The sequence below is a fragment of the Mirounga angustirostris genome, unplaced genomic scaffold (genome assembly GCF_029215605.1).
Source record: "Mirounga angustirostris isolate CCGP_5_RB_7025 unplaced genomic scaffold, mMirAng1.0.hap1 SCAF_17, whole genome shotgun sequence".
NCBI lineage: Eukaryota > Metazoa > Chordata > Mammalia > Carnivora > Phocidae > Mirounga > Mirounga angustirostris.
Window position 1 is genome coordinate 42,326,064 of NW_026991725.1, and position 122,580 is coordinate 42,448,643.

At 58.3% G+C, this 122,580-nt stretch overlaps 3 protein-coding genes across 12 annotated transcripts; 1 reads left to right on the top strand and 2 right to left on the bottom strand.

Moving 5' to 3' along the window:
- The first annotated feature begins 6,852 nt into the window (after positions 1-6,852).
- On the top strand, positions 6,853-16,315 carry CBX2 (chromobox 2). Its single transcript, XM_045888331.3, has 5 exons — positions 6,853-7,011; positions 7,084-7,127; positions 8,123-8,188; positions 10,468-10,570; positions 11,968-16,315. Exons 1-5 carry the CDS (start codon positions 6,940-6,942, stop codon positions 13,267-13,269), a joined length of 1,587 nt encoding a protein of 528 aa, XP_045744287.1. The 5' UTR covers positions 6,853-6,939; the 3' UTR covers positions 13,270-16,315.
- Positions 16,316-22,012: 5,697 nt separating this feature from the next.
- CBX8 (chromobox 8) lies at positions 22,013-56,619 on the bottom strand. Of its 9 annotated transcripts, XM_064583472.1 has the most exons (10): positions 54,180-56,617; positions 51,616-51,782; positions 51,028-51,364; positions 50,243-50,443; positions 46,688-47,202; positions 32,233-32,382; positions 24,052-24,095; positions 23,793-23,858; positions 23,611-23,677; positions 22,013-23,157 (listed from the first exon to the last, which is right to left on the bottom strand). In XM_064583472.1, the coding sequence occupies exons 6-10, from the start codon at positions 32,254-32,256 to the stop codon at positions 22,264-22,266; spliced, it is 1,095 nt and encodes a 364-aa protein (XP_064439542.1). In that variant the 5' UTR covers positions 32,257-32,382; positions 46,688-47,202; positions 50,243-50,443; positions 51,028-51,364; positions 51,616-51,782; positions 54,180-56,617; the 3' UTR covers positions 22,013-22,263. The 9 variants fall into 9 exon arrangements, with proteins under 9 accessions (XP_064439542.1, XP_064439540.1, XP_064439539.1 ...); XM_064583470.1 differs by lacking the exons at positions 32,233-32,382; positions 46,688-47,202 and having other exon boundaries at positions 51,032-51,102; positions 51,224-51,364; positions 54,180-56,619; XM_064583469.1 differs by lacking the exons at positions 32,233-32,382; positions 46,688-47,202 and having other exon boundaries at positions 51,028-51,102; positions 51,224-51,364; positions 54,180-56,619.
- Positions 56,620-57,995: 1,376 nt separating this feature from the next.
- CBX4 (chromobox 4) lies at positions 57,996-64,317 on the bottom strand. Of its 2 annotated transcripts, XM_045888328.3 has the most exons (5): positions 64,123-64,317; positions 63,946-63,989; positions 62,747-62,812; positions 60,504-60,570; positions 57,996-60,237 (listed from the first exon to the last, which is right to left on the bottom strand). In XM_045888328.3, exons 1-5 carry the CDS (start codon positions 64,189-64,191, stop codon positions 58,825-58,827), a joined length of 1,659 nt encoding a protein of 552 aa, XP_045744284.1. In that variant the 5' UTR covers positions 64,192-64,317; the 3' UTR covers positions 57,996-58,824. The 2 variants fall into 2 exon arrangements, with proteins under 2 accessions (XP_045744284.1, XP_064439536.1); XM_064583466.1 differs by lacking the exon at positions 62,747-62,812.
- Between the last annotated feature and the right edge of the window lie 58,263 nt (positions 64,318-122,580).

Here is a 122,580-nt window from a genome sequence, read left to right on the forward strand (position 1 = left end):
GCAGTCACTCGCTAAATATTTGCTGTGTGAGGGGCGCCTGGGTGGCTCAGTCAGTTGAGCGTCGGCCTTCAGCTCATGTCCTGGGACCAAGTCCTGCATCCCCTGCTGGGCGGGGAGTCTGCTTCTCCCTCTCCCTCTGCCTCTCCCCCTGCTCGTGCTCTCTCTCTCTGACAAATAAATAAATCAATAAAATCTTTTAAAAAAATTCTCTCTCTCTTCTTCTGCCCTCTGCCCTCCTCCCCCTCCCTAAAATATATACGTACAATATATATATTTGCTGTGTGAGCGGCTGCAACCCCAGAGTCGCCTTGCAAATCCCTATGTGGTGGCATCCTCACTACAAGGTAGGTCCCAAGCCACCTGCTGAAGCTGTGGGGACACGGCCATGCCATTCTGGGGCACATGTTCTCCCATCAGCAGTACTCACACTAGGACCAGAGCTATGAAAAGCAGTAACCCCAGGATGCAGCCTGCACTAAACCCAAAGAAACCTGAAATGGTGACATGGAGAGCAGCCTGCTCGTGTCTGGAGCCAGGACATGCAAAATACCAGGTTTCAGCCCAGGGAGGAATATCCCATCAAAAATACCCCAAAAGACTGTGACCACCACGGTCGGCGCCCAGAGTTATTCCTGCATGCTCGTGGGAACCCAGCGGGGACATGCAGGGCAAAGTGGCCGGGGCCGAGGACACGTGCGCTTCATGGGTTCAATGAACAGCATTCCAGCGGTGCTCATGTGGCCATCCTGGACCTTCGCTGCGGGCCTGCGTCTCTCAAAGCCCACTGTACAGAGAAACTTGGTTTCTGAAACAGGGCAGCAGGACCTAAACATTGGAACGACTCACCACCTGTCAGTCAGGGTCTAGTTAAATAAGCCACGATACACCCAACGATGGAAAACCATGGAGAAAGTCAAAGGAACAAGGCAAGTCTATCCATTCGAGGGGACATATCCCTCAGGCCACATTGCTAAGAGAAAAAAGCAGCATAGAGAACACCGTGAGGTGCACTCCCATGTGTCTGATAGAGAAGAAACCACGGGAGGGCAAGAGAGGGGGAAATGCTCCATGCATCCTTGCTGGGGGGCACCGAATACCCCCAGAAGGAAATCTAGGCATTTTCTAGATTGCTTCCAGAATGGAGAACCAGGCTGCTGGGGACCAGAGGGAGGGAGGTTTCTCAGTGTGTATCTGCTGAGCTTTTGAATTTGGCACCCCTGGGCATGCACCACTCTCCTCACTGGGTTGGTAGCCACAAAGGCCAAGGGTGGTGGAGGAGCAGAGCCCAGAGACACTCTCCTGCGCTAGTGGGAGCCCAGGCTCAGAAGCAGCAAACCTGGACACACCTTTGGCCGTCTGGACTGCCCTCAGCTCACCTGCAAAGTGGAATTTCCACAGTGTCTTCTAGTTCGAACATTCCCTGACACCAAATGCAATTCCTCTGGTTCTCCCTGAGATTTTTGCCAACAAGAAGCAAAGAAAGGGACTTTTAAAAAAATGTGTCCTTTGGGGCACCTGGGTGGCTCAGTTGGTTAACCATCTGCCTTTGGCTCAAATCATGATCTCAGGGTCCTGGGATCGAGCCCCAGGGGAGCTCGGGGAGTCTGCTTCTCCCTGTCCCTCTGCCCCTCCCACTCATGCTCACTCATGCTCTCTCAAATGAATAAATAAAATCTTTAAAAATAAATAAAAATAAAAATAAAATGTGTCCTTTGGACTTATCTTCATATTTTTTCATCAAAAAGCAGCAGGATTGGGCTGCCTGAGTGGCTCAGTCGGTTGAGCGACTGACTCTTGGATTCGGCTTGGGTCAGGATCTCAGGGTCGTGGGATCAAGCCCCACATCAGGCTCCCTGCTCAGTGGGAGTCTGCTTGAGGATTCTCTCTCTCCCTCTGCCCCTCCCCCTGCTCATGCGCTCGCTCTCTCTCTTGTTCCCTCTCAAATAAATAACTATCATCTTTAAAAAAAAAGCAGCAGGATTTGAAAAAGCAATGAAAATCTCTTGTTTTGTGGGACCTAAATGACATTTCTTTGTTTGGGTTCTTTTAGACAAAAGTCCCAACGAATGAAGGCATTGAGATAGGAAGTGCGTTTGACTCAGAGGGGGATTTGTAACGCAGGTCTCAGAACCCCCATTCCCGGAGCCCGGAGTCCGTGGCTTTACAGCGGTGCTCAGAGGATTTATAGAGGACACTTGAGATCACCTCCAGCAGCCGGGAAGACCAATTAGCAAACTCATAAATGGGCTTTCGTTTACTGCTTTGAATCTCCAAACTAATTAATGGTTTCCAAGTAAGGGTTTCACCCTAGATTTTAAAACTTTGTTAAGTGTAAGTTATTTTTAAATTTGTGAAAATAATGCATTTCACACTGGAAAAAAACTGCACTCATAAAATCGATTTATACTGTAACAATTCTGCACCAGGCAAAGGTCTTGAAAAAAATCAGACGTAGGACATGTAACAGACGTGATTAATTTGTGTTGGAACACCACCGAAACCCGCCAAGGGTCGAGTATGTTCAGATGGACTTAGAACACCTAGGTCTGCTGAGAACGTGGGGACAGAGTCAAGCCGGCCGATCTGGGGCAGGAGTATAAATCAGTGCAGACCTTCGGGGACCGTTGGACAATTCTGCACAAAAACAGCAGATCCCCGTGCCCTTTAATACAAAATCTAGGCATGCTATTCCAGACATGCTAGCACATTGCATGGGCAAACATAAAGACGTTCATCACTGCACTATTTCTAACAGTAAGACGCTGGAATCGGGAACTGATTTGATTGCAAAATTAATAAAGGACACCGTTTAAAATAAAAGCCTTCTGCAATGGGAGATCTCCCACGGGGGCTGTGGTGTGGTCACCAAAGCAACCTCGTAAAGCGGTTGGTTAACTGTCCACTTCTCACCACTTGTTAACAGTATTCCTTAGCCTCCGCTGCCCCAAGCATCCAAGGTGGGGGGGTCCAGTTCGTGCAGATATTTAGGGGCGGGCGGGGGGTGTCCCAGGAGCTTGAAAGCCTGCAGCTGTCTCGGTCAGCCCTGGAGGACCTACTGAGCGCAGGCCGCTGAGCTCCTTCCACACCTGGCCTGGCCTCCCCCACCAGGCACCTGTGGGAAATGGCAGGACCGGATCCAGGGGCACAAGATCGGAAGCCATTTAGGATTCCTTTCCCTCCTGTGTAGAAGGAGGGCTAGGACAGGCTGCCCTTTGTAAGAAGCGTTCTCAACGATGAGAGCTGCAGACAGCCTTGGGGTCTCCTGGGTCAGGACCTCTGGGGTGGGGCCCGGGGGTCAGTATTTGCGATGCCTGCCCAGGGAATTCTTAGGCAAACCGAAAGGTTGAGGACTTCTGCAAACGCCCTAGCTATGCTTATGTTTACTCGAGTTCTGACACCTAAACACCGTGTGTCATGCATACACGGTACTTATCCCCTGCGTACACAGAGTCAGAGTCCCATAACACGGCTCGCCCGTCACTCACACCTCGGTCTTGCAAATGCGAGGGGACCTGGTGGGGGACAAATCATCACGTTACGTATTAAAGACTGTGCAGTGTATCACGGCAGGTCCTGAGTTCACCCCACGCAAACTGCCGCTGGGTGTGCGTGGTGGTCGGTCCTCCTCTCACGGCCAGACCCGACTGTAGTCAGGAGACAGTATCCGTAGGAACGAAGAGCTGCCCTGAAGCTGCTTTGTAAGGCGCGACTCATGGTGCTTAGTTTTCGCTGCCAAAGGTAGCAGAGCATGGGGCGCTGGCTTCATCTCCAGCCCTGACTTCCATTCACTCGGGAGGGACACCACCCTTCCTGTCTCCCCGCCTCGGCTTCTCGATTCAGAGGAGCGGCATGAAAACTGCTGCTCGTGTCTCAGCGATAGCTCAGACACCAATGAGTTAATATTTATTATTGGCACAGTCACTTGCCTAGAAAGAAAATGGCATTCAACGAAGTGCTTGGTCTGAATGCACTCCCATATGCCTGCGTGTCTAAGATCTTTCCGAACAGGTCGTAGACATTCTTGAATGCAAGAAAGCCTACGTGGGAGTGCGAGCGAACTACGCTCCGGGATTCAATCACGTACCTGCCATACTTCTGCCCGCTTACGTGCTTAGAGTCTACCCCTGGCATCCCTGTGGACCTGGACTGTCCAGGAACATGACCTCTCGCTACGTGGGACGATTTAACTTTCAGTTACTTAAAATTAAATACAATTAAAAATTCAATTCCTCAGTAGCACTGGTCACATTTCACGTGCTCACCAGTAGCTACAGATGGTGGATGGTGGATGGCGATGGTGGGGAAGAGGGCAGGTACCAGCCACCCCCATCCTCTCGGAAAGCTCTTTCAGACAGCACTGCTGCGGGCTCCAGACTCCGTCTCGTCATGCCGGGCTGACAGCAAGTGCTGAGTAACTCTTTGCTGGATGAGTAAGAAAATAATGAGTTCGGACTTGTCTTAATAATTCCTAAATGTGACAGAACGGAAGACAGAATCTGCTGGAGCCCAAACCCGTGTTTTGACACAATTGGATTAGCTGGAATTATCATTATTCCCTTCTGCCTTCTTCCGGTTTTGTTTTTATGGAACACTTTACACATTTTGGATCAACCTTCACCCTATTTATCTGCTCCTTTAATTCTAGTCAAATCTGTCATTATCTGTGCCTCCAAATAAATTATCTAAACACTATTTTACCCAAACTGGGTATTTGCAGTTGAACAGACAAGGTATGTGTTAAACTTTCCAGGAAATTGATTTTTTTTCATAGGTTAAGATCAAATTCTAGACAAACTTATTTCTCAGGGCAAGAAAGAATTCCCCTTTTTAAGCTTCCTTTCCTTTCCTTTTTTTTTTTTTTTTAAGATTTGTATTTATTTATTTGACAGAGAGAGAGACAGCGAGAGAGGGAACACAAGCAGGGGGAGTGGGAGAGGGAGAAGCAGGCTTCCCGCCCAGCAGGGAGCCCCACTCGGGACTCGATCCCAGGACCCAGGGATCATGACCTGAGCCGAAGGCAGAAGGCAGACGCTTAACGATGGACCCACCCAGGCGCCCCATGCTTCCTTTCCTTAAAAAAAAAAAAAAAATTAAGCAAGTATCCCGGGAACCATATATCACCAAGAGGAAACTGGAAACTTCCAGGGCAAAAACCTCACACCCAAGACAAACTCTGCAAGGAAACCTGAGTTGAAACTGATCCAGCTATTTTTAGGATTACAATAAATACCCCTTTGGCTTCAACCCCACAATTTACTGCCTAGTTCCAGAAGATAGGGACACAAAAAGAGCTGGAGATTGTAAGCGACTCTCTGCACCCCAGGATTGCAGGTTTCGTCCCAAAACAAGGGTTCTGGGCTGCGGCCCCTCCAGAGTGAGCCATCATTTCCACCCCCAAGCCCCCAAGCGAGTCCTCCCCTCCTTCCTTCCTGGAAAGCAGAATCTAAGTTTGCATATGTTACCCAAAGTCTCTCCAGGATATCAAATGAATGTAACATATTTAGCCAAATAAACTGCAGAACATGCCAGAAATTGAAAGATGGGCTCCTGCAGTTCCCAATTTTTACAGCAGGCGTTTCAGTTAAAACAACAACAACAACAACAACAACAACAACAACAACAAAATATATTTCTCCTGCAGAATCTTCATAAATATGGCTTTACCGATCAAAAATTACTTTTAGACATTCCCCTGCAACAAGAAACGACTTTGCGATTTGCTCAGCAGAGAGAGCACTGTGCAGGTGCGTTCAAGGGAGAAGCAAAACCAGAAAATGGATTTTCATTGAGTTAAACCGTCCTGATGCCGAAAAAGTCAAGGCTGGTGTACATCTCCTTTATTACGAGTTTGACTTGGTCTGACTCAAGACCTAAATGATTTCAGGGGGAGTTGCTCCATGGAATACAGATCTCAGCGGAAGAAAATAAAAGGCAGCCGGCCCACGATGAGCCCACAGACTCCAGGCCACCCCCTTCTAAACGAGGTCTCCTTTCGGGTCGCGTGCAATCGCTCCGAAGGACACGTCCCCAGATCCCAGCGGGCCCCTTAGAGACCTAGTCCTAGGTTAGAACCATCGCCTCAAACCTCGCTCCCACCCCCACATTCATTTCATCAGAACAGTGAAAGAAAAGTAAGAAAAGGTGCAGTTGCTTTTCTCCCTGCGCGCGCCCTAAATCTTGGGGGCTGGGTTCCACTCTTCGCCGCTAAAAGAAAGAACACGGAGCAGCTCGCCTCTTCATCTGATGCATTTTCCGCTCTCGCCTTTGGGGGGAAACAAGCTAGACTGCTCCCCCGCCCCTTACTTTGTCTCCCATTCCCTCCCCGCCCCCGGCCCGCTTGGCTCCCGCGCAAAACGAGACTTCTGCCCCAAACCGAGGGACCACTGCGCGGAAGCGGAGGGCGCGGGTGGGGCCCCGCAGCAGCGCCCCTCGGAGGCCGGGGCAGGAAGCGGCCCACTTCCCCGCTTCGGGCCAGAACAATGGCTTTCTGCCCGGAAAGCGAAGTTCGGAGGAGGCCGGGCGCGCCCCGAGGGGGGCCCAAGCGGGGCTTGGCGCGCGGCCCCGAGCCCCGGGCCCCCGGGCGCCCTTCCCTGCTCGCAAGGGACCCGCCCGCGCCCCCGGCCCGGCCCCCGCGCGCGCGCGGGACCCCAACCCCGGGCGCGAGGCCGAGCCCGCCGCGAACAATGCGCGCCCCGCCCCGCGCCCGCCCCCGCGCGCCCATTGGCCGGCGCCTGACCGGGTCGGCCCGCGGGGGCGGGCGCGGGCCGGGCGCGGCGCGGGGGCGCGGCGGCGGTGCGCGTGCGCGGGGCGGGCCCTGCGCGGGGCGGGGGCGGTGCTTTGTGTGCGGCCGGCGGGGCGCGCGGCGGCGGCGGCGGCTGTGCGGGCAGCGGCGAGCGGGGAGCGGCGGGCGCCGCGGTCGGGGCGGGCGCGCGCGGCAGCATGGAGGAGCTGAGCAGCGTGGGCGAGCAGGTCTTCGCCGCCGAGTGCATCCTGAGCAAGCGGCTCCGCAAGGTGCGTGCGGCCCGGCCCGCGCCCGCCCCGCGCCCGCCCGCCCCGGCTCACGCGCCTCTTCTCTCCCTGCAGGGCAAGCTGGAGTACCTGGTCAAGTGGCGCGGCTGGTCCTCCAAGTGAGTCCCGACAGCGCGGCGCGCGCCTTCCCGCCCGCGCCACCTCGGCCCCGGGGGGCGGGGGCGCCCGCGCGCTGGGCGGGAAGTTCGCGGGGTCCCTGCGGGCTCGGCGGGAAGGGGGCGCGCGGCCTTGCGCGGGGCCGCCCTTTGTTTACGGGCCCGCGGGCGCGGGGCTGGGCGGCCTCCCCCGGAAGCCCCTCGGGCCCCGCGCCCCGGCCCGCTTCCCTCCCGCGCCGCGCGCTCCGCCCGCGCCCATGTGTCGCCTGCGCCCCCAGCCCGCCTCAGCCCTCCCCAGCCCTCCCCGCGGGACGTGAACCCCCCTTCTCCCGTCCATATTTTCCCCACTGTAACCTGAGCTTCCTATTGATGGACGTAAGGGCTCCTTCCCCCCCCCCCCCCCCCCGCTTTTAAAGTAAGGAAGGGGACTTGGCATCCCCGGAAGGGGCTCTGTTTACAGCCCCTCGGGCACACCCGTTTCCCCTTTCTTTCCGGACCCCACTTTTCTTTCTTTGATTCCCCTCCGGGTGCCCTGGCCCGCGCTCGCTCGGGCGCCAGCCACATTGTTCTGAATCTTTGGGCAGCGCTTCTGTGCCCCTCGGCCTGCCCCTCCCTGCATCCTGGAGCAGCCTTCCCTTCCCTCGCTGGATCCGGGCCAGGCTTTGGGGGCTTCCCTCCCGGCAACTTCCCATTTTATTGGGATTGGTTTTCCTCCCAAGGGGAGACTGGAGTTTTCCTGAGGCCGAATGTTAGTTAACTGAGGATTGAAGTGGTGGTTTCCCTTGGAGTTTGGGGCTGAGGTATTGGCCTTAAGGCCCCCAGTCTCCAGGAACTCATCCTAGGCACGGGTGGGATTTAGGGGGACTCTGCCACAGCACCCCGATGCCCTTGCCATCAGCAGGGATTGGAGGGCGAGGGGGCGGCCCCACTCCAGCTGGTTTGTGAAGTGGCCTTTCCCGGCCTGGTGTTTCTTGACGCCTTGCGTTTTGCTTTTCCAGACACAACAGCTGGGAGCCAGAGGAAAATATCCTGGACCCAAGGCTGCTCCTGGCCTTCCAGAAGAAGTGAGAAAGTTAACAGCACGTGTGGGAAGGGGGAGAATGTTGGGGAGAACGTGGCCTGTGGCGTTGTGGTTCAGGGCCGAGCGGGCCTTCTAGGGGTCCTGGGCTTGGGCTGTGGTCCGAGGGCCTCCGTGCTGGGGCTGTCAGGGGAGGTGGGCCCAGCTTTGAGGTCCCAGATGAGCCCCTCCCCGGCCTTCCCTTGGCTGGCCAGCACCATGTCCAGATCTCAGAAGTCACTGTTTTAGTGCTGCTCTGGGTCCTTCTGACAGCCAGACTTGCAAAAATGAACCTTCTCGGTTCCTTCCTGAAAAGTTCTGGCTTCTCTTGTTGGCCTTTTCTGTTGAGTCATTTGCCAACAGCACTAATAACTAGGATGGCAGGTTTGCCATAAAAACAGTGGTCTGGCCGCCCAGTGCTCCCTGAGGGTGCCATGGAGCAAGGGAAGGCCCAGAGAGGGAGCTAAAGCAGCACAGCAGAAAGTTAGTGGGTTCTGTACCGGAAGCGACACATTTATTTTTCTTTAGACTGCAAAACAGGTGGTATGGGGGGGGGTGGACCACCCTTGCAAGTCTCAGGGGACAAACTTGCTTCTGTGATTTTAGATGTCATCTCTATTTTTAGATAGAGTTGGGTTAAGAGAGACGTCCTTGAGATAGGCAAAAGGGTGACGAGGGGCAGATGATGGAGGGGCCAGCCTCCTGGCAGGAGGGTCCGGGAAGCGATGTCCCTAAGCACACTGCGGGGGGATGGGGGGTGACTTTACTGCGGGTTGCCCTACTGATAGACGCGGATAAATGAGTTGCTCAGCAGCTTTCCCATCTGGGGTCAATCTGGCCAGCTTGTTCTCTGGTCCGCTTTTTACCCCCACTGTAGCGGGGTCTTCTCCAAGAGGCCTTGCAGTGGGAAGCAAGTAAAGATGGGCTTTGAGCAGAGTTAGGAGAGACGAGGCCAGAGTACGCTTGCCTCCATACCTCTGGAAAAGCTTATCAGTAATTTGTCCGCTGTTGAATTCATAATTTGGGTCTTGTAAGCCTGGGCAGGGGAGGGGTGGTGGGAGCTGGTCTGTTTCTCTGCAAGACAGCCCCCTAACTGCTGAGAGAGTGTGTGTCCTTTTCGGTTATTGCACACCAGACAAGAACTAGGGTGAAATATCCAGGAGGTGCGAGAGTTGAAAACAAGCATGGGGTGATCTGGGGATCATGGGGAAGAGAAATCTGGGAAGGCGGGTGTCTCCCCCTATGCACCCAGGCGACAGCCCCCCCCAAAACTAGGAGCTGGCAGTCCCGTACTTGGTGGGGGGGGGTGGCGTTTTTAAGGGCAGGTCTGAGATTCAAAATCTACAGAGGAGACCCAGGGGGTGCCCCCGCCCTTCTGGGAGACAGGTTGGGGGCTGCTTCGGAGAGTGTGAGCTTTGTCTGGTTATACTAATTGGATTCTTTAAGAGATAGCCTTCCAGGCCCCAACAAGATGACAGTTGCCCCTTTTAATTACTGGGAAGAGTCTCCGGATCAGCCTCTTCCCCAGGGGTGGCTTGCAATACAAGCTTTCTCTGGGGGTCGGGCTGGAGGCAGCTTTCTTGGCTTCATGACCCCGAGTTCTGGGAGCTGATTAAGGGTGTGTGGGCTTTGAGCTCCAGCCACTTCGGGATGGGACACCTCCAGTGCATCTGTCAAGAGCACAGTCTAGGAACAAAGAGGTGTTAGGAAAAGGAAGCCGGGAGTGAGCCAAGGGCACTGGCTCTGGGAAGACCAGAGTGCAGGGTGGGACCAGAGCCCTTGGTTCCCCTGACCAGAGCTCATAGACTGGAGAGGCAAAGGCTGGGGCCAGTGGTCCTTGTCTGCCAGCCCACGACTCTTGTTTGGAGCGCTGGGGTTGGACCATGGGACAATGAAGGCTCCTTCTAGTGGGCTGCATTCTAGAAGTTCCACGAAACATTCTCCCCATGGAAAGTGGCCGGGATTAGTACAGGGCTGTCTGAAGAGGAGTCTGGGAAAACTGGAGAATTGTTCCTTTCCCGGCTTTGCTGAAATTTCTTTCACTCATTTTTACCCAAATGCAATGAAACCAATAGGTAAAAAACTAATACCGTATTGGAAAGAGGAGGGTTAGACGTCTGCCTTGGGTATGTTCATGAATGGCATGCGTTTCTGCAGTGGGACTGATGATAAGCTACCGCAGGCCCGGAGTGTTGAGGGGCGGTGTTTGGCGGCCTGGGGTTCCCATGTGGTGGGAGAGGGTGTGTGCACAGGGCTTCTCCCACCTTGACTGGTGATTGTCTTAAGGGAACACGAGAAGGAGGTGCAGAACCGGAAGAGAGGCAAGCGGCCCAGGGGCCGGCCGAGGAAGCACACGGTGATGTCCTGTAGCCGCCACTCCAAGCTCAAGGTGGGTGGCCGCTGACCTCTTCGCACCGCTCTGCACAGAGTGGAAGGCAGGGGCAGGAGGGTTGAGGGCTCTGGGGAATGGGGATCGCGCTGGCTCCTCCACAGAGGTCAATCCCTGGCTCAGAAGACCTGTGCCTTCTGCCTCCTTCCTTGCTGGTGGCTCTACGCCTCGGCCAGCAGGGGGCAACAGCAAGCCCCTGCCCCTGCGGCCAGGAGGGCTGGTCCCCTCTAGAGCTGGTTTCTTGTTCATTTGATGTCCCTTCTGCAGTCCTTTCTAGTGGATGGCAGGGTCAGACTTGGCTGCCGACCACTTGCTTGGGGGAACAGAAAAAATCAGGACGCATGCACACAGTAGGTGCTCAAAGGTTCACTGAGTAGACTAACCAGAGCAGCCCACAGGGACACACGCTTGGGGGTCCGGGGCAATGCCCTCCCTTCAGCAGTTCAGAAGCAGGATGGGGAGAAGGGTCACAGCCCCAGTCTGGGATGTGCCTAGGTTTCCTTTCTCAAGGGCACTGCCCCAGGATCCCGAACCCACACAGTGTGGCCAAGAGCTCAGGCACGTACAGAAACCTCTCTTCTGGGAGGCTGTGAAAACCTCACTTTAAGGTTTGATGGCTGGTCCGCACTGGCCTGCTCTTCACAATCTTCCTTTCGAGTAGGACAGTGGGAGCCGGGGGGTCCTGTGCTCTCGGGCTCTCATCAGCTAGAGGGACCAGCTGGGGACCACGGAAGCGGCATAGAGGCCGTGGGCCTGGCTGGGCAAGGAGGCTCTGAGGCTCCGGGTTGGATTGGATCGTGCCCAGCTGAGGGCCCGCAAGCTTCACAGCAGGGAGCCGGTGTTGGCTCCGTTTCCCTAAAGTGTGCCCTTGGAAATGCCAGCCCAGTGAGACACAGGGTGCCCTGACGCCCAGAAGTCAGGAGGGCAGCAGTTTGTTCCCCTGTGTGCCGGAATGTCCTGAAGGGGTCCGATTGGGAAGTGGGAGGATTGGAGCAGGATGTCCCCTTGCTTCAGATTACGGAGCGCACTTACACGCACTACTTAGCCTGCCTCGTAAGCTCTGCGCTTCCCTTTCCAAGTTGTCTGCTGGGGAGCCTGGAGCCAAACCAGCGTCCCCCCTTCAAGGCCGTAGTGCCCGGGACGTGACCGCGCATGCTCTTTGCTTCGTTGCTCTGCTCTGATTTGACAAACCACCTGTTCTTTGTTCTGCTCATTCTGCTTTTAACTGCATCTCATGGAATCTCACAAGGACTTTTCCGATCTCTTCTGGACAAGCTGGTGCGTCATCGCTCCCTCCTGACTGCTTCTCTGGGGTGGCAGCCACCGGAGGTGTCAGCTGTGAGGGGTCCTGGGGGCCCGGCCTTCCAGCCGGTGACACCTGTTCTCTGTCTTTTCAGGAACCCGACGCGCCCTCCAAATCCAGCAGCTCCTCTTCTTCCTCCACGTCTTCCTCCACCTCCTCTGATGAAGAGGACGACAGTGACTTAGACGCCAAGCGGGGTCCCCGGGGCCGCGAGACCCACCCGGTACCTCAGAAGAAGGCCCAGATCTTGGTGGCCAAACCTGAATTGAAGGACCCCATCCGGAAGAAGCGAGGCCGCAAGCCCCTGCCCCCGGAGCAGAAGGCGGCCCGGAGACCCGTGAGCCTGGCCAAGGTGCTGAAGACCGCCCGGAAGGACCTGGGGGCACCGGCCAGCAAGCTGCCCCCTCCGCTTAGCGCCCCCGTGGCAGGCCTGGCCGCTCTGAAGGCCCACGCCAAGGAGGCCTGCAGTGGTCCCAGTGCCATGGCCACCCCGGAGAACCTGGCCAGCCTGATGAAGGGCATGGCTGGCAGCCCCAGCCGGGGCGGCATCAGCTGGCAGAGCTCCATCGTGCACTACATGAACCGAATGAGCCAGAGCCAGGCCCAGGCCGCCAGCAGACTGGCCCTCAAGGCCCAGACCGCCGGCAAGTGCGGCCTCGGGCTGGACCTCAAGGTGAGGACGCAGAAGGGGGAGCTGGGGATCAGCTCCCCAGGAAGCAAAGTCCCAAAGGCCCCCAGCAGTGGGGCTGTGGAGCAGAAAGGGGGGGGTACAGGGGGGCCCCCCTATGTCCACAGTAGCAGCAAGGGCCCTGCTGGGTGCCTGGGCCCCCAGCCTGCACCCACCCAGGAGCTGAGCCTCCAGGTCTTGGACTTACAGAGTGTCAAGAACGGCACAGCGGGGGTGGGCATGGTTGCCCGCCATGCCACGGCCAGCAAGGGCGTCCCTGCCACCTGCCCGGCTGTGGGGAAGAGCGCCGGGGGCGGCCCCGCAGGGGGGAGTGGGGCCACCATGCCCTCCGACAGCAGCAAGAGCGAGAAGCTGCCTTCCAGGGTGGCGGCTCTGCCCTCCTCTGCGGGCAAGAGGGACTGTGTCAGGGGCAGCGCGGCCGCCAGCAGTCAGGAGGGCCACACGGCCCCTGGGGAAGCACGCAAGACAGCCTTGCCCGGAGAGCTGAGTGCCGGGGAGGAGAGCAGCTCCGACTCAGAGCCCGGCTCGGCCTCACCGCCCGGCGCCGCACAAAACCCATCTGTGTCTGTCCAGACCAGCCAGGACTGGAAGCCCACCCGCAGCCTCATTGAGCACGTCTTTGTCACCGATGTCACTGCCAACCTCATCACGGTCACGGTGAAGGAGTCCCCCACCAGCGTGGGCTTCTTCAACCTGAGACATTACTGATGCCTTGTGGCGGCCCGGCTCTTGCCCACCCTTCTCTGGCCTCTGGTTTTGCTTTGATAACTGCCCTGCACCCCCCAGCCCTTTCTGGGGTCCGGGTGGCCTCCTTCCGGGGCAGGCTGGGAGGGGACTTGCTGTGGCCCTGCCTGTGATTTCAGGCAGGGCAGTACCTTGATGCCTTGCCAAGGCCTGGCCTTGCCCTCGTTCCTACCTCTGGGCCTTTGCTTCACTTCCCACATGCCTCAGGAAGTCTGCCTTCCCGTGTCTCTGGCCGAACGTTCCTCAAGGCCGTCCCGTTTGCTGTTTGAACTGCCCTGCCTATGACGGCGGGGTGGGGGCTCAGCTTTCCTCTGCATATCCGGGGGACACAGCTGTTAGAGGAGGGATCCAGCTAGTAGTTCCTGCCCAGCGGTGGGGAAGGAACGTGGACTGGGGTGGGGGCAAGGCCTTGAGGGACTGCTCCAGGGCTCAACTAGGGGGCAGCTAAGGGACCTCGCCAGTCAGGACTCCCCTTCAGAGTGGTGCCCGACTGGCAAGGACCAGGGCGCCTGTCCGTCTCCCTGTCCCTGCCCCATGCCAACAGCTCAAGGCTGCGACCTGAATGTAGGGCAGGTGCTTGCTGTTGGGGTGCTCAGGAACCCTGCAGACATCCCTGGTGCCATGTGACCCTGGCTCACATTAATGTTGGCCGAAAGTCAGCACGAACTGGGAGGGGTCTGGTCCCACAGCTGTTTCACTAGAGCCTCCCCGTTTCCAAGGGAGCAGAAGCGGAAGGGCATCACTTTGGCTGCCCTCCTTTCTGCTGCTGGTGCTGTTCTGTGCAGGGACAGCTGTGGCCCCACAGACTGCCCCCAGGAGCCCCTGGAAGGTGGGAGTGTGGGCAGTCGCCGGAGTTAGGCCCACCCTCCCGTGGCCTGCAGACTTCCGGCGTTGGACCTGTCCGGCACAGCTCCCACTGTGCCCACTTCTGCCGCGGCCCACGGGCACCTCCTCTCCCTGACAATCCCTCCCACCTTCGGGGGTTCCACGAGCTCCTTCCCAGCTGCAAAGCCGTGTCCCTGAATCCTTTGGAAGTGGGGCACAATCTGAGAGGCCTGATCTGCCTGCCCCCAGACGGGCCGAGTCTGGGAGCCGCCTGGGACGGCTCATGGCAGAGAGGTGGGTCAGGGAGTGGGGTCACCAGGTCTTTGTGATGCCAAAAGAAAAGTGGAGGTGCAGGGTCCTTTTCTGCCTCAGCGGTTGGTGGAAGCCAGCCAGCCCGTGTGGGCACTCTGTCCTGTTGCCTTGATCACGGGGGAGCCCAGGCTCACACGGGGGGCTCTGCTTTCTGAGGGGTGGGCCTGCCAGACCTCCAGCTCCCTTGTTCCTCACCCTCCGCGCCAAATAGAGATGGCTTTTGTGTGTCTGAATCAATTTCAACAGTGTGCCTTTGGGGACAGACCCGTGTCCAGGACCTTGCTAAGGGGTATCCACATGTGGCTTCTGGGTCACCTGCGTGGTAGCCGTGCTGGGCTGCGGTGGGAGTGGTGCCCATCTTGGCAGATCTGAGGGCTCGGCATCCCAGACAACCAGGCTAGAACTGGAAAGCGGGCAGCAAAGGGGAGAATTGCCCCCTCCACTCTCCCCCCCACCCCAGGAGGCGGGGGGAAGAGACTGCAGCTCACTGCACAGTCTGGAAGAAAGGGATCCCAGCACCCTGGGCCGCTGACACCAGCTTCCCCTCCAGTCCCCGGACACCCCGATGTTCCCTGGCTGTGAGTAGAGGGGCTCCTCTGGGCTGCCTTCCCCTCAGAGGGGCTGATGGCCTCCAGGCTCTGAGACTCCCTTTCTGCTGGGCCCCGGGCTTCCTTAGAGGCTGCAGAGCCGGGTCGCCAGCAGCTCTGAGCCCTTAGGGCCACCCTGGGCTGGCGTGGGCTGCTGGACAAATGCGTGTCAGCACTGGCCTGACGTTCTCAACAGCCGGGTCTCCAAACCCCGACGTGGTGCCTTTGTTTACCAGCTACTTCAATCCCAAAGTTGACTCTGCAAACACCTTACTCCCAGCCGCTTTGCCTTCTTGCTGTGTTGCGTGGTTTTCTCAGTGCTTGTGACTCCATGTGGTTCGTGTTTAAAAGGGTGTGTGCGTGCGTGTGTGTGTGCGCGCACACGTGCAGGCGTGACCGCCTCCGCTGGAGAGTTGATTGTCATGTTTACCAATAAAAGTAGTGCTCTCTTACTTGCTGCTATGTGTGCGTGTGTGTGCACGCGCGTGTGTGTGTGCACGGCATCAGTCACGTCTGATTGGAGATCCCTTGTTGATTCTGCAGGGTTTCCCACATGGATTGCGTCACAGTGTATGCTGAATGGGTGTTTTAATCGTGTTGTCTTTGTTTGCTTGTCATGGATAGGAAGAAGCGGCCAGTCTGTCCTTAAGAGGGTTTGACATATTTTTATATATTTTTTGGTACCAAAAAGAGTGTGCCTGGGTTTGGTTACACTCAAAATCCTGACGTGACTAAGAGGGCTCTGGGCCTAGAGGTTTCATTAGGGGGAAACAAGGAGGAGCAGAGGTTTGGACCAGTGCCAGTTGCTGGCTTGATTTGTGTTTTTTAATTAAAAAAAAAATCATTCATGTATGCCACTTCTAATTGCTTTAAACTATGGCTGTTTGTTTGCTTTTTTAAAAGAGAGAACAAAAGTGAATATGTTACTGCCCCGGGAAGCTTAAGATCTTTGTTGAAGCAGGATGGCAGCCCAGCCCCCATATTCAATCAGAACCTACCAGTTAGAGAAAATGCTTCCCCCAGGAAGCCAGTGGTGGTTTGGGGGGAGGGGGTGGGAGGAGGGGCGAGGTAGTGCCTAGATGACCAGATTTTTGCTCAAGTATATCTAAAGATTCTGTTGCCTTTCTAGTATTTTTGGAAAACTAACACTAGGCATAGGTTGCAGGTTTGTTTTTTGTTTTTTGACATTAATTTATTTTGCAGGGGAGACATTAGTGAGTGGTGTCGGGGTTTGTCTTACTTTCTGTTAACTTTTAGTATATCAATAAATCTTTTTTTAAAACTTGTCAGCCTGGTGTACATCACGCGGGATGCCTGGAAACAATAATCTCTCTTCACTTGCCCAAAATACTCTGGATGTGGACTGATGGAAACATCCAAGCCTTCGGGAAAGGGCTAGCCCCTTTCCTGGAGTGCAGGGGGTGGGGTGGGGGGGGAGTGTTTTTTCTAAGCAAAGGGGTGGGGTTGGTTACAACTGTGAACCCCTACACCAGCAGTTCACAAAGGGCGATTGGGCTACATCGGGAGATGATTCTGGTGGTCATGACTGGGGGGCAGGGGTGAAGGTTGCCGCTCCCAGCATCTAGTAGGCAGAGGCCGGGGACGCTGCCTGCCCGACATAATAAACTCACTTGGAGACCTTTCCCAGAAAGCGAGACTTAAGTTAACCCCCAAGACACTGTGCTGGAAAGCTGCATAACCCCTTGAGTCCGCCCCGGTGCTAACACTTTAGAAGGACACAGCTCTAAGTCCCCCAGAGGAGCCGCTGTGGCACTCCAGAGGTTTGGAGTCGCTGGTACTATTGTACTCCTAACTCCTAGCTCATAAGGAGCTGATTTGCCTATTCTGGAGCCTTCCCTGGGCCTTTGGGGTTTGCATTGCCCTCAGCCTGAATGTGTTCATAAATTTCATCCTCCAGGGAGAATCAAGCTCCCTTTGAAGTGAAGACAGAAGTTGGACCTGGATGTTGGCCTCCACCAGTTGAAAGGCTAGTTGGGGCAAAGGCCTGGATGTTTTCCTTGGGGAGGAGGTTCGCACTACAAATAGAAATGCAACGCACGCTCCAGAAAAGGCCAGAGAATTGGAAGTGCAACTCTTGCGGCGAGGCTGCAGGCCTGCTTGCTTCTGCTGCCCCTGCAGAGGCTGGACCTGTTCTGTTTTGGAGAAGGTGGGCAGGGGTGACGCCTGCCTGGCGGGCCTCTGGCCTTTGAGAGGGCAGAGGGGGGTGGGGATGGCCCGGAAGGAGTGGGCACGCAGAGCAGGAGCCCGCGCTGCCCCCGGTGGCGAGCCAGGCTTTCGTGGGAGCCCCTGTCTCTTAGAGCCTCCGCCGGACGGCTGCGGGGCCCTGACCCCCACCGGCCTTTGTTCGTTTCTGCGCGGCTGATCTGATGGCCTCATCCACCTCCTTCCCAGAAAGCATGGGCTGGGCTGCCAAGGGGCCCGACCCGGCCCGCGGCCTCCCCCGGGCTCAGCCCCGCGCCGCCGGGTCCAGCGCAAGGGCGCCTGGCGGGATGGTTCAGCAAGGCTACGGGGATCCCGGCGGCCGAACACCCCCTTCCTCTCCGCAAGGGAGGGCGCAGAGGGGGCGCCCACCGTGGCCCACTGTAGCGTGCTTTGGGGTGGGGGAGATGCGGCTTTCCCAGGGCCGCTTTCAAGACCCAGAAAGGCGCTGGCCGCGAGCGCTCCGCGAATCGAAAGGCCCGGAGGGGGTGGGCGCCCGGAGAGGGACTCGGGCCATCGCCTCTAGAGGGCGCGCGCGGCCCGCGGACTTCGAGCCTCTGGCTCTTCGGACGCGCAGGGGACATTCCCCACCTCGGGCTCCTAGCTGCCCCGGGGAACCGAATGGCTCGACCCCCACCCCGACGGCTCCCAGAAGCCCCTGGCAGCCTCCATTTCCGAAGTGTCCGGAAGAAAGCCCCGGCCCCAACCCACAGCCTCTTCCCCGTGTCCAGGCCCCCAAGGCTGGACGCCGTGGAGCGCCGCCAAACACTGAGCAGCTCCCATCTCAGACTCCAGCTGGATCCGAGGCCCCCTCCGGGCCTGGAGGAGTTTTTGGTGAGAGGAGAAAGTTAGAGCACGAGCCCCCAAAGCGCTGGATGCCGGCCTTCTCGCCGTCGGGTCTCCCGCTCACAGCACAGGGCCTCCCCTGGGATCGGTGCGTCGCAAGCGTCAAAGGGACAGAAAAGTGGATTCGATCCGCCGCGCTTCAAAGAGCCATAAAGATTCCAGTCCAACCAGCGCCGGCCAGAGGAGCCGACCCTGCCCTAGGACAGAGGCGGCCCTGCGGGCGGAGGCCCCCGCTCCTGGTCACTCTCCTGGAGAACCTGCCCAGGGAACGGATACCGCGCAAGGAGCTCCCGGTCAAAGCCGGGGTTGATGGTGGCCAGCCAGGCGGGAAAAGGGGGCAGAGTCGGCGCCTCTCATCTTCCTAAACACGAGTCCTCTCCGCTGCCCAAACACCCGGGAGAGGTCGCTTGAGGGAGTCCCGATCGAGCAGCCGGGCCACCGCTCAGGGGCGAGCGCCCCTGGCGCCCCTCGCCAGGCCACCCCACTCCATCCCCGCCCCGACTCCGCCCGCTGCGGGCGCAGGCCCCTCAAGTCCGAAGGGCACTCAATGCCCCATGACCCGCTGCCCCAGCCCCGGCGCCAGTCGCTCCCTCCCTCCCCGATCCTCCCACTCGGCTCTCAGAACTGGGGAAAGAGGCGCGGAGAGCACCGCCAAGGGCGGGGTTCCCAACCGGCTGGCCGAAGACCGGAGCTGTGCGGGCGAACGCGTCCCCACGCCTCTCCCTTCGCGCTCTGCGAGTGCGCCTAGGTCAGGGCTTCTCTGCGTGACACGGTCCGCGGGGGGGCTACAGGGGTGGGACTGGGACAAGCCATGGCCCCCTTGGGGTCCGGAAGGCGGTTCTCCCATGCCGCCCCACGTCAGCGCCCTGCAAAGTCTTCGCCCGGGAGGGCCAAGAACCCCTCTCCCCACCCTGCGCTCTGCTCTTCCCGGACCGCGCCTCGCCCGGCGTTGGGGCTCCTACACCCCAAGAAGACCGGGGACGGAGAGGCTGGCGGGGGGCGGGGGGCGCGGGGCTGCGCGGCGGCCGCGCCAGGTTCACTAATCACATCAGCGTGCTCTGCGCCGGCTCCGAGCAGCCAGTTGCCTAGCAATACCCGCGAATTCAATTCCTCAATCAATAGGCGCGAGGCGCTGCATTTCGGGGAGCGCTGGCGAGGCTGGGTGGGTCTGGGGGGCGGGTCCCGCGACAGCACCAGAAAGCAGGCCTGGAACCGCCGGGCGCACATCTGTGGGGCGCCCGGGCCTCGGGGACCAGCGCCGTCGGGCCTAGGGGTGGGGCGCGCGCGGGGGGGTGGAGCCCCGCCAGAAGAAAGGGGACCCTAAAGGTCGTGCCCATCCTCCTGGTGTCCCCGAGTTCTGCCTGGGTCCCAGAAAATTGCAGCCCGTAGGTGAGGAAAGCCACGACCTCCCCCCTGGAGGCTAAGGAGAGTCATGGCCCACTCCCTCCGGATCCCACCTCTCCCCCCTCCCCTAGTTGGAAAGTTCCCCCAGTTGGGGACGGGCCTTTACTGGAGGAATCCTTCGGGGCCGATGGGGGCAAGGGTGGGGGTGGGTGGGATGAGACAGGAAGAAAGGGTCCTCTCTCCCCAGGCTAGTCTTCCCTCTGCTCCAGTGGGGAGGGGGGAGGGGAAGGAATAAAACCGAGACATGTCTCTATTTACAAAGTATATATTTAAACACGTAGAAAGCGGTATTGGATACAGACATTCACGACCGCAGAAGATAGGTACCGAAGCTTCACTCTTGAGCTGAGGCGGGGATCGATTCTAGATTTGTACAAATCTTAGAATTAAATCAACTCAACACACGCACATCCCGCGCGGTTGCAGACTCCCAGCCACGCGGCCCTGGCCCCTGCCCACCCCCACCCCCCAGGTCAGCGTCGCAAGAGCGAGCGGAAAAGACACACACGCATGGCCACGGACAGACGGCGGACAGAGGGGAGGCAGGGGCAGAAGCAGGCTGGCCCCGGAACGTCGGAAGGAAGAGTCAGAGTCAGCCCCGAGGGAGGGAGATGGGAGCCAAGGGAGGAAGGGAGAAAGGAAGGCGGCAGCCAGGTAGACACGTGTCCCCGAGTTACCGTCCACTGGGTAACAGACATGTCTCTTCAATGAAGCTTCATCTGAAAATAGCGTCCACATTTTAGCAGATACACTTGGTCAACGGCGCTTCTTTATACAAAGTCTAAAATACCAGTTTTACAAATGTGAGCAGATAAAAATCCCCATTCCAGGGGCTTCTCTTTATAGGCGCAATTTGATACTCAAAAACAAATAAAATCATGTAGTACACCGTCTTCCTCTTTTTTTTTTTTTTTTTTACCCCCTCTCTTTAAAGGCAAGAAAGTCTCGAGGCAAAGAGGGAGGCGGGGAGGCGGGGAGTGCGGAGGAGGACAAGGCTGGAGTTGCCACCCTGTATCCCCATCCAGAAGCTCCCCCCCAGCCCCGGCCCCCCCGCCTCGCTCGCCCCGAGTCTGTGCTTCCTCCCGCGCGCAGGACCCCCACGCCCTCCCTAGACAAGCAGTGGGCAGTCGAATCTTCCTAGCCCTCTAAGGGCGGGGGAGGCCGGGGAGGCCAAAGGATCAGCCCTCGAAGAGAAGGACGTGTGTGTGTGGGGGGGGGGGACAGATTTGTGCTTTCGAGTCGAAAGAGGGGCGCGCGTTCTGCATCCCTGGAGCACACGGGGGCGCCCCGGGCCCCGCCGCCGCGCACGGCCTCCCCCGCCGCGGCCGTCTCTTTTCAACCCCGGCTCCTCCCGCCCCCTTTGGCGGAGTTTGAATGTCGAGTTCAAATAGAGAACACTCCGCGAATCGAAAAGGCCTATAAATTATAGCTTTTGCTTTTAAGAAGAGGGTGGGGGGGGGAGGAAAAAGCAAAAGTTTCTGATGCGCATTCTTGGATGAAAACCTCGCCTCGCCCCTCCTTCCCCTCGCCCGCCGGGGCCGCCGGGGATGCGAGTCCCGCCCGGCCCCGAGCCCCGAGGCCCGAGCCTCCGCCGCACTCCCGGCCAGGCCTCGGCCCGGAGCCCCCGCTCCCAGCCGCGCCCGCCGCCGCGCCTCCCTCCGTGGGTCCCGCAGGGTGGGCCTGTCTGGCCGTGCGTCCATTCGAGAGCCGGCGGCCCGCCCTCCCCGAGGGAGGCAGGCTAGTCCAACTCTTCCTGGGAGGTGGGGGCCACCGTCTCTTCTGGCGAGGCTAGAGGACGCGAAAAGGAAAAAGTCCACCCCCAAACACTTCTCCTGTAAAGCGACTGTCTCGAACTCTGGGCACTGACATGCAATCCTCCCAATTTATCCTGGCATTTCGGGAATGTAAACAGATTCGCTGGATTTCTTTTCTTTCTGTGGAGTAAGGAAAGGAATCGAGGGAACTGGGAGATTTTATCCACATGACATACACACGATCGGATCGGCGTGTATCCCACACAAGTTATCTCCCGTAAAGTGCATTTCCTGATGTGGTCCTGGGGGGAATCTGCTGCTCCCCACCCACCTGCAACTTTTTACCTTCAACATCACACACAAAAGTTATTCAAGTGAATACTGCCCCCCCCCCGCCCCCCGCCAACAGACTTCTTAATCTTAAAAAAAAAAAAAAAAAAAAGGCCAAACACACTGACCCCACCCCCTTTTTTTCTGATTGGGGAGCCAATCTTTTGTTGGCCTAGTGGGCCAATGGGAAGAGAGAAAAAATCCGGGTCCTGCCTTGGTTCCAGGGGTCTGCCAAGGGGCTGTGGGAAAAGGGAGGAGGGGTCAAGTGGGTAGGCTGAGTCCCTCCAGACACCATCAGAGAAGTCCAGTACCCAGGTCCCCAACCTCCTTAGTGCCCTGGGTGGCTGAGGGGCGGCGACTCAGCCCGTCTGCCCCAACTAAACCACACTGAGTCTCTCTCTCTCTCCTTATTTAAATAAAACAACTTCAAGAGTTGAAATATATATATTTAGATATTTTGTCTTAAATAACATATTTACATCTAATAGAAAATATAACTCTAGAGATAATCTTTCCAACCAAAACTGAGGGGAGGGAGGAGGAATGGAAAGGGTTGGGTGTGTGAAGTTAGGGACAGGACCAGCCAGAAGGCCGCCTCCCACCCAGAAATAAAAAGCATTATGCCAAGTTTGCGCTCCCACTCTCTCTCCTGCTCTCTCGTCCTGGGATCACCCACCAATTCATCTTTTCTCTTTAAAAAAGCCTTGGTCCGTGTTACTTTCCTTAATGGTGACGGTCAAAAAGTTTGAGGTCACGTCGGTGACCACCACCTTCTCCAGGTTGGTCAGAGAGGGACTCCAGGACTCTTCCTCTGGGTCCCCCAGGATTCTGGCCACTGGGATCCTGGCGATGAGAGACGGCCTTCCCCCCTGGGCCCCCATGTCCCGATACAAGCCCCCCACAGAGCCAGGGGTGCCTGAGCCATGCCGGACCCGGGGGCCACCTGGGTCCAGGGTGCCCTGGCCTCTGGCCTCCAGGAAGGTGGCCCTGTGCTTTATGACCCTGGCCGGAAAGGTGTCCACAGCCAGCTTGCCTGTGGCCTCCGCCGGGCTGGGGCTGGCCACACCGCACTGGGCCAGGTCCGAGTCCTGCCTCCGGGCCAGCTGGATCACGCTGTGGCCAGCTGGGAACTTTCCTGCCCCGGAAGGGGCCTCCTCCAGCTTCCTGCCCTTGAGGTAATCTCCGAGGCCATCACTGGCTTCTCCCAAGGGCCTCTGCGAGGGGTCCAGGAGCTCCTTCCGGGGCTTGGGGCCTCGCTTCTTCGAGCCGTCTCCCGGTGAGCTGGGTTTGTCATCGGTGCGGCTGGCACCCCGCTCCCGCTCCCGCTCCCGCTCTCGGTCCCGCTCGCGCTCGCGCTCCCGCTCTCGGTCCCGGTCCCGCGGGGGCTCCACCCGGCAGGTGCTGCCAGTGCCGCTGCTGCTTCCTGGCGGGGACAGACCCATGTTCCGAAGGCCCTCACGGGCTCGGGAAGTAGAGGCCAGGTCCTGGGGGGAGCGGCCAGGGTAGGGGATCCGGATGCCCCGGGCTGAGTCGCTTCGGAACTCGTAGGTTTTGGCCTTTGCCTTGGCCTGGGCCTGCAGGAGAGAAGGCATGTCAAAAGCAGAGCAGGGCCCCCTGCCCACTCCCCCCCACCCCTCTTCCAGCGGGGGCCTCCCCGCTTCACCCTCTGATGCCTCGGGATTTCTATATGGGTGGGGGTGGGGCTTAAGGGCAGCAGTCTGGGGGAAGTGGTAGAGAGTTTGTCTGGATGGAAGCAGCCATTTGCAGCAAGCACACCTCTTGCTGGTATTGGACTGTGTGTCTATTTGGGATGGTGCGGGCATAATCCTAGGGTGGCTAAGCCCCTTTCCCCAAGACACCCCTTGGTGCTGCCACTGACCTGGTGACAGCCCGTCTGGGGACTCCTTCCTACATCATAAATGAGCAACATGCGTGGACACCCCAAAGGTCCATAAGCCCTCAGGGCCCCCTTCCCAAAAATCTCACACTACAACATTGCTTCCCGCCAATGGGCGCTGCCATCTCACCTTGAGGAGGAAGGTTTTGGGTTTGGGTCCTCGCTTTTTGGGGCCATAGAGCTCCATCTCCCGTTCCCTAGAGACAGGAAGGAAAGAGAAAGGGGGTGTGTGAGTAAAGAATCTAGTGGGACTCCAGTCCAGGCTGGACCCCTGTCCCTAAGTCAGAGTCTGAGGCTTGGAAGGGCCTGTACCTCTCCTCAAAGGCTGCGAGCAGGCGAGCATCCAGGATGTTTTCTTCGGGTTCCCATGTGCTGTACCTAGAGGAAATCAGGAAGAAGTGGGCGTCAGTCCCGGGAACAGGGACAGAGCGGCGGGTGTGTGTGTGTGTGTGTGTGTGTCTCTAACTTTTCTTGTTGCATTGTGTTGTATTTCAACGTAAAGGGAAAAAGAGGAAGAAAGAAACCTCCCGAACAACAGTCTGGGGTTGAGAATTGCATATAACCTACTTACTTCTGCGACCAGCCCTTCCATTTCACGAGGTATTCCATGCGTCCCTGCGGATGCAAAGGGGAAAATGTGTGTGCAAGGGGAGAAATGCATGACGAGGACACAAGAAATACATGCAAAAAATGCATGCACCAAATGAATGCGCGAAATCCCATCGCGAAAGGCACGCGCTCGCTGCATCACCCCCTGCACGAAACGCTGCACAAAGTGCATGCACCGGCATTCATCCCCCCACCCCGCCCCCCACCCATGCAATCTGTGCATCGCTGCAAGTCTAAGGAAAGCGCTTGGGCTCAGAGCCGCCGCCACCGCCGCCACGGCCGCGGCCGCTGCTGGGACCTGGGGGAAGGGAAGCTGGGCTGCAGCAGGGGGAGGGAACCCAGGCCGGGAGGGGAGGGCTCGGCCAGCCTCGGTCCGAGGCCCACGGAGGTACCTACTTTCCGTATGCGCCGCTTCAGGAGGGCTTCGGCCGCGAACACCCGCTCCCCCACCGCTGAAAGCTCCATGTTGACTCGCCGCTTCCCCCCTTGGCCGCTTCCAGGAGCAGAAAAGCAGCAGCCAGCCCACGACAGACCATAATACTCTCCCGCTGACGTCAGTTCTCCTCCCCCTCCCGCGCGCCCGCTCCCTCCCCGCCCCCCTCCCGCCCGCCCGCTCCCTCCTCCCCTCCCGCCCCGCGCTTCCTCCGGCCCCACGTGTTGCTAACGACGTTGCTAAAGCGGAGCGGCTGGGGCCTGAGCCCCTGCGCGCTGATTGGGCGAGCTCCGGGCCACGCCCCTCTCCCTTTCTCCCCCGCGTTGCTACGTGACCCGCGTTCCAATCGCCAGGGGGCGGAGTCCGAGGCTACTCCAGAGACAGAGCGCGAGGGGGTGGGGGCCGCCGCCGGAAGTGACATAGCGGGGAGGGCGGGCCCGGCCGCTGTCAGTCTGCGGGGCTGGTGAGGGGGCTGTCCACCCTCTGTCCTCGCCGGGGTCCCCTCCGCCGCCACCAAGTTGTCCCTCCGGTGCTCAGCGTCCCCCAGGGCTCTCGCTGGGACCCCCGAGGTGGTGTCAGCCACGCCCCGCCCCCTCGGCAGACCCCGACCGCCCCACCCCCACCGCCCGGACTCGCGCCCTCCCCTCCCCCCCCAGCCGCCGCCCGTGCCGCACAATGCACAATGCACAGGTGCTGGGGCGCCGCGGGCCGCACCGGTACCCCGAAAGCCGGCCTCGCGCCCCGGACCCGCTCCCCTCTTGACACCCTCCCCCCTTCCGCACACCCGACCCTCGGTCTCCATGACAACGGCCTCCCCCGCCGCCGTCAGCCCCATCCCGCTAACAAATCAATGTGCCTGTGTCTCTGTCTCCTGTCGCGCAGCCCTGCCCTCGGCCACCCTCCGGGCCCTGCGAGGCGAGCTGGGCTCGAGCGCTCGCTCCTAGCTCGGAAGCCGAACGCAGACCTAGCGGGCACCCTCTGTTCCTGTCGAGCCTTCCCGCGCCCCAGAACCCCGCGGGGGACGTCGCGCGCCTTCTTCCAGCCCCCGGACCTGTCCCCGACGTCCGCAGCCACCTGCCCCTGCCGCCAGTCCGTGCTGCTCGTCCCCGCCAGGCCACGGCACCGCGCGTCGCCAGCCCCGACCCCTTGCCGGGGGTCTCGGTGTGTTGGGGGAGGGCGTGGGCGACCACCAAGGCAGAGCCTGGAGCTTGGCTGGGGTTGGGACGAGTGGCTGTGGGGGCATCCCGCTCCCCGCGGACCCGGGCGCCCTGCGGGGCCTGTGCCGTGCACTTCCTTTCCACGGCTCTTCCCGACGTGAGCAACAGACACTCGGCCAGAGAACCACGAGCGGGAAGTGGCGGGGGGCATCGCGGGGTCCAGTGCTGCTTGAGGGACAGGGGCTCACAGGCGAAGATAGGTCCAGGAACGGGGGCGAGGGCCGGGCCACGGATACCTTGCGTGCGCACACACGCACTCACAGACGCTTTTGCTCAGCTCGCGGTGACCCGTGGCTGGGGCGGCGTCGGTGACAGCCCAAGTCCGGGCCCAGCTCTCCCCGACCCTTTTCTCTTACCGCCCAAGCTGCAAGTCACAGCACCCACTCCTTGGAACCCACGATTTAGTTAAAACATCGGTAATAAACTTGACTGGAAGCGATTTCCCTTGGCGAGGAATAGGGTGGGAGAATAGGGGGGAAGAGAGAGAGAGAGAGAAAAGCGAGCCAAGGAGTCTGACTCGAAAGGGCAGGAAGCCCAGAGCGGAAAACTGGCCTTCGGTCCAAAGTTAGGTGCGCGCCGGGCGCCGGGCGCCGGGCGCGGCGCGGTCCCGGGCGCGCGGGACAGGCGCGGCTCCGAGCCCACCTTCCCTCCCACTCCCCGCCCCCGCCCCTGGAAAAGCGGGGTTCCAGGTTTTGGCCTTGCTCCCAAACTTTACAAGGTGGGCGCTGGGTGAACATTCTCATCCCTGGCCGTTCTGTCTTAACGAACAGCGAGTTGGCGACGGCCAGATCGCCCAGCCGACCCGCGCGGGCCGCCCGCGAGAGGCCGCCGACGGCCGCGTCCTTAATCATAAAAAGTCATTCCCGGTAACAAATAGTTTCGTTGGCCGGTGCTAGCGATACAGCTGTTTCTGTTTAAGCTTAAATACTTTCCAACAGTTTGGGCAGTAAAAATAAAGTCGGCCTCAGCAGCCTATAAGTGTCTGGTTTCCCCGCCCAGAGAAAGCCCACCCTGCGCCCTGGGCCCGGGCCGCTCTGCACGCCCCGCCTGTCCCCTTTTGGAATCCACTGGCCGCGTGGGCGACGTTGCCGGACTGCCCCAGCCCCGCACCAGCCGCCGGAGGAGGATCGAGGGCCACCTTGGAGGCCTGCGGGAGGGAGCCTACGCGGCCAGCCGGAGGACCAGACCCGCTTCGCCTCCCGCCCTCCCCCCACCCCTCGCAGGCTGTCTGCGCCCGCAATGAGTGGCGGTTTCCCTTCAGATAGGGTTTCTGGAGCCCTGTCCCCGGGAGTTGTGTTTGCGTTGGGTGCCTTCACAGACCCGGAGTTTGCACGAGGCGTGCAGAGGTCGATGGTTTCAGTTTCACGCTGGAAAAGTTAGCGTTCCTCCTCCCTCCCAGGGTTTCTCTTCTTTCCTTCTTTATTCTTTTCCTTCCTTACTCCCTTCCTTCCTCTCCTCCCTTCCTTCCTTCCTTGCCTTCCTGCTTTCCTTTCTCCCTCCTTCTCTCCCTTTTCCTTCCTCCCCCTCCCCCCTTTTCCTTCTTTGCCTACATGCCTTGGGAGTTTGAAGTGGGGAAATGCAAACCCTGGTGTGGCTATGCACAGTCCCCTCCTCTGGAGGGGTACCGAGAAATGTTCCCCTTGCTTTCTTGCTGCACCTTTCTGCCTTTCTTTATGCCTGGTAGTGAAAACTCTTGTTCGGAACAAACTTATCGCTTGTGAGGTGTCTGGATTTGCAAACATCGGGGATTGTTCCTGCAGAGCCCACAGCAAAGATAGAACTCAGTCCAGAAGGGAACAAGAGGTATAGTATAATCTGAGATCAGACTGAGCCCCGTTCTTCTCAGCAGCAGACTCAGTCTTGCCCGCCGACCAAAGCAAACCTCCAAGGTGGGGGTGTTACCCCTGCTTGGCACCCGCCACCAGCTGTCCCAGATAGAGCAGGGTTACAGAGAGTGGGAAAACGGGTCACTGAGAGACCTCAGCTCGGGGAAGGTTTGAAGACTGAGAGGTAGCAGTCTGAGAAATAGGCTTGTAGTGGGGCAGGACCCAGAGCTGGGGCCTCCCTGGTGGGCATCGAGGATGCCTGAACGTGCCAGGAGAGGGCGCTAGCCCCCGGGGAGGGGGGAGGCGTCATTCCCGCAGAGTGGGCAAGGGTTCTTTCAAATTTGTCAGCTGGTGCCACAGTCTTAGAAACCAGGAGAAGATGGAACCCGCTCCCCACTTTCTTACTGAATTATTCAACTTTTGCCACCTCCCTTCTTTCTTCCACACAACTGCTTTTCTCTTTCAAAGTTAGTTAATTGCTTTTCCCATGTGCACCCCTGGGAGTAAACAAAACAAAGTTTCAAAGAACAAGAATCCTCTGCTTTTAATCCCACTGCTCCGCGCCCTAGGCTGCGGTTGTCAGGTTGGAGTGCGCAGCCTCTGCAGTAAATAAGGTAACTGCTTCCTATTACTTTAGCCCCATATGGCTGCAATTTGAGTGTCTTTGGAGACAGTGCTTGTGTTGGGGCGGGGGGCAAGGGGGAGTGAAAGTGGAAATCAAATGCTCTCAGATCGCATTTTTATGAAGGAAATTGTGGGCGATTCTCTTAGCAGCCTTCCCTCCACTCCTAGTTCCTGAGATGAGCTGCCCTGTTTCTTTGTTTACGGAAACACAGGCGCCCGCCCACCTCGGGGCACCTGCTTACCCAAACCCTGGGTCTCTTGCCCAATTCTGCACTCGTTTTGGTGACCTGGGCACACAGCCCTGATGTCTCTTCCCGACAAAGGACCTCTAACCTGCTCCCCACACCTGAGAGCCAGCTGAGCCCTGCGCCCCAGTCTCTGGACGGTGCTCCCGCCCTGCGCTCCATGTCCCGGTCTCATTTGAGCCTGGAGGCCACCCTAGGGCTAGGGAACCTCTTAGGCCTCCCTGTGCCCGCTGCCAACGGACTCAGCACCCGGGGAGGGAGGCCGGAGCCTGGCGGGGTCCGAGGGGAAGGAAGGGGAGGGGCAGGCTGGGCAAGGCGCTTGGCTGCTGGGTCACCGGCCAGACCAGCAAGCCCGTGCGCGTCCTCTAGCTGGAGGGTGAGGCCGGGCCTCAGCTCGCTCACTGGGGGCGTTTCAACTCCGCAGCTTGGCGGGCGTCGGACCTGCCTGGTCTTGGCCACGACGCGGGCGGATTTGGAACCCAATCGTTCCCTTCGGGAGCAATGGTGGGGCCGGCTGTGAAGCGAGCACAGGTGGCTCTGAAGCGTGGCCGAGTGGGATGTGGCCTCATGTGCGGGAACAGGGGCCGGTGGCTTACTTTCGGTGGCTCCACAACCCGACAGGCGTCCTCAGCCTCTGCCTCCCCCATGCCCAAGCCAGGGCCTGAGCCTGCAGGGCACTGATTGCCTGCTACTGGGGGAAGCTGCAGAGAGGTCCCAACGACCCGGACGGGACACACTGGCCAGTGACTGGAGGTGAGGCTGCCAGTATCGGCCTGAGCTGTCCCTACTTCCCGTGAACTCCCCGGAGCAAGAAGTGTTCCACCCTTTGTCCCACTTTCTCCTCCCTAGTAGACCTTCAGACCATCCTTGGTAGAAAAACACTAGAACATGTGGCCCAGGCTAAGAGGGGGGCTGACCATGTTCCAAGAATTACCCACAAGCCTGCACATACCTGAGGAGCCACCTAACCCCTGAAATCACATGAGCTGAAATCAAGCCCCCTGACTTCCCCCTCCATAGGAGGAATAGCAGCCCCTCAGAGGCAGGCAACATCCCTTGAACACTTATTATGTGGTACCTGCAAGATACCAGTTAAGATTCCTAACAACCAGGTAAGATCAAGTCCATTGTTCTCATCTTATAGATGAGGCACAGTGAGGCCAAGTAAGCTGCCCAGGGGCACACAGAAGGTGATCTGCCTGAGAAGTCCGAAGCCTCAGTCTTTCTAATACTCCACATCAGGGGCTTTGGATCCTCTGGACATTTCAGCTTCTCCAGGGCTTAAGGAAAAAATTCAAGGTAAGAAAGGGCCATGGAACCTCCTGGAATGGCCATAGATGAAGCCAGGGGTCTCATCACCAGAATCAGCAACCTGGTCCTGCTAAGCAGGGATACTGCTCTGGGCCCTTAGCAAAAAAAAAGATGAGACAGGAATGACAGGGATGGGAGGGAGTTCTAGCAGCCCAGTCCACTGGGCTCCAGGCTAGATGTTGGTGGAAGTCTTTGTTTTTCCTTCATCATAGAGCACGGTGGCTAAAATTGTGGGCTCCAGGGCCAGCCTGCCTGGATTCAAATCCACTTACTAGGTGTGTGCCCTTGTGCAAGTTACTTAACCACTCTGTGCTTCAGTTACCTTAACTATAAAAAGCAAGAAAGTATTCACATGCTTACTCCACAGGGTGGATAGGAGGGGTCATTGTCAGGCACAGGTAAATGCTCAAATTATTAGTTAAGGTTGTTGCTATTATTGGTGCTCTGGTTCCAGGTCAAGCTAATAGGACCCGGTGGGTCTGGTTTAGGTGACAACCCCCCTCCCCCCCCCAACAGCGTCAGCCTGAGCTGTCTCTAACTCCCCGTGAGGGGCACACACGAAGAGGGAGCTGGGTGCTCACCGGCCCTTTAGAGGGAAACCTCAGTCTAGACTGGCCCCCGTAGGGCATCTGCTCCAGGACGCATCCCACCAGGTGGTCTCCTTGAGAAACACACCCGAGGCCCCTCGCAGTGCGGAGGCCAGACACACTGCGGGTGCCTGGAGGCGGGAGCACGCGCAAAGCGCCGGAGCCGGCACGCATGCGCTCACGCGCGCCGCAGGATGGGCCCCCCCAAATCCTCTCCAGGAAGACCGCCTGGTGTTGCCTGCGAAATCCAGCTCCGGAAGCCAGGAGGCACCCTCGGCCGGTGGGGTGCACGGGGGAGATGGCTCTGAGGTGGGCGGGAAAACCGAGCGGCTGCACCCCCTGAATGGGTCTCGAGGGGTGGAAGAGGTGCCGGGGCGGGTGGGTCCCGGCGTTGAGTTCCCGCCGCTCCTGTAGAAGGGGCTCCGACCGGACGGTCTAGGCACAGCCGGGCAAGACTGCGAGAGGCAGGAGGGCGGCGGGCGGAGTGTGGCGGCAGAGCAGCCTGAGACAGGTGGGTGGCTTAGGGGTCAAGGCCTCGGAGCCTCATCCAAGAGGAGAGCATTATCCGAAGTCTCTTGGCCTGGGAGGTCCGGGGCACGTGGACTCTGCTGCTGCGTGGGCGCTGGCACTGACGGCTCGGCCCATGGACGGCAGCCTGTGATTCAGGATGCCCCAGGTGGCGAGTCTGACCCCGGATTCTGTCTGCACGGAGAGAACGCTGGCGTCGCGGTTACGCGGCACTCGGTGCCTGTGCGCCCCCTCCCCTCTCGTGGCCCTACCCGTCGGGAAGGCAGGGAGCACGCACCCTCCCGAGGGAAGACGCCGATGCGAGGCTGGCCGAGGGTTGCTGGCACCAGAGCCTGCGCTCAGAGAGGTCTCCTGGCTGCCTTGAACCCGAGTTCCGCCAGGGTTGGCACTTCGGGAGCCAGACTTGCTAGTCCGCGGGTCAACCTCTCCTCCCCTACATCCCCCCCCCCCCCCCACGGGCTCTCTCCGCCCTGGGGAAGTCGTCGGACGCCTCGGACTCCGTCTGGAGCTTCACGTTCTTTCTCGCTTCCTACCTCGCCCCCAAGCGGAAGGAATTGAAGTGACTTTTTGCTGGGACTCCGGGGACCTCCAGGAGTTCCAAACTGGAGGTCCCTCAGCCAGTGCCACTCCTTACTTGATTGTCCACGCTGAAAAGAGCCCAGTCCAGCCTCCCCTTTTAGAGGTCAGAGAACCTGAGGTGCAGGAGCCTCCCGGGTCATTCGGGGAGGCGCAAGTTGGGGGCCGCCCGAACAACCTGGGGGAGCGGAGGCGTCCGCCGGCGCGCCGCCCTCCGCGGGACTGGGCAGAGCCGGGACTGCGGAGGGTGAGCGGCAAGCGCCGGGGGCAGACGTTCGTGATTCGACGGAGCAAACGCGGCAGTGCCCGCACGGGTCCCGCCTTCTCTCTGAAGGACCCCGGTGGAACTGGGCGTCCTCGGTCCGGATCGGCGCCTCTCCCGGCAGCCCCACGCCGGGCTCCCGCGGTGCACCCCCAGCCTTTGCCCCGGGGCGCGGGACGCTGTCTGGGGCCCGACAAGGCCGGGCGGGCGTCGAGGCTGCGCGACCAGGGCGCGCCGGCTCCGCGCACGCCCAGAAGCCGCGTTGCCGGTTCCGGGGCTGCCGGAAAGCGCGCGGCCAGCGGCGGCTCCGTCCCCGCGCAAGCGCCTCACTGCCCGGGCGAGACCCGGGCCTCTCCCGCCGCCCTCGGCCGCGGGGTGGCTCAGCCCCCGGGGGAAAGCGCCGACGGCCGCTGCGGCCGGGACAGCCCGGCGGGAGAGCCGGGACGCCTTTCCTCCCTGCAGACGAAAGCCTCAGACCCGCTTCCCCGCCCTTCTCTAGGAAATCGAATTCAGGGAACGTGGTACCGTATTTACCCGCACAACTTCCTCCTTTGACATTTTGCACTCTCGAAGTTGGGGCACAAGTAATTATGCAAACATCTGGGGCTGTCCTGCGCCGCTACCCGGAACCGTTCTTATTCATCTTGAAAGCCGCACTCCCTCATTTGCATAATAATAGCTTATCTGGAATAACACAGCAATCAGAGGCAAAATTAATTTTCTTTTCTTCAGCTAGTCCTTGAGATCCAGCAAACAGAGGCTTAAGGCAAGAAAAACTGATTTTGTAGAGAGTGTGGGGTTCTTGACCAGGACCGGGGAGAGATAAGTTTAGAGTAGTGGAAATTAAAAGCTAAGTATTATTTTTCTAGTGTCAGCCTTGAAGTTTAGCCACTTTTTGGCCAAACGGGTGAAGGGCTGAGCTGCTGTGAGAGCCGCCAAGGACGCTCTATCTATCCCCCCCATCCATCATGGGAGGTTGGGTGGCCCCAGAAACAGGGTCAGCATGACTGTGGCTGGGGGTATTGGAGGCAGACTTTGAAGGTAAGACGGGGAGAAGGTAGACCCTGGCTGCTATGGATTAAGGAGGTGTCTGGCCAACTAGCACTCTGGGCCTCTGGTCTGGCCCACCAGGACTCACTTCCCCACCCTTTGGACAGATCAGAGGAAGCACTTCCTTGCTCTGAGATTGTCGCCCTGCTGACTGGGGCAGAAGTCTTTGAATTCAAAGCGGGGGGGGGGGGGGGGGAGGGGTGTATGTGTGTGGGTGGTGGTGAGGGCATTATGTGGAGGAAACATCTTTTATACATTAAAAAATCTTTTTGATCTTTTTTAATATGAAGAGGAGTGGGAGGGAGAAAATCCACAAATAAATATGGTAAATGAATTTGTACCAGAATTGTAATCGCGGGGCCACTTTCAGGGCAATTCTGGGCTCCAGAGGATCTTGCTGCAGAATTAGTGCCGGGCGAGTCCACTGTTTCCCCTCCCCCAGTAGACAGTGCAGAGAAGGAGCACAGTGCAAAAGGGCGGGAGACCCGCCCATGACCCCTCATCCTGCTGTGGACAAGAACTCCCTATCTCTTCCCAAAAGATGCAAGTTTTATGTTTATTAAGGAGGTGGTGGCGACTCGGGCTTGCCACCAAGGTGCCACCATCGCGGTCACTTCTTATAAAATAATTCTTAAGTTCCTTTTAAAATCAGGGATGCAGGAGCAAAGTGGATTAGGAATTGCTGCGGGGTGGAGCAACCTGCAGAGAGGGGCCGGCAGGAGGGAAAATGGGCAGAGAACTAGTCCCACCAGGGAAGGACTAGCCTTTTCAGCAGGAAGGAGGGACGGTGCCACTGGGACTGTGGGGATGCGGGAGGGGCTGGGTTGGGACAGGTAGTCCTCGCTCCATCTCCTTCGGCATTCATTCATGCTGCCTTTTAGGTGCCGTTTCTATCTTGACTTCTTTACGCCTCCCCGGGTGGTGCAGACCGACTTCAGAGGTACCCTGTTCTTTCCAGCGGTGTGGGAGCGGTCACAGCTTCTTCCCTGGAGGGAAGGGCACCCCTAGAATAACCAAGCAAAGGTATTCTGGCCGCCCCCCAAGACCTTTCCTGGCTGCCAAACGCAGGGGAGTTGGGATCCCAGTCCCAGCCTCAGTTTCTTCTTTTCGGAGACTAGGGAGGACACGGGGTGAAGAGTAGAGAAAGGCGCCAGCGGAGTGCCTTGCAGGGCGTTGTCATTTTAAACTTCCGAAATCGCTTTAAGTTTGCAGGAGAAGGTCTCCAGCCGACCTCGTTCTCCCGCCCGCTTCGGATGTTCTAGCAGCCTCCGGGCGCTGGGTCCCAGAACTCTACTCCCCATTCCCGCCCGCCCCCAAGCTGGGGGGAGAGGTTGGACCTCTTGGGCCCGCAAGCAGCCTCTCCTCCGGAGGGGGGCGCCGTCCCGCCTGCAAGGACCGCAGTAACTGCTTCGTTTGCCCCAGAGCGGGAGCCATCTGGGCCCCTGAGCTCCGGGAACACAGAACAGCCCACGCGGAAGGGGGCGCTGCGGGCGCGGCTGGAAGGGCGCGGGCGGGCTGGGGGTGCGGGGCGCAGGGCGCAGGGCTTCGGCCCCGGAGCCGCCGACGCAGGCCCCAGTGGGGTGCGGCCCCGGTGCGGGGCAGCGGGGTGGGAAGCTTTCCTCCCGACGTCGGGAATTTCTAAGAGCAAGTCCCCGAGTCCCGCCAGGCGGAAAGTCCTTCGCCCACTCTGCCCCGCTCGAGCCGCGCGGTCGTGTCCTGGTGAAATGCAGAGGGGGGGCGCGGGGGGCCGCGGAGTCTAGCGGGGCTTTACCCGAGCCCGCGCCACTCAGCGCCCGGCGTGGGGGGTGAGCTGGCAGCCACGCGGGGATTCGAGTCCGAAGGAGAGGGTGTGCCCCGAACAAGTGTGGGGGAAGAGAAAGGGAGAAAGGGCGCGGAAATGGAAGAGAGATGCCTTGCGGGAGATGGCTCGGAGCCCCAGACTTAGCTTCTTCCTCTCCCTGTCCACCGTCCATCAGGTACTGAGCGCCTGTGGGCTAATCCCGGTGGTCCCCTCCAGCTGGGGCCGTCAACCCTGCCCAGCCCCTGTTCCAAGTTCAGAGGAATCCAGGGAAGCCCCTCCAGCGCTTGCACCTTGCAAGATCAGACTCCTCTCTGGAAAATCAGTATTCCCACCTGCCAAATGGGCAGGTTCTTTCCCGTTTTGTTTGCTTGCCAGGCACTTGTAATGGACCCACATGGAGAGGATTTTGAGTTGCTGGAAAGCAGGACTCCATACTACACACACACACACACACACACACACACACACGCACACACAGACCCACTGCTGTTTTTCCAAGATGAGGAAAGGGTCCCAGGCTGATTCCTAGAGTAAGGCAGTACTTTTTCCAGCCTCTGTGGATGCAGGCACTGACCTTCCCTGGAGAAAAAGATCCTTGGGCTGTCTACACTGGAGCTTCCATGAATGCTCAAGGGAAGCCAGCCTAGGGATAGAATGCTGGGTCCTGGGTGTCGCAAGGGGTGGGACAGGGCTGAGGATGGAGCCAGGCAAGCTGGGGAAGCTGATAGGAGGAATTTATGCGAGGCTAGGGAGGAGACTGGAGCTGACACCCACCAGACAACTGCCCAGGGGAGCCTGCTGGGGAGTGTTTGCAAGTACCTGTTTCTATATGGATCAAATGTACATGATGTTTTATGGTCATTTGTATCCAAGAGCCTGACGCCCAGACCGGCACAAGAGGGTCTGCTGGAATGGTCGGAGTGGACAGGTGTAGCTACCATCCGTGAGGAAGGGTTGCTCCATGCCAAGTTCTGTACTGGATGCTTCCCAAACTCTTCGCTTTTATTCCTCATCACAGCCCTTAGAAGGAGGCTTTTTTAACTTCATCTGAAGATGGGGAAACCAGCTCAGAGAGCCTAAGTAACTTGCCAGTGACCAAGTTCAGCCACAGGACAGGGCTTGACCTAAGTCTGTCACCCAGGAGTTGAGGGCCTAAGAGGAGATTTAGGGTGGAACCGGGCTCCGCAGGGAGGCAGGTATGGCCCTGCTGCTGCTCTGGATCTTGGGGTTTGGCATGACAGAGCCAGGATGGCAAGGGGAGTGTCGCTGGCTCTTGGACATCCTAGATTCCGGCAAGACCAGGAGCCCAGCAGCCTGGAGCCAGAATTCTACAGAGTTTTCCTGCCTCTAGTCCCCATCCACCCCAGCCGCTCTGACAGAGTGACTGGCTGCCATCAATGACTCCGTTCCAAGCGCTGGAACAGCCAGTCAGGCAGCCACCATGGGACTCCCTCCATGCACCAGCGGCAGGGCTCCTGGACTCCCAAGCCACAGTGATATGGAAGGCTGTGCCCCGGCTACCACTTAGATGCGTCTGCATAATCCAAAGACCAGTGGATTGGGAATTAAAAGGTTTGGGTCCAGCCCTGAGCTTGCCCTTTCCTGGCTAGCTGAGTTACCTTGGGTGAGTCAGTTTCTTTCCCCCGACTTCAGCTTCTCCCTGTAAAACGATCATTTGAAGCCAGGTAGCCTTAGAGCAGCGTCTAGTCCTCACATTCCATACACGTGGGGTCATTCAGGCAGGATTCCAGAACCTTTAGAAAATACTTGTTAACCATGGATGGCCGACCACTGGCCCATCGCCTCAGCCAGCACACAAAACCCTGGAGGGTGCGACTGTCTGGAAAGCAAGGGGACTCCTATGGAGAGCAGGTGCATTCCTGTCCCAGCTGGGCGGGTATCAGTTTCAGTTTCCCCAACAATGATGCCAGGCACAGAACTACTGAACACCTAGCTAGGGGACCCAGGAAGGCAAGAGAAAGGGTCCCGGAGGAAGCTCTGGGTGTCCAGACCACCTCTCCAATCCCTTCTCCTCCCCAGCCTCGGTCAAGGACATTATCTTCCCTCCAGTCCTTCACCAGCGCCACGCTGCTGGAGGCATCGCCGCAGCTCGGACTAATTCCAGGTACATTCTATAGGTGGCATCATGCTACTGGAAATGGCCTCTTCAGAAGGGAGAGGTGCTCTCCGGGGCATTCCCAGGCACGGGGGAAACCAAGGCAGATCAATACAGCCCCACTTCAAATTGGCCGGAGAGGGGGATCTGAGGGACCTTTGGAGCTTGTGCCCGGCAAGGGTTCTCTCGGACTCCAGAGGCCACTGATTCAGGCGCGTACGCTGTTCCAGGATCTGCAACTTGCTGGTGAGCCAGGGGTCTCTGGGAGTCTCCCATGCCCACAGCAAACGGTGGGAAAGGCCTTAGCCCCAAACACGGTGTGTGTGTGTGTGGGGGGGTGCTGGGTAGGCTATTTGGGATTTCCAACAACATTCACCCACAACAGGGAAGCTGTGCTGCCCAGGTAGGGGGACACTGCATCAGCACGGGACAGGTCCCAGACTGAGGCTCCTCTTTCATCTCCAGACATCCTGACCAGGGGCCACTCCTGCGACCAGGAGGAGGTTAAAGCTCCTCTCCTGATGGGCAAGGGGACTGGCCAGAAGTGGAGAGGGAGAAGGCAAGCAATCTGCTGGAGACAAGATTCTGGGGTCTCCCGCACAGGCAGGAGCCCAGATGGCCGAGGTGGATGGGCTGACCAGGGGCTCCACCCTGCGCCAAACTTTCCACTCATGGAGACCTCCTGCAGCCCCTCCCACCCTCAGCGGTCTGATCCTGCCGAAAGGGCCCAATCTGGTAGCTGGATCAGGGACCTGCCGGGCTGGTCACTGCGGGCAGGGCTCGGCCTGACGTCAGGGAGCAGGGACGGTACAGAGACAGTGGAGAGATGACAGCGACGCCTCTCACCTCCCCCCACCCCCACCACGCCTGGCTGGCTCCAGGCAGCCCGCGCCCGCGCGGGCACGGATCCCGTGGGTCCTCGCCACCCCCGCTCCCGGCCCCACGCAGCTCCCAACCCTTGAGCCCCAGCCTGGGACCTTGGCCAGGCCTGGCGCCGAAGGAATCGGAGAAATGGGGCGCGGGATCTAAGGTGACTGCACGATGGGCCAGGCCCCAGCAGACAGCTGGAGGACCCCAATCCCCAAATCACAGTCCAGGTCTCTTTCCTCCCCAACCTCTGCCCCCCAGGCGTTGGGCTCGGTTTCTCGGGATTCTGGGCCTTTGCTCAGACTCAACACAGACTCGCTCACATTATTATTATTTTTTAAACAAAAGCAATTAGATTTCAATCCCAGTTCATTTGCATTTGCACCTCGGAAACAGTGCGGGGGTGGGTGGGTAGAGGAGCGGGAGGAAAGAAGGGGGCTGCCTGGCGGCGGCGGGCGACTCCTTCCGAGCGCCACAGCTGGCCCGAGCTGCCATTACGCCGACCACATCTGGCCCGGCCGCGCGGCCGCCGCGGCCCTCTCCCGCCCGTGCTCGGAGCCCGCGCGCCGCAGCCCGCTCGGCGGCGCGCTCATCGATCGCCGGGGCCGCGGCCGGGCGAGCAGAGAACAAGGTATAGCCTGTATTTAGGTTCCTGCCCTTATATGGCGATGTGCGCGAGCGCCCGCCGAGCGGCCTCACCATATAAGGGCACGCGGCGGGCGCCGGGCTGAGCTGGTGCGCGCTCATTGGCCCGCGCGTCTCTCAGCAACCGGCTCTCACGAGTGGAAACGAGCCAGCCGCCCCCGCCCGCTCCCCTCCCGCTCCCCGCCCCCTCCCTTTCTTTCTCCCCCGGCATCCCCGCCTCTCGCCTCGGCACCCCCTCCTTGCCTACCCCCGTTTTTGCCTGCACCCTCTCCCCCAAGTTTTCTGCGCGCGGGTGTCCCCCTCCCCCTCCGCCTCGCTGTCATTCTCTTCCTCCCGCTCCGCCTGTCCTCGCCCCCTCCGCGCACGCTTCCACAGCACACCCCACGCACCCCCCTCCCCAAACCCAGCGGACGGCGGCTGAGGAGCCGGAAGGCCCGGATGCGGGAGGGGAACTGGAGACGGGGTGGGGGGGGGCGGGTGTGCGTCGCTGCTGCAGTCGCCGCCGCAGCATCAGGTCCAAGGCGTGCACGCACGGGGCACTGGGAACAGTCCGAGTCTCCCCCCCCACACACACTCACCTCCCCCGCCCCAAAGGTAATCAGAGCAATTAGCTGCCAAAGAAATGTGTTTGTGGGGCTAGGGATGTGCTAAACCACAAACAGCCCTAGATACCACCAAATTACCATTTCCCGGGGTTTCCCTTCGGGCTGGATTTCTGAATGCAATCATAATAATGATGAATCGATGTCTCACTTAAAGGTTACTTTAAAAACCTGCCAATTGTTGAGGGGAAGTGTGTGTGTGGGGGGGAACAGCCCTGCGTGCGGAAGGGAAAATGCTCCAAAAGAGCCATCCTCGGGTTTCCAGGCAGAATGCAGCGGAGCGGTAGTTGCGGGATGCAGGTCAGGTGCCCAGCTCTGGGCCCACCCGCGGGGTGGGAGCCCACGGAGGCAGAAGACGTCACTGTTCCTCTGGGCATGAGGCTCCGGTTCGCCTCAAACTCCGGCAGCGGAGGCACCGCGGTTCCGGGGCGCCCCTCGCCCCCTCCCTCACGTTCATAGGCGCGCGCACGCGCGCGCACGCACACACAGGTGTCCCGCTGACCCCTCCCGGGCGGTCGCCCATTCCACAGTGCCGGTCCTCCTAGCTACGCCGCTGCGGCCCTAGGTACCCCCCTGGGGATTCGCTCCTCTCCCCAGGGACCCAGAGAGGAAAGCTGAGACAATGGGTACCCTAGCGCCCTGGGGACTTCGCCTGTGACCGAGCTCGCCTCTCTAGGGCAGCCGCCTGGCGGAGGCGCGGAGCGATGCCCCCTACTGGGAAGCCTGCGCCTGGAACACGGTGCAGGTGGGGGTCGCACAGGAGGCGGGCTCGGGTGGGGGATGGGGAACGGGGCGCGATGACCCGCCTGACCTCCGCTTCTTCTCGGGCATCCTTCCCTGCCCTCGCCCTCCTTTCTTTCCAAACCTCAAATCCCCCAACCTGGCCCCTCCTGGGGTAAGGTGTCGGAAACGGGCACTGCCAGGGAATGCAGGTGCGAGATTGGGAGGGCGCTGCCTGCTGGATCGAGTTAGCTTCGGCCGCCTCCTCCTCGCTGTGTCTGCGGAAGGAAGCTCTGCGGCCGCAGCAGCCCTTGGTGCCAGCACGTATCCCTCCCTGACCTTGGCTGCGATACGCTGCCACGGTGTTTTGCCTAACAGAAAGCAGATTCCCTCCCGTGCAGGGACTGAGGATGCCCTCGGGGCGGAAGGTTTGCCTAGGTCTGCGCCCCGCGCTGGACCTGTGCCATGGAGACCTCTCTGAGCACTGGAAAATCCGTGGATGCCCGGGCGTAGCCTCCCAGTGCCCCCGCCTAGCCCATCTCTGCCCCGTGCCTGCCCGCGCCCAGTTAGCCAGGTCGTTTATATTAAATCCCCATTCCCAGGTTTCTGTGTGCTTACGTACATGGATACCTCCGTCCAGCGGGGGATAGGGGGTGCAGGTCCCCAGTTATCCTCCGACTTCTCCCCGCACAGGGACATGCCTCCTTCAGTGCGCCCCTTCTCTACTCTTCAACCTCAGGAGCAGAAGCCGCTCTCAAATCTGGAAATGCCTTTACCTGACCTGTTGGCTCCTGGTCTCTGCCCTCTTATTTACTGAATTTGAGTTTTCCAGCCAGTGGTAGTGAAATCGCTGGAATCGAGAACGCGGTTGGCGGGAGGGGTGAGAGAGAAACTTGCAGACAGGGGAAAATAAAGCCCCAAACTTACAGACGCACCTCTCCCCGGCGGCCCGGCCGCTTTGGGCCTGGGGTCCTCCGGGTTGGGAGAAGGGGGGCTACGGACCCTCTCTACTTCACCAAGCGGTCCCGACTCCGGAGTCCGACCTCACCCACGGGCCCTCGGTTCGCACTTTTCGTTTATTCCTCAACAACCCCAAGCCCGCGACTCCGGGGGCAATTTCCTCCCCGCTCTGGTGCGCCCCTCGGCCCTGTCCTGAGTTCGCGCTAGGGTCTCCAGCTCGCCCTGGGCGCCCCTCTCCAGAGCCCCGGGCTCCCCTTGGCGCCCGAAGAAGTGTGCTTGGGCCCGGGTGCCAGGGAGCTGCAGGGCGGCCGCGGGCGCCTCGGCGGCGCGGGCTGCTCTCGGCTGGGCGGAGGCGGGGGTCGGGGAGCGGCTCCCTGCCGAGAGGAGGGTGGGCGCGCGGCACCTGCTGAGCTACCGCCGCCGCTGCAGTTCATGGCGCCGGAGGATCCACCCGGATCTTCTCCGCGGAGTTCCGGGCTTGGGTCGTTTTGTAGTCGGCACACACACGGCTTTTAATTTAATTTTCATTTTCCTGCGCGGGGGGCGTCAAGGCGGGCCAGCCCAGCTGCACCGCCCGGGCGGGGGCGGGGGCGGGGGTGAGGACAGGGATCTCTACATGGGCGGGGGCGGCACGCGGTCACGGAGGTCAACAGCCCATTAGCATTTGCCCACCCGGGAGCCGCGACCTCGTGAGGGCTCGGGGCATGCAGGGAGGGGGGCAGGCCAAGAGCGCCCTCCCTGCGCTGTCCTCCCGCCACCCCCCCCCCGCGCGCCCCCCCCGCCGCCGGCAGGTAACCGCCCCTCCCCCTCCGCGCTCGCCCCCACTCCGGCTCCCGCTCCCCCGGCGCCCGCCAGGGTCCCGGCGCGCGGGCGGAGAGTCCCCGCGCGAGGGAAGGGGAGCGGGGCCGCGGGGGGCCTGCGGCGCGCGCCCCCCGCCCGTGGCAGCGTGGCGACTGGCGCCGCTTTGGCAGCCATTTTCTGCAGCTGCTGCGGCCGGGGCTCTGCGGAGTGAGGCGCAGGCTGCCGCCGCCACACAGAGGCGGCGGGGACGGAGGGGCGCAGGGGCGCCGGCGGGGGTGTCGGCTGGCGGCCGGAGCGGGGGCGGGGGCCGCGCGCGGTCGCTGGCGCCCCCCGCCCCTCCCCCTGCTGCAGTGCAGGCAGAGGGGGCCGCTCCGCGTGGCGAGCGCCCGCGATCCCACCCTTTCCCCGCCATCTTGTACCCGGGCTGGCGCCTTCCCAAAGCCGAGCTGCCGCAGACAAAGCCCGGCCCGGGCCCACGGGGGCCCCTGCAGCCCACCCGGGCTGGGCGGCCTGGGGGCCCGGGGCTCCGGGGCCCCGGCCCTCGCCCCTCCCCTCTCGGGGGGCGGGTGTGCCCCCCCAGCCCCAAGGAGGCTCCGCGTGCGACGGCCACGCGCGCAGCCCCGGCGGGTCGACCGGGACCCCCTTCCACGGCTGGTCGCAGGGCTGGACCCGAGCCCTCGCTGCAGCCCACCCTTGTTGCGGGAAGGGGGGTCCCCCGCGGGCTGGGCACTCTTCTAGCTCTGAGTTCCTTCTCTCTTCCGATTGGGTTGGCCGGGGGGGTCACTAATCCAGGAGCCCCCACGGCCCCCGCGTAGTGCCAGCCCCACGCCCCCGTTTTCCCACCGAGGGACCTCAAAGAAGACCGCAGCGTGGGCGGCTCTCGAGACCCCCCTAGCTGCCCAGCAGCTGCTGCAAACGGGAAATTTGGCACTCCATTTTCCGGGATGGCAGTGCTGTCTCGCTCCAGTCCCCAGCTTGCTCGGCCCCTTCCCTCAACGCCCCTGCACTGGACTTCCAGACCTAGGGGTTTGTGGGGGGTGTGTGGGAGGGGGAGGCACCCCTTCCTGAGCCCAGAGAGCCCGGGAGAACCTGGCGCCTGCCAGCCTAGCCATCAGTGCCACGCTACTGCGTGGTAGGGAATTTGAAGACTCCATTTTCCCGTTCCCGGAGGCTCCAGCGCCTGGGAGTGGGATGGGGTTGCCCACGGTCCCCAACAACTAGTTGAGTTTCCTTGGGACTGCTCAACCCCGTGGGAGCACATGGCCACCAGCTGTGGCGCCCTCCTTCCCTTGCACCCACCGGGTCCACCTCGACTCCTATGAGTGTCTGACTGGAAGGGACAGTGGGGCATTAGGAAACAGGCTGGGAGAAGGGGGTGACTGGTGCAAGGTCATTCAGAAGGTTAGTGGCAGAGCTGGACTCTTCTTCGCACTCCTCTGTCCTCCTCTTACTTCTTTCAAATACCAAGCTCAAAGCCCAGGCTCGCTGTGGATCGGGAGCTCCCGCCTCCGGCACTCTTGGCCAACACCGGGCCACGGCGGGAGGGGGCTGGGCGCCAGCGGGGTGGGGAGCGGCCAGCTTGAAGGTACACGCAGGAAGACTGGGTTTCCCCAACTGGACGCCTGCTGTTCCCCCACCCCCACCCCGCAGGGTCGCCTTGGAGGGTGGAAAACAAAGCGTCCCGGGGTGGCCTCCGGCGCCGCTGGCGGGGTTCAGTCCTCCCCACCAATGCCTGCCAGCCCGCGTGGATTCCAAGCTCGGCTCCGGAAACCAGTCTGACCACTTCGCCCATTTCCCAAGGCTCCTCGGGCGTTGCTCGGCCACCTCCCAGGGTGGAGTGAGCCAGCTTGGCCGCTGCCTCGGCTGCCCCTGCAATGAATGGATTTGCCCAGAAGGCGATCGGCAAAGGGACACTCCTGCCCTCGCGCTGGGGCCTTCTGGCCGCTCCCCACCCGGTCCCCCCGTCACAAAGCCCGGTGGTTGGAAGCTCCACTCCCAGGCCACATCGCCTCCCACCCGCGGGGTTGGCCGCGGCGGCCGGGATGACCCCTCCCAGAGCTGTCTCTTGACCTCTCCTTATGCATGGTGGCCGAGGCGCTGGCTGCCCTGGGGGCGCTTACAGCCAGGTTGGGACCCCGAACTGAGATGAGCCCTAGCATCAAGTGTCTCGGGCCATTAGAAGGCTGGCTGCTGCGTGGGGTAACAGAGTGTTGTCTTATAGGACCGAGGTCGAAGAGGAGGGAGGGATCTCGAGGGGACCGTGGGCGGGAGAGGCCGGAGCAGCCCGGCCATGGTGGCAGGGTGGGCACGTGGCCCCACAGCCCACCTTGGGCACGTGTTTCAAAGGCTCCGTGTGCAATTCAAGGTCTCCCCAGGAAAGAGACTACTCCCCCCACATAAAGTCTGCGGCTTCTGTGGACGAGAAGCCCCTAGAGGGCAGGGATCCTGTCCCAGCCATGTGGCCTCCCGTGTTGGGTGCGTGCTAGCTGCCCCTGGCTCTGGGCGGTGATGGTGTGTGGCCGCTGGGCTGTGGTCTCACCAGGTGAGGGTCTGCACTGCAGAGGCGGTGGGGTGAGGAGGGAAAAATGGCCGGTGGCCAGCGTGGCTGGGCCAGGGGCTGCGGAAGGGCAGGGAGGCACGTGGGGTGGAGGGGGCGCCGCGGCCCCAGCGACTCCGCATGCAGGGCTGGGGCCGGTGGAGCCAGATTTGTGGAGTCAGCTTTGCAGAGTCAGCAGGGCCAAGGTGAGGCTGGTGCACCCCTTCTCCGAGCCCCGCCTCCTTCCCATCCCCACCTTGCTTTTTGAGGGATAAGGAGAGGGCAGGCAGCACCCACAGGCAAAGCTGGTGTTGTGCTTGGGTGCCCTCCGGACCAGCCCACCCCTCCCTGTGCCCTGCTTCCCCCACAGCAGTTTACCTAGGGAGGGGGGGAGAGGAGAGCTGTCAGCCCGTGGAGCACCTCCCCCTCCTCACTAGCCAGGTTGAAAGGTTTAAGAAAAGCAGGTGGGGTATGGTGATTAACATAACATAATAATAAAAAAATAAATAAAAAATAAAAAAATTTTAGATAAGAAAAAAAAAGAAAAGCAGGTGGGAGTAGGGTAGGAGGAACAACAAGATAAAGGCTACCACCCTTCACCCCATGCTAGGTAGAGGCTTGCTTCCCTGATGCAAGTGCTGGGGGGTGGGTTTCAGCGGAGCCCAGGGTGAGGATACAGGTGTAGTTCAAGAGACGGTGGCAGAGTGTGGGGGGGGTCGTCAGCCTGGCTGGTTGGGGAACCCTCCTGCCAAGGCTGTCCCCCAGAGCTCCCAGCACTTGGAGCCCTGACCCGTGGGCTGAGCCCAAATGAAAATGGAGGAAGTTGCAGGAATACTGGATTTAAAAGTGTTAAGGAGGAGGAGAGAACAATTAGCACCACCCTGGAGTAGGCAGGCAGGATACCTACCTGGGATTCCTGGGCCACCTATGATCCTGGGAAATTATGGAGTGAATTCTTGCTTAGGTCGGAGGTGAACTGAATGGCATCTAGGGCCTCTACCTTCAAGGTTCCAGGGAACAGAGAAACAGAAGCATGGCCCACAAGTGGGTTTGAACTGCTGCCCTGCTAGGTGCTGAGCTTCTGCAGGCCTCGTGTTTCTTGTCCATACAACGGGGTGATGGCAGGACTCCACGAAATAACACAGACAGTGGCTTTGCACTTAGTAGGTGCCCAAATCAGAACAGGAGTGGGGAGGAGGGCCTTTACTTTCTTTTCTTCAAATATTTTATTTATTTATTTATTTATTTGAGCACGTGAGCAGGGAGGGACAGAGGGAGAGGGAGAGAGAGTATCCCAAGCATACTCCAATCTGAGCAGGGTTAGATCCCACGACCCTGAGATCATGACCTGAGCCAAAATCAAGAGTCGGCCTCCCAACCAACTGAGCTCCCCAGGCGCTCCTGAGAGCCTTTACTTTCTATAATAATGTCAGTGTCCTTATGGTCTTCTTTGCCATCATGATTGTGGAAAAGCTTCTGTAAATGCCCTGTCTGTTCCTCACGCTGTTCTAGACCCTGCACCAAGGACTTGAAGAAGGTCCCTACAGAGTCCCATGGGTCCCCAGCGGAGAAGTGGCAGGAGGAAACCAGTGTCTCTCCAAATAGAGTATCCTCTCTCTTCTCCATCTACCTCCTCTCCTGGGGAGAACCACAAGATAAAGCATCAACCCCAGATTGTGCTCCTTCTGGGTAGTGCATGAAGGCCATCTGCTCCAGCCCACTCATTTGCTTTCCCCCCAGTTAATGGGATACTCCATAAAGCCTTCCTTGGGGCAGCAGGCAAAGGAAGGAGGGGCAACATCCAAATGAGTAGAAGAGAGAATGTAGTATCATTCACCAACCACCTGAGGTTGCCATTAACCCAAGGGGCTGCTGGTTAGAAACGAAAGCATTCGGGGGCATTTTTAGCAGGAGGCTTCCGGGGTTGTAGCAGGAGAGACTGCAGATGGAGAAGGAAGGTGGGGAAAGAATGAAGGCACCGCCTACCCTCACCTTTCTGCACAGTGGGATGTTGTTCAGCTTCAGAGACCGTTCTGGTAATCTGGCATCCTAGAAATGCTCCTACTCACTCTCTCAATATCCATCCATCCGTCCATCCATCCACCCTCCTACATATTCATCCGACAACAATTTCCTGGGCATCTTCTCCATGCTGGTCAGCCCAGTGCTCAGAGTTCAGGGATATTCTTATGAATAAAACAGACCTGGCTTCTTACCTCATGGAGCTTAAAGCCTGGGGTGAGAGGTAAGTAATAGAAAAACCATACACCCTATGTGATTCACAACTTCGATGAGTGCTGTGAAAGATAAGTGTTGGATGATATTGAGAGCGTGTAATGGGTTAATCTGGGGCTGGGGGCTACAGGAAAGGCCAGGATAGAAGTTGCCTGACCAACAAGGGCTTCTGGTTCAGGATTTTTAGGGCTGGCAGCTCAGCCCGTTGAGGATGTAAGCAAAGCTTGAGCGTTCATGGAGTAGCCATGGAAATAGAACTACCAGGAGTGAAGATGGTGAATAAAAATCCTCTTATCAGCTTGCAATTGCAGGAGAGAAGAGGCTGCAAAGAAACTCAGCTGTAAAGAGGGGGAGTTCATTGCCGGGTCTAGAGGGCAGATGTTGTAACCAGCAGCCTCTCAGTCTGGAGGCTACCCTACCGCCAGGTTCAACGTGGGGGGCCTCCAGAGGGCTGAGCCAATTCTGGAAAAAGGCAGCATATTTGGGTCTGAACCAAACCTTGAGCAGATCCCATCCATATCAAGCTGATTTCTCTTGCCCCAGTCAGCTTGGAGTACCGACCCCAAAGTGGGGGCCACAGGCAGAAGGGCTGTTCCCACATGGTCTCGGATGCTTCACCAGCTAAAATGTGGGGCCCGAGCGTCCTTGTAATTCACCTGTAAAAGGAGGGGGCCGTGTCCTGGAGTTTTCCCAGGCTCCTTCCAGCTCCACCCTTGTGCTGACTCTGTGGCCCCAAGAGCTGATCACTTTGTGGGGTTCATCTCAGTTCATAGCCAGTGCCTCTGACATATGCGTGGTTGTGGCTGTGCTATCACTCCTCCAGGGGGACGTCCTGGCCAGGCGCTCTTTGTGTTCGCAGATCCTGCCGCTGTGTGGCTCTGTTGTGAGGAGCCCAGGCTACCTGGTTCCAAGCCCTGGTCCCACTACTCGCTCTGTGATCCCAGGCCAGGTGCTTGACCCCCATTTCCTCGTGGGGGTAATACAAGTTTGTATTCCATCCGGTTATTGCGAGGATTAAAAGAGACAAATCCTCTAAAGGCTTTTCCATAGAGCCTGGCTCAGCGAACATTCTATAATTGTGAGTTCCTGTCATCATCAGGTCATGGGGGCACCAGGCAGTGGTGTTTATCCAGGGGCTGGTGTCACTTTGGGCATCTCTTCTGAATTCAAGCTGATGATGAACATTATCAGAGAAGGAGGAGAGAACAAAATGCCTTACAAGCTATGACAAAAAATGATCTCTTTGGTAGCTGAGAAAAGAACCAAGACAAAGACCGAGTCCAGTAACTACAGACTGGTTATGGCAGTGAGAGAGACAGGGACACGACCCTGCCTCCCGCTTGCATCAGCAGGTGGGAAGTCACGCAGGGGTACGCCATGCCTGGAATTCTGGACATGTTCTCCCTCAGCCTGGTGGAGGCTCCTCACCCTAACTGGGGGTGAACTGGGGATCAGAGACCTTAAGGAGGGCTCCTCTGCACCCAAGTTAATTTCCAGCAGCTGCATGGCTGCAGGCGAGTGGAAGGATGAGAACCATCTCATGGCTGCTGAAGGTCCTGTGCTTTTGGCTCAGCGCAAGGTAGAGAAAGGCAAGAAGGGCTCCTGCCTCTGGGCTTCCAAAGGTCCAGCGGGAGAGCCCTCCAGCTCCACGCTGGGGAAGAGACAAGTGAGACGCCCACGCCTGCCAAGTCTGTGAGGTGCTTCAGGAAGCATTATTTATAGATCTGACTGTTTGCCCACTCTTATCTTGAGGATGGGAATTTGGGACACTGGGTCACAAGTCGGTTTCTTCCTTTGTCAGCAGTCATTCAGCACGGCAATCCCCGTCCCGGCTGCACAAGGCAAGGACGAGACAAAGAGATGGCTTATCTGCAAGAGACCCAGCTGGTCCAGGGATGGAGGCACACTTCATCTCTCCAGCCAGCTGGGGAGGCGGCCGGAGCAGACCAGGAGATCGCCTCTAATGTTTTAAATGTCAATATGGTCCTTACTTGCTGACTTGCCAAGATTTGATCAGCTAAATTGGCCTGGGCTGCGTGTTCCCTGCGATGCACGGTGGGTATTTAGATCTTTCAACGATGTCACAAGGGAAGCCACAAAGCATCCAACAGCAGTAAACATATTTCAACGGATGTAGCTCTATAGCCTTTCTTCAACACCTTCTGAGCTACTCCAGTCTCCCTGGGACTTGAATTTCAATAGGGTTGTCTCCTTGGTCTCTCATTAGGTTGAGGAAGGACCAGCTCCCCTTGGGATGCCAAGGTCACCTCTGATGAGCTTTCCAGAGCACTGTGGTCCCGTATAATGCCGGCTTCTGGAGAGGGGACAAAGCTCAGACCTCAGCCCAGTGCTCTGAGTGTCATATATTCCAGGGAAGAAACCGAATGATGAGCGAAACCCACTTAAACTAGTAGAGGTTTTCATTCAGTCACTCGCTCACTTCTCCACTCAGAACCTGACTGGCAGAGCAGGATTTATAGCCTGTTTTCTGTTGACTTTGCTCCTTCCCATTTCTGGCAGGTGAGGGAGAAAGCGGAAAGGTGTGATTCTTCTCTAGCATGTTCTGTGATCAGGATGGGAATACCCTGGTCAGCATGAGGAGGGCCATCTGGGGGCCCAGGGAGGCTTTCCATTTGGGATCTCTTCACGAGACCACATAAGTGTTTCTGGGGCCCATGCTCTCTCTTGGGGCTGGACCCACGCATGGCCCGTAAGCCCGCCCTTAGTCACAGAACTCCTGAGTTCTCAGGTCTGCGGGGGAGAGTCTGGGAGACCTCACCTCTAGCACTCTGCCTTGCTCAGAGCACCGAATAAAGCCAAATCTCTCCTCTCATTCTCTCTCAACACACACACACACACACACACACACACACACACACACACACACAGAGAAACCCAAGGCAGACAAGTCAACAAATCGATAAGAAGAAAAAACGGGTAATAAAATGGTCATTGGTCAGGGAAGTCTTCTCTCAAGAGGGGATATTTCGGAAACCCAAATTATAAGAACAGGCCAGCCTTGGTGAGCTTTGGGGGACAGAGCCACCAGCCCCAGGGCACAGAACTGGTCAGCACAGAGCAGTTGGCCCACGGAGCCTTGTTTGCTGGACGACCTAATCCTTCCTTCTGCTGGATTCTCCCTCCTCACGTGGCCAAAGAGCAAGGTTGGGCTTTGCTGTGCAGTGTGAACCGGAAATTGCTGGGACCTCTTGGTACAGGGCAAGGGGCAGCTGTGGGACCCCCTGGGCCCCCATTCATTTGTGTTGAGGTCATGGGGTAAAGGGTTGGAAAACGGGCCTTCAAGCATGTGGTGAGGGATGGGTCAAGTCTCCCGGATGTTCTCAGCTGCTGGAGAGCTGGTTCTCAGACTTGCCTGCATGCGGCCGCTCTTCTGGTTCTTCTCAGCACCACTAAAAGCCTCCAGCACCTGTCCCCCACCTTAACAGGGAGGCTGCAAGCACCTCTTTTTGAATATCAACTCAGTATTTTTTGCCAAGGTACAGAAAAGTTGCAAGTGTGGTAAAAGAATTTCCATATATTCTTTATCTAGATTCACCAGTTATTTGCATTTTACCCATGTGCTTTATCATTCTCTCTCTATATATACATATATATTTTTTCCCCATTTTTTTGAACCATTTGAGAGTAAGTTGGAAACCTTGTGGCCTTTTATGCCTAAATACTTCGGTGTGTTTTTTCCTAGGAAAGAGGGCGCTCTCTTCCATAACCAAAATCAGGATGTTTACCATTGGTCCAATACTAACCCACAGGCCATATGCAAGCTTTGTCAATTTTCTCAATAATGCTCTTTATAGTTTTTTTTTTTTTTCCTCTTCCAAGAGCCAAAACAGGCTGGTGAATTGCGTTCAATACCCTGTCTTTTTAGTGTCCTTTAAGCTGGGACAGGGTCTCTGCCTTTCTCTGGGTACCTTCACCTTGGCAGTTTGAAGAGTGCCCGCTGGATATTTCTGCATGGTTAGATTCCGACTCTGCATTTTGGGCGGGAATGCCACTGGAGGGATGTTCTGTCCTCCTCAGTATATCACGTCAAGAGACACATACCAGTTCGTCCCGGGATTGGTGATGCTAACTTTGGTCCCTTCCAACCTGGCGTATCTGAGCCATTCACATTCTCCTCGTCTGCTTCTCGTCTCAGTTTCTGTTTATGATCATTTTCCATTCCCTTGTCCCTGTCCTTTTTGTCTCCTTACCTCTGTGTCTGTCTCTCTCTTTATCTCTGGTCCTGTCTGGTTTCCATTTCTCTCTGCTGCTGCCTCCTTCTTGGATTTTGGTCCTGGCTCACCCATTCCCCATTCTCCGTCTCCAAATTACTGAGATGTGTGTAGGCACCACTTATACCAGATTAGCCCACAGCTAAAGACCTGGTGCATCCTCTGGTTGGTGCTTCTTTCCTAAGAGGAGGCAAATGGAACTGATGAGAGCTTGCTTGGAGAGGCTAGGCCTATGGGATACCCAAATCTACCCATGTGGATCTCATGCTCTGGGAACACACCTCTGAGCCCAGGAGAAAGGACAGGTTTCAGGGTGAGAGACATCCTACAGGACAGTCTCTCTCCCCACTATCCAGCTGCCTTCTGCCCACCATAGGTCCTCTCCCAGGAAGGAGTGCAGAGACCCCAAACTCTAGACCCAAGGCTGAGCAAATACCACCTTTCTGCCAAGTCAGAGCCAACTCAAATCTCTGAGGTTAGCAGATGTCTTGCCATCTTGGAGAGCAGAACCCATAACAGCTTTCATTTCCCACTTGGTCACTGGCTTGGAAGAAGCCCAGATGCTCCCATCTTCTCTCTACGTTAAGCCCCAAACCACAGTCCAGAGAAAAGAAGCCAAACCATGGCACTCTGCATGTGGCAGATTGCTCATGGTTATGGCATTGGCCTTTGAATTATGTTATCATTAGTCTTATTAATAAATACAGTTTTGTAGTAAGGTGAGTTGGGTGAGCACTAATCCTTGTTGGAACACACATACATACCTACCTGCAGGCAGAGAATGATCAGTAATCCACCTTGATGTTCACTTTGGCCTTTTGCAGGCTCAGTTTCTCCATCTGTAGAGTGAAGGACTTAAAAACTCCATGGCCCCTCTCTGCTCGAAGCTTCCAGGAGTCCACAACCCTATGGTCAATGGGCCAATCCATTCCTCTCTGGAGGGCGGGTGACTCTACCCACCTGCTATGGAGCTGATCTTGCTCTGGCTGCGCTACTGATTAGGATGGTTATTCCGGTGTTCGTGTGTGTTTCCTTCCTGGGCCAGTCCCAGGGACTTTCCACCTGGATGGGTCCTCTGCAGACATTTGTCTTCATCCTGGTCTATGGAATAAGGCGTGGGTAAGGACCAGTGTGAAGAAAACATGAAGGGAGGAAGCATTCTTGTTTGCCCCGCTGTCCTGTCCCACTCTTCCTGCCAGGCCAGGGCTGGGTAGCCACCTCTCCACCCTCCAGCGCCCAGCAGCAGGATCACCAGGCGCAAGTGCCAACCTCATCTGTGTCTCTTTGGGGGGTTATAGGCCCAGGGGACGTCAGAGCCCAGAGCCACTGGGGTCCGGAGAGCTCACACTCACCCTCTCATTTACAGATGAGGCACTGGAGGCCCGGGCAGGGGAGGTGCGGGCCCAGCCGTGGTGGAGCTGGGACCAGATCCCAGGACTCCTGACCTCACATCAGTGCTCCTTCCGCCGTCGCCCTGATTTTTCAGCTCGCCGGTTCGAGAACTCTCCCATCCGCAGACCTGTTGGCAGGCAAGAGGAATAACTCATGTGAGTCAAAAGCAATTTGCAAACATAAATAATTTTCAGTGCCTGGAGAGGAGACGGGGAGAAGACACAGGGAAGGCTGAGAGGAGCCTGGCCAGCCGTGCATCTCCCTGGCCCTGCCTGGTGCTTCCTTCCCCGGCTCAGCTCCAGCAGGCGAGTCGGGGAGCACGAAAAACAAAGCAGGAAATGGCTATAAGGATGCTCGCTTCCGCTGCTCATAGGAGGGATTTTGCTCGCCAGGCTCTTCTCTCCCCACCCCCCAACATCCACATGGTTTTGTAACCCCACCTCCTCGAGAGTCAGAGGAAAATAGATGGTCCCCTGCTTGCATCTGGAATGGCCCAGGCCTCCTCCACCGGCATTGGATTATTCCTTGTCCTCAACCCTAAACAGCGCTACCTCCACAAAGAATGGGTGACATACCATTATTCTGCTGTAGTCATACCATCTCAGCATTATATCAGGAAAGAGCTTAACATGATTGTCCTGTTCTCAGTCTGCATACCGCCCTGCAGAAGGGAAGTGACCACCCAACACCATTTTTGGATTTGGGGATGGGCATTTGCTCCTTTCCCGGGGCCTTACGGCTTATGGTGTCCTGACAGCCCCGAGCAGCCCCTTTTAAGAGGTTTTGGAGGGCGGAGGCGGTGGTGAGGGCAGAGCCCGTGACATTTTGGACTGCTGGGAGCGTTAAGCACACCTTTCCAGAGCCCACCCCAAGGGGCTGTCTGAAGCCGAGAGAAACAATGAGAAACCAGATACCGTGGAATTAGTGAAGAATTTCTCAGATGAAACAGGAAAGGGAGGAAATCCAGGGAGGTTTACATTACACCTGGCGCAGGTTGAAAGGAGTAGGGCCAGTCGTTGGCAATATTAAACTCCAGGGTGTGCATTTGAAAGGATCCTTCACTCAGGCAGGAAAGCAGAGGCATTCCTACCAGTCCAGGCTGCGTTGCTGTGACCCTCCTCGAGCCCTGATGCCCCCCCCCGCCACACGAATGCACATGCACCCTGGACATCCTTGGGTAAGGCCGACTGTCTGCCCCTACCTAGGTTTGAGAACTTGCGGAGAATTGGTTAAGAGAAACAGCGATCACCAGTGACGTTCGGTGAGTCCTTACCGTGTGTGAGACCCTATCCACAGAGCCCACATGAAGACCATATATGCAAACAACTGAGGGGCCAGTGCCACGTCTTCTGCTCGTGGTTACGCAGTGTGCGTATGGGTGTCGGGATCGACAAGCCTCTCTCTCTCTCTTTACCGTCCCCAACCGCATGTCACAAGGAAATACATAATGATGAGGCAGGTGCTGCACTGTCAGGACCCGCATAACGTGTACCACCAGCCAAGTACAGAAATTAAACCACGATTCTTCCTGGAACTGACTCCAGGATTATCCTTAGGGTCTGTTTCCCTAAATTCAATTACCGCATGATTACCGAGAGCCTCCTGAAACTCTCACAAATGGATCCCGTGAGGGAGGAGGGCGTGGCAGGCCCTGGAGCCGCAGAGCGTATGCGCGTGTCTGCCCTTGCTGAGGTGGGGAGAGAGGGAACTGCCTGAGTCCCCCGCCTCTGCTCTGCAGCCAGAGCACAGAGGCCCCCGGGGACAGCTCGGGGCCTTTCCTTGGTCCCTGGACCTTGTTCGTGACCTGCAGCGTGGGAATACGCTTCACTGTCCAATTTCACATAAACACACGTACATGCACACGCACACGACTCCGTACTCGTACACACAAGACATCGGATTCCGAGGTATTTATCTAAGAACTGTGCACAAGCTTTGGGACTGCATAACACACCCAAGACATGCCCCTCGCCTCCCGAGGTGCTCAAGGCTGTGTCTACTTGGAGAATGGAGGACGCCCCTACGTCTGTGTATGTTGCAGCATGAAATTGATTGACAGTGGTCTGGGGGGAGGCAGTAAATACTGCTCGTGTTCAGGGCACAGCCAGCCTTGGTAAAGGCTGGAATAATCTAGAACAACCTCAGGGAGGGATGGGGCTTGAGCCGGTCCTCTGAAGGACCCACAGCGCCCTGGAAGGTGGGAGGATGACCCCTGGAGACAGGTAAGTCTATCTCCAAGTCCCCGGATGTTGCACCTGACAGCTTACTCAAGCCTCTACGCCTTCTACAGTGATAGTGCCCACCTCGAGAAGATGTGTGAGCACTGAAGGAGACCATCCCTCTAAAGGTCCCTGCTCATCATAAGCACTCAATGTCAGCTGTTATCAGTAACCACAGAGGGAAGAGGGAGGTGCAGAAGGGCATGGGGGGTGTGTGGGGGGCGGACGACAGTGATTTTTGAACTACGGCCACAGGAAACGGATACTATGTCCAGGAATAACTTTTTCCTCTTCAGAGCTCTTACCTTCTCACAGCAGTGGCAAACGTAACAGGGAACCATAGACGGAGACTTGTTTTCAGAATGCATGGGGATGTGGTTCTGTACAAGGGCAGGTCTGGCTCATGGGGGCTGGTCCCAACTCCCTCATGTCCCAGTGTCATTCCCGGTGACCCAGGATAAAACTGAAGGGGCTGAGGATGAGGTCCCAGGTCAACGGGTGATCCAGCAAGCAGGTAGTGAGGGCAGCATGCCGAGGCCTGGCGGTGCCCACTGGGTTACAGGGAGAGGGAAGGAGGGAGGGAGGGAGGGAGGGTTGGCAGTCAGTTTCCAGGTAAATATCACTGGGTGTCTGTCCCTCCGTCAAGCTGAAGCTCCAGGCCAGAGTCGTTGGAAGGCATTTGGATCTGACAAGGCATGTTTAATGTTCCCTGGTGAAGAAATAACCTATATGTTTACTTCGGGGGTTTTCCAGAAACGCTCAAGGCTCTCTCCTGACCCAGTTGATCTTCAGAGCACATCTCTGAAGGGGACAAGGAAGCTGAGATGTGGGAAGGGCGGGGTTCTTGATGAGGGGAGTGGGTTCTTCAACTAGATCAGTTCCGCCCTCCTTGTGTGTTCTAGAAGTTTGTTGTTTGGGGTGGGCAGGAGTGAGGAAGACCCTCCACCCCGGAGCCCAGGGTGGACCAGTTCAAGCTTTCCCTCATTCCTTTGTCCAGTTTGGCACATGCGTGCCTCCCCCCCACCTTCGGTCAAGACATGTGGCAAGCACCGGTGTCCCGCCAACATACTCGGTGTCATTATGACAATGGTGCTCCCAGGACCCATGATGCTCAGCTCTCAGCATCTTCTCTCTCCTGTGGGCCTGAAACTTCCCTGTGGACAGGGACTGACCATGTTGGCTAGTCAGAGCCCAAATAGGGTTTCCAGATAAAGCCCAGGATGTCCAGTGAAATACGAATTTGCATAAACAATGCATTTTTTTTAGTACTAGTATATCTCACATATTTCATGAGACATACTAAAAAAGTACACATTGTCCACATGAAATTCAAAATCAGCTAGGCATCCTAGTTTTTTCTGTGCTCAGTCTAGCAACCCTAGCTCCAGAGCACCCCAGTGGGATCCAAGGCTGACCTCCTGACGATGAGTTGGGGTGACTACAAGTTACAGGGAGGGCAGAGCTAGAGTCTGGGCCCTGGCTGGTGAGGGAGGGACCAGCTTCCCAGGGGTGAATGGATACAAGAGAGCCCCTGACTCTGTGGTGGGTCAGCTCCAGCTCTCTATGCTCAAGGCTCAGCCCCCTCAGAAAGGTTCATTTGGAGAAAATACAATGAAGCATGGGTCTCCTAGTATGTAGGGTTAAGGCCCCAGCTTCCTGCTTGCTTTCTCTCTCCTGAACTTGGGTTCAAAGAGAGGTTGTAGGACCCTTTGCTTGTGAAGGGTTGGGCACCGACAGACATTGAGGCCTCCAGTTAGGAAGAATCAGTCCACACCCAGAGGAACTGGGGCTACTGGATTCTCCTCTCTTGTCCCCATGCCAGGGCTCCTGACCCTCTTTGAGTGTTCCCAACCTTGGACACATGTGTGTCCCAGAGGTCCGGAGCTCAAGTCGCCGTGGAGTACCTCTCTGCAGGCTGGTGGAGCAGACAGCTTGGCTCTAGAATCAGTACAGAGCCAAGCAGTGGCCTTCCACCCTGGACAAGCTGTTCTGCCCTCAGAACCTCAGACTCTCATCCTCCAAGGAACTTCAAACCCTCTGGGGTCTGAACGGAACAAGATGCTCAGGTGGTGCTCGTATGTCAGAGGGAGCTCAGCACATGACAGGGTCCTGGGGTCAGAATGGGTGCTGGACTCTCTTGGGTCTCGCACCAGGTCGGGCATCCCTGCAGCTCCTCCTGACCTACCCATCTGCCTCTGTCCCACTGTCAGCCCCTGTCAGCCCTCCGACCTCAGGCTCCAGGCTCACCTAGGATGGCCCTCCTCAAGGACCTATCCCAGAAGTTCTGCCACCGGGTTCCAAGGCTTCAGGCCACCTGCAGCCCACACCTTCCCTTGAAATTTTTTCTTCCTCACTGCCAACAGTGCCATTCTCCCTCTCCCCTCCCCCCCAGGCTCAGCCTGGCAGAGGCCACCCACTGGGTAGGAGGGGCACCCGCAGGGGCTAAGGCTCACTCCCAAGTCACCAACTGTGCAGACCTGAACAAGGGCTCCCCTTCCCACTCCTGAGTTTTTAGTTTTCCTCTACCAGAAAAACAGGGAGACCAAATCCCTGCCTGGCATGTGCCTTTGTGTCCCAGCCAGTGAACGACAGGCCCAATTCTAGTGCTGAGCAGGCAGTTTGCCAGGAGCAGTCAAGATCACCCCTCCCTCCACTCCCAGGGTGGCAAAGGGCATTCATTACATGGAGGGGGGAGGGGGGAGTGTTTAACTCACTCTAAAGGGGGCTGGGGTGATGGGGGTAGTGGGAGGGACAATTCACAAAAGCCAGGGCTAGAAACTCCCAACGGTTTTTTTTTTTTTTTTAGAACTTCCCTTCCCTCTCTCCCCTCCCCCCTCCCCTCCCCCACCCCCAGCCGCTGGTGGCCTGCAGCCAACACTGGCCACACTGTCCGCATTCAGGCCTCCCGCCCTCCTGGCCCTCTATCTCTTCCCCTGGCCTTCCCAGCGCTGCGCGCTCTCGCCACCGCCCCCTCCCCATTCTGAACCACGTTGACCTCTTCCGCCCTGGCGCCCTGCACAGGCTCTGGGCCCTCAGTCCCAGGCGGGCAGGCAAGGGGCTTTGGAGGCCAGGAGCAGCCCGGCGCCCACCAGGGCCCCAGTCCCGCGGCCCCTGGCCCTGCTCGGCCGCCCGGCCAGGAGGAGGATCGCTGCGTCTGCAGAAAGCTGGCCACGGCGGCTGCCTCCCCGGTCGCGGCTTCCCGGCCGGGGGGGACGACGACCTGGTGCTCGGCCCACTCCCCTCGGCCCCTCTGGGCCCTTAACCCCTTCCTGCCCCGCGACACCAAGGGCCCCAGCCTCGCCACCCAAAGCAGGACCGGTGAGACGGGGTTCCGCATTTCCCTCGCTCCCTGAGGAAACCGGGGTGAGCCGGCCTTGCTCACCAGGCCTCCTCCCCCTCCTCCTCCCCATCCACCACGCAGGAAGCCCCCCGCCCCTGCCCTGGCCGCGCTCGCTGCGCCTCCAGTCGGAGCCTCTGGCCTGGTGGTTTCCGGGGAGAGAGGCTGGCAGAGAAAGAGCCTCGGCGGCTTCCTCGGTGGGGCGGGGCCAGCGATGCCAGCAAGCGACGCTAGAGAGGGTGGGAGGGTCCCCTCCCCGCCGAACCTGCCTTACTGGGCAGGGATTATTAAGAACACCCCTGCCCCACCGGAGCCAGCGCCTGGGTGTGTGGCGCACCGGGTGGGTGGGGGGCAAAGATCAGCAGGTGCCGGGCGGGTGCTGCGCGCGCGGCTGCGGGGTAAGGGGGGCTAGCCCCACCCACTCCTCCGCGCCGCTCGTTCACCCCTGCACCCCTCCCCCACCACGCGGATCCCCGGGTCGCCAGCGCCCAGGGCCCCGCCGGCCCGAAAGCCCTGGGGGCGGGGGCGACGCTGACGCCCCCTCCCCCCGCAGGAATTCCCCTCTCCGTGGGAGCGCCTCTCGACTTCCGGGGAGCAGGGTCACTCCCTGGGCGCGGGCGCCTCTGCCCGTGCAACCGGTCCGCTTCGCCTTTGCAAAAGGTTTAGCGCAGGACGCGAGGAGGTTTCCTCCCCGAGACCTAAGGTGTAAGGGGGGCGGGGAGAGGGGCCCAGCCGCCTCCTGAACCTCCAACGCTCCGTCTGCGCTGATCTCAAACAGCGAAAATGCACCTTCAACATCTCCATTTAATATTTACATTCAAGCAGGTAATAATTGGAAGCTTATAGTTTAGACATTTCTAGTAGCAGCAGTTTCTAGAGAGCTCGTTTAGCCTTTAAACAAACTTTTTTTTTTTTTTTTTGCACATAGAAACAACACATCCATGTGTACAGTATCAAAAAATATATACCAACATTACTGGTATTGCAGTTCCAGGAAGGGGAGGAAATGAAATCAACCGAAATACTGAATGAACAGGAAGAAAGGTCAACAGAAAATAGTTTGTCTGATATAGAATATAACATGATCTAGAGGAAACTCCATAAATCTAGGTTTTTATATTTCAATATATAAATACCTACAAATAAATATATATATATCAGCCCGAAGGGGGTGGTCGGGCCTTTTGAGCTCAAACAATACATTTCAATAATAACACCACTTACAAACGGGAGTAAAGTCTGCACTTGACAAGTTAGCACGGTTAAAATATAATACTATAACTCTGAGACCCAGGCGCTGTGGCTGCCCTGTCAGTCCCGGAGGTCCACGAGGGAGGGGAGGTCCAGCGCGGGGATGGGGCAGGTCGGGGGCGACCGCAGGCACCGCGTGGCAGGAGCCAGTGCCCCAGCCAGTGCCCCAGCCAGGCCCCAGCCAGGAGCCGACAGCGGGGCGCAGAGGGACGCGGATACTGCGGATACTGCGGCTCCCGGGCGTCCACGCACCAGGGCAGGCCCGGATCTCCCGCAGCTGGCGAGAGAGGAGGAGTCCGCCCGTAGGCACCAGGTGCTAAGCCACCCGCGGGGACGACGCTTCCCCTTCCGAAGCCCTCCGGCTACACCGTCACGTACTCCTTGAACGTGACGGTGAGGCAGTTCGCGGTGACGTCGGTGATAATTATATTCCCAAAGAAGGGCTTGAACTCGCTCAGCGGCTCCTCGGGCTCGTCCTGGGCCTCGGCCGGAGGCTTCTCGGCTGCCGTCACCGGCGCGGCTGCCACGGCCGCCACCGTAGCGGGCGCCTCGGGCTTCACTTGGAGGGCGCTTGGGGGCTCCCCGGCTTCGCCGCGCGTCTTGACGCAGCGCAAGTCTATCGGCTCGTCCAGATCCGAGTCCAGCAGGATGACCTCGGGCTGGGGGAGGGTGGCGGTGGGGGGCACGTCGGTGGGGTGCTCGGCGGCCGGGCTACCCCCCAGGCAGGTGGGGGTGCTGATGCTGCGCGCCGTTAGGCGCTTTTTGCAGGGCTCGCGCTCGCCGTGGGTCTCGGAGAGGCAGCGCTTGCGCGCGTGGGAGAGATTTAGGCCGACCGAGTGGTGGTGGTGGTGATGGTGGTGGTGGTGGTGGTGATGGTGGGAGGGCGGATGGGAGCTCCGGGCCGGGTCCCAGGCCAGCAGGTCGGGCTTGGTGGTGAGCTGCAGGGGCTGCTCGCCAAAGGCCTCCTTGGTCGGGGACAGCTTGCGGGAGCCGGCGTCCTGGGGCTGCGGGTCGCCGGCCCCCGGCGCCTCCTCCTCCCTCCTCTTGGACGGCGCCTCCGCCTTCTTCTCCTCGGCCCCTGCTGCCTTTTTGAAAGTCCTGTCGGCCGGGGGGTGGCGCTCCTCGGCGGCCCGCTTCTTGTGGCTGGGGGAGCGCGCCTCGCCCTCGGCCGCCTCGCCGGACTTGATCTTCACCGCCTGCATGCCGTTCTCCATGTATTTGCTCATGACGATCACGATGCGCCCATTCTTGTTCTTGTTCTTGACGATCTTCATCTTGCCCCCAATCCCGTTGCCCGTCACCGCCTCTTTGGGGGCCGGCGTCATCCCATTGGGAGGGCCCTTCTCGGAGCCCTTGCCTGGAGCCCCGGCCGCACCGGCCAGGGGCTTCACAGCTCCCAGGTAGCCCTTGGCCCCCGCGCCGTGGGCCCACTTGTCAGGCGGGTGGCTCTTGGCGCCCAGGTCCGGGCAAGTGGGGCTGGGCGCCTCCTTGTGGCCGCCCTGGTACTGCAAGTCGTACATCTTGGGGTCGGGCTGGTAGGGGTGGTGCTTCTTGCTGTTGAGCTGGTAGTAGTACTTGCCGCTCTTGCCTGGCGGTGGGGGTTTGCCGGCTCGCTCCTTGCTGTGCGGCTGGTACTGGTGGTGCTTCTTGCTGTTGAGCTCGTACTGGTGGCCCTGGCCCTTGCCCTGAGCACCCAGCTCCAGCTTAGAGCGGTTGTCTGCAGAGGAGTCCTGGAGTCCGGTCAGCACGTTGGAGCGACGGGCAAAGGTAGGTACCTGGGGGAAGGAGGCAGGGATGCGAGGGGAGGTGAGAAGAGGAATAGGGCCGGCCCCAGAGCATGCCTCGAGCCTCAGGAGTGTCCCAGCCCCAAGCGGGTCAGCAGCTGCGTTATAGGGCCAGCGTGTTGGAGGTCAAGTGGAAAGGAAGTGGAATTGGGTGCTCTGCAGAAACTCTCCCTGCCCTCTGGGCCTGGAGGCAGATCAGGTGACAATGGCAAGGGAAAGACTAGTGGACAGGCCCCGGGCCCAGCAAGTATATTCACCTGCACCACCAGCGGCTTGGGCTTCGGCCCTCTCTTCCGATATCCCATCAGCTGTTCCTGCCGTTCCCTGGGGGCGGGGGGGGGGGGGGGGGAAGAGGGAACAGAGAGCAGCGCTGTTAGCCTCAGGGTCACGTCCCCTCCTGCTACGATCCAACCTGCAGTGACGCCTGCCCCCCACCCCCCTTCCGCGAACAGCCAGGCCAGAAAGACCCAGAGGGATCAAGGGCTCAGGGCAGAAGGTCGCCGGTGCCGCCAGCTGGACGCCTCGGTCCGGTCCCAGAGCCCCGCTCTGTGCTCTCACCGACCCTCCTCTGCCCAAGGGGTCCTCCGCGAAGGGGTTCCCCATCTCTGAAATCCGCACCTGAGCTGGCGCCTCCCGCAGCCTTGCCTCTAGGCCGGTGAGGCGGCAGCTGGGCGCTAGGTTGATGGCACGGGCGCCCACTGCCTTGGGCCCGCGGCCCTGCGCAAAGTGAGGTGGGCGCGGGGGTCCAGGGCATGCAAACAAGCCCCAACGAGGTGTGCGCCGAACACGTCCCTCCCCGTCAGAGGCACGGGATGCTAATGACCTCATTAAGATTCAGATAACGAGTGCCGCCGGCAGAAGGGAGGACTCGTTTTTTTAAAGGCCAGGCACTAAACAGGGGGAGGGGCTGCGCCCTTGTTTACACGGCGGCAAATGAGCCAATTAGGGGCTGGGGGCGGGGGCCGGCCGCAGAGGCCACGGCCTGGCCAGGTTCGCAACCACCTGGTGAACCGGCTCTGGGTCCGCCTGGGCGGGGCGGCTGGGCGGAGCGAGGCGGGGCGGTGCCCACAAGCACCGCCTCCTCGCCGAGCTGGGCTCCCGGCCGCCTCGATTTCCAATTATTAATAAAGACACCAGAGGTAGCGCCGGTCACCACAGCTGCCGGGCTTCCGCGGGCCGCCTGGCGGAGGGTGACCCGAGCCTGGGGGTCAGATCGTCCCAGCACGGCCCAGCCTTCCATGGGAGAAGGGGGCGCCCCTCCTGCGTTTGCAAACGTTGCAACCCGTTCCCCGGCCAGGAACTCGCTCTCCAGCGACCCCAGGCACCCCCCTGACCGTGGGCGAACCCAGGGGAGTTCCGTCACGCCTAGGGGCCCGGGCCGGGGCCTGACTCCAAAGTTGCGTGGCATTGCAACAGCCTGCGTTTTAATTCTTCGGGGACCCATTATGCAACATGGCATCAGCCGCTGACACGGTTACAGGGTGGTGAACTCCCAGGTGGAACCGGGGCAGGAACCCTTCTCGGCGCCCCCCTGCGTCGCGGGAGAGCAACTTCCCCGCCGGTCGCTCGCTCGGAGAGTCTAGAGTTTACAGTTTTAGCGCCAAATGCGGCGCAGGAAATAATGCAAAATAAAAGGGGGCGGGGGGATGGAAGGCAGCGGGGTGGCCGAGCTCCTCGGACTCCGGCCATGCCTCCCCTCCTCGCCCGCCCTCCCCCCCTTCTGTCCTCCCCGAAACAGAGAACCACAGCCACCGGCCGTGGATCCAGCTGCAGCAGCTGCAGCGTGACAAACATCTGTGCGCACGATGAGCCCCTCCACCACCAGGCAGCTCCCCTCCCACACCCTTTGGGCCAAGCTCCCCCTGCCCCAAGGACGGGGGCGACACCCACCGAGGAACCCAGTGGGGGGTGTGAAGGGCACCCAGCACCAGACAGGCTCTACCCCCTACTGATCCCAAGCTCCCCGGGGGGTCGAAGGTCGGGAGCGGGGTGGTCAAGGCCTTGTCAATTTTTCTCCAGTCCCCAACAGGTTAAGTGCAGTTCCCTGACGTCCGGCGGTTTCACAAGGCCAGCTCCCTTGGAGTTGCCCCGAGAGGTGCTGGTGCCATGCGCCCAGCGGCTACAGCAAAGCAGCACCTAGGCTCCGGGGGTGCGTTGAGAGGGGGGCCCGCGGGGGGCCAGAAGCAGCCTCGAGGTCTCTGGGCAGCGGCAGGGCCACCCGAACGCACCCTCCTCGCAGTTCCCCCCAAAACACCAGCCTCGCCTCCTCCGGTCCCGCCCCGCCCCCCCCCCCCCCCGCCCGCCCCCGGCTGCCGCAACAGCCAAGGACGTTGGTTAAGAGAAGCCGAGGCCGCAGCCGTGCCTGTGCAGGCCCGTCGGGGGAGGGGGCTCCCGCCGGCCCCCTCCAGGCCCTTTCCCTCTTTCCTACTGCTGCGTGGCCCCCTCTCCCATTCCCATATACGGTCACGGCTGCGGGCGGCGGCTGCTGGGGGACGCTCACCTGTTCTGGAAGGCGATCAGCAGCCGGGGATCCAGGATGTTCTCCTCGGGTTCCCACGTGTTATATCTTGCAAGGGAAAAGGGAGGGGACACGGCGTAAAAAAAACCGAGCCAGCTTTGCGGCCTCCAGGTGGGGAATGACATAAGGCCCTGCTCTGTCTTCATGAACCGAAAGCTATTTAGCTGTGGATGTGGGGGGTGGAGGGGAGATTTCTGCAGGCCTGACACGGTCCCCGACACCCCCCCCCCAAGTCAAAATAAACACACAAGGGCAGGAAGAAAGGGGAGGGGTAAGGAAAATGAAACTAGCAGTTTATTTTGCAGTTGTCAAGAATTTTAAGCATGTTACTGCGACATGTTCCAAAGCCACTTTGCTCACCAGGAACCCTGCGTGCAAAGCCGCGGAAAGGCAAAGTCGCAGTCCCCCTCCTCTCCCCAGCCCCGAGTCTCCGCGAGGGCTTCAGCTGTTCTCCATTTGACCCCTAATCCGATCACCGTCAGCCAAGCGGGGGCCCCCCCGCACGCCCCCTCTCAGCTCTGGAGCCCGGTGTCACGGGCAAGCACCCCCAAATACTCGGCAATATAAAAATATGCCTGTGTGTGTGCGTGTGTGTGCGTGTGTGTGTGTGTGCGTGCGCGTCTGTCTCCATCCGGTGCCTTCGCATTTCAAATTAAAAAAAAAAAATTCCCCACCAAAAGCGTCGCAGTGACAGTTCCCAACATTTTCTGTCTTTTTTCTTCCTCTCCCCGCACCACTAGGAGGGAAGAGGCACACAATTGCATTTTCGTCGCTTTTTAATTTTTTTTTTTTTTTGGTTTTGCAATATGGAGCCGTTCGGTGGAGGGAAAGGGGAAAGGAGCCATTTTCTGCTGCACATCAGTCAGTGCCTGCGCCCTCCCTCCCTCCGCCGGCCTCCCCGGCTCGGCCCCGCGTCTCTCGAGCTCCTCCGGCTCCTTTTAGTGCATAAATTAGTGATGGCATTTCCCGGAGAGCGGAGCACAACACAGGGCGCCGGGCTCGGGCTCGGCGGCTCGGCTTCCCCAGTGCCTGCCACCGACTTCCCCACCCCCTCCTCCCTCCACCCCACCTCCACCCCGCCTCCCGTCCGCTCCCCCCACCACCCCACCAGCTCGGCGGTCCGGAGCCCGGGAGCCCCGCGCCTCGGCACCCGGCGCCCCCGCCCCTCCGCCGCTACTTACTTGGGGGACCAGCCTCTCCATTTCACCAGATACTCCACTCTGCCCTGAGGGGGGGAAGAGACAGCACTCCATCAGCTTCCGCGGGATCCCCGGCTCCGGCCCGCAGCCTCCCCACCCCCTCCCCGCCTCCTCGCGGGCTGCTCCGGCCGCCTCGCCGCCGCCCCCGCGCCGCCCTACCTTGCGGATCCGCTTCTTCTCGATGCTCTCCACCGCGAAGACGTGCTCGCCAACAGCTGGCAGCTCCATGGCCGAGCCGGAGCGCGCCGGGGCGCGGGCGGCCGGCGCGGCTGCAGACGCTGCTGGCTCCTGCCGGCGCCCCGCCGCCGCCCGGGCCGAGGCGCCCCTGTCGCCCGCGCCGCCCGCGCCGCCCGCGCCGCCGCCGCCGCCGCCGCCGCTCTCCCAGCACAGCCCGGCCGCCCGCCGCTGCCCGCGCCCGCCCGACTCCCGGCTCGCGCTCGCTCAGACAACTGAGCCCGGGCCGCGGCTGCACAAGAACTCATGCAAATCCGGACGTCAGCGGGCGGGGCCTCGCCGGGCCCAGCTCGGCGTCAGGGGGCGGGCCGCGGCCGGGATTGGCGCAGCCCGGCCTACCGGAGGCCCCGGGCCTGGGCGGCGGGGCGGGGGGGTGGGGGGGAAGGAAGGACGCGGGAGGGGGCCGGAGGAGGAGGGCGCCGGGGAGGTGCAGGGGGAGGACCCGCGGGCCGGGCGAGGGAGGGAGCGGGGCCCGGCAGGAGAGGTGTGTCGGCTGAGGGCGCAGGGCGGGCGGAGAGCCTGACACGGCCGGAGGGTCTCGGCGGCGACCCCTCGCCTGCAGCTCGGCGCCTGGGCCTGCCCCTCCGCCTCTCTTTCTCGGTGTGCGCCGCCCGGGGACCCCTGCTGGGGGCCACGGAAGCATCCACTGCAGTTTCCAGTTGCACAGAATTGCGTCATGTGCACACACAGGGTGAGCCGCCGGCAGGGGGCGGAATCGGGGCAGGGGTAGCTCGCGCCCCCCACCCTGCGTGCCCCGCCCCGCGAGGCTTTGGGCATTTAGGAAGGCGAGGCACCGAAGAGAAAGGGAAGGGAGAAGGAGACAGCCGGGTTCAGAGGATCGCCGGGGAGAGCGGGAAGAAGAGGCGAGCAAGAGGACGCAGGAGCAGCCGGTCTGGGGCCCTAGCGCTCCGAACCTTACCAGAAGGGGGCTCCGAGTCCGATCCCACCCCAGATCCTGACCGGCTCCCAGTGTACCCTCGGCACTGTCCTTGGTGGGGCAGGGGCGGGGAGCCTAGTTTCCAGCAGCAACGCCGCCAGCCCCAACCCCGCGGCCAGGCAGGACGAGAGGGGGCGGCTACAGAGGGGGCGCAGGGGATGTCCAGATCTGCTTGGGGGACCGAGGGGACTTGGTGGGGTCCCAGGAAAGGCATCGAAGGAGGGAGTGGGGAGGGCCGAGAAGAGGTTCAGGCTGAGCCAGGGGCACATCGAGGCGGCACAAAGGGGAGGCGAATGCGATGGCCGAGGAGCCAAGCGCTCGTCATGACTTTGTGTCCCTGGTCCCCGACAGCCAGCCGAGCCGAGGCCCTCCTGACGCAGCCTGAGAAGCCGCTGAGTGTGAAGTTCAGCACCTCCGGCGGCGAGACGGCGCGTTCGGCGTGCCGCTCCAGCGTCCGGCTGGGGGAGCTGCTGCGCTCCACGCGGCCTCCCGAGGGCGCCGCCCGCGGGGCCGCGAGCTCGCTGGGGTCGCGGCGAGGGGTGAGGGGACCTGGGGAGGCTGCAGGAGGGGCAGGGCGCGCTTGCCTTGGGGTGCGTCTGGGCCCCCTGCTCCTGGCCCCTGAAGGACTGGGAGCAGGAAGCTTGCGCAATCCCTTGGCTGAGCGTCCATGGAGAAAGAAAAAGAGCAAAAGCCGAGCGAGAGTGGAACGCGCGAGGGGGGCGGGCAAAGAGCCATCCGGGTCTCCGCTCCCGCCCTGACACACGTCCCAGAATGCTGGGTGGGGACTGCGCGGGGGCTTGAACGAGCCGGGGAGGGCCGAGGTGCCGAAGCGAACCCCCAAAGCATACTCGGCGCTCGCGTTCTCCCAGGAATCCAGGAGAAGCCCGGAGACAGTCTGGGGTTGAGAACGCACACGTTGACTCCATTCCACCACTACCTCGCAGCTCCTGCGGCGGTGGCCGTTTCTGTTTCGGTGTCGGCCGCTGCCCAAGACGACTAGCGTGGCTCCTCCCTTCGAGCGGTTCTGGGAGTGGGGGCTCGTCTTCTGGCGGCATGAGAGAGGGGCTAGGTCTGCAGTGACTGCTCTCTGACAAGCTCGAGGCACAAACCCAAGATTCCTCGAGGAGTCGGGGTGGCGGGGGGGGGGGGGGCGGCGGCGGCTGGGGCTAAATGGGGCCGCGCCTGCCTGTAGTCCTCGGGTGGGGGGGGGCTCTCGGGTTTATAGGAGCTGGGGTAGGCGGAGTTTTGGGGATGGGGGACACAGGGAAAACTTCTTTCTCCTGTGTTTTGGGCTTTTTTTTCTGACACTCTTGGCCAGGGCGAGGAGCTCTCGGGTGGGACGACTTAACTGCGGAGGGGAAGGGACCCCGAGGCTGGCGCGAGAACGACAGTCACCCCTACACGTAGAGCCAGCTGCCAGGCCATAGGCGCTTTCAGTCTGTCCGGAGGTATGATCGACCTTGTCCTGGACAGTCCCATCGTCCCGGGAGGGGCTGAGCTTCCCGACACTTCGCTTGCCCCCTCACTAGAAAATCCCCTGGAAAATCTGTCCCTAGTGGGTGTTTCCGCGCCATCCTGGTCGGGCTGCTGCAGCCACTGCGCAGCCAGGGGTATCGGACACCGCCCTTCGAGGCCCGCTCGCTCTGCCCCCGCACCTCCCCGGCCCGCGCTCCAGACCTCGGGGGCCACGCGGCGGCACCCGGTGCCCCGACGGCGACTTTGCGCACGAGCCGGGCTGCGCCTGTGGCCGAGCTGGGGAGGAAGGGTGGCTCTTGCCGGCCAGTACAGCGGATCTTTTCTGTAGCTGCCCGTCTGGTAGTGCGAGCAGCCGCCAGGCTCCCCAGACGGCGGGAGGGGACGCCTCCAAGCTCCTCAGAAGCCCCGGGAGTCCCCGGCCGCCCCCGCTCCTGGCCTTTCTGCGCCAAGTGACCGAAATGCGCAGGCACCGGCAGAATGCGGCAACTCGCCCCTTCGCACTGTTATTTTGTCCTCGTGGAGGGTGGGCGGGTATGGAGAGAGGCCGACTCCCAGAGCCCCAGCCTCACCTTGACCTGGCCCTAGACCACCCCTCACCTGCCAGCGGGTGTGGGGAGGAGCTCAGGTCCGCGGGAGCACCAATGGGCTGCATGGAGGAGGCAAAGACAGAATCTGGGGGGTGCGGGCGGAGCGGGGAGCGCCCTGGAAGCTCCCCTGAGGCGTCCCGCGAGCCCCTCCTGGAAAGCCTCCCATACGGCCTCCCCTACCATTCCACCCGTCTTGACCCCTCTGAGGGAGCCGAAGGCGAGTGGAGCCCAAACTCGGGATTCCCAGAGCCTTCAGCTGGGGCCCCTGACTCCGGGATATCCCGAGCCCCTCAGGGAACCCCGGAGAAGGGTCGCGGATCCGCGCACTTGACGTTGCCCCCTTCCAGCCAGGGACGGATTGCGCCCCTGGGTTGTGCTGAGGGGCAGAAGCCTTCCGGGTGCCACCTCAGGCTGGGGCCCCCAGGGGCCCCCGGGGGCCCCAAGTGAGGAGCGATGCCATCTCCCTGAGCCACAGCCTCCCTCATGCAGGGGAGAGGGTCGAAAGAGCAGACCCTGGAGAAGCCGGAGACTCTAATGGCCCTGGGCCCGAGGGTGGTGAGATTCCTGGTCGCTGAAGGGGCCTGACCCCACACGAACCCAGGGAAATAAACGACTTCGTAAATCTCCTCCCTGAATGGTCGCTCCCCGCAAGGAGTTACCACTTCCCGCCCACGGGGCCCAGGTCTGAGTTCTGCCCGGAAGGGACCGCCTGTGACTTCCCCGGCCAGTTCTAGACTAGCAAAGCTCTCGAGTTGGTGTGGCTTTCTAGGTCCCCGGAGGTGGGTTTCCAACAGCCAAGGGAGAATTTACTAGCATAACGACTACAAAATCTACCCAGCCTTTAACAAGGGCTCATTTCTCTCCTCCGTTCTTAGTTGGGGAACTTGTCTCTGACTTCAGCACTGGCGTTTGCAATTTTGCATTTTTAGCTGTGACTGACCTGGCTGGACTGTGCGTGGGGGGTAGGAGGAGAAGAGCGGGGAGGCGGTGTGGGAGCCCTGCACTCCACCGCCTGCACCCTCTCGGAGGGATGGCTTTGTTCCTAAGGGGGCCCCTCCGCCCTCTCTGCCCTCACCCCCATGTGTGTGCTCTTTGTTACACCGCCCGCGAAAGGTCGGCATTCATTTGGGGAGCAAAACCCCTGATGCCCCCGCGTCCCTCCACAGCGGACTGCTCGGGGCTGAAGCCGGGGCGCCAGGTGGGAGGGCCGGGCAGGGTGCGCGGGCGGGGCAACGGGCCCGGCGCGCCGCCTGGTCGTGGCCCCTTGGCAGGTCCTGGGCATTCCCGGGGGCCACACCGGGGGTCGCAGGCGCAGAAGCGGGACGAGTAGAGCTGTACGACGTCCACTGGCCCAACCCCTCCCCACGTCAGGGCAGCCTCCCCTGGCCAGCCTGGAGAAGCCCACGCGACCCCCCGCCACAGGCTCGGTCGCGGGGCTCCTGTCGGCCTGGTGATTTGCGCCCCCGGGATCCATATTTCAAATGTGGTCTTTGGAGTCGCTTCCACCGCCCGCCGCCGCCGCCGCGCGCTCACAACGGCCTCTGCGTGCTGTGTGTTTTTCATCTGGGGTTGGTTTGCCCAAGGTCTCCCCGCGGGCCTCCTCTGCCCGCGAGGTCGCCCCTCCACGTCCGCCCCCTGTGCTTTGCTCTCGGGTGCCCCCGTTGCGCCCCCGAACCCCGCGGGGCCCACACGCAGGGCAGATCTCTTTCTTTCCTCTTTCCAAACGAGAGCTGCTGCAGCAAAGCCGGGAATGAAATTAAAATCGCCAGGCGGACCCCGAAGTGGTCGTCAGCCGCAGCGCAAGCCCACCCCACCCTCCTCCCAGCGCCCCGCGCGCCCCCCGCCCGGCCTGGCGGCGCGCCGAGGGTGGGGCGCGCGCCCGAGAGGGTATTCGGCGAGGCGGGGAGGAGGGGGGGCTGGGGTGGGGTGCCGGGAGCCGCGGGCCGGGGAAGCTGGGCTCGCTGTCGTTCCTCCCACCGACCCCGGAGTGGCGGGGCGGGCGCGATCGGAAGGGCCCGGTGCGTCTCCGCCTCCCAGGCTGGCCGGGAGCCGAGCCCGGCCGCGGCCCGGAACGGCGAGGACGCTGCTCGGAGGCCGCGTCCTGCGTAGCCCGAGCGGGGGAGGGGGCGGAGGCTCGGGAGCCGCGGCCGCGCGTCGCCAGCCAGCCGATCGATCCCCAGGGGCGGGAACGCGGCGAGCCCCGCTGGACCTGGGGGGGGGGGTGTCCCTGAAGGATCGAGGGGCGAACAGAGGGGGTGGTCAGGGATCCCGTGACCGTGGGATGGCGGCCGGGAGGGCCCAGCCAAAGCACAGCTCGGCCTGCAGTGCGGGGGCCCGGGGGCCGGCGGCGGGCGATACGCCTCAGGCACCCCCAAAGTCCCATATATTCTCTGTCGGGCCCCCGATTTGGCCACTTCCGGAGCAGAGCCTGGCTGCCGCGCAACTTCGTCCCTCCAAGTCCAGGCTCCCCCGTCCCCGCCCCACCCCCGCCCCCGATGACGAGGTCGTCGGACGCGATCACCCAGTCCTGCCTCAACCGGCACCCCGCCCTCCTGCATCCTGATCGAAGTGGGTGGGGGTCCCCTTGACACCACCTCTGGAATGATCCCCCAGTTCTGTCCAAGAAGTCCCCTTCCCCAACTTGTTCCCGAGGGCCGTTTCCTGGGACGGTCTCTGCGGACCCCCCGAGGGACCCCCCTCGGCTCCCGGGGGGCCCTGGCCGTCGCCTCACCTGCGGGATCCGCGGCCCAGGCGGGGCGGGGGCAGGGGAGCCGAGGAGCCTGCACCCGCCGCGCCCTCCCCTAGGGGGCGGGCTCCCCTCGGGCTGGCCGGCGGCCGGGGCCTGGGCCAGGGCGGCCCTCCAAGCCTCCCGCGAGTGGGATGGAGAGGCGCACGCAGGCAGAGCAAGGGGGGGGCTCGCTGCAGAGCCCCGCGCGCCCCGCTTCTGGCCCACCCCCACCCTTCCTCCTCATTCTGGCTGCGAGGCTGCTGCTTTTCCAGCCAGAAACAAGCAGACCCAGAGCGACTTTGAACCTTAGGAGCCCCTGCACACCTAGGACCGAATGCATCTCAGTGGTGAGGGCCACTGTTTCCCAGAAGCGCCCCTTGCCTAGTGCCCTTCCCTTCTCACTGAGAAATCGACAGGAGCAGCATACGTACATCTTTTTATTTGAGGGTTTTCAAGGAAATCTCAGGTCAAGGGCATCCCAAACCCCCTTGTTCTGCTGTCAAAGGGCCAATAAGAAGCAAACTGATATTATGGTGCAGATTTCCCCAAAACAGCCCAGCCAGCTTGACTTAATGTGGGAATGAGTGAGAAGGGGGAGCCTGGAACAGAAGCCCCACCAGGGACTCTCTTCTCTAAACTGAGGTTCACTGAGGAAAAGTTGCTGTGTCTGACAAATGCCACTTCTTAAAAGTGCCCTGATACTTCCCTGTAAGGGGTGCTTCCCTGGGTTGCTGGCTGGGAGAATACTCCAAGAGATACCCCAAGTAGGGAAAAGGGACCCCCAGTCCTCATCCTCTGATGGGGACAATGGCCTTGAGAATGGCAGGAGCTAGGTTGGAATAGGTCTTGAGATTATTTAGAATCACGGAAATTCCAGATAAAGTTCAGAATTTCTTTTTTTCTGGGCTCAGGTAGTCACTGATGGAGGAGGGAATGAGGTAAATGTAGCTGTGTGCATGTGTGTGTGCGTGTGGGGCTGGTAAAGGGCGTGAAGAGGGAGTATGCAGGCCCAGCCAGCCCCCGGATGCCAAGGCCCCAAGTACTTTTAGGGATCCACAAAAATGGTCTAATTTCTTTTCTTCTTCTTCTTCTTCTTTGTAAAAGTTGTTTATTTAAAAAATTATAAAATAAGTGTAGTATGAAATTTACCATTTTAACCATTTTCAAGAGGCATTGAACACATTCATTTTGTTGGATAAGCATCACTGCCATCCAACTGCAGAACTTTGTCATCACCCCAAACAGAAACTCTGTGCCCCTTAAACACTAACTCTCCATCCCCCTCCCCCAGCCCCTGGTACCTACCATCCTACTTTCTATCCTATGAATTTGACTAAGTACCTTATATAAGTAGAATCGTACAGTGTTTGTCCTCTTCTGTCTGGCTTATTTTGCTCAGCGTCATGCCTTCAAGGGCCATCCATGTTGTAGCAGGTGTCAGAATGTCCTTCCTTTGTAAAGCTGAATAATATTCCATTGTATGTCTAATTTCTTTTAAAATCAGAAGAAAAAATCTTTAGGTCGAAGACAATGTCTTAATATATAATATTAGTATGTTCATCTTTATACCGATGCAGTTATAAGCTAATTTTTAATACTTTTTAAAAAAGATTTTATTTATTTATTTGTGTGAGAGAGAGAAATATTGAGAGAGAGCATGAGCGGTGGGAGGGGGGCAGGGAGAAAGAGAAGCAGGCTCCCCACCGAGCAAGGAGCCTGATGCAGGACTCATCCCAGGACCCTGGGATGATGACCCGAGCCAAAGGCAGACACCCAACCAACTGAGCCACCCAGGCACTTCAAGTTTTAATATGTTTTTTAGGGACGAAGCATCCACCAAGAGAACAGTGCCCAGGACCCATGAAAGTTCTGGGAGAAGTTTCAAGAGTGGCACATCTGGGGAGACTTGGTGAGTGGAGCCCACCAGCTCTCCCGGTGGGTGGGTGTAGGTAATCAGCTGTTGGCCTTGGACTGATGGCTGAGAGCCCAGAACACTCACCTGCCTATGTGCCCTGGTACTTGTAGGTATCCTGGGGCCACTTCTCCTCATCTGGGAATGCAGGTTTCTGTCCAATGCTATTGAAATAAAAAGCATGTGAACATAATGGGAACACAGGACCTAGAAACACAAGGCCTGCCTTTCTTTCCTTCTTTTAAGAGTTTAGGTCCGCAGGGCTCAGGCCTGGCTCTGGCTCTATGGATTTCTCCCGGATGTCCATCTGGCCTGTGTCTGTGAGTTGATTGCCTGCGATTTGACAGTAATGATTATAATGGGGTGATTTTGTATTCTTTGACTCATTCGGATCAGAAGGTTCAGAAACGGACCCAGGCCTCCCCCACCCCCATCCTCTTGCTTTTGAAGCTGTTTTTTTTTTTTTTTTAATTCCAAAGAAATGGCAAAATCTCATGGAAACAGATCCATATAGAGAAAGAGTCTTTCTCTTTTTGAACCTATTGGTGATTACTGGTTTCCTTTTTTGGCCTGGCGATGAAGAATGAGTCCTGTAAAAGCCAAAAAATATTGCACAGGACCAGGGCAATATCGCTTCAGAAGTCTCCGTGGGAGAGAAGTCTTTCTTGGAATTTTGAAAAACACAGCTCCAGCTGTTATGTATGCTGAGCTCTGTGTGGGGGTTGCTCACTCCCACGCCCTACCGGCAAAGACACATTCCCATGTACACTGAGCCTGCCTTCTGCCTTCTTTCTCCAAATAGGCCCAGACAGACAGACAGACAGACGGACACAGATACAATGCTGCAGGTGTGAAAGTCACTGAACCAAGGGTGACTTAGCCCCCGATCGCGTGCCGCTGGCTTCTCAGCTTGACCTAGGGGGACCGCTCCTGCCCGCTGGCTCTCACATGTGGCAGGAATTAAGAAGCACCTTTGTGCTCTGTGGTGGGACCTGTGTGTGTCCCCGGGGACGTGTCCCAGCTCTGGGGCAGCTCTGGTTTTCAGAAAGGCAAGGCTGGTGTTTATGCACATAGTCTGCAGACACGGTGCACGCCGTTTCTGAGCAGCGTGGATGATGCTGTTTTCATATTGCTCATTAGAAGCCTGGTTATTTCCGAAGCAGAACCCCCCGCCCCCACAGACCCTCCAGCCCCACAGAGGAGCGCCCAGACCTGCCACTTTGGGATTCCTATGTCCACCCCCTGGAGAAGACGAGGGTTACGGTGGTCCAGCTCTACCAAGTCCAGCCGCTGGTAGGCAAGGGCTTTATTGTGACGTTCCTGAGACCAGGGGTGGGGCTCGGGGGGCATAAAGGAGGAGGTCCCCATTGCACAGTGGAAGGGCGGCTGCTGGTTGAACAGGAAGAGTCCCCCCATCTTCTGCTCAGGTCCTAGCCAAAGCACAGGGCCCTGCCCCTCCCTTGGGTCTAGCATCCCGGCTGGGAGGGGAGGGAGGTGTGCCTTTAAGACCAGAGACGCGCTGTGTGGGAGAGGTGCTTCTGGAAGAGCCGGGCTCCAGGTTGCCAAGGTGAATCTGTCAATAGAGTATTGAACAGGCCTGTCTGACTGGCCGTAATTGTGTTTCAAAACAGCCAGCTTCTGGTCCTCCTCACCCGTCCCAGAGCACTGCAGACAGGAGCCTAGCTGGGTAGGAGTCCCCTGGGACAGGAAGCCCAGCAGCGCCCCACATCTGCAAGGGCACGGTAGTCCACACAGAGGTGTTTTTTCTCTCACACCCCCCTCCGGCTTGTGACCTGGACCTCCCGAGAGCCTGCCCCCTCCCTGGAAACTTCACCCAGAGCGCCTTGCCCCGGGAGGGACCCCCCCCCATCAGGTTTTCCCGACCGCCTGCCAGGCCCAGGCACATCCAGTGGGGCCGTTTGTCCACTTTGCAGGGCAAAATGAAAATGTGGGGGCCCCTTGTTCAAAAATTACGAACACGATGACAGAGTATTAAATCAGTGTGGGTCTGCGCAGGTCCCACGCCGTGGAGCTGGTCCTGTCCCCTCCCAGGGCAGCTCAGGGCCCGGTGTCTGCTGGCTTTCCGCGGATGCAGTTCGATTCATCTCTGGTCTCAGGGTCCGGTCCCCAAGCCCACCAGTCCCGCTCCCTCCAGCAGTCCAAGCCTCAAAGTAGGTCAGCTGTCCCCATCATCCTGTCATCCCTGTTGAGGGAGACTCTTGTGGTGGCCCTGTGGTCAGGTGTCCAGCTGTGGCCAAGATGACCAGGCTAGTGTGGCAAGGGGGGAGTTAGGAGGGGGCTGGGGCCAGGCAGGCGTGGGCTAGCTGTCCCCAAGCCTGCTGGCACGCTCCCTGCTGTGGTGCTTACGCACGCAGTCACCCTCCTCCCTAACACCTGATAGAGTGTCTCTGCTCCTCCCTCCCTGCCCCATGAGCCGCCCAGCCAGAAGTGTCGGGAACCGAGGGGTCTGGCTCACAAGACCTTCAGACCTGGTCAGTGAGGGCTGTTGGGATAGGGAGAGACCCTGGGCAAGTTGGACACCTACTGATCGTCTCTCTGCCATGAAGTGGCAAGAACACAGCGTAATTAGAGTCAGACCCACTGGCCTTCTCTTGACCTTCCCACCTGCTACACTCCAGGCGTCAGTTTCTTCATCTGCAAAAAGGAGATAAGACCTCAGCTCAACATCCCTACAAAGGCCGCCAAAACCCCATGTGACCTGACCCTGTCACCTTCTGCCTTACTCTCCTCTGACTTTCCTCTTGAACGCTGCTCTAGCCACATGGAATCCTCAAACACTCCAGGTACACTGGGGCCGCAGGGCCTTTGCACTGGCTGTGGCCATAGTCTGGAATAGACAGCTGCAAGGTTCTCTCCTTCTCCTTCAAGTCTTTGCTCAGATGTCATCCTTTTTTTTTTTTTTTTTCACTTGTTAGCATTTAATGAACCTCCCTCCACTTGGCTTCAAGCTACCAGGACACAGGTTCCCCCCATACCCCTGATCTTCTCCTCAGCTTTCCCAAAACTCTGTGGCAGCCCGATCGCACCATGTCAATGATAGGAGCAGCTCGGGTCTCGTTTCTGGCAGCATTTCCCCGTGTCTGCTCACTGACCAAGGCCCACAGTTTATAAATGTTGACAGTTGGGCAGAAGCTCTGGTTCCCCTTTAAGTGGGATGGCATGTCGGCAGCCCAGACGAGAGAGCCCGATGTCATCTTTTCAATGTGCTGCTTCTGACCACCCTGCTCCTGCAGCCCCCTGTGTCCCCAGACCCCTGGGCCCTTTCTTGGAGTACCCACTTCACCTTCTAAGGGACAGTGTCCTCTGTGCGTTGCTGAGGATCCTCGTCTCTCTCCTCGACACCCAACGTGGGGCTTGGACTCGCGACCCCGAGACCAAGAGTCACAGGCGCTACGGACCGAGCCAGCCGGGCACCCCGATGCAGATCAAATGTAGAAGGGTGCCGGGCCCGTAGCCATTGCATTGTGAATGGCACGAGAACTTGAGGAAATGCCCTCCCCGTATTAAAAACTCACTGGATTCAGCGCAGAAGTTGCTCACCTCGTGACGAACAACAAACTGGACACGCTGCTCTCTCACGGTCCTGTCGCTGGTCAGCTGCGGTGACGGGGTCGGCCAGCGTGGGTGTTAGAGCCGAGCCTGCTCGACAACCGCAGGCCGAGGCCGGCTGCTCAGCCAAGAGTTTGGCAAAAAGTCAGTGGAAATGTCTGTGAATCAGTCAGTTACATGGAGTTTATAGTAAAGAATATTGTCTATTTGGGGCACCTGGGCGGCTCAGTTGGTGAAGCGTCTGCCTTCGGCTCAGGTCGTGATCCCAGGGCCCTGGGATCGAGTCCTATATCGGGGTCCCTGCTCAGTGGGGAGTCTGCTTCTCCTTCTCCCTCTGCCTGCTCTCCCTGCTTGTGTGCTCTCTCTTTCTCTAACAAATAAATAAATAAGTAATCTTAAAAAAAAGAATATTGGATATTTTATTATAATTTGTAAATTATACGATACACGTCCTTTATATCAATAATATATATATTTCTTTTTCTAGTGAACGGTTTGTTAGTGCTGTTACTTACCAGCACCTCCAACAAGAAGGCATTCGGATTATTGTGAACAGATGGAATATATTTGATAAAATGAGGGCACTCTCCCAGCTCCATAGGTAGCCCTAAAGAAGGCAGGGAGACGGCAGAGAAGCTGGCCTGGGGCACATGGGTGGTGGGAGCTGGGCACCGGGATGCCACAAGTGGGCACGGGGTGGCCATGGGGCCCAGGGAGGCACTGGCAGACCTGGCCTATTGGACAGGGCCATAGTGAAGGGACACACAGGCCTGCGGGATGGGGAGCCAGGGCTCTTGGTACCCTACAGCTCCCCTGCTCCGGGACACGTAGGCTACACCAAGTCCCAGGATGCCAGACCCCGAAGGCATTGTCCTGAGGGCAAATGGCTCCAGGCCCCTGGACAAAGCCCTCCTTATCCTCTGGGCTACCCTGTGCTACCCTCTCTCTCTGTGCTCCCAGCTTGTGAGGGGACCTTGTATCCCAGGACTGCTCACATCCACTCGTTTGGCCTCTGTATCTGCTAAACCCCTATGAGGGGCTGGTGCAGCCCCAGCCCTGACCTTCTTGCTGGGGGAAAAGAATTCTCCTTTTGTTTTATTTTGTTCTTTACTTGTGTTTGCATAAAAATGCTTCAGATTGGCGGTCAGAGAAAGCCTCTCTGAGCAAATTACATGTGAATTTATGACCTGCATGTTGAGAATGAGCCAGCCATGTAAAGATGGGGGGTGGCGGGTTGTTCTGGGGAGAGGGGCAGCAGGCGCAAAGGCCCTGAGGCAAGCACGAAGTGGGTGTGTTCAAAGACCAGGATAAAGGCAGGGGTGGGGGCAGTGTGAGCTGAGTGAGTGTGGTGGTGGAGCGACTAGAAAGGACAAAGACAGTTTGTCCGAGTGGCTGGGACTTGGAGTTTGCACTTGACCTAATTGATCTAATCGATCCAATCGCTATGGAAGGCCTTTGGAGGTTTTAGGCAGGGGAGTGGGGAGACCATTATGTGCTGGCCAGATAACAGGGTCAGGCTGGCCAGAGGACAAGTTCCCTGGATGTGAGGAGGCACCTGCAGGACTGGGGCTTCCTGGAGGCCCTCTCTCCACCTGATTTCCTTTGAGAAACGTCTTAGAAGCCCCATCTCCTCTCCAAGCACATGGATGTGAAGATTCAAATGCCAAAAATAGAGGATAGAGCTAAAGAACGCCGACTCTGGGAGCCAGACTGCAGGGCTGTGCATCCCCACTGGGCCATTTAGCTGCCCTGTGACCTTGAGCAACTGACTCCTTGCCCTGTGCCTCAGTGTCCCCATCCTGAAAAGCCGGCTGATGACAAAATGGTTGGTAGGTAGTCATGGAGGTTAACTGGATCAATAGGCAAGGCACTTCCCAGAACCTGTCAGGAGCGAAGCACAACACATGATCGTTATTAGTTATTTGTACCATTTTTATGATCGCGGTTAGGACAGGGAGGCAGCCAGGTAACCCAGCCTGGATCGGAACCCTTGCCCAGGATGAGGGTTCCCGGGGTCTTGGAAGCTGATCACACCTGTCTGCAGGCTGGCGAGGCCTGAATTGCACACCTTGCTGCTCTCCGCAGAAGCAGACGTTGTATGTGGTCCAGCTGAAAGCTCTAGACCTTCTTGACCTCACATTTGGGGCCCGTGGGGCCCTTGGAGTCTATGGGGTCCTACTGTTCTGTGAATGGCCCCCCAGTCTCTTCTGGCCTCGAGGGGTGATTCCTGGTGCTGGTGGAAGGCTTTTTTTTTTTTTTTTTTTTAAGATTTTATTTATTTATTTGAGAGAGAGAGAATGAGAGAGAGCACATGAGAGGGGGAGGGTCAGAGGGAGAAGCAGACTCCCTGCCGAGCAGAGAGCCCGATGCGGGACTCGATCCCGAGACTCCAGGATCATGACCTGAGCCGAAGGCAGTCGCTTAACCAACTGAGCCACCCAGGCACCCTGGTGGAAGGCTTTTATCCTCAGTTGGGGTTCACCGTCTCCGGGGTCTGTATGGTCCCAGGAAGTCCTTGGTTCCTGGGAACAAGCCTGTCTTAGCCCAGGCAGCCCTGGGCAGAGCGGGCACGGGGTGGCCAAGGTGCCCGGGGAGGCATGGGGAGACCTGGCCTATTGGACGGGGCCATAGTGAAGGAAGCACTTGGGCCTGCGGATGGACCACAGCCTCTCTGAGAAGTAGAGTCAGGATTGGGGCATCTGTGTCACCTGCTTTGGGTCTTCAGCTCACTGCGTGTGAGCTCAGTGTGACACCAAGCCCAGTGTCAGCCTGGGACACATGGGACATGGGATGGCCTGAGTGTCTTGGGTGGGCAGGGCAGTGTCAGCGCACAACCCCATCCCTGGCTGGAAGGCTAAGGATCCACGAGAGGGGGGCGAGGGTGCCTCCCAGCTGCAGGGGAGCCCCTTGCTGGCTTGTGGGAGGGGCCGGGATCCGCTGTGTTATGTACCTGGGATGGTGGCCTGTCAAGATTATGTTCAGACAATTATGTATGTGGAGAGATACACCTATTCTTCACTCATAGGTGGAGAAACTGAGGTTCTAACTGGATGTGTGGTGGCAGCAGAGCTGGGACCCAACCTAGCGTGGGCAGCCACCGACGAGCCCCTCACCCTTCCAGCTGGAAGGCGTGCTCCCCGGGACTCTCTTTCACTCCCTGGCCCTTCACACCCGTGGCCAGCCCTGGGGAGAGCCTGGGGTTTGTGGGATCTGGAGTGAATGAAGCAGACGCTAGTTCCTGTTGTCACAGAGTGTATGGTTTTAGAGGGTGCAACTGGGGAGCTCCCGTGACTTAAGCCCAGTGCACGAAGTAGTCATTATTAACCTTGGCTCTGTGGGGGAAACCGAGGCAAAGAGAGTTGAACAGGCAACAGGGTGTGAGCGATGAATGTATCCTGCACATGAGATGGATGTGATTTGGGGTAGGGGGCAAAGGGTAGACTCTAATGGGAGGAATAGTAGACCCCCCAACATATGAACTTATTTGGAATGAGGGTCTTTATACATGTAATTAAGGTAAGGATGCTGAGTTGAGATCATCCTGGATTGGGGGGGGAGCCCTACATCCAATGACGAGTGTCCTCATAAGAGACAGACATTCTCCTTCTATCTGCAGAAGAAGGCACCTGGGACAGCCAGACGGGGGACGCCTGCAGCCACGGGAAACCGAGAGAGGCACAGAGGGGTCGTCCTGGAGAGCTGTCACAGACAGCACAGCCCTAGCGACGCCTTTCTGACTTCTGGTCTCTAGAACTCTGAGACACTAAACTGTAAGTTTTAAGCCCCTGGGTTTCGAGCTGGGATTTGACCTTGGGGGTGCCCGCCGCGAAGCCCGTTTTCTCCAGGGTCAGATCTAGGAGTCCCGCCTCCTTTTCTGATTGGTAGAAGGGCCGCCAATCACTGCGCACCTGCTACGGGGCCGTGTGCCCTGGTTCATGTCCCATTCCGTATTCCCGCCCAGCCTGGGAGACCTTCCTCACTGTACCTTTTACAGGTGAGGGGACTCCGGCCTGGCCCCGAGAACGTGGGAACTCACGGAAGAGGTCTCTCCCGAATGGGAAGGATAAGACGAGGGAGTCACTAAGTGGAGGCACAGCCCTTAAAAACCCTAAACACATGTGCCCAGAGAAAGGTCTGGAAAGAGAGTCTTGGGGTTGTTCTTGGTCCTTCCCTCCTGTCCTGGGTCCCGTCCCTCATCTTCAAATGCCTGGATTAGGGCAAGCGCCACAACTCTGGCCTCTCTGCTCATCAATCTGTCCCGAAAGCCATTTCATTGCTCCTTGATGCCCAAACCTCCCAGTCCCTCTCGGCTGGCCACCAAAGGCCTCCTGTCACCCACCTGCTGCCTGGCCCTTCCTCTCCAGCCCCATCCGTCACCCTGCTCCCTCGGAGAAAACCCTTCCCAGAAGGGCAGCCTCCCCACCACACCATTTTGGGCCGTGGCCTGCTCAGGCCATGTGCCCTTCTGATCGGGGCAAGGAGAGAGGGGACGAACATTTCCGGAGCTCGCCCTGCACCCGAGGCCTGGCACGAGACCCTCCACTCACTCACTGGCTCCTCCTAAGAGACCCTGACGTTTAATCTTATCTCCATTTCCCAGATGAGAAAACCCAGGCTCAGAGGCTGACCAAGTGGCCTTACAGGGCTGCTGAGGGTCAGCCTTAGGGCTGCAAGCCCCCACCTCCCAGGTCTGTGCTCCTCGCAGTCGCTGAGCGCCTACTGTGTGCCAGGCACACTGCGCGCCCACGCCGGGCCCGAGGCCTCTTGCTCCGCGCCCCCCTCGGGGAGGACGCTTCCCCTCCCCTGCGCTCTCCCGGTCAGCCCTCCCATCTTCATCGCAGCCAGCCGTGGGATGCTGACCTAACTCTTTCATGGCCGGGCACTCATGCCTTATCTGCCCCGCTGACTGTGAATTCCGGCTGTTGGGTGGGGGCTGTCGGGGGCATGCCAGCAGGCATGGAGGCACACCCGGGGCAGTTAAAATGTGAATGAAGTAAACAGTGTGTTGACCGCGAGGGCTGGTGTCATCAGGCCCAAACGCATGTGTGGGGCGGCCACCGTGCTTGTCGTTCCTGCCTCCCACCGGCCCCGGGGGTCGGGGATGCTCCGTTTCACCTCCGAGGCTCAGAGAGGCCCCATGGATTGCTCAGGGTCCCTCAGCAGGTGGGAGCCAAAGGCGCTGCTCTCCTCCCCACACGAGGGTCTGGAGTTCCAAGGGACGTTCCTCATCCGGTGAGGGTGTAAGGCAGGACCGTGCAATAGAAATATCATGCGGGCCTGTCTGCAAAGTTTTCTGGTTGTGACGTTAAAAAAGCAAAAGAGGGGCACCTGGGTGGCTCAGTTGGTTAAGCGACCCACTCTTGATTTCGGCTGGGGTCATGATCTCAGGATGGTGAGATCGAACCCTGTGTCTGGCTCTGCCCTGGACATGGAGCCTGCTTGAGATACTCTCTCTCTCTCTAATAATAATAAAAAAATTGCTTAAAAATTGAAAAGAGGGGGCACCTGGGTGGCTCAGTCGGATAGGTGTCTGCCTTAGGCTTAGGTCGTGATCCTGGGGTCCTGGGATGGAGCTCAGAGTTGGGGTCCCTGCTCAGCAGGGAATCTGCTTCTCCTTCTCCCTCTGCCCTTCCCTCCTGCTTGTGTTCTCTCTCTCCCTCGCTCTACCTCAAATAAATAAATAAAATCTTTTAAAAAAAAGTGAAAAGAAGCAGGTAAAGTTAATTTTAGTAATAGCTTTTGTTTAGTCCAGTATATCTAAAATATTGTCATTCCAACATGTGATCAGTACAAAAATTACTTTTAAATTATTTTTTAAATTTAAATTCAATTAATTGACATAAAGTGTGTTATTAGTTTCAGAGGTAGAGGTCAGGGATTCAGCAGTCGTATGTAACACCCAGTGCTCATCACATCACGTGCCCTCCTTAATGTCCCCATCCCGCCAACCCGCCTCCCCTCCGGCAACCCTCAGTTTGTTTCCTATGATTAAGAGTCTCGTATGGTTTGTCTCCCAGTACAAAAATTATTAATGAGATATTCTTCTTTATTTTTGTTGTTCTCAGTCTTGGAAATCTGGTGTGGATTTTGCACTGTGGCACCTCCCACTGCTGTGCAAAATCCACATGTAGCTCGTAGCCCCGCACTGGACAGCGGGTCTAGAGCCAGGGAGATACCTTCCAAATCCCGGCTGAGCAAATCCCTCCGGAGTCTGGCCTGTTAGAGCTCTAGGCTGTTGCTCTGGCTTATGTCCTGGGGGCCTGAGGCAGCACGGGAGCTTGGACCCAGCATCCGCGGTCACGTGGTCGTTTGTCTGCCCGGTGTGGTCAGGACTGACACGGGGTTTGGTGAGAGGGTTTCCTCGGAGCCGGGGTGTGTGCCGACTGAGAGCCCTGCCTCCAGCCTGCCTCCCCTCGGAGGCCCACCCAGACCAACCTAGAAAATGCCATCAGGGCCAGGATGGGTGGTGGCCCTCACAGGCACCCTTGGGGCTGTTGAATTGGGTTCCTGGATCTGGAAGGTCACACTTGTAATGTGTCCTCTGCTCCCGGGGGCTCCCTCGACAGGCTCCCATCTGGGGACATAGCAGTTGCCCTGTGTCCTAGGAGGCTGGCTGGCAGTCAGGGGGCTGCTGGAGCTTGAGTTTCTTCTCCCAAGTGCTGGTTAGGGGTCTGGTTACAGGCAGGAAGCTGCCGATGTCAGCGGGACTGGGGTGGACGTACCTCTGAGGAGTCTGTGGGGTGCCTCCTGGAGTAGCTCTTGGCGGGGGGGCGGCCTCCCCTCCCAGCGTCTGCGTATCATTCAAGTGGATGCTGTTTGCCGGCAGCTGGGGTAATAACAGGCTGCGTCCTTGAGGATGGTCTGCACATGTGTCTCTCCGGGCACTGGTGGCCCGGCTGGGGCAGCTACTCACTGAGATGGGAAGCGCTGGGACTCCGGGTGGGGCTCTGCTGGCGGTGACCAGATGCCTGGGATGAAAATAAACACAAATGTCTCCCCCATCACGGGGCCACGGGACCATGCCATCTGTGGGCAGTCCTGGTGGTGCTGACCTCCCTGGCCGTGAACTCTGCCCTCAGGATGTCCCATCCCGGGGTTCCTGTTCTTGTCCTTGTCCCTCTTGCTTTGTTGTCTTTCTCGTCCTCCCCCTGCCTCCCCGCAACCTTGCCGTCCTCCCCCCTTCCTAGGACTCTTCCAGGCTGCTCCTGCATGCCTCATTCGAGTCCTCCCATTCTGTGGCTGGCTCACCCCAATACTGGCTTGAGTCCTGCCTCCCCCCCATTCACGTCTCCCTGGGATCTCAGGAAAGGACCTTGTTTGGACATTGGGACTCTGCAGATGTAATCAGGTGAAGAGGAGGGTGTTGGGGGGCCCTTGGTGCCTGATGACCGGTGTCCTTATGAGAACATAGATTTGGAAGCAGAGACAGGGAGCAGGGGAGATGCACCTGGAATTCAGGACCCCAAAGATTGCCAGCAACCAGCAGCCACTGGAAGAGGCAGGGCAGGATTCTCCCCTGGAGCCTTCTGGGGGAGCATGGCCCTGCCCACACATTGATTTCGGGGTTCTGAGCCCAGAACTGCGAGAGTAGTGATTTCTATTGTGTCCCCAGCTTGTGGTCCTGTGTTACGGCCGCCCCAGGACACTTGTCCAGGCCTCTTTGCCTGGCTGGACCCCAGAACAATAGGAGGAACACCCCAGCCAGCTCTGTACTGGGGGCACCCTTGAACCTCAGTGGGCCACCTCCGAGCCCCAGCTCTGTCTGCAGAAGCCCCCAGCTCACACAACTTTCGGAGACAACGGTCCTTAGGATTCCAAGGGATTTCTTTGAGCTCACCTGATGCCGATCGCAGCCAAGCCATGACCCCATGCTTGGTAAGTGGTGTCCCCCTTTGCTGGAGTCTGGCAAGAAACTGATAGGGCAGCAGAAGCCGGGGTGGACAGGAACAGACAGACGAGAGCAGGTCATAGCCACAGGACGGACTGAAGCTGTCACTGCCCCAGTCAGGTGACGGTGTGGTTAGAGGTCACAGGCTCTGGGAACCACACTGGCAGAGGGGGTGACACCGGCCGAGCAGGGAGGTCACCAGGAGGGCACGTGGTCTTGTGCAGGTGGATTTGAGGCAGTGGGCAGTGGGGAAGGCTGCGGGGCAGGTGCTTGGGAACCATCTGGGTCAGAGTCTTGGCTCCATCCTGATGGGGGGTGGGGGTGGGGTGGGGTCCTGAAATGGACACGACATGGCCCTGGGGCAGAGAGAAACGGGAGGATGGGAAGCTCTCAGGCATCATGCTGTTGCTGTACGCTGTTGTCCATTCCAGAACATGTTGAAGCTATAGACGGGGGCAATGTGCAAAAAACAAAGAGGAGCAAAAGATAGCTGTCCGGGGGGATGTGTGAGGACGGGCAGCCGGTTCGGAGAGGGCCAGAGTCCCCGAGGCCGCAGTGAAAGACAGGTGTAAGAGAACGAGGAGGCTCGGGGGATCCCAGAGGGGAGCGGAGGAGGGCCCGGGGGGCCCCCAGGGAACTCGGGGACAGCAGTGTCAGCAGCAGCGGCCAGCAGACGGGCAGTTACGGGACAGGGGTGCACACACGCACGCGCACGCACATGTGCACACAGGCAGCGGGCCTGACCAGTGACCATGTCAGGGCAGGCTGTCGGTAAAGAGAAGGTTAGCGAAGGGCTGCGGCTGGAGGGGCCACGGGGGTTAAGCAAGGGCGTGTGTATCTCATGACAGGAGGGGCAGGTGCCAAGGTTGGAACAGAGGAATTACAGAACGGGGGTGGGGGGTGCTGGGAGCTCAGATGGGGTCCACCTTGGAAAGGAGGAGGGTGGCCAGTCCAGAGACAGGTGGGAAGGAGAGGGATGGACAAGATGTTCTGGAATACCAGGAGGTGAGGGTGTGTGGGGAGGCGTCCATTCTGGCCGTGGCTTTTTCAGAAAATCTGGAAACAAGGTCATCTGCAGGTTGTTTGGGGGGAGACAGGGGCTACGCTCATGGTCACAGGGAGGTTAGGGGGAGAATGGCTGCCCAGCAGGGGAGTTGGGCAGAATTAGAATCTGCACAATCTATGCTGTCCCCCACAAAGACCTGAGACCTACAAGGGGCTGGAGTCTGGGTGTCACTGGGTTGGGCTGGGAGTAGCCCTGCTCCCACTCCTCCTCTCCTTTCCTCTGCAGACAGAGATCAGAGCTGAGCAGATTGGCACCGTCTATGTGTGTGCGTGTTTGCACACATGACTGTCTCTATGCGTGTGCATTTGCACAAAGAGGTGCCTGGAGAGATGGTGGTCACCCTCTTGTCACCAACTCTAGGCAGTAGCATCTGGTGATTTTTAGTTTTCTCTTTTGAGCTTTTTTGGGGGGGAGGGGCAGAGGGAGAGAGAATCTTAAGCAGGCCCCACACCCAGCGCTGAGCCTGACCTGGGGCTTGATTTCACGACCCTGAGATCATGATCTGAGCCGACAACAAGATTCTGACACTTAACCGACTGAGCCACCCCTAAAATTTTATTTTGGAGTAATCTCTATGCCCAACATGGGGCTGGAAATCACCACCCCGAGATCGAGAGTCGCATGCTCTTCCAACTGAGCAAGCCAGGCGCCCTTCTCTTTTGAGCTTTTAAATTTAGTTTAAAACCACCATACACTGTTTTTTCCAAACACAATAAAGCAGTTAAAAAACCCTCCTCCACAGTGTCTGTTGTTTGGATTGAGCTGGAAGGGGGAGCCTCTCTGCTTCTGCTGATGATCGCAAGTCCTATTTGAGGGCCTGCCTCTTTGAGCCTCCCAGGTCCTGGGGTGCAAATGAACTTGGGGGGTGGGGTGGCCAGCATGGCCCTCCAATGCAACGCCGGCTGAAAATGTCCCCTCCTTGAGAAAACAGATGTCCCCTGTGGGAACGTCGCGTCCTCCCTGCCATACCCGCCAGCCCGCCTCTCTCTGCCTCCTCCTGCCAGTTGGCCTCATGCTTATTCCTTTGGGCTGGTCGCGGACTCTGCCCTTCGCCTCTGGTCCCGGCTGCCTCAGCAGTCCACCCCCGTCCACAAGCTGACGCTCGGGCAGTCACCTCCTGTGACCCCGCGACCCTCTTTAGCTGACCGCCCTGGCTCCTCTGTGTCCTCCAGTTGCAGATTTGATTAGCCTGGGGTGGGATCCGGCCCTGTGATTGGACAAGAGCCGCTCAGGTGACCCTCATGTGCGGCCAGGGCGGAGGTCCATCCACCAAGCTCACGGTCTCCCAGAAGCTCCAACCGTCCTCTTGGCCTGAATCAATGGCATGCTGCTGGATGTGTACTTATCCGCTCTGGGGGGTTGGGGACAGAGGCCCTGATGTACGCCGTTTCCCTGTTCCTGCCATGCAAATATTCCCACCAGGAGGCTCACCAGCTGGCTGAGTTCCTGAGAACGGAACCTGAGGGAGGCGCATCCCCTCCCTGGCTGGACTCTGAGCCAGCTCGCCCATCCCTCTGGAACATGTCAGGTCATGGAAGGAGATGGGCTTCCACACGGACTGCCCAGAGCAGGGGCCGTGGGGGCAGCCACGGGCTCCCCTGTTATGGGCCTTTTCAGGGCACTTGAATGATCTCCCTCATCCTCTCCAGAGCTGTAGACCGAGCGAGTGACACTGAGGAGGAAAGGAAGACAGTCTAGAGTGATGTTGCTGGGCCCTCCAGAGCCAGCGAAGCACCCCCCCCCCCCCCCCACGCCATGGACGTCTCCTAGACTGGCGGGTGGCCCACCCTTTCACTCCCGTCCTGATGCCGGCCACCTTTCCTGAACCTGTTGTGCGGGAGGTGCAGGCCGGAGCCTGGTGGCTCCTTGGCCACCTCCCTCCATCGCAGGGGAGAGCCAAACCCAGCCCTTCCCAGACCTCCCTGACGCTCAGGGGCAGCCAGTCAGGTGCGCTCCTCGGGATTTGGAACTGGGACGTGATGTAGAGGCCATGCTTCTGCTCTGTCCTCTCGGCATGCCCGGGGTGTGTGCACTGGGCCGCGTCCTGGGGGTGGGTCACAGGCTGAGGGTGTTGAGAGCCCGGGCAAGGGTTGGCTGTTTGGTGGCTGGTGCGAATCTAGCAGGTGGGGCAGGTCATGGGGCTTGCTGAGCCTTGGATTGCTCCAGGTGTTCCGAAGCCGGCAGTTCCAGAAGTGGCCTCTTGGTCTCCCACCTTCTAGATGGGGCGGGCTGGCTTGGTCATGTCCTGGGAACCATTCGGAAGCCAAGGTCTGGCCTGCTTCTCCGGCCCTAGCATCTCGTTTCATTTTCTGCCAAAAGTAGCCACAGTGGCTTCCGTTCTCGGCATCTGAACCCTGACGGACACCTACCTCTTCAACCCTTGTCACCTCCAGTCCTACGTCCTGTGACCTTTATTCAAGCTCATTCAGCTGGGACCCCCGGCTCCCACGGTAGTGGGATTGGGTGGTATGCATAAAAAAAAGGTAGACGCTGAGCTGGGACCTGGAAATCTCAGTATGTGCACTCACCTGGCCAAAGTGACATAACCCAGCAGCGCGGAGAAATGGAAAAGAGCTCCCTCTGTGCCGAGTGGCTGCGGAAGCCAAGAGGGACCGCACGGAGCTGCACCCACGGTCACTCACTCTCCTCTCAGGAGGCCACGGTGCTCTCTCGAACTTTACTCACTCTTAACCATGGAGCTCACGGGAGGTTGGGAGGGAGACACAGACATGAGGATGGCTGTTGGGGGCGGGCACGGAGAAGGCGGGAATGACGGTGAACAGCGAGGGAGGACGAGGAAACTATGCAAATAAACAAAGTGTGAGGCTCTGAAATGTGGTGGGAGGAGGGGGAGGGTGTGGGTGGGGGAGCACAGGGTGACCCCCCAGCCCCTGGGGGCCCCAAGGTCACCAGCACCGGGGCCCTGTCCTGATGGGCTATGGATGCCCACAACTCAGACTCACCAGGGACGGGATAAAGCACGCTGCTGCATGGGGCTGGGGGGGCACCTGCATCTTTATGAGGACAAGAGGATGACAGGTGAGTGTTCTCCCTTCTTTTATTTGGCACCCCTTAACAATGCAGTGGCAACTGAAAAAGAGTTTCCACGTGAGTGACTGTTTTAAAAATATAGTTTTTTGGTTTTTTTTTTTAATTTTTTTTTAAATTTATTCATGAAAGTCAGAGAGAGAGAGAGAGAGGCAGAGGCAGAGGGAGAGAAGCAGGCTCCCCGCCTAGCAGGGAGCCCGATGTGGGACTCAATCCCAGGACCCTGGGATCATGACCTGAGCTGAAGGCAGACGCTTAACCATCTGAGCCACCCAGGCGCCCTAAAAATATAGTTTTTAAATCAAGTAATACATGCTTACTGAAAAATGTTAGAAAAAAATTGTTTTAATGTTGGGAAAGTTTTAAAAGTGAAAGAAATAAAAATTGCCTCTAAGCCTGGGGTCCAGAGGGAGTCCCCGCTGACCTGTGGGAGCTCTCCTGCCCTCCCCTGCAGGCTGCCCATCCCCGGGTCTGTCTCAGGCTCTGCCAGGACCCATGTCTGGGTTGCTATCTCTCTCTATGCGAATTGACATTAAAATTTAAAAACAAGTAATGATGACAGTGTATTTATAGATCTGTATCCTGCTTTTCTCTTAACTTTCTTATCTTGCCTCTTCCCATCAAGGGATTCAAGAAACCAAAACCAAACCCCTTGTTACTGGATATCCTTCAATTAAGATTGCCAGATTTTGCAGATAAAAATACAGAACACCCAGTTAAGTTTGAGTTTCAGATAAACAGTGACATGCAAATTTGGGACATACTTATAACTAAAAAATGATTCGTTATGTATCTGACATTCAAATTTAACTGTGTCCTATATTTTGTTTGGCAGCCCTACCTTCTGGGTGCTGGGCGGCTTTGGACACTGGGGGTTCAGGCATCCTGGAGGAACTGAGGGTGTGAGTCTGCTCACACCTGGGGAACTGAGTCTGCTCACACTTGAGGGACTGGTCAGCTCCACTTGGGGGACTGAGTCTGCTCACACCTGGGGGACTGAGTCTGCTCATACCTGGGGGACTGGTCAGCTCCACTTGGGGGACTGAGTCTGCTCACACCTGGGGGACTGAGTCTGCTCACACCTGCGGGGACTTAGTCTGCTCACACCTGGAGGGACTGGTCTGCTTACATATAGAGGGACTGGTCTGCTCACACCTGGAGGGACTGGTCTGTTCACACCTGGGGGACTGAGTCTGCTCACACCTGGGGGACTGAGTCTGCTCACACCTGGGGGACTGAGTCTGCTTCCACCTGGAGGGATTGGGCTGCTCACACCTGGGGGACTGGTCTGCTTGCATCATTCCTGACACCAGGTGATACTTTGCTTTGGCCTTGTGCTCTACAACCTGCCAGGTAGCAGGTCAGATTCATTTACCCCTCATAAGAGCTGCAAAGCCCATTTTGCTGAACAGGAAGTAATTGTCCAGGGAGGTGACTGGGCCAAGCGACTGCCCAGGATTTCCTGGCTAGGAAGAAGGTTTGGGACCAGGTCTGCCTAATTGGGGTCTGTTTTGCTTGGGCTGAAGAGAATCAGAGGTAGCTCAGCCAGGTGGCCAGTGACCAGAGAGGCCTGAACCAGGCTTGGGGGGTGAGGATGCCCCTTCCCCTGGGAACCTCCTCCCCTGGATGGCGGGCTCTGAGCCATGGGAGGTCTCTGGTGACCTCCTGGAACCCCGGACGGCCTGAAGAAAGCCACAGACTGCCCTCAGGGTTCAGGACTTTTGAATTGCGGCTACAATTTCTTCTGAGCTGTCAAGGCCTTATTTAAATGGAGTTAAAGTGTCTGACTCCTGGTGGGAGAGGTTAAGCGTCAGGAATAGAGGATTAAGTACTGGCTTCTGGAAGGGGTGGGCTCTGCCCTAGCCTGTCACCCAGCTCTCAGGTGCCCTGCAGCCCCTCACCCTGCCCCCACCAAGCAGACCCCAGGTGTTTGCTCTCCCCTTTCTCTCTGGTCCTCAGTGAGGCTCTTTTTTTTTTTAAGATTCCATTTATTTATTTGACACACAGAGAGAGAGAGAGAAAGAACAAGTAGGCAGAGAGGCAGGCAGAGGGAGAGGGAGAAGCAGGCTCCCTGCCGAGCAGGGAGCCCGATGCGGGGCTCAATCCCAGGACCCTGGGATCATGACCTGAGTCGAAGGCAGCCGCTTAACCGACTGAGCCACCCAGGCGCCCCTCAGTGAGACTCTTAAACCCAGATGCACCCGGGGATCGTGTGCAGAGAAGCAGGTACAGCGTGGGTTGAGAAGGCCCAGGAGTCTGCATTTGCAGCACGTGGGAGGTTCCCAGGCAGACCAGACTCCTCCTGAAGCTCTTGTCCCTGAGACTCCACAGCGACCGGGAAAAGGAAGGGGGATGACCGCTATACCTCCACTCACCCGCCCGTCCTCCTCCTTCCTACTCCCTTTCCCCCTCCTTTAGGGAGATGCCCTCCTCCTTCCACAGCCGGTCCTGCCTGGGGGCTGTGCCTATTTCCCCTGCCTAGAGGAGCAGAGGCCCCTGTGTTCCTGGTGCAGCTGGTGGACCCGGCCCAGGGAAGGGGAAGCTGAGGCCAGGGTGTTCCCGTCTTCTGAACTCAGCAGTCCGCACACCTGCTGTGGGGGAGGCAGGCCAGAGGCTAGGAGTATAGTCCAGTGGAAGGAAACCGGATAGGTGGGGCATCAGCGGCCCCAGACACCGGCCGTGCCCACAGGCCATCTGGGGGGACCAAGAGTCTGGGGGGAGGAGAGGGGAGGAAGAAGAGTCCCGCTGGCCTCTGCCTGTCCCTGCCTTTTCGGCCTTTGTCACATTTCGTGCTGTGAGGTCATTGTTATCAGCCCATTTCACAGAGCGGAAAACAGGCTTGGGGGTGTAAGGTTTCAAATACCAGATACCATCTGCCATTCAGCTGGCATCTGGCTGGCTGCTTCCGGTGCCTGGTGTTCTGGTTAAAACAGAAATGCTGGGCTTTTGCTCCTAGAGCGTCCTTCCTGACTGGGCCTGGGATGGGTCTGAAGTTCATAGTTTTAAAGCTCCCCACATTTAGGGCCTCCCGTGATCTTTGCCCAAGATCACACGAGCTGGAAAAACCTGACAGCGTCAGGATTTGAACTCAGGGCTGTTGGCGCCAGATCCACCTTAGCCCAGGTGCCTCTGAGGCAGGGATGCAGACAGCGCGGGGCAGGGCGGTTGGGGGGGAGGCTGGAGGACGGAAGGGTTCAATGCTGGGTCCCTGCTGCGGCCCGGACACCTGCCCTGGTCTCTCCTTACTCCTCAGGACATCCCGGGCAGGCAGGCACCACGCTGCCCGTTCACAGATGAGCACACGGAGGCCTAGACACGCCGGGTAACTTGAAGCGGCTCACACGGCCCCGGAGCCTGGAGCAGAGTCCTCCCGGGCCTGCACAGAATCACGGGGAGCTTTAAGATCATACCATGACCTGGGCCTGCCCAGACCATTTGCATCAGAATCTGGGGGTGGGGCGGGTGGTACAAAATTGTCTGGGTGGTCGTGATGCAGTCAGGGCAGCGAGAGAAACAGAGTCCCGAGCCGACCCTGGAGGCAAGAGCCGGTCTAAACGACCCCAGGTGACCTCCCCGGCTGGGACTCCACTGTTTCTTGCCAGCCCAGGGCCGGGGAGTTACACACACCAGGAAGATACCTTGGAAAACCTGGGGACCTCTGCCATGAAGCCAGCTGGGGCTTGGGTGCCGCCGATACCCTCTCCTTTCTCTCAGGACACACCCCCCTCCCCCCACATCCTGGGCGCAGGTCGGGGGACCCCCCACCCCGCACCCCCCAGGGCCTGGATGCTGGGCTCTGCAGGCTCAGACACGGTGCCGGTCCTCACCGAGTGTAGACAAAGACCCTAACAGAGATCCGGATCCCTGGGGGGCTGGGCTGCCTCCCTGGATGGGGTGCTTGCTGCTATAGATTCAACAGGGGCCGTGCAGTGCCTCCCCCACTGCCCCCCTCTTGTCAGCCTTCAATAGGCATGGGTAGTGACTCTCCTCCACCAGCCCCTGCTGGCCTCCTGAGTGCCCGGCTGCTGGGCATGCTGGCGGGGGGGGGCACGGGGTGGCTTCCCAGAGACATCAGCCAGGCCTCGCGCCCCGCCCCCCACCCCGCCCCCCGTCCCCAGAGTACCTACAGCCCAGTGCCCTGGCCGGGCCTGTGTGCCATGGCCTCTGGAAAGAGAGGTGCCTGGATTTGGGCTTGATCATGGGTGGAAGCCTCAGGGAGGGAAGGACAGAAGGACAGAAGAGGAGGGGAGGGAGGAGCTCGGGACGGGGAGTGTGGGGTGGGAGAGGAGCCCTCGGATCGCAGAACTGAAGCTCAGTCCAGTCCGGAGGGAGTTTGTTTGATTTCGTTTACTGTTTATTTTTTAAAGCAAGCTTTTTATGTTGGGATACTTGTAGATTCATATGCGTTGTCAGAAATAATAGAGATTCCAAGCACCCGCTACCCAGCGTCGCCCATCGGTGCTACGTGTAAAAGTGCCCTACGAAACCACAAACGAGACACGGATGTTGGTACAAGGCACCGATCTTACTGACACTTTCCATTTCACCTGCACTCGCGTGTGCGTGCGTGTGCATGCATGTGCACACGTGTGTTTTACGTACATGCCTCTGTCGCCCGTGAGGGTCATGGATCACTGCCATAGCCAAGACGCGGACCGGTTCCAGCGCCGCGAGGACCTCCGACCCCCCTGCACCGGGAGCCGCCGATCTGCTCTCCATCTCTGATTTTGTCATTTCAAGAAAGCTGTATAAATGGGATCAATCACCATGTAACCTTTTGGGATTGGCTTTTTTCACTCAAACTGATCCCTTGGAGATTAATCCAGGTCGCCGCGTGTATCAGCGGTCCATTCTTTGTATTGCCGAGTAGTGTTCCCCCGTGTGGGTGGGCCGCAGTTGACCTACTTGTCGGTGGAAGGTCCTTGGAGTGTGTCCAGGGTTTGGCTATCAGGACCAAGGTGGCAGGTGTGTGACCATAAGCTTTTGTGTCTCCGGATAAGTGCTGGAGGGAGCGGGGGCTGAGCCCCGTGGTGGCTGCATGTTCAGTTTTCTTTTGTTTTTTAGTAATCCCTACACCGCACGTGGAGCTCGAACTCGCGGCCCTGAGACCCACAGTCGCAGACTTCTCCAACCCAACCAGCCGGGTGCCCCGCTGCAAGCAGCTGCCGAGCTCTTTTTCCGAGGAGCAGCACCATTCAGCATGCCCGCGGGCGCTCTGCGAGGGACCCCGCTTCTCTGCCCATTCGCCAGCATTTGGTGTGGTCCCTACTTTTTATTTTAACCTTTCTGACAGGTGTGTCATGATACCCCATTGTGGTTTTAATTCGCATCCGCCTAATGGCTCACGATGCCGAACATCTTTCCATGCGGTCGTCTGCTGTGTGTGCGTCCTCTCCCGTGAAAAGTCATTGTTGAGGACACTGCACAGCCCCTGTTGAATCTATAGCAGCAACGCTTGGCGTTGGTGCTCAAGCCAAAGCAAGAATCAACAATGAACTGGAAGCAAGCAAAGCACACACCTTTGGGAGAATGACCCCATCCACTGAAGGACATTCACACTGTGGCTATCAGACTGCATCACCGAGGAGGGACTTAATCCATGTTCAGTGAGATGGAAGACGGTCATCACATGTTGGGTAAAGAGGAATAAAGCCCAACAAACAGAGGGCGTGCGGCTTGATCCCCATTTTTTTTTTTTTTAAGATTTTATTTATCCATTTCAGAGAGAGAGAGAGCGAGAGCAGGAACACAAGCAGAGGGAGAGGGAGAAGCGGGCTCCCCGCCGAGCAGGGAGCCCGATGCGGGGCTCGATCCCAGGACCCTGGGACCATGACCTGAGCCGAAGGCAGCCGCTTAACGACTGAGCCACCCAGGCGCCCCTTGATCCCCATTTTAATCATCCCCCCTCTTGCATGTGTTGTGGTATGAATGTGAGAAATCTGTGGCAAATTCCCAAATTGGCTGCTGATATTGGAGACCCGAGGGGATGGGAATTCGGGGAGGTGGGGGACATGACAGGGGTTTTTTGTTGCTGAATTTTGCATTGTCTCACTTGTTTTTTTTTAAAATATTTTATTTATTTATTTGAGAGAGAGAGAATGAGAGACAGAGAGCATGAGAGGGAGGAGGGTCAGAGGGAGAAGCAGACTCCCTGCTGAGCAGGGAGCCTGATGTGGGACTCGATCCAGGGACTCCAGGATCATGACCCGAGCTGAAGGCAGTCGCTTAACCAACTGAGCCACCCAGGCGCCCCGCATTGTCTCACTTGTTAACGTGAGGGTATCTTCCTTGTAAAAACTAGCTTTATTGATGTGTAACTGGCATTCAAGACACGTGTTTCAAGGGTATAGCTTGATGAGCTTCGGCTGTGTATACACCCGTCCAACTATCACTACGACCGAGGCCGTGAACTCATCCAACAGCCCCGACGTTTCCTGTCCCGCCCCCCATCCCCCAAGCCTTCCCCAGGCAGCCCCCGGTCTGCTTCCTGTCACCACAGATCTGTTTGCATTTTGTGCCTTTTGTGTGGATGGAAGCATCCCGTGTGTCCTCCTCCGGGCCTGGCTTCTCTCCCGCTCTTGTGGGGTGGCGTTCCACTGCTTGGCAATAACTCGGTGTGTTTCCCCACTCACCTGGGGATGGCTGGTTTCCAGTTTCAGGCTGTTACAAATACACTGCTAAGGACATTTGTGTGCAAAGTTTATGTGGACTCACACTTCCCCTTGAGTACCCGGGGACAGAATGGCCAGATCCCGTGACGGCGTGTCTCTAACATCTTTAAGAAGCTGCCGCACGTCCCAAAGCCACGGTGGGAATTCTGGTCCCTCCGCAGCCTCGCCCAACACCTGCCATCACCAGACTTCACGCTGGCTGCTCTAACAGGTGTGTAGTGGGATCTGACCGTGGCTTTAACTTGCATTTCTCTGATGACGGGGACGTTCGGCATCTTTTTAGGCACTTACTTGCCATCCGTGTATCTTCTTTGATGAAGCGTCTGCCTGTTCAAATCTTACGTGGGAGTCCTCTGGGCGGGCCGTGGGCGGGGAGAGGGCTGTTCTTACTATCGAATTTTGAGAGTTCTTTTTATGTTCTTCGTACACATCCTAATGGATGTGTGATTTACAGATATTTTTTCCTAGTTGGTGTTCTTCCATCCTTTCTTTCAAAGAGCAGAAGTTTTAATTTTTTTCTTTGTGAAAGTATGCTGGCTCTGTTGCGATATACGTCACTGACCATACACTTCACCCACTTGAGTGAAAAGCTCAAAGATCTTTAGTGTATTCACAGATTTGTGCAAACACCATCGCAGTCGGTTTGGGAACGTTTAGAATATTTTCATTACCGTCACCCCCTCCCCCGGCTCCAGGCAACTACTCGTAAAAGACTTTTACTTTGATGACTCCAATTTATCAAGTTTTTCTTCGATGGATCTCAGTTTTGGTGTCAGATCTAAAATACCCTCGCCTAATTCAAGGTCACGAAATTTTTTTCTCTTCACCCCCCCCAACCCCCCAGGAGTCTCCTAGTTTTAGGTTTTACATTTAGGTCGCTGATCCATTTTGAGTTAATTTTTGTAGATGGTGGGTGGCATGAATTGAAGCTCTCTTTTTGCATATGGATATCCAAATGTCGCATTTGTTGAAAAATTCCCTCCACTGAATCGCTTGCGTACCTTTGTGAGAAATCAGTTGTGGGTGTGTGTGCAGGTCTATTTCCGTTCCCTCGACCTCTCCATCCGTTCTTGCGCTACTGTCAGGCTGTCCGGACCTCTCAGCCGCACGAGAAGTCCCGACACAGGGTGATGCTGGCCCCCCAACCTCGTGCTTCTTTATCAAACTTGTTTTGGTTGTTCTAGGTCCTGCTCTGTTTTCAGAGCTTCTCAATCTCTACCGAAGAGAGCTTGCTGGGGTTTGGATGGGATCCCACTGACCCTATATATAATTCTATATCATTTGGGGGCAATGGGCGTCTTACCGGTATTGGGTCTTCCAAGCGATGAGTGGAGTGTGTCTCTCCGCTTACTTAGATCTTCTTTAAACGCTCAGCAATTACTCCTAGGTTTTAGTGGACAATTCTTAGACATCTTTTGCTGCTATTGTAAATTATACTTAAAAATTTTTTAAATCTCTGATTGTTGCTATTATATAGAATACAGTTGATTTTTATATCCTGGTGTTTATCCCGCAAACTTACTAAACTCACTTATACGTTCCAGCAGATTTTTTTTTTTTTGTAGATTCCATTAGATTTTCTGCATAGATGATTTCTGCTGTTTAAATAAAATAAAGGCAGCTCTGTTTCCTCCTTTCCAGTCTGAACGCGTTTTCCCCTTTGCCTTCGTTCGCTGGCTGGGACCTGCAGGACGTGCAGAGTGGATGTGGTGGGGCTGCATCCTCGTCCTGCTCCTGCTCGTACGAGAAAGCTGTGGGTCTTCCACGTCGAGGATGGGCTTGGCTGTGGGTGTTTCACAGATGCCCTTCTTTTCCTAGTTTTTTCGAGACTTTTTTGGTCAGGAATGGATGTTGGATCTTATCGAATGCTTTTTCTCTGCCTCTATTTTGAGATAATCATACTTTTTTTTTAGTTTGTTAACGTGGTGGACTACATCGATTGATTTTCAAATGTTAAACCAAACTTCATTCCTGACATAAACCATGCTAGGTCAGCCAGATCATCCTCCTACTACGTCACTGGGTTTGACTTGCTAAAATTTTGTTGAGCATCTTCGCACCCGTGTTCATGGGGGATATTGGCCCGTAGTTTCCCTTTTCCTGTGACGTCTTTGTCTGGTTTTCACTCCATGGCAATCAAGGCAGGCCTCACAGAATGAGCTGGCAAGTGCTCTCTCTGCTTCAGTCCTCTGAAAAAGCTTGTGTACGGTTGGTGTTATTTCTTTCTTCAGTGTTGGGTAGAATCCACCTGTGAAGCCATCTGGGGCTGCGGTTACTCTGTGGGGTGGTTTCCCCATGCTGGTTTGATACACCCAGGCAGATTTTGGGCGGGGGTGGGGGGGAAGAATCTCCAGCAGACTCCCTGCTGAGTGCACAGCCCTATGTGGGGCTCGATCTCATGACCCTCCACGACCATGACCTGAGCCGAAACCAAGAGTCCCATGCTTAACCGACTGAGCCTCCCCCAGGCGCCCCGATACATACAGATTTTTTTAGTGGTACAGAAACTTCCTCCTCTCTTTTTCCCTCTCTGAGCCCGGCCTCCAGAGGCAAGCACGTTGAGGGCCCTTAGCTCATTCTGGCCATTGCTTCCAGATGACACACTTACTCAATCCCTCATTTGACAAATATTTGCTGAGGGCCTCCTGAGTGCCAGGCATTGTCATAGGCCCTTGGGAAGCTTCGTGAACAAGACAAAGATCCCTGCCTTCCAAAAACTTCATCCTGGGGTGGACATAATTCCAGTGGGACAGACAGACACACAGTAGACGTCATGAATATGTAAGTTGGACCGTACCTGGAAATATAATAAGTGCTTTGGGAAAACCTGGAGCAGCGTTAAGAGGGGGCACTCAGGAGTGCCGGGTGGGGGGGTGGGTGTCATTGACAATAGACCCAGTCAGGGGACACTGGATTGAGAAGAGGACATCTGAGCAAAGGCTTGGAAGGGGTAAGGGAGTCAGCCATGTGGCTACCTGGAGGGGCAGGAGGCACTGTCCCGGGCAGAGGTAACAGCTGGTGCAAAGCCCCTGGGGCGCGAGTGTGAGCGCTGTGTTCTGGGATCAACAAGGAGGCGGTGGGGTGGCTCGGGGGCTGGAGGGGAGTCAGAGAGGAGGTCAGAGAGAGGATGGGGAGGGTCACCCCGGCACTTAGGCCTTGGAGGCAATTGTAAGGACTTCAGGTTTTTTGTCCCTGAGCAAAACAAGGAACTATTTCTGGGTTCTGAGCAGAGTGGCATGGACCCACCTGCATTTTGGAGGAGTGTGGCTTCTCTGTTGAGGACTGGCTCTGGGCCGGGAGGGGAGACCAGTGCAGCATCCCTGGCAAGAGATGATGGTGGCCTTCGGCAGCAGAGGGCTCTGGGTCGACCCCAAAGGCAAAGTCAACAGGATCGGTTGGTGGGCTGGGGGTGGGGAGCAGAAGAAGGAGGCAGTCCTGGACGTTCCAAGTGTTACTGGAGCCTGAGCCCCTGGAAGGACGGCGTTGCCGAAGTCGAGGTGGAGAAGCCTGCGTGTGGAGCAGGTGTGCAGTTTTGGCCGTGTTGAGTTTGGGTTGCTTCCTTGCTGGCCTGGTGGTGATGTCAAGTTTGTAGGCAGATGTGGTTGCCGGAGCTGGGAGAGGAGCAAACCTGGGAGGGGATGTACAAAGGTGCATTTAAAGCCACGGATGGAGGAATCCTGCCTTACCTCTGCATCCGGGCTGAGATGCTATCTATCGTCTGCCTCTGCTGGGATGGTGGAGGACTGAATCCAGTTCCACCCGCCCTTGCCAGCGGAGGTGGACCGCCACTTTGAACTGCCCTGTGGCTTGCCCATGGAACTTTGTCCCACCCCATCTCCGGAGCCATGGAGGACACTGTCCCAGCATGTCTCGGATCCTGGCCCTCCGGGGCTCCCCTGCTCACCACACCCTCCCTCCGCAGCTCTGCTTCTCGGCATTGCCAAGGCTGCTGACGCCGGTCGTCCGCTCTGCAACCAATTCTCATTCAAGCTTGCTTTATAGGTTGTACTAAAGTCACAGATCAATAGCAGTTATACTGTTATGACTGTTTATAAAAATTCAACGCACAGCTGCGTGGCATCGAATGATGATGGCTTTGGTGCTTTCCCCTGGCCCTCCGAGTGTCCTCCCTTTTGTTGTCATCGCCTGCCTCTGTCACCTACCGGTTCTTCCAGCTTGCCAACAATCGGCAGAGTCTCTCAAAGGCCTCTGAATGGGAGAGGAGCCTCTGGGGTCCCCTGAGCCACGGGGAGGGGTGCTGGGCAGTGAGCGCCCTGCTCCGCTGGCGTCCTGGGCCCGACTCACCTTGCCTGGGGTGCCCCCAGCATTACTACCAGGACTACTAGTACTAGCACCACCCATACTACTAGTACCACCGATACTACTAGCACCACCGACACTACTAGCACCAGCAGTACTACTAGCACCGATACTACTAGTACCACTGATACTACTAGCACCACCAACACTACTAGCACCGCTGACACTACTAGCACCAGCAGTACTACTAGCACCGATATAGTACCACTGATACTACTAGTACCACCAACACTACTAGTACCAGCAGTACTACTAGCACTGCCGACACTACTAGCACCACTGATACTACTAGTACCACCAACACTACTAGTATCAGCAGTACTACTAGCACCGATACTACTAGTACCACTGACACTACTAGCACCAGCAGTACTACTAGCACCGATACTACTAGTACCACTGATACTACTAGTACCACCAACACTACCAGTACCAGCAGTACTACTAGCACTGCCGACACTACTAGCACCACCGATACTACTAGCACCACCAACACTACTAGTACCAGCAGTCTACTAGCACCGATACTACTAGTACCACCTACACTACTAGCACCGATACTACTAGTACCACTGACACTACTAGCACCAGCAGTACTACTAGCACCGATACTACTAGTACCACTGATACTACTAGTACCACCTACACTACTAGCACCAGCAGTACTACTAGCACCGATACTACTAGTACCACCAACACTACTAGTACCAGCAGTACTACTAGCACTGCCGACACTACTAGCACCACTGATACTACTAGCACCACCAACACTACTAGTATCAGCAGACTACTAGCACCACCAACACTACTAGTACCAGCAGTACTACTAGCACCGATACTACTAGTACCACCTACACTACTAGCACCGATACTACTAGTACCACTGATACTACTAGCACCACTGACACTACTAGTACCGGCAGTACTACTAGCACCGATACTACTAGTACCACTGATACTACTAGTACCACCAACACTGCTAGTACCAGCAGTACTACTGGCACCGATACTACTAGTACCACTGATACTACTAGCACCACCGACACTACTAGTACCAGCAGTACTACTAGCACCGATACTACTAGCACCACCGATACTACTTCTCTAAACTGAGGCGGAATCCACATTACATAAAAGGAACTGACTTGAAGTCTAGAACCCAGGGGCGCTGCGTACATTCACAGAGGGGTGAAACCCCCACGTCCGTCTAGTCCTGAACTCGCCCCACAAGCAAACTCGGCTCCATGAAGAAGTCACTCCCCGTTTTCCCGCGCCCAGCAGCCCTGCGAAGCCACGAATCCCCTCTCGGGGGGTTGGCCCGTGCTGGACATTCCCCATCCACGAACTCACGCGATGAGATGGGGCGCCTTCTGTGCCTGGCGTCTTTCCCCGAGCGCCAGGCTCCGACTCTTCCACCCACGTGGTGGCTGAGCACGGCTCCGTCGTGTGGGTCGGCCACAGGTTGTGTATCCGCTCATCTGTCGCGGACGCTGGGCTGCTTCCACGTGCCAAGGCTGTGCGGGGGCGCAGGGACTCGTGCGAGTGTCTGCGTTCAGTTGTCTGGGCGCCTGCCTGGGGTGGGGCTGCAGGTCGAGGGCAGTCTCTGTGTGGCTGTCAGAGGACGCCGGGCCGGGGCCCAGCCTAAGTAGCTCCCTGAGAGGGGTCTGTGGGAGGCGTGGCTGCAGGCCCATCACAGCGGCCCTGCCCACCCCGAGAAAGAAGGGTCCTTCCTGTCTCCCCTTCCACCTGCCTAACTGAACCCCGATTATTCAGAAGGAGCCACGTGCCCGGCTGAAAATCCTCACCTCCCCACGCTCTTTGCAGCTAGGGTTTGCTGTGTGAGATGTGAGCAGGGATTTCAAGATGTTTCTGGAAAAGATTTTGCTTTCCTGCTGTGGTGCTATCCTTCCCCCTTCCCTCTTCTTGTTTTGCTGCTGAAAGCATGGACATGAGACCCGGAGGGGCAGCAGCCTCCTTGCAGACATGAGGCTGTGCTGAGGATGCTCGGGGAGCCGGGACTCCAGACCGCATCAAGGAATCGAGCCTGTTTTTTTCATCTTGAAAATGATGCTGAAAAAGTTTTGTCTATCCTGGAGTTACTGTGTAGCCCAAATAGTTCATTCTTTCATGTCTTGAGTGTCCATTGGCAGTTTGTCCTTGGCCAGACCTTCAGTCTGGGGACACTCGGGACAGGAGCTCACAGGGGCTAGGGAGAGACAGCCGTGAAGACACAAACCAGCAGGCAGGGGACCTGTGGAGGGGTCACGGGAGTGTGAGGAGGGAGCCCTGCTCTGGTGACCACATTCTCTCCCACAGAACAGGGCCTGACAGGGCCTTTCAGTCCTGGAGACCTCAGAATGGGGGACAGCCTATTCTAGAAGCATCCATGACCAGAACAGCTAGAGGCTTTCCCAGGGCTCTCGACTCCCGTCTCCTCAGAGGGGCTGAGACTAAGAATCGCACCTTTCCTTCTGGCAGACGCTCCCTGGCTCCCCCACCCCCGTGAGTGACTGGCCCCTGGGCCTCAGGTTCTCTGTCCATAAGGGAGCAGACTGAACCAGATGACAGAAGTTTCTTATAGCTCTGGAAGGCATTCTGTAACTCTAGACAGGTCGGACCCTCATGGCTTCTTTCCCAGCAAACAAGGAATAGAAACAGAGAGGGCAAGTGGTTTTCTCCAGGTCACACAGCAGATCAGTACAAATAATGTGGCAATGTCCATAAGCATGTAGCTGTACAGACGTAATTTCTCAATGTGCCAGTGTATCTAGGAAGAATTCCTAGACTGGAATTGTTGGCTCAAAGAGTCAGATCAAGCTTTATAACTTGGTCAGATGCTGAAAAAAGCCTCCCCAAGAAGTTCACTGATGTGTGTGCACAAGAAACTCATTTACCCACCAACACAGTGTGTAATCAAAGTTTCTGATCTTTGCCAAATAAATAAGTGAAAATTTGTATTTCAGGATAGTTTTCATTTGTGAAAAGTGGAATTGACACCAAAAAAGCATGAGTAACAAAAGAATCAATAATTTGGACCTTATCAGAATTAAACACTTGTACATCAAAGGAAGTGAAAAGACAACCCAAGAATGAGAGAAAATTTTGCAGATCACTTATCTGATAAGGACCCAGGATCCAGAATGGGTACAGAACTCTCACCGCTAGGCAACAAAAAGACAAACGACCCAATTTAAAAATGGGCAAAGAAGACACACAAAGGGCCAATGAGCACGTGAAAGGATGCTCAACAACACTCACTAGTCATTAGGGAGACCCGGACCCACCAGGATGGTTAGGACTAAAGGACTAAAAGAGGAAATCACAAGTCTGGGAAAGGCGACTCCACTCCGAGGTACGTACTCAAGAGAAATGAAAACAGGGAACCAGAAAATTCACAGTCGCCAAAAGGCGGAAACGAGGCAAGTGCCCATTAGCGGGTCAATGGGTAAACTGCTGTAGCCGTAAAAAGGAACGGGGCTCTGACACCTGCCACGACACGGGGGAGACACGGAAAACACGCTCCTCGAGAGAAGCCAGATACAAAAGCCCACATTCTGTAAGATTGATTCTATTTATATGAAATGTCCAGAATGGGAAAATCCAGAGACAGAAAACAGATTGGCCGTTGCTGGGGTCTGGTGATCGGGGGGGAGGGGGGTGGGGTGGTGGTGATGGGGAGACACAGCTAAGAGGGACAGGGTTCCCTTTTGGGGGAACGGAAATGTTCTGGAGCGCACAGGGGTGGCGCCTGCATGACACTGAGCGCACTAAAGTCCACTGAATTGTTGACTTTAGATGGTTAATTTTGCTATGAGAATTTTACTTCATTAAAAAAATGAAGTTCAGTGAATTTTAATTTCAAGAGCCATGTGTCTGTCATTATCTGTGGCCTGGTGAGGGCATTTGGCCATTTTATTGGTGAGTTATTAATTTTTAAAAATTGATTTGTAGGGGCACCTGGGTGGCTCAGTCGTTAAGCATCTGCCTTCGGCTCAGGTCATGATCCCAGGGTCCTAGGATCGAGCCCCAAATCGGGCTCCCTGCTCAGCGGGGAGTCTGCTTCTCCCTCTCCCACTCTCCCTGCTTGTGTTCCTGCTCTCGCTCTCTCTCTCTCTGTCAAATAAATAAATAAAATCTTCAAAAGCATTCCTTTAAAAAGAAAATAAAATGGGCGCCTGGGTGGCTCAGTCGTTAGGCGTCTGCCTTCGGCTCGGGTCATGATCCCAGGGTCCTGGGATCGAGCCCCACATCGGGCTCCCTCCTCGGGGGGAAGCCTGCTTCTCTCTCTCCCCCTCCCGCTGCTTGTGTTCCTGCTCTCACTGTCTCTGTCTCTGTCAAATAAATAAATAAAATCTTTAAAAAAAAAAAAAAGAAAAGAAAAATAATAATTGCAATAAAAAATTATTATTCTTTTCCTTTATGGCTTCTGGTTTTGGAGTGAAATTTAGAAAGATTATTTTAAAATCCCTCTATGCTTTCTTGTAGAACTTTTAAGGTTTTTAAATCTTTAAAATCTGGAGTTTCTTTGGTGTTCGGTGTGAGGTTCGGATACAATTTTATTCCAGATGGCGCCCTGCTCATCCCAACACCATTTACTAAATAATGCATCCTTTTCTCCTCGGGTTTAAATAACCCCTGTCATGGGTCGGTTCTGGGGAATCATTCTTGGAGACCAAGAATGGGGTGCAGGGGGTTTATTGGGGAACATTCTCAGGAAGGACAGCTGCGGGGAAGCAGGACTGGACAGAGGGCAAGGCTAGAAGAGCAGCCCCACTGACCTATGGGGGCTCCGGAGCTGGGGTGGCCCCGCAGGGAGCCCTGAACCCGGCCCCGTGCCCTCCCATCCACCAGTCCCCACAACAGTACGGAGACATTCGTCCCAAGGGCGGTGCCTGGGGAGGGACTCAGCTAAGGGCAGGTGGGAGACAGGTGTCCCAGACCTGAAGGGCATTCCAGAATGCCTGCGGCCTGTGGGCCCCAGCGGCACATCCCAGCATCATCTCTCATCTACCCCTTAGACCCACGGCAGCCACATTTGTGGAGCAAACTCTCCCACCAGGAACTCTGCCTGGTCCCTACACGAGCTCCCTGGGGCTGCTGTAACAGATTAGCACACACAGGGGGGCTTAAAACCACAGAGGTATTCTCTCGTAGTCCTGGAGGCCGGAAGTCTGAAGTCACGCTGTTGCCCGGCCTCTGAAGGCTCTGGGGGAGGGTCCCTCCTGCCTCTTCCAGCGTCTGGCAGCTCCAGGTGGTCCTTGGCTTGTGGCCTCGACCCTCGGGTCTCTGCCTCTCTTCTCATGACCTTGTCCTCTGTGTCTGTGCTCCTCCTCTGTCTCTTGTAAGGACACTTGTCCCCGAAGTGACCCAATGCAGGTCCTGCAGCTCACTCACTGCGTGTGTATGTCCCTCTTTGTCAGAAGGATGAAGGCACTGCGCAAAGCTGACTCAACTGTCTTCATACCCCCTCTTTTTTTAAGATTTTATTTATTTGTCAGAGAGAGAGAGCACAAGCAGGGGGAGCAGCAGAGGGAGAGGGAGAAGCAGGCTCCCCGCTGAGCAGGGAGCCCGATGCGGGGCTCGATCCCAGGACCCTGGGATCATGACCTGAGCCGAAGGCAGACGCTTAACGACTGAGCCACCCAGGCGCCCCGTCATTTCCCTTCTTGACACCCACCTGCTCCCAACTTTCCAACCCGCTGTCTTGCACCATGTGCCGTGAGGGCCTCGGCACCAGGCTGACCCACGGTGCTGCTTGCCGAGGACTGGAGGCTGCGGCCACCGTGGGTCTCTCGGTGCTAAAATGGGGCGGCTGGTCACCCTGCAGCGTGTCCCCTCTCCCATCCCAGCAAATGCTCAGTGACAGATGCAAGGGAGTCACTTTTATTGGTTAAATCCCATCCTGTTTCTCTCCTGCCGAAGCCTCCAAAGTGCCTCAAAATAAAACTACCCCCCCACCCCGTGTGGTTCGAGATCTGGGGGAGGGGCGGCTTATACAGGACACCCGGCCACCCTCATATCTTTAGAAATTTTGCCTTTGAAATTGGCTTTGCTTCCCGTGGTTGCTGTAGCCGATCCGCACACACCGGGTGGCTCAGTTTCCCCAACAGCATAACCCACCTCCAGGGTGGCTTGATACAACAGGAATCTGTGTTTCCAGGGCTGGATGCCCCAAGTCCAAAGTCAAGGTGTTGATATCATCGTGTGGTCCTTCAGGAGACTCCGAGGGACAATCCTAGCTTCTGGGGGCTGGGGGTCCCAGGCTCAGAGCGGCAGCCCTCCAGCTGGGCCTCCGTCCTTACATGACCTTCTCTGCGAGTCTCTGTGTCCCCTCCTCTTTGTGGACGTCATTAGATTTAGGGCCTGTCCTGAATCCAGGAGGCTCTCATCCCAGATCTCTAACTAGTTTCATGTGCGAGGACCCTGTTTCCTCCTTTTCTGAGGTTCTGCATGGACATGAATTTTGGGGTGATGCTGTTCAACCCACTGCAGACATCCTGGAGGTGGGTTATGCTGTTGGGGAAACTGAGCAAGGGGTCTGCGTGGCTTCTCGGGACTGGGGGGCGGGCTCGGGTGGCTCAGATGCACTGGCCAGCCTCCTCTATGAGCCCCTTCTGCTTCTCCCGAGCCCCTTCTCCCAAGTCCCATCGAGTCCTCTGTGTGCAAGGTGGGTTCCCAGGAAGCTGATCCTGAAGGTGAGGCATGAGATCAGGAGGCATGGAGGTTTTGGGGTCTCACTCAAGGAAGGCTCAGCCAGCCCTGATGAGCTCTGTAGCTGGGGTGAGCCTCAGGGCAGCTGGAGTTGGGTAGAGGGGCCCCAGGCCTTGACACCCCTCCCTCATGGCCCACTGCCCTGGGAAGGGTGTGCCCTTGGCTGAGGCCCCCTCCTCCACTGCAGGAACTCCCCAAGGGGGCCAAGAGCTGAGCGTCTGCCAGGAAACCAGCCCCTTCTTCCCGAAGCGGGATCTGGGCGGCCACCACCTAGTCCTTGGGACTTTCCAGTCCATGAAGATCCCTGACTCTCACAGGTCAGGCCTTGAGGGCTTTACTTTTTCGATCAAATCAGTGTGCTGACCCCTGACCCGTGACCACACCCACCGCACCACAGCCCCAAAGGAGCAGGGCCTTCCCCAGGGCGAGCCCTTTCCAGAATGCCTGCGGCCTGTGGGCCTGACCAGACGGCTCTCTGCCACATCCCAGCCCAGACACCCTCTTGCAGCTCAACCCTCTCGAGGGACGGGCCCTCAACTGGCGGGGAGGTGTCATCCCACTTCACAGAGGGAGAGCCCCTTGCCCCATTCTTGGGTCCGGCTGGACTGTCTGACCCCAGAGGCCAGGATCTCCCCCAATTCAGGCCCTCCTTGGGGACTGAGGGCCCCTGAGCATCCCCAGCCTGGGTCTAATTTCCCAAAGACACCGGATTCCCTGGGGATTACAGGCATGCTGAGTGACGGCCGTGGGGCTGCTGTCGTGGCTCCTTTTGGAAGAGGGATGTAAATATAGACGGGCTGACCTCAGCTCGGCCTTTCCCGAGCGCCCCCTCCCCGCCCCCTCTAACTGGGGAAAGCACCAGCCCCTGAGGACTGGTGAGGATCCCTCTGGAGGCCACCAAAGCCGGGGACGGGACAGCCATGGTCACAAAGCTAGTGGCCAAGTTTAAGGCTGAGGCAGGGGGAGGGAGGGCACTGAGAGTTTTTTGCAAAGTCAGAAAAGATTTGGGGACAAAATCTTTTAGATCCACAAGAAGCTTATGATATTCTAAGTCACCAGCATTAGGTGCCTGGAGTGGGGGAGGAGGCTGAACGGCTGGGGGTGGGGCTGGGGACAGATCTTGTCTCAGGATCAGAGCTGTGAAGCCTGGACAGTAATAAAATGATGATACTAACATTCATCTATTAATAATAGAATAATTATAAGATAATAACAGCCACCTCTTGTTAAGCACAAACTACATGCCAAGTGCTTTGCATATTTATAATTTTTCTTTTTTTTTTTTTTAAGATTGATTTATTTATTTGAGAGAGAGAGTGCAGGGAGGGGTAGAGGGAGAGACTCTCCAGCAGACTCCCTACTGAGCGCAGAGCCCACCAAGGGACTCAATCTCACGACCCTGAGATCATGACCTGAGTGGAAACCAAGAGTCGGACGCTCAACTGACTGAGCCACCCAGGGGCCCCCAGACCCAGTATTTTTATCCTCATTTCACAGTGGAGGCCAAGGCTCAGAGAGGTGAGGTAACTTGCCTGAGGCCACACAGCTGGAAAGAGGCAGAGCTGGAGTGTGAACCCGGAGTCCCCGGCACCCCTCACAGCTGAGGTGAGCCCCTGCCTGGTCCCTGCTGCGAGCTTTCCATGCATGGCTGGCTGCACCTGTAGTCTCCCGGGCTCCCCTGGACTCTGGAGGCAGCGGGGGGCCGCCGAGCTGCCTTTCCTCCCCTGCACCGGCCCAGCCTGCGACAGGGTAGTGGAAGGGAGGGATAATTGTGGCTCCTTATTCATGGTCACATCTCCGTCCCCTGAGTCGGTCGGGGCCTAAGGAAGGGCTTGCCAACCAGCTGCACAGCTCCGAGCAGGCCAAGATGTCAGCTTTGCATCTCTGTGAACAGGACGCAGGCCCCAATTTGGAACACTGACCCCCGGCCTGCCCCAGCTGCTGTCTGAAAGCCTCCTACCAGGGCCCCAGACCTTCTTGCTGCACTCCCTCCAGGGCTGAACTTCCACACCATGGCCTCACCAAGCTCCCGGCAGCCAGGTGGCCCCCTCACTCAGCCCCACTCCGGCCTTGGATGTCCTCCGTGGCCAGGAATAACCAAGTGACTCAGGCCGTGCCCAGAGTGCTGACCCTGTTCCCGGGGTACTTTTCCTTACAAGGCCGTGTGCGCCTGCTGCTAGCCCGGAGGTGACGTGCAGGACCCCTGTCCCATGTCATCCCTCCCTCCCTCCATCCATCCATCTGTCCGCCAGGACTTACTGAGCCAGCTCTTTCGCAAGCCCGGGGATCCACCTGCTCCAAACAGAAACTCAGGGGGCTGCGGGGTTGTTGCGTGAGAATTAGGCCGGGTCCCTGGTGGACTCCCTCCCCGACCAGCCTCACTGCCTGACCTGCCCTGCAGGGTCATGAGCAACCCCACCAACTTTGCTGCTGCGCAAGGCCACCAGGGCAGGCCACGGTGCCAGGCGTGACCGCTCTCCTTGGGAATGAAGGAGGGAGGGGTGCTGAGCCCGGCCGCCTGCTGGGCTCCTACCTGACTTCTCCTGCCCGTCTGCCCCGAGGGGAACCCGCCGAAGCTCCCGGCCAGAGTGGGCCTCGCCGGCCAGCCTGCCCAGCACACCTGCTGTGCCTGCCTCACCTGCAGGCCCTGCCGCATTCCCTGCCCAGGGAGGAGCTTACCCCTGGCTGCCTGAGGCTCGATGCCTTCCCTGGTGAGTCATGGGGTCTGCCTGGGGCAGGGATGGGCTGGTCCAGGGGCTTGGCCGCGGGGCCCCAGCCTCCACCCTGACTCTGGACAGATCCTGCCTTGGCTGTCCGTGATTCCCTCCCCGACACAAAGCTGCTGTTCATGTTTTGGTGTATTTCCTTCCGGTCTTCTCACTACTACACCTGTGCATAGATGAAAGAAGAAAGAGCTTTATTGGGATAACAGTTGAAATGCAAACACGAAATACTGCGCATATGTAAAGTGCAGCTTGGTCATTTTTGACATGCGTGTGCAACCATGCCATTATCAGTCAAATAATGAGCATATCCATCATCCCTCGAAGCTTCCTTGTGCCCGGGTTACAACGTTTCCCTCCAGCCCCTGGCCACACTGCCTCTATCCTTGTGCTCAGACCATCCCTGGTCTGCTTTCTGTTCTTCTAAATCAGTGTGCATATTTTGGAGGGTCATTCTAATAGCGTGCAGATTTTTTTTTATAAAGATGAAATCAGATGTATATACGGGCTGACACCATCAGGAACATTTTCCCATGAGACTTAAAATCTCTAACAGCTTTATTGAGATATCATTAATATACCCCAAATTCTCTCATTGGAAGTATAAAATTCAATGGTTTTAGTAAATTTACAGTTGTGCACCCACCCTCATAATGTAATTCTAGAACATTTTCATTGCCCCAAAAGAGCCCCATACCCATTAGCAGTCACTCCCAGCTCCCTCCTTCCCCCCAGCCCTGGACAACCACTAATTTTCTTTCTGTCTCTCTAGCTCTACAGATTTGCCTCTTCTGGGTGTTTCACACAGATGGAATCACACAAAGGTCTTTGGGATCTTCATAGTTTTTGAAACTCCATATTAAAAGGGGGCTCAGGGTTCTGATCTGTGAATACACCGTGTTCCTTTGTTAGGTATTTTTTTTTTAAAGATTTTATTTATTTATTTGAGAGAGAGAGAATGAGAGACAGAGAGCATGAGAGAAAGATTTTATTTATTTATTTGAGAGAGAAAGAATGAGAGAGAGCACATGAGACAGGGGAGGGTCAGAGGGAGAAGCAGACTCCCTGCCGAGCAGGGAGCCCGATGCGGGACTCGATCCAGGGACTCCAGGATCATGACCTGAGCCGAAGGCAGTCGCTTAACCAACTGAGCCACCCAGGCACCCTCTTTGTTAGGTATTTTTTTTTTAAAGATTTTATTTATTTATTTGACAGAGAGAGAGATAGGGAGAGCACAAGCAGGGGGAGTGGGAGAAGGAGAAGCAGGTGGGGAGCCTGATGCGGGGCTCGATCCCAGGACCCTGGGATTGTGACCTGAGCCGAAGGCAGATGCTTAACGACTGAGCCACCTAGGCGCCCCCCCCCTTTGTTGGGTATTTTGGTTATCATGAATATTTGTCGGCTTTGGGAGGACCAGCCATGCCACCCCACCCCCACTGGAAGATGGGGAGGTGGGATTATAAAGGATGAGGCGGGAGGCAGAACGCCCTTCCGGTCTTTGTTCGCTGCACACCACCCCACTGCAAGGGTGGGCCATCATGCGCTCTCCTCCAGAGGATAGGGCCCCTCCTTGGCTTGTGCAGGGCCGTCCAGCGCTCATAGTATCAGCTTGCTGAGGCGCTCAACAAACGTTGGTGGCAACAAGAGATCAGGGCTGTCGCATCTCCAGCAGGCTTTGCTCTGCCTGTGTGGTACCACGGACTGCTTATGCTCGGGACGGAGCTGGGGCTCCTCTTCCAGAACTTAGCAAACGCTTCTGCGATGGCCTTTCTGGCAGGAAATCCCCATTCGCTGCTGATGGAGATGATTATGGGAAGGAGATGCCCAGATCAGGTGGAAAAGGTGAGCGGTCCAGCTTGGAAGAGAGAATTTACTGTACAGTTGAAACCCAAACCAGGACAAAGCCTGAATAAGGCTGCAAAGCAACGGGAGTGGGGTTTTCATGTGACTTGTCCACTGACTCCAGAAGGCAGTTTCCATACTGTTCTCAGCCATGGCAGACCACTGTGTATCTCCCCAAAATGCCAGTCCTGGGGGCTCTGTGCACCGGCGGGGGGGGGGGGGGGTTCTGTGGGAAGTAAAGCTGGGAACTTTGGGGTTCTGTGTCAATTTTTCTCCTGCAGATCAGGGCAGGGGGGCCAGTTTTGGCCACAGGGCCGGGATTGCCCACCTCTCTGGTGGACACTGCTCAGGGTCCCTGAAAATCCCTTCCCCTGCAAAGTGCTTATTGTCACCAACCCACCACGGAAAGGCATTTGCCTGGATGCTACCGTGTGTGTGTGTGTGTGGATATGTGTGCATGCAGTCTAGATAGGCACACACACTGTATGTCAGGGGCCTGCCTGTGCACAGCATCCGTATAAACGCACTCCCACGCAGACCATCACGCGCGGGCGCGTGGTGACTTCTCCGGGAAGGCACGACACAACCACCTCTCCGGGCTCTTCACAGTTTCCTTTGTGTTGCGCCTTCGTGCTCTGACTTGGGTTATGCCCAAGCTGGTTGTGAAGTGTGTCTGCCTTCCTGCAGCCAGGCGGGGGCGACGGTCTGGCTTGTGTCCGTGTGGTGGAGGTGTCAGTGGGTGGTGGTGATGGCTGGGGCGGGGGTGGGGGTGGGGGCAGGTGAAGCCAGGAGCCAACAGTAGGCTCATCTGCAGAGCCCCGAGACCAAGCTCAAAGCAATGCCTGCCTTTCCCGGCCACATCCTGAGCGCTGTTACCTGCTCGCTCCCACCAGACCTTCCCACAAGGACAGAGTCCTTCCCAACCCTCCGCTCGAGGACTCCCGTCTCCTTCAGCCCCGGTCAAGAGACCCCACCTCCCCAAAGTGTTCACGGGGGCCTACCCTCCCTTGCCTGTGCTTATGGTGCAGGTTCGAGCCCCCTCTGTCCCCGTCCGTGCGGCTGGCACTCCTGACCATCTCTCCGCCACGTGCCACCAGCCAGGACATGTGGGGAGTGGACGACATGTGGGCCACCATGGGGGTGAGTCAGGGTGGCCCTACAGAGAAGGCTCTCCTTTTCCACCAACCTGGGGTGCTGGGGAGAAAGACGAATATGGGTGGTGGTGGGTGCCTTATCCAGATTGGGGTGGCCTGCTTTTCCCAGAAGGGGTCCCTTGTGAAGTCATCAGTAGTCACAAACCTGCTCGGGGGAGGGCGGCACCACTTTCAGGGTCTGAGAACGACAGGACGCCTGCTGACCTCCATGACGCTTCCAGAGGAGTTTGCATTTTATCGCAGTAGAATCGGGACTGAAAATTCCCGAGCGAACCTCTGGTGAGTGAACGCTCACGGACTTGGTACTCGGCAGGCCTTCGCCAATGTTGGTGGGCACCGGACTCCTGGAGTCTGGCGGTAGCTAGCTACCCAGACAAGGGGCTTGCTGGGGCTCCAGGGGGGACACCACAGGCCGGACAGCCCGGCCCAAGAAGGCGCCGGCACGGCCCTGTCGGCTGGCTCTGCACGCCCTCCCCCGGCGCCAGGCCCGGCCTGCACCCTGGGCACCCCGCTCCGATCCAGCCTTTCACAGGTGGGGAGGGCAGCCAGAGAGGGCGAGGGGCCCACCCAGGGTCACCCACCGGCCAAGGCACAGAGTGCGCAGCGGGGGACGTGGCCGAAACTGGGGCGTCAAGTAGCCTGGGTTCCAGGCTAGCTTGCGGCAAAACCTCGGGTGAGTTACCCAGCCACACCGAGCCTCAGTTTCCCTGTAAGGAAGCACCTCAGCTCCATGAGAAATGCCCCTTTCCATCCTCGGGGACCCTTGCAGGCGAACAGCCAAGGGAGGACGGCAGCCCTGCTGGGAAGTGACAGGTCGCGACTGCCTTCCGCCCTCCTGCGCTCGCTCCTCGGTGGGCGAGGGAGGCGTCTGGGTGGGTGCCGCGGGCTCCCGGCCTGGACCACGGGCTAGGGTGCGACAGGCCCTCGCGGCCCCAGAGGGCTGGAGGAGCCCCGGGGTCACACTCCTCGCTGCCCCCGCCTGACCCCGGCCGGTCAGGCACCCAGGGTCCCGCCGCCCAGCTCCCGCGGTCCCAGGGGCCGGTGCCGGAACGTCTCCAGGGGCAACAGCGCGGTCGCCCCGGCAACCCTTGGTGCCCCAGGCCCGCCGCGCCCCGGGGAGCCCCGCGGGGGAGGGGGTTGCCGGTGGCTGGGGGAAGCCGGGCGCCCCCGCCGGAGCTGCTCGCGGGGCTGGGGCACCTCGGAGGCCATGTGCCCGCATGGAGGGAGGCAGGACACCCCCGGCAAGGGCCCTCCTTCCCTGCAAAGCAGAGGCAGCAAAGCCCCTCGGCCTTCTCCTGAGGCTGGGCCGGGACAAAGGGGGCGCAGGTCTGAGCGCCTGGTGCTGGTAGCAGGAGACCCTGGTGGGGGGGCGGCAGCAAGGTGCAGGACCCATGATGGCAGAGCTGTGTCAGTGGGGCACCAGGTGATGTCCACTCAGGACTGGCCCATCTGGGGTCTGCTGGGGGCTGACGGCAGCCTGGGGAATCACCCACAGAGCTCTGGCAGGGTTTGGGGTTCCCCTTGGGGTGCCTGCATTTTAGGGGAGCATCAGACACCGCCTGCACTGGCCCCAGGTGGTGTTTACTCACCCTGTGAGGCCACTCACTCCCATCGGAAAGTCACGGGATTCCAAAAGCTCAACCCCCCAGACCCAGATCTAAATCCAAATCAAGGAGTGTGGCCCATGAACTTGGAGAGCCTCCGGAGTGGGACTCTCGTGGGGGGGATTTTGGCGGCTGCAGGGGTGAAATTCCATGTGACCGGGCGCGTTCAGCAGCGCACCTGCAAACAGCTCTTGCTGTCACAGACCTGGACTCCTGTCATTCCTGCCCCCCCCTCCCCAGGCTCTGGCTTCAGCTTCCGGCGGGGAGCCCAGGCCAAGACTGCAGGACATCAGGTCTCTGCCCACCTGGCAGCCATGGCCCCCACGCTTGGGTCTCCAAGCCTCCACTTCTGGATGCTGGGGGCCGCCCCGAGTCTGGGGGCGTGTTGGGTCCAGGGTCCCCCCTCAGTGTGGGGCCGGTGCCGACAGTGACTCGCTAAATGGCCCACCTTCTGGAGCCTCCTGTCTTGCTTCCGAGAGGTTCAGTTGGGCTTTCCCACTTCTCAGCTGGGTGACCTTGAGCAGGTGACCTCCCTGACCTCCCCAGCCTCAGTTCCCTCAGTCTATAAAATGGGGACAAAAATCAGGCTTTGTGGGGATTCAACGAGGTGGTAGGCCACGGGTGTGTCAGAGAGAGAGCCCCTACCTGGTGCTAATCTCATCCCCTCCCTCCTTTTCCTCTCCTGGTGAGTCCCAAATCCCCCTCGCTTTTCCTTGGTGTTTTCCTCATTTCCGCCCCTCCCCCATCACTTTATCTCATCTCCGTCCCCCCCTTTCCCACTATCAGTTTCATTTCTCTGCCCGAACATCTGGGGAAGCCCCAGCCCACTGTGCCTCCAGTGCCCGCCGCCCTGGCTTCTCGGGTCCTGCCCTCCTGTTGCCCAGGGGCTGGGGGTGGGGGGAGGGTGCGCTGACGTCATGGGACGTCTATCCGCCCCTCCCCGCCTAACGCAAATTTCATCCTCCGTTCTCTCTGAATCAATTTACTTTTATTGCCTCAGCTGCTCAAAAGCAATTTTTCAAGAACAAAAAGGTCAGCACGTCCAAGACTAATCAATTCTCGGAGAGCTCCTGCCGCCACCGCCGGGGGAGCTGGGGACGGGTGGCCCCCTCCCTTCCCGCCAGCCCCCTCCCACCAGCCCCATCACTTTTATTGCTTCATGATGCCTGTCATTAGCGGTGTGTTTGAGACGCCCCACAGTGTTCTTACAACATAAAACCTGGGCCGCTTGCAGAGGGGGGCCGGGCCCATTTATGGCCACTCGCCGGCCCTGGACAGTAACAGCCGAGCTGATGGATCACCCACAAGGGGAGCCAGGACAGGAAGCATCCAGCCACTTGTTCAAGGCTCGTCAGCCCGGAGGAGCCAGCGCCCTGCCTGCCTGCTCTCAGGCCTGGCCCTCTTTCCCTCAACTCCCTTTCTCTGTGACCTTGGACCCCTGCCCTCTGTCACCCCTTCCAAGCCTTCCTTCTTAAGGTCTCCCTGGTCCCTACTGCATCCCTGCTTGGGGGCACAATATTCCTTCCTGAGTATCCCCTGCCCTCGGAATGGTGCCAAGGCCCACCCCCTCCAACACTGTGAGGTCTGCATTCCCACTCCAGATGAGGAAACTGAGGCCCAATGTCACAGAAGGAGGAAGGAGCAGGTGCAGGCTGGGACCAAGCATGTGACCTGCCCAGAGTTACATGCGTGAGCCGTGCCCAGTGGAGAATAGGTTTGCTGTTCTAGGTTTTGCTTTGCCCTGGTCCCAGCTGTCCTTGTGCCATATCATCCCGACCTCTGATGCCCATGACAACGGCAGCTAAAACGCACCAAGGCTTCCGGGAGCAGACCCTGTACTCAGCGCGCCAGCTCGCTGAGTGGCTGACCCCTCTCTCTCCCCGACAACCCTGTCGTTAGCCGTTCTTAGGCCCATCTTTCAGATGAGGATACAGACACAGGGATACGAAGTATCATGCCCCAGCCCATGCGGCTAGCCACATGGGGGCTGGGTCCCCACAATCTGCTTTTCGCTCTTTTAAAAAAATGGCTTAGGATATGACGTATCCAGAATAGGCAAATCCATAGGCGCAGGAAACAGATTGGTGGTTGTCCGGGGCTGGGGGAAAGGAAAGGAGGAGAAACTGCTTAATGGCCACGAGGTTTCCTTCTGGAGGGATGAGAATGTTCTGGAACTGGGTAGGGGGGATGTGGCTGCACAACATTGTGAATGTGCTAAATGCCACCGAATTGTACATTTTAAAGTGGTTGGTTTTACGTTATGCGAACTTCACTTCAATAAATTATTTTGTAAAAATGGCTTGGATTTTTCTGCCACTTATTTAGCAAGAGGTTGGGTGACCTGTCAGCTCTGAGTGTCCCACGGGGTGGCCTGCCACTGCTATCCAGGGGGAGGTAGAGACAGGAGCCACACACGTGCATTTCCAGCTTCTCTTGGGGCCCTAGGAGCTCCCTCAGCCCTTGGCCGTCCCTGAGGCTGAATCATCCCCCACTCTAGGTCTGAGCTGAGCTCTGGGACCTTTGGCCTTTCCTCAAGGCTTCAGAGGTCCTCGGGTAGACCCCCAAACATGCTACCCAGCATCTGCTCCAGGCTGCCTGGCCCTGCACAATGACAGAGAGCTCACAGCCTTCCCCACAGAACAGCTTTACCTGAAAGTTCTTTCTTGGACTGACCTGCCCACACTGCCCATGGAAGAGCAAGCCTGGTCTCCTCTCTCCAGATAACACACATTCTGGAAGGCTGCTCCCAGGCCCCATCCCAGCAGTCTCTGTATGTCCCTGTCGTGGGCCCTTCCCAGCCCCTCCCAGCCACTCTGTTGCTCTCCAAGGCCATGTCCATCTGGAGCCCAAACCCTCGGAGGCCTCTGCTGGGCAGGGCAGCCCTGCCATTCGGGGATAATGACCCTGGGCCATCTTCTGATGTCCAAGTTTTGTCCCAGGGGCCTTGGGGAGCCTCTGTCCCAGGGTAAGAAGGGGTCTCCAAGCAGAAATGAAGTTTGGGACCAGTGAGCCCCTGTGGCACGTAGCCCGGGACCCCACCAGATGGCTGGACTCTGTGACCTTGCGCACACTGCCTGTCCAGGGCCCGAGGTCTGTAAATCGGGCAGGTGGGGAGGCCTGCACGTGCCTCCCTTCTTCCTAGCGGAGGATCACGTAAGGAAGGCTGAGCTGGGAGAAGCTGGGGAAACGCCCAGAAAAGAACAAATACCAATGCCTTTGAGTGTATTTGTTTTTTTTTAACAATGGTGATGACAACCATTCATGAGCCTCCACTCTGTCCAAGGCATGGTGTCAAATGCCAGTGAACTGTGTCCCCACTCAACCAGACTGGCCAGCAAAGGAAGGGTTTGAGGCTGGGAGGGGCCCCTTTGCAGACAGAGACCCGGAGGAGCAGCATGGCAGGAGGCCCGCTGTAGGTCCCCACCGAGTGACAGGTGCCAGCATCCACGCCTGCCACCACTCTGGCCCCGCCGGTCTCCTGGCCATTGTACCAGGCTTCCAGGCCTTGGAACTTGAGCCGCTTCCCTGTTCCGGACACTGGGGCCCCTGCCAAGTCCTAAATGTGCAGTGACTGCCGAACATTCTAAGAAAAGCCTCCCGGGGTTTTCTCAGGAGCCCAGAGCAGGCAGGAAGTCCCCTGGGCTAAGGGGACAGGGGTAGCAGGTGGCACCCGGAGCTCTGGGCGGGGCTTTCTTGTGGGGGGGCCCAGGCTGGTGAACCGGAGGCAGGAACTTGAGGCCCAGTCTCGGCACGCATGCTGGTGTCCAGCACGTCCACGTGGACCACGGGCTCCCCGGGCAGGCTGGGATCCTCACCTGCCCTATATGCAGACCTTGAGCTGTGGGAAGCCGGTGTGCCCGGTGTCCCCCCGGGGGCTGGGCCCATCCTGACCCTGGTCTCCGGCTCTCTCCCCACGGCAGCCTGTGGCCAGCCAGGGATACACAGCTGACAGCCTATGGTTACTTCCCGTTCACATTAATCTCTATCAACTCTACTGGTAGTTGAGTCTTACGGGTTGGCTCAGGGTTGGGCTGTGTGTGTGAAAATTATAAACTTATTTTCTTTCTCAGTAACTGAAAAAAAACCCCACCCCCAAACCAAACAACCATTAGTGTTTTGACAAATAACTATGTATTTTTAGATCTGGACAGTCCAGGTGAGGCCATCTCCAGGTGACCGATGGGAAATCATGTCCTTGGGTTGCTTGACGATTTCCCTTGATTGTCTCATTGGTTGCCTCTGGGCACCCCCTTCCCTCCTCCTCTGCCCCCTTCTCCCCAACCCCCACCACCCTTTCATGCTTCTAAATTCAAGGGTCACACTGCCACCTGAACAGACCAATCACAATGGGATCATTATAGTTCCAAAGCTACCAAAAAAAAAAAAAAAAAAAAGCTGGGGGGTGTTTGGGGGGGTCCAGGAATGTAGCCGCACCCAGGAGAGCAGTACAATCAACTATTGTTGTGTTAGAAGTTTCCCGGTGATAAGAAAGGAGTCTAGAAAGGCCACTTTCTGAACTGATTGCAGAACAGAATAGAAAGTTCAAGGTCGAGAGATAGCCAAGCACGGAGCTCCGGAGGGCTGGAGCTCAGGAGCAGCCCTCCAGGGGCCCGGGGGCCTCTGCCAGGCATCCGGGCAGGCCAACCCCTTGGCAATATCCCTCGTGTCCATCTTCACGGGGGCTCCTAGGAAGGGGGGGCCTGGCTCGGTGCCCCCATGTCTCCCGTGGCTTCTGGGTGCCAGGACATGGAGCCTGCTTCCTCCTGGACGGCTCTGTCCGAATTCTCTACAGCAGCTGCGGCCCCAAGGGCCTGCTCCGGCCAGGCCCTGCGCCCCCTGCTTTATTGACCTGCAAGTGAGAACTTGCTCCTCGCAGCCAGCCTGTGCGGGAGGGGTTAAGTTCCTCCCAGTCGGCCAGGCAGGGAAACTGAGGCATGCAGATGGTGACAAAAGGCTTGCATCTGAACCAGAGCTGTGTGCCCGTTTCTCATCATGTTACGCTGCCTCTGGTTTATCCCGGGACTCCCTTTGGGGTCTGGTTTTCGGGGAAGACGAGCACTGGCCATGAGCTTGGAGCTTCATGCATTCTCTCCCTCGGGACATAGTCTGACAGTGCCAGTGGGGCCCAGGCCAGGTGACCTCCCTGCACCTCTGTGCTCACTAGCAGGAGCCGCCCCTCCCCGGTGTCTGGGACCCGAGTTTGGCCAGTCTTTCCCAGGATGCCCACCCCTGAACTGCCACCCTCCTGTTGGCATTAGCAGCCTAGAGGGCAGAAAGTGAGGATGGGAAGGATGGTGGGGACCCAGTCCCGGTCCAAGTGACCCTCAGACAGGTCACAGAACCTCCTTGTGCCTTGGTTTCCTAATCTAGAATAATCTACAATAATAGTCCCCCCCATGTGGCACTGGGAGGAGTCACTGACAGCACGTGCCTGGGTCCCCACCACGTTTGGGGCCCCAAAAGCATTCACTTCAGTCCAAGCCCCTCACCATATATACTAACCACTGTGGCCCAGAAACCCAGGACCCCCTTATTCCAAATCCCCCCATGGGGCTCCAGGGACACACTCTTCCCCTGCACCACCTCTCCCACCTCAGCCTGCTGAGACCAAATTGCCACGGTCACAGCACTCTGGCCACAGTCAGGCCGGGTGACTCGATGCTCCACAGACCCACTACGGGGATGAGATGGTCCAGGAACTGCCCGCCTGCAGGGTGAAGGGAGGGCTGGACAAGCAGGGGACGGAGGGCAGGCCGAGGGCCTTGGCCTGTCACCCTTGCCGTGGGGCAGGCCCCGAGCCCCGGGTGGGTGAGGCCCAGAGTGCGGTGCCGCTGAGCTGGGGACGAGCTAAGGCCGGGCAAGCCTCGCTCCACTCCACTCTCCCCTGCAGCCGCGCATCCTCCTGTCAGGCGGACCCTGATGACCAGGCTGCGGGGTGAGGGCTTCTAACAGGCCCGGCACTGGTGACAGGCTTTATGTGATACCCACGCTTCTCCGAGAATTCCCGCAGCGAGCGCTGGAGGTGGGGGCTGTGAGTGTCTGCTAGTTACAGCTGGGCCGAGGGAGACTCAGAGAAGCTCAGTGACTTGGCCAAGGTCACCCAGCGAGGGGGAGGCCTGGATGGGAACAAAGGGACCCACAGTGCTCAGAGTCCAGAGAGCAGCGAGAATGTTCTCAAGCAGAAAGCTTCTCATCTCCCCCTTGCACCCCTCGGTGACCTGCAGAGCCGGCCTCCGTGCTCGGGGACCTCATCTTATCGGCCCCATCGGCACTTGTCACAGCCTCTTTTATGGTCTGTGTGCTCTGACATGCGTCTGTGTTAGTGATGTTCCTTCATTCCGACAATATTTGCTGACCGTCAGGGAGGGGCCCTTGTTTATTAATTTACTATCCAGCAAACATTATGACGCTGCTGCAGGCCAGGGACAGCCCTCGGTGTGGGGGCCAGGGGCCATGCGCCTGTGTGACCGGTCCCCACGGAGCTCTGGGCTGTGATGGGCGTGGGGCAGACCAGCCGGCTCTGGGAAGCAGAACCGGACGGGGGCCTGGTGGCCACACTCAGGCTCTGAGGGACCCCGTGATGTGCCCATTGGCCCCACAACAGAAGGTTGTAGGGATTCAGGATTCAAATGCAAGCCTCTCCTCGGCCCCAGCTTTGGGGGCGTCCTGGAGCCAGAGTTCCCATTAGGGGGGTCCCGTGCTGCCTAAACATGAGGCGGCACTGGGAGCCCCGTGGGAGACGGCCTCAGAGCCGTTGCCCGCCTCTCCCCTCGCCCTGGTTCCCAGTCTCTCTCTGCACTGCTCTCCATATGGACCTGGCTGGAGCTGCAGGGTGGTGTGGGGGGTCACCGTGGGTGAGAGGAAGGGGCCGCTCCCATGGCAGGCATGCAGTGACAGCCGGGCTGGGCCTTCAGGCCTGGCTGCGTTCTGCAGAGCGCAGGTGAGGGCCGCCCGGTCCAGCACTAGGCCTGAGTGTGCTAAGATCTGGGAGAGGGCATCCGAGGCTCCAGAGAAGGCGGAAGGGGTGGGGCGGGCAGGGCAGGTCTGACAGGTCCGGCCTGGGGGCTGCTGAGGACTCTGGCTCTTCTGTTCTGAGGTGTGAGACATTCGTGGCCATACCAACTCAGCACTTTAGAAAATCAGCAAGTCTGCGTATCTGCCAAGTTCTAAGCTTGCAGATGCAGGAAGCTTCTCCTTCTGTGGTTTCCAGACTATAAAAGCAAGGCGGGGGAGGTGAGGGAAGAGCCCTAGGGTGCCCGATGCTCCTGCCAGGCTCCTCCACCAGGGTCCCAGTGCCTCCCCAGGGAGGAGGGTGGGTACCTCCCTGTGCCCCCTAGAACACCCAGGGTCTGGGTGCTGGAAACCCTTCTTCAGGCACCTCTACAGGCTTGGAGGTCAGCCTGAGGGTGGGGTGGGAGACAAGGAAGGGGCGGGGGGGGCGCTCCGGGCTTCAACGGGGAGCAGTCCCTTAGAGGAGAGGGCTGGGTGTCTACTCGAGACTCCAGGGGACCTTCAGACAGACAGGTCCCAGCCCGTTTCCCTGAACATCTGGGAGGGGTCCAGGCCACCCCATCTCAGGTGTAGAAGGCAGGGATTTGACAAGTCTCTATGTTACGCTGTGCTCACCACGAGGGTCACCATCTGTCACCCTACAATGCTATTGCAATGCCATTGGCCATATTCCCTACGCTGTATTTGCAGGCACTCCCAGTTTAAAAAGTCTCCAGGGCCAGGACCCCGCAGAGCCCCCGACGCCCCTTCTGTGTTCCTGCCCAGAGCAGGAGTCCTATACCTGGGATGCAGGCCTCCTTAAGGCAGGGGTGCAGGCCTGGGTTCGGATTCTGATGGTGGGGAGAGGCACTCCTGCGCCTGGCTGGGCCCTCCCTCCCTGCTGCCCGCCCCCCCCAGCTCACGTGCTCCCCGGGGGCCCCTCTTGCCACCAGCAGAGCTTGTCGAGCTTCCTGTGTATTTGCTGGGTGAGTTTTTGTGATGAGCATCTGTCAGGCAGCCTGGGTCTCCCCCTTCCTGGCCCCACCGGGTCCTGAGAGGGCAGGGGCGGGGGTGGGGCGCTGGGGAGAGGCTTGTGGGGGAGGGGCGGAGTGCCGCCAGCAGCCTGGCCCGTGGGCTCCCAATCTGTCTGTGACACTTCCCGGGGAATGCGGGTGAGCAGCTCCCCTACCCCTCCTTTCTCGTCTGAAAACACATCCTTTACCTGGCCTGGGAGTTTGCTGTACAACAGGCTGCTGCTGGTCCCCCACGCAGAGCTGAGGACCCGACCCCGGGGAGGCCTGCGACGGAGCTCGGGCTCTCACTCCACACCCCCGCGGCACCCCCTCCCGTGGCACTCCCCCCGCGGCACACTCCCCCCTGCGGCACCCACAACCCTCTGCGGCACCCCCCCCCCCCCCCGAGGCACCCCTTGCGGCAAACCCCCCCCCCCCCCCGCCCCCGGCCCTCAGCAGGTGTGAGGCATCGCCTCTGTTCCTTCAGAATGGACTCCTCACAGCCAGGCCCTGTCCCCACTTCTGCCCCCTGGGACCACTGGTTCCCAGGGGGCCCATCCTCTTTCCCTTTTTCTCAGGGCCACTCTCCCTGCCCCAAGGGGGACTCTGAAGCTAATGGCCCCCCTTCCATCAGAGCTGTCCTTGGCGCCAGGCCCCTGCCTCCTCCCCGCACCCCAGGACCCAGCCCCGTCGTGCATCCCACTCCGCTGGGTCCCTGTGCATGGGGCTTGGAGCTGAGCGGTCTCTCAGCAGCCGGCCGGCGAGCAGGCTGGAAGCTGGCCCTCCACAGTCTGGGTGGTCTGAAGGGGGCTCGCTGGCTTCCCCCTGCTGGGGGCTGCGGTCCTAGTGGAGGAGGAGAGGCAGGTGAGCCCCTCTGGGGGCCGGGGGCTTCTGTCCTCTGGCTGGGGATCACACTTCTGTGTATGTGATAGAAATGTCCTGCACTGTCACAAGGGCCTAGAGACGGGGAGGCCTCCTGCCTGAGGTCACACAGCAAGTTCAGTGCCACGGCCTGCCCCTCACTGCCTGGGAGGGCATGAGGGAGAGTCCAGGGAGGGAATGGGTGGCTCAGGTCAGGTCTCAGTAAACAGAGACTCAAGGTGCTGTCTGGACAGTGCTCAGTGTGTCTCCTCCCCAGGGAAGGACAGTCCAATGCCCTTGGCTGGACACTGTCCAAGCATGGGGAAAGAAGAATCAGAAAGACCTGGGCACTTGCTGGGTGACCTCAGGCCAATGACTTAACGTCTCTGTTTCCCCCTCTAAGAACTAGGTCAAACCAGCACCGCCCCCATCTGGCTGCTGTGAAAATTGAGGGCCATGCTAGATGGAAAGGCCCTGCAGGTAGGTGACCCGAATGCTGGGCCTCTGGGATTCATGAGCCCACCCCCCGGCCTGCCTCGCCTGCGCTGGGTTCTCTGTGTCCGGGCCAAGTAGCTTTGTTGGCAGGTGGCGAGTTCTCCATTCCAGGGGGCATTCCAGGCAACAGGACGTGGCCGGGAGGGTGGAACCCAGCCTGGAGTTGCCGGCTTCCCCGGGGAAGGCTCCTCACTGCCAGGTGAAGAGGTCAGCAGCGCCCCACCCCTGCCAGGCGTTTCTCTTGCAGAGAGTCACAGGGGCAACAGGGACTGGGCAGGGAGGCCCATTTACTCCAAGCACAGAAGAAAGCTGCTGCTGGTCAGGTCCAGAAGCCCAGGTGCCCGCCTGTCCACGGCCAGGACCGGGGGCCTGAGGGGGGTGGGCGGGCTGCTGGATGGAGGAGCCCAGGGGGGACCATGGCCGCACTCAGAGCACACCTCGTCCTCGTCCACGGCTGCCCTGCGGCCGGCTCCTCCCGCTCCAGCTGGACCAAGCCAAGTCGACCAAGGGCCAAAGAGCACCAGTGACTCACATGAGGGACCCCCCCAAAATCTTGATTTCAAGAGAAAAGGGGCCCGGGAGCCGTGAGTCCCCATGACAAGGGGTATGGGCCAGGCTCTGGGGCCATGGCTGGGGCCCAACTCTGGACTCAGAGGAGGATTTACCCAAGGTGAGCATGGGCAGCTCTCACGGTGGGGCCTGACCCTGCAGGGGGAGGTCAGGGCTGTGGGCCTTACTGACAGGCCGCACCCCGGCGCTCAGGGAAGTCCAGGTCCCCGGGGGCTCT

Bases quoted from the DNA above. Each gene is read 5' to 3' on its own strand.
- CBX2 (XM_045888331.3), top strand. From the start codon at position 6,940: ATGGAGGAGCTGAGCAGCGTGGGCGAGCAGGTCTTCGCCGCCGAGTGC. The intron at 8,189-10,467 runs GTGAGAAAGTTA...GATTGTCTTAAG, and splicing joins CTCCTGGCCTTCCAGAAGAA to GGAACACGAGAAGGAGGTGC. The intron at 10,571-11,967 runs GTGGGTGGCCGC...CTGTCTTTTCAG, and splicing joins GCCGCCACTCCAAGCTCAAG to GAACCCGACGCGCCCTCCAA.
- CBX8 (XM_064583470.1), bottom strand. From the start codon at position 50,338: ATGGGTGAGCCAGGACCAAAATCCAAGAAGGAGGCAGCAGCAGAGAGA. The intron at 24,096-50,242 runs GTAAGGAGACAA...TTGCATCCGCAG, and splicing joins AGAGAGAGACAGACACAGAG to GGACGCATGGAATACCTCGT. The intron at 23,678-23,792 runs GTACAGGCCCTT...TCCTGTCTCTAG, and splicing joins CTCGCAGCCTTTGAGGAGAG to GGAACGGGAGATGGAGCTCT.
- CBX4 (XM_045888328.3), bottom strand. From the start codon at position 64,191: ATGGAGCTGCCAGCTGTTGGCGAGCACGTCTTCGCGGTGGAGAGCATC. The intron at 63,990-64,122 runs GTAGGGCGGCGC...TCCCCCCCTCAG, and splicing joins AGAAGAAGCGGATCCGCAAG to GGCAGAGTGGAGTATCTGGT. The intron at 60,571-62,746 runs GTGAGCGTCCCC...CCCCGCCCCCAG, and splicing joins CTGATCGCCTTCCAGAACAG to GGAACGGCAGGAACAGCTGA.